The 100,984-nt window shown below is 31.9% G+C and overlaps 5 protein-coding genes across 5 annotated transcripts; 2 read left to right on the forward strand and 3 right to left on the reverse strand.

Moving 5' to 3' along the window:
• Positions 1-8,543: 8,543 nt before the first annotated feature.
• Positions 8,544-18,948, reverse strand: LOC143066251 (uncharacterized). The gene is made up of 11 exons (XM_076239242.1): positions 18,711-18,948; positions 17,738-17,794; positions 15,747-16,040; positions 14,688-14,810; positions 14,023-14,136; positions 12,073-12,274; positions 11,353-11,520; positions 10,527-10,618; positions 9,928-10,073; positions 9,478-9,562; positions 8,544-8,670 (listed from the first exon to the last, which is right to left on the reverse strand). Exons 1-11 carry the CDS (start codon positions 18,844-18,846, stop codon positions 8,582-8,584), a joined length of 1,506 nt encoding a protein of 501 aa, XP_076095357.1. The 5' UTR covers positions 18,847-18,948; the 3' UTR covers positions 8,544-8,581.
• A 10,114-nt stretch (positions 18,949-29,062) lies between these two features.
• Positions 29,063-58,732, reverse strand: LOC143067854 (uncharacterized). Its single transcript, XM_076241437.1, has 13 exons — positions 58,687-58,732; positions 56,249-56,408; positions 55,608-55,782; positions 54,605-54,722; positions 53,753-53,926; positions 48,502-48,692; positions 46,633-46,806; positions 45,747-45,991; positions 44,283-44,419; positions 37,341-37,526; positions 35,407-36,038; positions 34,536-34,635; positions 29,063-33,878 (listed from the first exon to the last, which is right to left on the reverse strand). The coding sequence occupies exons 2-13, from the start codon at positions 56,376-56,378 to the stop codon at positions 33,438-33,440; spliced, it is 2,703 nt and encodes a 900-aa protein (XP_076097552.1). The 5' UTR covers positions 56,379-56,408; positions 58,687-58,732; the 3' UTR covers positions 29,063-33,437.
• A 39-nt stretch (positions 58,733-58,771) lies between these two features.
• LOC143067855 (male-enhanced antigen 1-like) lies at positions 58,772-67,396 on the forward strand. The gene is made up of 4 exons (XM_076241438.1): positions 58,772-58,875; positions 62,628-62,918; positions 65,975-66,056; positions 67,139-67,396. Exons 2-4 carry the CDS (start codon positions 62,631-62,633, stop codon positions 67,270-67,272), a joined length of 504 nt encoding a protein of 167 aa, XP_076097553.1. The 5' UTR covers positions 58,772-58,875; positions 62,628-62,630; the 3' UTR covers positions 67,273-67,396.
• A 3,747-nt stretch (positions 67,397-71,143) lies between these two features.
• On the reverse strand, positions 71,144-81,825 carry LOC143067856 (small ribosomal subunit protein uS10m-like). Its single transcript, XM_076241440.1, has 7 exons — positions 81,735-81,825; positions 79,793-79,860; positions 78,740-78,794; positions 74,762-74,892; positions 73,047-73,149; positions 72,655-72,744; positions 71,144-71,335 (listed from the first exon to the last, which is right to left on the reverse strand). Exons 1-7 carry the CDS (start codon positions 81,750-81,752, stop codon positions 71,219-71,221), a joined length of 582 nt encoding a protein of 193 aa, XP_076097555.1. The 5' UTR covers positions 81,753-81,825; the 3' UTR covers positions 71,144-71,218.
• A 6,205-nt stretch (positions 81,826-88,030) lies between these two features.
• On the forward strand, positions 88,031-100,674 carry LOC143067857 (uncharacterized). The gene is made up of 7 exons (XM_076241441.1): positions 88,031-88,459; positions 89,074-89,245; positions 90,153-90,328; positions 91,435-91,524; positions 92,018-92,185; positions 97,536-97,634; positions 100,172-100,674. The coding sequence occupies exons 1-7, from the start codon at positions 88,096-88,098 to the stop codon at positions 100,396-100,398; spliced, it is 1,296 nt and encodes a 431-aa protein (XP_076097556.1). The 5' UTR covers positions 88,031-88,095; the 3' UTR covers positions 100,399-100,674.
• The last annotated feature ends 310 nt before the right edge of the window (positions 100,675-100,984 follow it).

The raw sequence follows: 100,984 nt of genomic DNA on the forward strand, positions 1-100,984 counted from the left end.
CGAATAAACTTGTGGCCAAGATGTTATGCCACGAACACAAGGTGTCAATATTTTGTTTGTACACCAGATCAAGATTTCGACAATATATGTCTCTTCAGTGATGTTAGGGATCAAAACGGTTATTGGAAGTCCATATAATTTACCCTCAATTTCAGATAAACTCTTAAATTTTAAGAGTCAATATAGGTTGAACGGATCATATAAACCGGAGGGAAAATATAAACAAGTCTAAATTGAAAACTACGTTCAAACCTATGATTGCGTTGGATAAAAACCGCAATTTTTATACGTGTGCATTTAAAACAAATTTCATTGTAGAAGGGTCTAAATACAGCACAAACAACATTTTCCAAAAGACCAAGAAAGTGAAGAAGTATATTTAAACAAAACGCATTTGACTAACAGGTCGAACAACTGATGTTCTTAAACCCTGCTGACAGCCATTGGCGATTGCCAAATAAAATTGATCACAAGATGTAACAAAATGGATCTTAATATAAATTTAATACTAAACAGAAAACCGAATAAACCTGTGGCCAAGATGTTATGCCCGGTCCTACTAAAAAGCGCCCGAGAGCGCCCGGGAAAAGAAAAAGCGCCCGGAGTAGAAAATTATCATATAATAATATTTTATAACAATATTTTTTTTTTCCTTAAAAAAAAACAATCATCGCTTGTTTTGTCACACGGTCCTTAATATAAATGCGGATATGTACGATGCTACATCTAAAGTGTTGTTGCAATTTGATTTCAAAATTGTATATAAGTAAGTAAATATATATAAATAAGAGTATATAGAAGAATCATGAACGATATTTCCCTCGATCAAAACGTATATTTTGTTATTTAAAAATAACCAGTGCCTGAGGTGTAATATTTTCTGCATGCATGTGGTGAACACCTTTTTATGCAGATACTGATACAGATTTATTATATCTTTTTATAAAACTAAAACTGTTTCAGTAGCTATGCTTATCAGGGTTTTAATGCTTAGTTTTAAATTAAAACCAAACTCCTGCTCTTTATCCCCTTGTTTTAACTACGGTACATGTAAATTACTGCTTTATTTGCTGATTTATTATGTGTAACTCTTTTAATTTTGATTGAATTATTATTTATCTGTGAAATTGAAGTTGTTTTTACATTTTTCATTTTAATATTCATATATTATTGTTAAAATGAAACATTCATACTTGTTTTTGTGCTTTATTACAAATGTCTATTATCTGAATTTGCAAATAACTTGTCTAAAATTTAAAAAGAAAGAAACAATTTTCATAACTTATTTCATCGACACAAGGTTGTCTCCTGCCAAACAAATATTTTTTTTATTTTTCCCCGGGCGCCTTTTCTTTTCTCCGGGCGCTATTTTTTCTTCCCCGGGCGCTTTTTCTTTTCCCCTGGCGCTTTTTCTTCACCCGGGCACTCCCGGGCGCTTTTTAATAGGACCCGTTATGCCACGAACACAGGGTGTCAATATTTTTTTTGGTAAATGGACAAAAAGTCACAGGACATAAAGTCACAAATTTGACGGAACAAAAAGTCACAAATAATTTTTTTACAATTGTTTCAATTTGTCTACATTTTGTGTTACAAATGTCTGGTTATGTAATGTATTTCAGTTGTTTCCTGTAATTAGTTAATACTTCAGTCTTATCATGTACATCTTTTGTATATAATTTTATAAATTTACTATTTGCAAAAGTATAAATTATTCTAAATAATAGGGATGTTCTGGTAACTAACAGAAAACCCTGGCCGTTTTTGGCACAACTTTTTTGATCTTTTGGTCCTCGATGCTGTTCGACTTTGTGCTTGTTTCGGCTTTCAAACTTTTGTATCTGGGCGTCACTAGTAGATCTTGTGTGGACAAAATGCACTTCTGGCGTATTAAAATTTTGAACTTGTTGCCTTTTGTTGGCTGTTGTTTGTATGTTTCTTTGTCGATTGTGTTCTCCAATTTATTTACATTGTAGTCCTGTGGTGTTGAGTTGTCATTTTAATGTTATATTTCACATGGCTATAAACGAGGGAGGTTTGGCATGCCACAAAACCAGGTTCAACCCACCATTTTTTCTTTTTAAAAATGTCCTGTACCAAGTCAGGAATATGGCCATTGTTATATTATAGTTCGTTTCTGTGTGTGTTACATTTTAATGTTGCGTCGTTTGTTTTCTCTTATTTTTGAGTGTAAATTCACATTGCGATAAGACGTGTCACGGTACTTGTCTATCCCAAATTCACGTATTTGGTTTTGATGTTATATTTGTTATTCTCGGGGCATTTTTTTCTGATGCTTGGTCCGTTTCTGTGTGTGTTACATTGTAGTGTTGTGTCGTTGTTCTCCTCTTATATTTAATACGTTTTCCTCAGTTTTAGTTTGTTACCCCGATTTTGTTTTTTGTACATGGATTTATGAGTTTGAACAGCGGTATACTACTGTTGCCTTTATTTAATATATTTTGATATATTTACTTTTTATTACATATATTCATTTTTAAGTTAGGGAAATTGCTCATAAACCTTGATAAATGAAAATGTATTAAACTTTAATCATTGAAAGGATATATTTATTGGCTAAATGAAGCCATTTAAGTATTAAGCCACTTCTGACATTTTGTTTTCATAAGAATCATGACAATTATTTGATCATTATTGATATTTATTGAATAAATTTCAACTACAAAGTTGCTTCATATATTAAACTTCAAGAAAATTACAAAAAAAAATATTTTCAAAATAAGTGTTTTCTTGTTCAAAGAAAAACAATCTCAAAATTGAATTGTGACTTTTTGTCCTGTGACTTTTTGTCTGTGACTTTTTGTCCGTGACTTTTTGTCCTGTGACTTTCTGTCCTACATTCATTTTTTTGTACACCAGATCTAGATTTCGACAATATATGTCTCTTCAGTATATATATATGTGAGGAACACGCGTTTGGAGTATTAATTTCATACAATAAACATCTTTTATAAAAACGTCATTAGTGTCTGAGAAAAATATTAATGAACCAATGTTTTTTTCAAAGAAATGTCTTGTCCTTTAACTCAAAAAGTTCATCAGAATGTACCATGACGTAATATATATATATATTCAGTGTATATTTCAAATATCAAGCAAGATGGACTTGAGATATAGGGACTTTGTGCCGAAGTTGTCCACTTTTTATGTTTCTCTAGTTTCTACATGCTATTGTGTCTTCTTTCTGTCGTGTGAATATCGACATGACTCGGTATTTATGCATACCTCAATCATGTTTTTAACTTTGGATATTCCTGGTTTAGTTTGATACTGCGTAGACACGAACGGGTTTTATAATGTTGTTTCTATTTTGTTTACTCTTATGTTTATATAAACTAAATTTTTATTTTATGCCGAAAGTGTGTATTATGTATGGTATGTACTATCAACGACAAAAACTTTTTATTGCGCCATTGTCAATCTTACGTCACTGATGTGTCTTTCGTAGACGAGACACAAGCATTGCGTATACAATTTTCATCCTGGAATCTGCAATTAGTTTAGAACTACACCTTATTGGTTGGCGTCTTTGTTAGATTAAGATGCATGTTATTTTTGGTTAGTTGATTTATTTAGTATGTCCGTGATATGACAGTTTTGGCTGCTTATTTGAGTTGCTTATTCATTTTTGTCAAAATAAGAAAACTATAACTATCAACAAAAATCATACAAGTTTGAGGTATACGTATTCGACCAGGTTTAACCCATCATTTTCTTCAGAACATGCCTTTTCTAAATCAGGAATATGGCAGTTATTTACTCACTTATTCCATTCATTTATCGCGTTTGCATTTGTCATTTTTATGGACTTCAACGTTTTTGAATTTACCTTGGAGCTCGGTATTTTTGTAATATTTTTTTCAAACTCAAATAACATGAGAAGCGGAAACAGGTAGTTAGTGGCGTTAGTAACAAACCCGTACATTTTAGATATAAATTAACTAAAAAAATGAAATTTCTGGTTCTAGCACTCCTTTGTGAGAAGAACAAACAATATCAAAAATGGTTGTAAGTTGAAGTGGATACATAAAATGGCGACGTAAACATGGTCGACTTTAAATCGACATAGTTACATTTGTTGAAAAAGAGGGACGACAGATACCAGAGAGACAGTCAAACTCATAAATCGAAAATAAACTGACAACGCCATGGCTAAAAATGAAAATGACAAACAGACAAACAATAGTACACATGACACATCATAGAAAACTAAAGAAGAAACAACACGAACCCCACCAACAACTAGGGGTGATCTCATGTGCTCCGGAAGGGTAAGCAGATCCTGCTCCACACGTGGCACCCGTCGTGTTCCTTATGTGATAACAAATCCGATGAATAGTCTAACTCGGTAGATCACATTCATGAAAGGGAAGGGGATTGTAGTTACGACGTAAAGAACCTATCCGATATCCTTTGTGAAACGGTTATTCCATAACGGTCAACCAACTCGTGATGGCGTCTGTAAAATTTACGAAGTGATGATTTCAACTTCATCATTTGGAACTCTTGGTTTATAACTTCCTTGTGAGCAGCAACCCTCTATCAAGAAAAGCATGATAGGAAATACAAGCACGGGAATAACGTATCAATTGGGAGATATATACACCATATGCAAGTGCTGCTAGAATGTTGCTACTTAGAAATGGAAAGTTCACAATTGGAAACTGACATCATCTCTTTTGTCGTAAAGTTTTGTTTTCAATCGACCCTCATTGTCAATTTCTAAATGTAAGTCAAGATATGAGGCCGACTTAATTGTATCTGTTGTATCCTTTATCTCTAGTTCGATAGGATAGATGCGTTCAACATAGCCACCATTTTTTTTATTATTAAGAGAAAGAAAATCATCTATTTAGCGGGAAGTAAAGTTAAACGATATTGCTTACTACTTATCTTTCTACCTAAGAAGTTCCTGTATGAAGTCAGCCTCATAATAATAAAGAAACAGGGGCGGATGCAGGAATTTTCGAAAGGGGGGTGCTAACCCAGGGCACCCAGGGCAAAGGGGGGGTGCAAAACATATGTCCCGATACAAATGCATTGATCGGCAAAAATAAAGGGGGGTGCGCACCCCCGGAACCCCCCCCCCCCCCCCTGGATCCGCCACTGAGAAACAAGTCGGCAAGAAGGTGGGCACAATTTGTTCCCATTGAAATGCCGACAGTCTGTTGAAAAACACGTCCTCCGAACGTTACAAATATGTTGTCAGTCAAGAAATCAAGCATCTTGATAATGTCAGTTTCAGGGATTTTTTTGTTTGAATCAAAGTGATCCTTTACATAGAAGAATTTATCACTCCTTAAGACAAGATACTTGTATCTACCATGGCCATTCTTTTTCATGAAACAAAGCAATACCAACTCTTTAAATTTGTCTTTTGGTTTGGAATGTGGAATACTTAAATCAAGTGTAGAAAAGTTTTAATACTATAACAAGATGAAAGAGAGTTAGATTGTATGTACTCTAAAAGATCTTTGGAATTTTTAAGTATCCACATCTGATTCACGCCACCTCTTGAATATGCAGTTTCACAATAACTTTGATTGCTGATAAAAAAGATGTTAATAATTTAGAAAGCGGTATCGTGGCGCACTTGGAAGACCAAGCAATATACCATTGTTTGTAAGGACACTTATGTAGTTTAGGTATGCAATACAGTGATGGAAGATCCAGTTTTTCATCTTTGGTTGAAATTCCAAAGGAATATAGAACAGACCTATGATTATCCAGGATTTCCTCTGTGGTAAGTGTCGTGAGGGTATATGTTGAGTTTCAAAGTGAATTTTCAATACCTAATTCGCTTATCAAGCAGTTAATGTATTGAGTTTTACACACAAAAACGATGTTGTTCGGGGCTTTATCTGCGGGGACAACAACATATTTGTCATGAAGGTAGGATAAGTGCTTAGCACAATTTGGGTCTTGACGTATCAACGACCTCACTGCCTTAATCCATTCGGAAAGAGTGCCTACTTCTTCCTTCTCGCGTTTAGCCCATTGCCCGTATAATCCTCAAATGAATCCATCAAGATTTAAATTATATTTCCAATTGATGGATTTAGGCTCACGATATTTTGGACCTTTTGATAACACATTTCGTAGGGAAGTGTCATTAACAATGTTAAAGTCACCGGTAAACACGTGGCCAGCCGGATTATATGTGAATTGGGAACTAGCACAAGTGCAATCAGCAGGGTTAGACTTGAAGTCGTCAATATTGAAATCATGCAAAACGAAAATTTTTGATTGCAATATGTTTGGTATAGGTATAAGAATTGATTGGTATAGACTGGTCTTTGAAATAAGGAGATATTTTATGATGAAGGATTTTGCCTAAGTTGACGCCATCGAGACCTTTGTTGGCAAAGGAAAGATTAAGGAAAGATCTTTTCTCTTTTTCATCTTCTCCAATGCGAACTGGCTTAAAAAATCTGTGACTTGCAATATCTGAAATTATAGCTGTAAGTTTGTATTTGTTTGAATGAAGGAATATAGCAGTGGTTTCCAAACATAAATTGAACAGAGAATGAAGTTTTGAAAGGGTAATGAATAAAGTTTCGTGCGAATGTGATGAATACCTAACGGCTTTTGTATAAATTGCAGCAAGTCATTAATAGAGACATCATGCAAAGTACATGATGCATAATGACGATGACCATGACTGCGTCTACGTCGAGGAGTAGAGTTTAAAATATTCATCACATTCACCGAGCTACACGAAAGACTAGATAGAATACCTATACCATCAATTTTGTCATTGTAACCATATGGTGTCGCAGTTCCAAATTGTCTAATCCAGTAGTCCTCTTTTTGTCTACGGAGAGGCGTTGCAAGATTAGGATAGTTAAAGCTATGGTATATTTTTTCGATAACGCGAACTGTCATAGAAACGATGGAATGATCGGGCTGATTGAAATGCTGATAAAGAATATCGTTTGCATTGAAGTTAATGTCTGATCTATGACCGCACATACGTTTGTTTAGCCTTCCTTTCGTTTCGTCGACGTATACCAATCCGCAAAGGTTTTATCGATTTACAATTCAGATTATCGTAACTTCTGGTAAAATATGACTTCTTGGTTAAATTGCTAGCTATTGTTACTAGTACGATGATCTGAATGTGTCAAATTTGAGATATTTGTCATGTCTGGTGATAAGGGGACACTTGCCGTATCAGATGACACCGTGTCCATGCTGACGTCTGTTTCGGATTCATTAGACAAGTAAATACTTCTGAAAAGGAAGCATATTTGAAAGATCCTAGCGAAACTTGTTTAAAAAAACTAAAGGAAAGGATAGGTACACAATATAGCTATATCTTTTTTTGTTATGAAACAGATACATACTATGGGAACAATAAAACATCGAATTTTCAAAGACATTTAACACTATTGCTGAAAGGAGAAAAACGAAAAAGAAATCGGTTAACAAAATATACAGAACACAAAAGATTAGATTACAAGAACGGTTCATAGAAATAGGGTGAATTAAGCTTAATCAGATGATTAAGGAGTTCAGCCTCCACTATGAGATGAAGAAAAAGAAGGATGAGCCAAACAGGTGATCAACAAATATAATACAAAGAAAAAACGACAACAAAACTGCAAAAAACGACGAAAAGAAAAACAATAATCTATAAAACGCTACACAGAGATATCGCAATAGTATATGCCGATATTATGCTCCACATGCGAGTAAAATGTTTCTCATTTCAAGTACAAATTATGTCAAGTCTCATTCAGGAATGTATTAACTAAGAAAGATGATTGGATTTTGCTCCGATCATTGTAATACATTTTGTTTACAACCATAATCATCTGTGACATATATGTCCGATGACGGTCAACCAACTTATACTAGCATTCGTAAAACTTTCAACCGGATGAACTCAATTTCACAAATAAAAACGCATGTTTCAATGGCATCCTGTAAACAGCATCCGTCTATCAGGAAAAATATGATATCAAAACTAATATTTGATATTCTAAGATATTAATTCAATATCGCCATAAAAAATCTTTCTTTGGTGGCTTCCTCGCAAATGGCAATCAATGGGATGTGTGATAGTCATAAGTTTTGAATATTGTTAGAGGAATTATCTGTACAGCTGGAAGTTGATGGATAGTGTTAGCTTGTTATCACCCATCAAAAGACTATATTTAATGTCTTACTCATATGACACAAGTTGGTGAAAAGAGAAAAGTAGTCTGTTTCCCAAACTAAATGAATTGTGTTTGCGGTTTTTAACTGATTAAGAGAAAACTTATTGCCAGATAAAAGGGTATTCTAAAGCTATATACAACGTATACCATCGGAAAGAAAACGCAGTTACTAATAAAATGTTTTTAAAACATCAAGTTTGATCTGGAATTGACATTTGAATATAGTTTTGAGGTGGAAATGTCGTATGAAAAATGTACATGTGTCTGGTTTCCAAAATTGTAGACCTAAACGAGGACAAGATGCAATACTATTTTATTCTATAAACAAATATGAAAACATTTGACAATACTTTAGTTGTTTTGTAGATTGTTTCAGATTGAACAAAATCATATTGTTTTCAAATGCTTATTTTATCTGCATCAATTTCTGCTTGTATCCACTTAACAAACGTGTGAACATTTGTGTAAACTCCAGGCATGTTCGGTTCTGAATAAAAGAAAAAAAAACAGGTATTTCACATAATCTAACTTAACCCTTCTATTGCTGATGTTCATAAAATTTTAATACCAATTATAATAGTATATTACACTGAATTACATTATAATAGATTTTAAAGGGTGTTATTTAAATATAAAATACAAAAGAACAAGTTCTCATGAAAAAAATCACAGCCGTTAATTTAACCTTTTATTATATACTTAGTAGTAAATACAGATAAATTGTATGTGTAATACAATCAATGGCAAAAGTTAAACCATTATAGGTCAATGTACGGCCTGTAACAAGAAGCCTTGGCTCACACCGAATAACAAGCTATAAAGGGCCCCAAAATTACTAGTGTAAAACCATTCAAACGGGAAAATCAACGGTCTAATCTATATATATAAAAAAAACGAGAAACGAGAAACACGTATAAATTACATAACCAAACGACAACTATTGTACATCAGATTCCTTTTCAAATAACAGTACATTTGCATATAAGGTATCTGCCGTACTTGATGAAAGTTACACAGCATTGAAATGAAATCGGTACCAAACGTTTATTTTACTACAACTGCTGATGGGCTTAGTTTTACGCAAATTAATAAATTTTCGATTTATGAGTTTGACTGTCCCTTTGGTATCTTTCGTCCCTCTTTTACAATATACTAGACAAGTGATAAATAGTAACATTGAAAAAATCTTATGTAAATTGTAAATTTTGAGAAATGTACATGCTTCGTTATAAATTATGTCAGATAGAGATGGAATGATACTTGTTACAATGTAAATATATAAGTTTTAACTTACCAGCACATCCAAGTCCCCATGATACTATTCCGTGTAACTCCCAGTGATTCCCAATCTGACAAACAAAGGGACCTCCACTATCTCCCTGCAATATATTTAGGAATAACATGTTAACTTACATTTTTACTCTTCCTTTTCTTTGAAAATAGCAACCATGTTAAAAACAATGAAACAAACGAACATTTATTAGACATATGCAATCTGAAAACTACGTTTTCTTTATACAATTCAAAAGTTAACCTTTTTATTTTAAGCATGATAACTTATCGTGCAACTAAATATATCTATCTTATCCAATAAACACAAGGATACTCTTTTTTTTAATTTTAAATCTCTGATAACTACATGTACATGTTTAAAGTTACAATATGAAGGCATGCACCTTTTTGACATAATATAAAGTGAACATCGAGTATTTAAAGTATTAGTCAAAATAATTTACAAATGTACCTGACATGCATCTCTACCACCCTCGGGGAATCCTGCACATATCATGTTGTTCGTCAGAAGAGGCTTTAAATCCGCAACTTTTGAACAATTTTCTTTGCTAACAAATGGCATTTCTGTCTGTTTTAACTTGTCTGGAAATCCTGTCCCTATTTATAATAAACAGTTTTGATATGTATATATAGTGTTTAAGAACTGTTTATAAAATCATAAACAGTTATGTGTATCCTGTTGACTTATACTTGCTTTTATTTTGTTTAAAACTTGCAAATTTACCATGAATATACAAACATAGAAAAAGAGCATTACAGAATCGCAGTAAAGTCAAACAGAATTAGACTGGTACTTCGATAGTGTAAATTGTTTATTTAGACAGGATTTAGTGGGAATTGTTGCATGATAAAGTGGTTATTTTATTTCAAGAAATTCCTATTCGTATTTTGCACAAACTTTGCTGTTTATTACAGCATTTTGTACTAAATTCAATCAAGATTAGTTGAAGTGTATATACATGATATTGCAAGCGTGATATTTCTGAAGCTTTTTGAGCCTTTGAGAAATAGAAACATATGCACAATTGTCTTTACTATTGGTTAAGTTACCTTTCACATCTCCCCATCCTGTTACACAGCAAGTATCACTGACTCGTGGTTCTCTTGATGGAAGACACACTGGCATGACTGCTTCACTGAAGCTGTAATGGAAATCATTTCAGTTATTCAGGTAAATATAAGTTCCTATCATATTTCTTTTATCTATTTGTTTGATTTTGTTTTGTTTTCGGTGGATACACCTACCACAGACGAAAGTTTTTGCTCAGTTCTTCTTATTATCATCGTTATTATTAAGTCCTATTAATGTTGTTGCTCATGTTCATATGGAGACTTTTTCTCCTTCGTATTAATATTATTATTATTTTTTCACCCAAAAGAGTCACATAGAGCGATCAAAAAAGTGCCGCAAATAACAAAGAATTGATTATTATCTAGAGTTATTGGCAAAATCGGGAAATTTCCTTGGAGTATCATTAATCAAATCGAATTTTTAAATTATTTAAGTGATTATTAGAGGACAAACTATAATAAAGCATTAGTAGTACGTTTAAAATGCCACAAGAGGGGGCAGGACCTTTTTCGGGATCCGGTGTTTTTAAACTTGGGATTTCGGGATTGACCCTTTCGGGATCCGGGAATTCGACCAGTTTCGGACATTTAATAATCAGTATATTCAAATCACATTTTTAAGGATTATCATGAAATGATCCACCATTATTGTATCCAAGCTTTACGGTGTCGACTTTAATACTACTCCCTTTCCTACAACTTCGTTGAAAATACCATTAGGCATGCGCCTCGGGCCTTAAACAGTACAATTATTTCTCACTTACAGTTTATATTATGTAGAGGTTACTATGACATTACTGCTTACCTTAGTGGGCTGTCGAGTTTCAGTAGAGATATATCGCCATCTAAGGGATTATTACCAGTAATAGTATATTTAATTCGTTTTGTTATATTTCGTGCTTCTTGTGTTGGCTCGTCACCATCTTTGTTATGTTTTCCAGCATATACTTTCCAGTGAGAAATGTCTTCATCGCTTTTCAAAATAACAAACATAGACCAAATAAATTTGAAAAAAATGTCTGACGCTGAAATATCAAGCTGTTACGTAAAGGTTTAAACTAGTAAAATACATTTCTATATGTATGGTAAGGGTTATTCTATGCGCTTAGCGCAAATTGTAAACGGTGTCATACTTTTTTTTTTGCAATGCACTAGTATTTTGAACAACCCAGAACTGACTACAAAAAAGCAATGTGAATTAGAGAGAAAAACTTGGTTTCAAAACTTCACTTTTTTCTCAATTTGTCCAATAGATATACTGAGTTACATGTAATATAAAGAATATGTTTTATCATTTCTGGCAATATGAATTTGAAATTCTATCTCTATATTAGTTGAAAAAACATTGTCTTTCAGTGGGCATACATGACAATATACACACTAGGTAAAGATTAAACAAGTTTGTTTCTCTTCAATAAATGCCGATATTGTGAAGATAAATGTTAAAAAAAAACAGATGTAGGAAAGTATCGTTGTGTTGGGTAAGGGTTGCGGAAATTGCAACTGATTTTGAAACCCCACTTACAAAAAGAAACAATGAGAAGCTGTTACAACCCAATTTTCATCAATAATAGAAGCTCCACATTTGTGTTCGCCAGAAAGTCGTAACTGTATTTGCCATGGCCAGCTGTGTTGTACAGCTTCTGTTCCGTTTACAATACGCGAAACCAGACTTCTATCGATCACAGCAGGATGAACAGGCACACCACAAGTGACAGAAGGTTTTTCTGGAAAGACAGTGATAAAAACAAATAACGTTGCACAAATACAGATATATACACATGGAAGAAAGTATTGCAACACCTTGATTTTTAAAAAAAAAAGTTTTATCTAACCAAAATTTTTATAACAAAATGAAGTGTTTTTTATACAAAAAAAAACGCATTTTACAACTTTTACTGTAGTCGAACTTTACAATGTCAGACATTTCAAAATTAATCTTTAGATGATTGTTCACATCATGGTTGATCGTTATACGCCAAAGAATAAGTACTTTGTGCGCAGACTCCATTCAAACGGATAACCGCATCTTAACGTCTTCTGATTCCTGCCATAAGTCAACTAATTTGTTGCTAAGGCAGCAGAAACCATTCTTGACGAAGGGTATTGTTTATTTCATGACGTGTTTGAACTGGGGTGTCCTTTCGTGCACTTTACGCCCAATAGTGTTCCATATATGCTCGATATGGTTCAAAACCGGGCTACGATTGGGCCAAGGAAGATAAACCGAATTCCATTGGAACAATGGATCTTCCTCCACGACGCTAATTTCCAACTTTGGCGAGCTCTGCACTATATTGGATACGGGTATCTGTGTGTCTGTTCATAGGCAAAGGTCCCCGAAATGGTTTTATCGCACGATGACCAGTAGCGATGAGCCGATCTCGAACAGTTCTTGTTTAAAGGCTCCTGTATGGTCATCACTCTCTTTTTAAGATTGTGTTGTTTGCAATGGGTTCCCTTCTGACCAACCTTCATTATGCTTGATTTTTCCCTAGCAGATGTTATAGGGGGTCCTCTTGACCTCGGAAGGTCTTTAACATCGTTTCTTGCCTGATTTTTATTCTCAAAACGACTTATAGTGGAATGGTGATGACCAACAATACGTGCAATCGTCACAGCGACATACCTGCTTCCCTCATGCTTATTTTCTACCACCTTGCTGCAGTTATGAGTTGTGGATGACCAATTACAAGGTGTCAGTCACATAAATTTATAAACTTGGTTATTTTAAGTGTTCAAACAATGAGGATAAAAACATCTGTTTTAGTGTTTACGAGTACAGTAGCTGCATGTGCAGATAAGAACTGATAGAGTCGATATTTATTGATTAAACTCAGGTGATATTAAAATAATGTTTAACTAGTTCTATTTCAACAAATTATTTTCACAAAAAAAAAAAAAAAAAAGTGTTTTTTATTAATTTGAATTTCAATTTGGTGTGGCAATACTTTTTTCCATGTGTATATATCAGACTCGTCATCTGTTAATAAACAATTGTTCAACTGAAATATTTTGAAATATTTTAAAGAGACTAGGCTTATTATTTTTTTCATCTGAAAAAATATATTTCATTATGATTGTTTCACTACAGTTTGAGGATGATTCAAAAGTAATCACAAAAAAGGTATGCATTTGAAATATGAATACAGGTAAAATCATCCGTGTATTCCCATTACTGTATAATGATAAAATAACTTGTAATAAATGAATATTCTGATTCGTATCACATACATGTATTCAATATTTGAACAAGATCATTTGAGGATCAGGAACTTTCATTTTTTAATAAGATTCGTACACGTACATGTATAAAATGACTGTCAAATTCAAAAGTCAGCCCTTCACCCTTTTTCCGGGATGAAATTCTAACCTCGGGCATCATCATAACACCAGTCGAGTATTGGTATGTACAGCTTGAAATGACTAATTTGGAATAGTTTTTTTACCATCAAACCGTTCACTCTATACTTACTCGTAGTTGTTGTAGGCGTGGTTGTTGTTGTTGTAGGCGTGGTAGTTGTTGTTGTGGGCGTGGTAGTGGTTGTCGTGGGCGTGGTTGTTGTTGTTGTTGTGTCTTTTATAACATCTAAAAAGAATATGTTTGATAAATATAATTGAAAACTACTCGATACTTCAAGTTTTATAAAGTGGTAAGAATTGAAACAATTAAGTTCTGAATTGATCAACGATGCTGATCTTAATCTATGTGAATGACTTATTGCGGCTTCATAAAAAGAATGAAATGATATTTATTTATTTGGACGAAAACATTTTACATACATGTCATTACATAAATTTTAGGAACAATAACAAATAATTGTTGTTTTTTTTACATCTGATAACTCTAAGGAACTTAATGTAATGACGCGAAAAACAATTCACTTTAAAAAGTTGGGTGATCAAATGAAGATAAAACAAAGCAATGCAGATCGATTTGTAACAAATAGAGAATCAGTTGCGAGCAATACCTTCTCAAAATATGTATCTCAGTGACATACAAGATAATTTTGAAATATCTAGGTCATCTACCTCCTGAAATATGAAGCTTTACACAAATACTTTTAACTCGGGAACAAGTAATCCACCAAAGCAATTACCCTTTAATATTATTTTTTTTTCACCGTTAATTATACATACCACAATGTTCCTCGTCACTGATGTCGCCATTTCCACAATCATTATGTATGCCATCACATGTTTTTGTCATGGGGATGCAATTCTTGCTGTTGGTACATTTAAATGAATTATGTCTACATGTTTCTGAAAAAGAATTGTAATATGTTTGAATCTCTTTTTTCTTTAATTGATACTAATGTTGAAACATGATCCCATGATTCTGGGGACATTCGATTACATGAATAACTTGCATGTAACAAATGTCAGTATACAAAAACTTGTCAGTATACAAAAACTCTAAATGAGATATATATTCAAAACAATTAAACAAGCAGAAATAACATACAGGAATAAATTATATTTTTTTCTACAAAGGAACGAAAAAATAATAGTTTTGCAAATGGGAAGAAATATAAATCAAATATAAAGTATGTTAAATAATTAACATTTTATCCAAAACTAACAAGAATGTCGGTGTTTTTCAAAATTCTAATGCAATGACATCTCAGTATTGCTAATTTTAGATTTTATCCAAAACTAACAAGAATGTCGGTGTTTTCAAAATTCTAATGCAATGACATCTCAGTATTGCTAATTTTAGATTTTATCCAAAACTAACAAGAATGTCGGTGTTTTCAAAATTCGAATGCAATGACATCTCAGTATTGCTATGATGTTTATATTTGCTTAAACTATTTTAGACATATTCAATGCGATCAACATAGTCACCAAACATTGAATAAGTCAGAGAACATCATCAACATAGCTGAACGTTAAATTATATGAAATTCCAGCTTTTTATGGCCCTGAGAAAAGTCTAACATGAAGTTTGTCCCATACTGACAAACAAAAAAGCTGCTGTTAGCAAACTTGTCAATTGTCTAGGTTCGGGTTAATTGAAGCTTGACCGATGGTACAGATATTACATTTTGTAAACGGTCGAATGAAAAAAATCTGGATTGTCTCATGATTGTTAAAGACTATGTTTATCTTTGATGTGTGTGCGTTTTCTTTCGTAGAAAGCTGTTTCATCAATGCTTACCTCACATCTCCTTAAATCCAGAATAACAAATTGCTTACCTCTTGGGGGTATACATTCGTAGGTAAAATTGAGATAATTTGGGTTTCCACCGCATGGATCATGATTGTCAAAAAATGCATTGCTTGCCGTCACTCTGCACCACGAACGGCCATCGCATACTTCTTTTATTTTGAAAGTAACGTCTTTGATGCAACCGTTTTGGTCGATATTGCCATGATGACATATGGTATGACTTGTTCGTCCCCAATGGCCTATTAGTACATTCATTTTTAAGTTCTTAGAAAAGTCACAGTACACGAATCTATTATCATTATTGCATAAATAATGCCGATCTAAAAACAATACAAAAAATATCATAAGAGTTTAGATAAGAATAAATACTAGTATATAGCTTTAATAAAAATGCTCTTTTGTTAATGTGTAAATATGATATGTGTCACAATAGATAGAGACATTGACTTGATGTGCCGAAATATTTGTCAAATTAAATACGATGTTTATAACATCTCTGTGTATTACAATCTTACATTTGAACCATTCTTCAAAACTGTTCAGTATCGCCTGTTCTAGATGTTCCGTTCCATATAAAAATGTTGTTTTTTTTTATACTTGAAGAAGCGCTCATACAAAAATTCTTAATACATTCGCTTTTTAAAAAAAAAACTAAAATGTTGTAAACATAAGAATGGGTCAGATGAGTGTGAAATTTGTGTTACTGTTTTGTTCTTTTTAAGATTCAGATCGTACGGGATCCTGTGCATTCATTAAGACTTTTCCATGACCTAGAAGTTCGTACTGTAAATAGTTGTTTAGTATATACATGTTGTGTACAAGTAATCATTTTGTACAAATTATAATTTGTATTTTGACTTTGTAAAAATTGTAATTTGTACAAAAAGTGCCTATACAAATTACAATTTGTACAAAATTTGACTAAAATTCACTTATAACTTGTACAATAATTTATAGTATGGATTGTGTTATAAAAAAATGATACACACATTTATATAACCAATAATAAACCTTATTAACAAAATGCAAACATACCTAGAGACAGTAACTGTAATTGGTACACGCATGCCAGTTAGTTCTTAAAGCCCAATAGAAATTGGCCCCTGTGACAATTCTGATAGAATAAAAAAAAATTGACCTTCTGCGCTTTGACTTTCGCTACACGAAGCAGATAAAAAGCTTTCAAAAACTGATGGTTAGGGTTTTCTTTCATGTGAATGCAAAGGGGGAAAGGGGGGGGGGGGGCAAACAGGAATGTAAATAGCAAGATATGTTGTGCAATTCTCGATGCCATAATTCACTCACACATAGTCACACATACTCGAACAATGATACAGAACTGTTTCTGTATTTTGTAAACAAGGGATTATTGTGTTGTCTTGGAATAGAATTTCTTTAGTGTTACTGTATCAATGCTTTTTGATAACAAGATCCATACCATGAATTATTGTACAAGTTATAAGTGAATTTAGGTCAAATTTTGTACAACTTATAATTTGTACAAGCACTTTTTGTACAAATTACAATGTGTACAAAGTCAAAGTACAAATTATAATTTGTACAAAATGATAACTTGTACACAACATATATATACAATGTACTGTTAGGTGTGCGATAGCATTACTAGAAAAAAAATCTCAAAAAATATCAGTAGACAAAATAATGAATTAAAAAATAATATAACCGTTTTACGATTATTTCCTCATTAATGCACATGTTTTTTTAAAAGGAGTTCAACACAATTATATACTTCATACGTTCATTTTTTTACATAAATAAGGCCGTTAGTTTTCTCGTTTGAATTGTTTTACATTGTCTTATCTGGCCCTTTTATAGCTGACTATGCGGTATGGGCTTTGCTCATTGTTGAAGGCCGTACGGTGACCTATAGTTGTTAATGTCTGTGTCATTTTGGCCTTTTGTGGATAGTTGTCTCATTGGCAATCATACCACATCTTCTTTTTTTATATTTTACATACATATGGGATTTCAACACATGTGTTAATAATATACATACAAGGCCCGGTAGCTCGTTCTTCTATGTTATCCTGTTTTCCGTTTGCTACAGAATTCCCTGTAAAGATATAAACAGAGAGGATCATTGATCTGCCAACAAAACCAAATTCACAAAATGATAAAATCTTCTAAACTCGTTACAATAGGAAATTCTACTACAGTTTTACCAGTAAAATCTTCTTTGAGTGGTACCAGTCTTCTGTTTTGATGTGCATAAGATTACCTTTTAGTGCAGAAATATCACACCATATTACAAGCAGGAGCAAAACATCTTTATAAAATTTACATATAGCAATCGAAACTTTTATCAGTAAATGTGCCAGTTTTGGCATTATATTTCGCTATACAATAATAAAATGTTAAATTATCAATTCTATGTTAAATCAATACATCTAAGACAACCACTGGATATGTTTACTGAATCTATGTTAATTCAATACATTTAAGACAACCAATGTATGACAGACATGTATTCTGAATCAGTCTATGTAAATTCAATACATCTAAGACAACCTATGTATGACAGACATGTATTCTGAATCAGTCTATGTAAATTCAATACATCTAAGACAACCAATGTATGAAGGATATGTATTCTGAATCAGTCTATGTAAATTCAATACATCTAAGACAACCAATGTATGACAGACATGTATTCTGAATCAGTCTATGTAAATTCAATACATCTAAGACAACCAATGTATGACAGACATTATTCTGAATCAGTCTATGTAAATTCAATACATCTAAGACAACCAATGTATGAAGGATATGTATTCTGAATCAGTCTATGTAAATTCAATACATCTAAGACAACCAATGTATGACAGACATGTATTCTGAATCAGTCTATGTAAATTCAATACATCTAAGACAACCAATGTATGACAGACATGTATTCTGAATCAGTCTATGTAAATTCAATACATCTAAGACAACCAATGTATGAAGGATATGTAATATAAAAGACTTACATTTTCTTTCAGTATGTCTGTACAGATAATTACCAATATCTGAAAGCATTTTTTCGTCACCATCGGGTCCTAGTGCTTTAGGTAAAGGATCCCAAATTTCCTCTGTAAAATAAAGCAACTTGTTTCTTAAAGTCATTTTCTATATATTGATATGTCTAAAATCTATATTGAGTTTTGTTGAAAAAGAAATGTGATCATTGCTAGCTGCAGTAGTCATGTCTATCTAAACATGCAATTAAAGTAGCCGACAATAAAATTATTTCTTTATTGATGGTGTTCTTCATCAAATTAAAATAATGTTACAAAATGTTAAAACTAATCCTTCAGAATTAAAGTTTGAGGAACAATTTACCTTTCAGTTGAGCAGCAGGGACTATTGCAATACATGATGCTAGTAAGAAAACAAGGATTCGTAGGTCCATTTTTTCTGAATGTCTGCGAAAACCTTCTAATACATACGACTTATATACTCCATAAATTGTGCGCCATTCAATTATTAAGTTTAATAAGTTTCTTTATTTTCAATGGCATATTTGAATTGTTATTAAAACATGATTCTATGATGTTTCAACGCTATATTTACAAAAAGGTGGGGGAAACCACTAATATCTCCTATTATTTTCGCTTGACCCAACTGGACTACAAGTTTTTAAAATTCTTTACAATTTTTTTTAGCAATATTTAGTTATTATTGCCTTTTCTCGGCAGTATCGAGCAAAATTGGATAGACCATCGTTAAAATGACGAGAAAAATAATTGAAATTCAAATTTTGTGCACACCTATTTTCACAACTCATTGGCGATAAACATATCATCAAAAACATGTTTATTATAAATACTTTTCCACAATTTTGAATTTATAAAAGAGGATTAATTTATTGAGTGAAGTCAGTGACATTTATATATGTTTATAATTGACTAAATGACCTAATCCTAGGGAGATGGTATATTAACAACTATTGATAGGTTAAGCGAAATGTACCAAGAACACAGTACGTAAGAATTTGTTTTCATTTTTTTCAGCTGTGTAATATAATGTAAAACGTAGTGACTGTAAAACTGTACAATTTTACTTTAAAGTTTGTGTACTGATTGATTTTTTTAGTCTGGGAAAAACATGCTTTATTTGTGAGTTGAACTAACTATCAGTTACTGCAAGTACTCTTAGATCGGTACCTGGTGTTTTTTTTTTTTTTTTTTTTTGTCCAAACTAGGGACATTATGTTTTTCGGTATGTGCGTCCGTTTGTCTGTCCATCCGTCTGTCCAGCTTCAGGTTAAAGTTTTTTATGAAGTTAATAAAAAAAACTTGAAACTTAGAACACTTGTTTCCTGTTATACTTTCTAATTCTAATACCAAATTAAGAGTTTTTACCCAAATTTCACTGTCCATTGAACATTGAAAATGATAATGATAGCATCCATTAACCATGGACACATTCCTCATGTTTTCTTTTATTGTAGTTTTGTTTGTGATTTGTGTCTTCTGATGAGTTAATCCTTTTTAACTCTTTTTCCAGTTTATTCATTAGAGGGGAGAGCGCATGGTTCACAGCCCTCCACGTTCTTTATGAACCTGTCCCAAGTCAGGAGCCCGTCGATTATTGTTTTTAGCATAAATCAGGCAGTTGTTTTTCTGTTTTGACGTGTTTCACACATTTTTATGGACCATAAATGAGCATTATGTTTTCTGGTCTGTGCATCCGTCCGTTCGTCCGTCCGTCCGTCTGTCCCGCTTCAGGTTAAAGTTTTTGGTCGAGGTAGTTTTTGATGAAGTTAAAGTCAAATCAACTTGAAACTTAGTAAACATGTTCCCTATGACATGATCCTTCTAATTTTAATGCCAAATTAGAGATTTTATACCATTTTCACGGTCCACAGAATATAGAAAATGACAGTGCGGATGGGGCCTTCGTGTACTTTGGACACATTCTTGTTTCTTACTTATATAAGTATGTTTACATCCTATATTTATTTTGGTCTCAAGTTCATGATAGTGGTCTCATGGCAATCATACGACATCATTATTTTTATATTGGAAATTAAACCCGACTCTCTAAATGTTGACGAAAACTTCTTACGAACAAATGCTATCTGTACATATTATAGTAAAACAAAATGAAAAGTACAAAGTTAACGAGCTTTCTGTCCCTATTTAAGAACACGAAACTTTCAAAGAAATTTCTGTAACTAACAGGTGTGAGGAACATCTTTGAACGTTCACATTACTATCTAGTACCGTTATTACAATAAAGTTACAATGAAGCAATCATTTGCAGCGATATACAAATTAGTATGAAATTCAAAACAGTGTAGCTGTGGCCATTGATTGACCCATCAAAATCATCCATTGACTGGGACAATTTACGTGAACGTTTGTCTGTAACAACCACTGTTCATGACGTACCTACGATAGACATTTAAACTGTGGGGTCAACAAAGGTTTCTTAACGCCTTTAATTATAAAATAATTCGAAAAATTAATCAGGAATAACCTTTGTGTTTTGATTTATATAATTGATATATTTAAATAGCCCATCCGAGCTCACCCATGAGCATGAATGTTAGGCCCGGTGTTTCTGCCGTGTTTGGGGAAAAGATCCCCGAGTCCGGCTTCATCAGTGGTCGACTCAATAAGTTGTATATTGGCGTATTATTTATGTTTTTTGTTTTATTTCGTATATTATATTGGACCATACACCGGTTGTCCTTGAATAACATATTAGTTAATTATGATTTATTTTTTGTGAGATCAGTATCATATTGTGTTGTGAAAGGTTGAGCAAACTATACCCACTAATGCTTTGATAATAGTTCTTGTAAATTTGTATGTCTTTTATAAGCTATAATAGGCTGGCGATTAAATATGTTCAAACAATTAGGGTTTAATGAAATAAGGTTCCAGTGTTTTGTAATTATATTTTTCAGTTTCTGTATAGATGGGTTGAATTTTGTTAACATAACTAGTGGTTGTTCCCGTTTCGTTTGGCGTTGTATAAGCAGGTTTTTCCTTTCTATATTTTGTGTTTGATTAAAAATTTCGTTGATTTCAGATATTTTATATCCTCGTTTGAGGAGACGTGTTTTAAAAGCTTCTAACTGTTTTTTAAGTTCAGTTTTGCTACTGGTGTTTCTGATGTATCTCAATACTTCACCCTTGATAAATCCTTTGAAAACACTTTTCGGGTGTGAGCTGTATCTGTGTAGATATTGAAATGTTTCAGTTGGTTTGAAATAGGTTTTAATGTCTAGTATGCCTTCGTTAAAGAATCTTTCTCCTTTATATATGACAGTATCCAAGAATATTGTTTCATTACGGGAAAATTCGTAGGTGAACTTCAAGTGCGGGTGTGCAGTATTAGCTATTGTAAATAGTTCGTGTATTTCTTCTATAGGTCCGGAATATATAATCCAGCCATCATCCCTAAATCTGGAAGTCATTATCATTTTGTTTCTGTGCTGAAAGCGTTGTAAAACGTTTTCAAGAATGACGAACATTGTAAGATCTGCCAATTCAGCAGACGCCGATCCGCCCATCGGCACGCCCAAGGTTTCACGGTAAAGTTTATTGTTAAAAATAAATTCATTGTTTTCTAGAATAAGCCTTAATAGGCGAAGTATACTGTCCTTTGGTGGAACTTTGATTTCATACTCACTTGCATGGATCAATATTGGTCAGTGCCGCGTTAGTGGCTTCTAGTATTTCATTAAATGTAAAGCAAGTGTACATGTTTTTTGCATCGAATGTTACTAGATAGCAGTCTCTTTGTGGTTTTATATTTTCAATCGAATTAATAAAACTTGACGTATCTTTTATATATGTATATTGTTTTTTAACAAGTGGAACAAGAAAATAATCGATATAGTGCCCAATATTGTGTAGGGGCGTACCACACAGTGATACAATTGGTCTGCCTGGAATTAAATTTTCTCGTCTAGCTGTTTCATTTCTCTCCATTTCTGATAGTATATTTTGGGATAGTTTATGTATTTTAGGCAACAGATAGAATTTTCCTACTTTAGTTGTATTGATGTTTTCTTTCAAATATTTGAATGTTATATTATCAATATAATTATCATTATGTAGGTCTCTGATTATACTAAATGCCGTTTCAGCTACCTCCTTTACGTTGGATTCAACAATTTCTTCGTAATGTATATTATGTAATTGTCTTAACCCTTCACGTAAATAGTTGTCTTTGTCAAGAATACATAGTGTTGAGTTTTTGTCTGCTTTACGTATTATAATGTTATTATTTTTCTTTAGATTCCGAATAGCTGACAATTCCTCGGCGGATATATTTCGGGTGTGTTTGTTTATTTTCATTCTACTAAGTTCTATTTTTGTTGAGAATATGTAATTTTCAATTGCTGGACAAGAATCCAGCGGTTTATATCCCGAATTTATGTAAAAAGGGTGTCTCTTGTAAATTCTACCATCATTATAGAGATATCGACATCTAAGTTTTCTTGAGAATTCGTCAAAGTCCTCCATAACGTTTCGTATGGCATTTTTGTTCGAAGGGTTAATTATGAACTTTACACCTTTTGCAAGTAATAAGGTTTCATGATCCGTCAAATTATGTCCCGACAAATTTTTTACAAATAATTTGGCATTTTTTACTAACTTGGTATGTAATTTACTCCTTTTATTGTTGTTATTTTCTACAAGTTTATGTCGTACTTTTTTGTTTTTAATAGTTCGTTTAAAGCGTCTGGCCATGTTGATTGTAAAGTAGTGAACTGATTCTGTGCACGTGCTATGTTAACCTCATTTCTCGTGTTACATAGCGATCACCTGCAGATAATGTTTGGGTCAGATTTGTGATAAAAATAGAATGACTTGCAGAAGGTTAATTGGCTGAATAGTTATGAATGGAATATATGACCTCCTAAGATCTTCCCATAGCGTAAATAATTGTAGTTTGTGGTTTTGTACAATGTTATTTTTTTATAAATATTTCATTTTTCTGCACATCCCTGAATATTAGATTATAATACAATTGATATCGTTGATTCTGTTACGTTGTATAGTGTATAGATATTTGATTGTTTTAATCGATACTGTTTATCTGTCTTAACTGGTATACTCTGCATTTAATTTAATGTGTGCCGGGTTGAGAGATATTATATCCTTATCGTTTCGTTTTAGGGGTAATAAATAAGGTTTAATTATAATATGTACAGTGGTAGTTAATATGGCCAATACTAATATAATTTTCATCATAAGTTTAGTAACCAGTCATAGAAAATTTAAAATAGAAATAAATAAATACCAACATCTATCATAACATACAAGTTTAATGTTTTAATCTTAGGTAGACTTACATTTGTATAGTAATATAATTGTCCAAAAATTAAGTAGGAACAAATAGCGTAATATACTCAGATGCACAGTTTATCTTCTTCTATTTAATTTGCCAGTAGAATCGTGCCTGTTGTAATAAGGGCGATTTCGATCCCTCATGTCCCTATTAAACTTGTTGGTGTTTACCGATGTTGAGTTCATTCTGTTCACACTTGTTCTATATTCTTCCGTCCACTTGTTTTTAAGTTTAAGCAGTTCATCATTGAACTCACTTATAGCCTTGTTACCACTTTCGGAACCAGTGTTTAGTTCTTTGTATAAGTCCAATTTAAGTTTATCAGCATCGACTGTACATTTGGTAGTAAACTCCTTGCAGGATGCGGTTAGTTTTTCCAGGATACCCTGGTCAGATTCTTGACGTATAATCTTTAATTTTCCCACAAAGAAGTCCTTGGCTTCATTTGATCCATAGAATGGTCTAAAGTCAATGTTTGTATTCAAAAATATGGGTGTTCTAGTTGATTCTTTTCTCATGGTATATTCTAGTGTGAGAATATGGTGTCTATTTTCAAGGATGGTATTAATAGCTTTAATATTTAATATTATTTCTGATTAATTTTTCGAATTACTTTATTTAGGTGTTGAGAACCTTTGGTGACCCCATAGTTTAAGTGTCTTTAAAAAGTACATAGTGAGCATTGGTCGTTACATACAAACGTTCACCTAAATTGTCCCAGTCAATGAATGATTTTAATGTGTCAATCAATGGCCACAGCTACACTGTTTTGAATTTCATACTATTAAAATTCTTCAAAAATTAACAATGTTCAATCAATTCACAACAGTACCAGTTTTTATAAGGAGCATGTGGCATTCTTTACATCGCGCTCCGCTCGGTAAATAGTTTGTAACCAGCTACAAATAATTCAAAGTCCTGAATTCTTACAAAGTGAAAACATTTAGAATATTAGAGTTTGATTTTCGATCTTGACGGGCTTCTATAATGAAGGCATAATGTTGAATTTAATTCCAGTGACTAAACAATCAGGGGAATTCCGAAATTCCAAATTTCTTTCACTACGACAATGTTAATAAATGGGAAGTTCACTAGACAACATGGGTAATGACTGTCATATTCCTCAACTATATATTAGACAATATAAGACTACGTGGGAAAACATGGCCACTTTCATACCCTTCTTAAATAGGAAAATACTTGTATAATTTGTGTATAATTTATTTTTACTTCGTATGAACCCTTGTACGATGTGGCAGGTTCTGAGGAGTATGTCAGAAGTAGGTAGAAAATCGTGAGTTCTAACAAATGATCATATAAAAGTTGGCGATAAGACCCCAGTCCTAGGATCTTAGGTTCATGTTCTAGTAGCATCCGTCGATAAATAGGGGGGACTGGATTGTGTCCGTGACAAATGAAATTACTAAGGCTAAAAGTACGAGTAGAATATATGGTATCAATTTATTTGGTCCATTTAACTTTGTTTGATTGAGCGTCAGTTATGAGTCTTTTGTATATGTCTTAAAAAAAATATAAACCAGGTATCTTTGATTAGTTTTTTTAAGGGGAAGGTAGGTACCTTTATGATTACCAAGGTTATTTTATGTCTTTCTTATATATTTTAATTGTATCTTTGTTGGCAAACTCTTATTAGTAAAATAAACCTGAAACATGTCGAAAAGGTTAGAGAAAGATCAAATCATTTGCAAATTAAATAATTCGATCATATGTATTCCCAGACCCTTTCGATTTTTGGGTACCCCTATCCGATTCACACCAGTTTAAGGTATGTATAGTTTCACAGTGACTCTGATGGGAATGTTTTTGAGCAGAATTATGAGAACGAGTACTAAGTAAAATATAGATGTGAATTTCACCTTTTCAATTCTTTCGCATGGTCATATGTGAAAATAAAGTAAGCTAGACTTAGAGAGAGAGAGTCCGATTATAAAGCTATGCAGAACACAACAAAACGAAAACACTATTATGTAACGCCAATACAAAATAACGCCAATACAAAATTGAGTTATTTATTCTCTAACATTCTGGTTAAAAGTATATAAAACAAAACAAAAAAAATCGCATATAATGATTCAATATCACAGATTATGAATGCAACTGGAATCAAAATTAAACATGCAACTGTCAGTTCAATATCTGCAAAAATAACTTGGTTGAAAACTGTAGGAGGATTTGATTACATAAACGATGAAACTGACACACTATTGGGAGCTATGGGATATAGGAAGAAAAAAGGAGGATTGTGAGATATTAGGGGGTGGAGGAAAGATGTGGGGGTGTAAAAAAAGTCGGACGCCAAAAAAAAAAATTAAAAAATTGGAAATTGAGTAACCCTGTTTCACCCCTCACAAACCTTGTAGTATCTTTTGTAAATATTGCTGAAAATGACATGGTTCCTAAGCCTAAGAAAATTTAGAAAAAAATCTAATACAACTCCTTAATATCAGGTGTGCAAATTCAACATATGATGTACAATCTTTCTGTGAAGTTTCAGGGATTTGGGATTTAGTTTTATACAGGGGATTTTTTTGAAGAATGTATATTCAATAATTGACTATATTGAACATTTTTATATATCTGAATATAAAATGAAAATAGGAGGGGGGAAATCATTGAAACATCATTACAGAAAGTGTTTTTTACAGAATAGAACGACAGATTAATAGGTTGTTTATGTAACAAGAGTGCACACGCTGAAATGTCTCGCTTTCTTTACTAATCATTGATATTATGTTGATAGTCCTAAATATAGCTTCATTACAACTGTCACATAAACTTAACATTAACCAAAACAACTGAACATTGATCAATGAAACATGAAAATGAGGCCAAGGTCAGATGAACCATGCTAGGCAGACGTGTACAGCTAACAATTCTTCCATACAACATATAAATGACCTATTGCTTATAGTTTAAGCAAAACAGACCAAAACACAATAACTTAACACTGAGCAATGAGCCGTGTAAATGAGGTCAAGGTCAGATAAAACATGTGCTACTGACATATAGATCATAAAATATTTCAATACACCAAATAAAGTTAATCAATTGCATATAGTATTAGAAAAAAGACCAAAACAAAAAAACTTAACTATAACCACTGAACCATGAAAATGATGTCAAGGTCAGATGACACCTACCAGTTGGACATGTACACCTTACAGTCCTTCCATACACCGAATATACTAGACCTATTCAGTGGCTATAGTATCTGAGATATGGACTTGACCACCAAAACTTAAACTTGTTCACTGATCCATGAAATGAGGTCGAGGTCAAGTGAAAACTGTCTGATGGGCATGAGGACCTTGCAAGGTATGAACATACCAAATATAGTTATCCTACTACTTATAAGAGAGAAATTTACATTACAAAAAATCTTAACTTTTTTTTTTCAAGTAATCACTGAACCATGAAAATGAGGTCAATGACATTTGACATGTGACTGACGGAAACTTCGTATCATAAGGCATCTATATACAAAGTATGAAGCATCCAGGTCTCCCACCTTCTTAAATATAAAGCTTTTAAGAAGTTAGCTAACACCGCCGCCGCCGCCGGATTACTATCCCAATGTTGAGCTTTCTGCGACAAAAGTGGCAGGCTTGACAAAAAATGAAATAAACTGGGTCATAAAAACGATACTTTTGATACACAAGCTTAATGTCAGTATAATTGGTTCAGTGCTAATTAGTTCAACACCTTGTGATTTCAGTTAAATCCTTGATCATTCTGGGTGACTTTTATTTTCTTGCTGTGTTGAAATCCGTTAACATTCTTTAGCTGTTTTCTGCTCTTTGATCAGGTATCTGTCTCATTGACACGTTCTCCATTTCCATTGCCATTTGTATTATCTTTTATGTTGTCCAATTTTGCTCTTGTTTATTTTTGATTTTGTTTTGGTCATTAAATTTGTGTTAATTTCTGCATACTTTACCTCATGGTATAAATTGCCAATATACCATCTATTTGCATTATTTTACTTGGACAGTTCAATGGTAATAATCGGATTTAAATTATGGTTGATTCATGAACAAATTGAGTTGTTCAATGGTCATCATGATTTTGAAAGAATTTTGTAGTGTTGTTTGAAGTACTGTATTTCCTGTTGTACAGTCTGGTTGAATTATTCAATATGTGTGCAATCTTTCTTTCAAGTTTCAAGGATCTTGTTTAAAACAGTAAGAGGAGTTGATTACGCAAATTGAGGTACCCACCTCCCCTTTTGTCTTTGCTCACCATACGATAAGTAGTATTTTAATAAACAAAGTGCAGAAAAAAATGGTACTACCCCTGGTAGTAATTTCCTGACCTATTTCAAAGTACAGCATTGGTTGACAGGTCAAAAGTAATAAGTTTACTACAATATAGTTCATGTGAAATCTGTTACTACGTATTACATACAGAGTGTGGCCATTTGTCACTTGAGATTTTCACTATATGTTTCATATAAAAACCAAATTAAAAAAATATAATCTTGGGGTCACTTTTGGTTTGATTTTGAACATTTTGGTACCAACAGAAGCAAACTTGTCACAGGTTTATTTGTTTATTTTCTTGTTTTTGTGTTGAAGATATTTTTCATTTTCTCACTTGATAAACACAAATATTTTTTTCTGTTCAGAAATATGCTTTAATAATAAATTCAGCCAAATTAAATTGTAAAAAATTAATGTATGTGTTCACATCAAGAGAAAATAAAAACACCTGAAGACAATCTATGACCAAATAAACAAATATTCTTTAGACAATCAATGGACTTTTAACACCTTGTTGATAAAAACCCAAACATAAATGCGTTCAAAATATTTTTTGGAAAAATGTGTTTTTATATGAAATATATAGCAAACAAATGCAGGTGACCAATACTTTGGTCATCTTCTGTATCTGTAGTTTAGAACTCAGATAAGGTTTAACAAAGTCAGTCCTAAGTTGGATATGGGAGATAACTTTCATCCGATCTTAAAACATGGAAAATAATGGATAAAAAAGGCCGACTAGACATGCAGAAGGAAAAAAAAACATTTTAATTTTTATCTAAAAAGTGGATATATATAACAATATACAAAAAGATCAACAATTTTTAGATATGATTCAAATGTGATTGACTAACATCATAAATAACAAATAAATAACAATTAAATGTCACAATAAATAAATAAACATAATAGATTTAATATATTCAGGAAAAGCAACACATTTTTTTGAATGAAAAAAGGTGCATAGTACAAACTTTGGCTTTGAATAATAACAGTGAGTTTTCTGTGTCTTTTTTTATCATGTTGCTTTTTTGAACTTTGTATCAAACTGGTGTGTCAAGCCATTTTCAAATAATTTTTACTTTTTGTTCCGGTGGTATGCTGTTTAAATTGTCCCTGATTAGGGGATGGTTAAGCACTCATAAACTTGTTTAACCAGCAACATTCTATATGAGCCTGTCCAGAGTCAGGTCCCTGTAATCCAGTAGTTGACTTTGGTTGCTGTCAGCCAATTTTTTGTTTGTTTAATGTTTTCTGTTGTTTTTTTTTTTTTTTTTATTTCATTTTTTATATTTTGTCATGTTTGGGCCTTTTATGGCTTAGTATACAGTTAGAATTCAGATCTTTATTGATGGCTGTTTGGTGACATACAGTTGCTTAAATGCACATCATTTGAACTTTGGTGGATAGATGTCTCATTGGCAATTCTACACCATCTCCTTATTTTATATCAAATGGCTACTCTCAAAGTGTAATGGCATAACTTACAGTGTAAGGGTGTTATATGAAGATAAAAAATATCTTCTAAAAGCATTAGACATTTTATTCCCACATAAGGAGTTCAGAAGAAAGGACCACAAAACTCAACTTTCAAATGAACTAATTCATATTTTTAGAAATTATAACTGTATGTTTTAAAAGAAGAAGTTTACCATAAGTATATAGTGATCTTTATGTCTGTTTATTTATTTATTTATTTTTTCTTTCATTCAAATGCTTGTAGTCTTCCCAGTTTTTATCCACAAGTCCTTGTGATCAAATGAGACAATGTCACAATTAGAAAATCTTTTTAGATTCTCCAATAAATGTACATTAAGACATGTCAACTACTACATGTATCAGCTAGACAAAATTTATGTAAGACTTTGACAACATATACCAGCACTACCAAGTCTTATGCATTTAGCATAAGACTTAATGTCACTTACACATTTTCATGCTTATTCAGCATTTTCATTGATCTATTGTTTTTTCTCTTTGATCTTTACAATCTTTGCCAAATCTTATGCATTAATTTCATGAAAAGTTGACAGAACTGCATATACAAGCATAAAATTACATTCCAAATATCTATAAAGAGGGCCAGCAATGTAGAATTAAAATGTGCTAGTTTGAGGGCTGTTATAAGGTCGTGAAGTATGTCAACTAGAATAAATTTGTAATCTGTAACTTTCTTAGAAATAAAATAATCTTAGGTATATAATATACAGACAGTGACAACTGCCTAGTGATTGAGACAGCTCATATTAGTCTTTTGTTCCATGTAATATAAAATGTTGTTGTCATACTGAAAGAGTCTGTTTAATTTATGACCTTTCAAATACCAAAACATATCAAATAAAAACATTTCTAAAAACTATGAATAGAAGTAAAATATGTATAAAGTCATCATGTAGATCACATATAAAAAGAATATATATTATAAAAATTAAATACATCACAGAATTGATTTTAAAATTCATAAAAATTATAGACAATATATATATGCAGATATATATATTCATAAAATAATTAGTAAAATAAGTAACAAGTTAACAGTTCCAGTTCAATCGATTTCATCCTTCTATTGGGACTCTTCAGGATAACTGATATAGCCTCCTTATGGGCGACGTCGTTAAGGAGGTTTGTGACGTTCCGGCAGATCCACAGACACCCATCAATACTTAAACTTTCATTCGTGTCATCCGTCCCATCCAAAACGAAATATACCTTACTGTATGGCCAGGCGGATTTGTGCTATAGTATCGGATAATAACATTCGAATTGTACGTTTGAAGGAATTAAAAGGCTATTTGACACAACATTTATACCCAGAGAGTCTAATCGAAAGTGGAATACGAAAATCAAAACTACTGACACTTCAAGAATTACGAACCCCGAAAGTAAAAGACATGGATGAAAACTTACAGAAAATTCTGTTTATACCGTGTAAATAGAAAACAACATTCAAACTTAAGATTGTGTTGGATAAAAATCGCAATTTTCATATGTGTGCATGCATGTAACAAATTTCGTTGTAGAGCTGTCTAAATACAGCACAAACAACATTTTCCAAAAGACCAAAAGAGTGAAAAAATATATTTTTACAATACGCACTTGACTAACCATTGCTAAAAGGTAGAACAACTGATGTTCTTGAACCCTGCTGACTGCCATTAACGATCTCCATATTAATTTAATACCAAGTAGAAAACAATAAACTTGTTAAAGATGGTAAACCACAACATGAGGTGCTAAATTTTTTCACCATATCTGGATTTCGACAATTTTCAGTAGTGTTAGGGATTGAAAAGTATTTGGAAGGCTATTTAATTTACCTAAATTTAGGTATATACATATAAAATACTCAAATATTTAAAAAAGACTTCAAATAATTGGTACAAATGATCATTTAAGGTGCATTTACATCTGAGCTTGGTTAAAAAATTTGTTTTTTAGATTTAAAAATTATCTAACTAATATATAATAGCAATGAAAAAGGCAACATATTTTTTGAAGGAAAAAAATCAGGGTTGTTTTTAAAGCAAACAATTGTCTATGTGGTTTCTATTCTGCAAATTACTTTTTCAATACTAGATCTAAGCTATTTCTAGTAAACCATTTGTTAAAAGTATGATATAACTTGGGTTAGGCACTTTAAATATGTAAAACTTAATAACCCAACAAGCATGATGTATTAAAATGAGGTAATTTGGTGTGTACAAGTAATATACAAATGAAAAGGATCAAATGTGCATCAAAAAGACTAATCTTAGTTCATATTTACAGATCAATATATATGGAAAGTAATTTTATAAAATTTATTAAAACTAAAATAATAGACCACTTTCGAGTTCATCCGTCACCGGCAAAAACTCGTCAATTATGCACGCCTTTATGACGTCATTTACCAGATAGAGGGGGTCGCCTGTATCCCTGCACTATTTACGTTCATCAAGCGTCTTAGTGATCGTCTTTGTGCAGGATAAACTAGAAATAATGGTTGCTCTGTAGGTACTTACTGACAATTCCCTAATGACAACAGTTTTGATTGTCAATTTTGAGAATTCAATTTGCCGAATAATACGTATAATATAGAATTATAGTTTTCCAACCACTCGCTCAACATTGGAAGGGAAGTGACGACGCCCCTAAACGCACAAATGACGGTGATAAAAGCGTGTATAATTGACGAGTTTTTTCCGGTGACGGATGAACTCGAAAGTGGTCTATTGCAAACTCAACATCGTCTGGACTTAATGTAAGTCCTCAATCATTATTCTGGGAAAGAGTGATAACTATAATTTATCCACATTTTAATTTTAAATTAAACCAAAACAATATCACTTGATTTACAAGACTTCTTAAATTGCATGTCAAAGATTCACAGTTGCCCATACTTTGAATCTTGAAATTAAAATGAAATAGATATGTAAAAAAGAACTTTTTCATTCAGATGTTCCCACTAACAGGGATATAAATTAAGGTAGTCAAATGTTTGCAAGCACTGAACTGGTCTACTAGCTTAATAAGATGCTCACCAGATAGGTGAAAGTCAAAAGATTATTGAAAGTTGATATGCATAGTTTACAAATAACATTTTGAATGATAAAAGTACTGGCAAAGAACCCAGACTACTCCAAGAACATATTACAAAATGAGCTCAAAATGACCATTGCCTCTTTCAATAAAATTAAATAAATAAGATTGTCAATAGCAAGGAACTTGATTAAAAGTAATTAAATTGCTGATGTCTGTTTTTGTTGAAAGTAATGATACTTCAATTGTGGACTAAGGTGTTTATATGTAACAGATTTGTAAATATTATCGACCGTTACATTATTTATTAATGCACACAAAATTGAGAGCCCCAATGTAAGTGATCTTCTTGTATTTAGTAACCAGGTGTACTTAGGTAAATTCACATATAAAAATAAAAATATTTAAAAAAAAAATATGCTTCTCACTTTTCCATCTTTTCCTTAATTTTTTTGGAAGGTCTAGATTTTTTCCTAGATGATGTATTAAAAGTTTTCACTTCATAAACCCTTAATTTTTCACTGTATATGTTAATATTACATTTCCTTCATTAATAGATTTTAAATAGATATTAGATTAACTGACTAAGCTGCTTCAAACCCTAAACTAAAGTAAACTACATGAACTAGACTTGGTGACTGTTTTGTGATCTGAACTGTCCTTTTCATTCATTTCTTTCTCTAAAGTTCTTATCATAGCAGCCTGTATTTCTGCTGTTTTCTGAAGCTGTGTGTTTTCCTCTTGATGCTCATCAGCCCACTTAACAATATGCATGTCTTTAGATGGCTCTCCTGTATTTTCCTTTCCTTTAACAGATGAAATCTGTATTTCAGCTGTTTTCTGAAGCTTTGTGCTTTCTTCATCAGCCCACTTTACAACAGTAGCCTTTTGAGGGCTGTTTTCCTTTTGATCTGTCTTTTTAACAATATTTGGCATGGATTTTGAATTTGGAGAATCAGATACGTCATCAGGTTCTGTTGTACTTTCTTTTTCTTTAACAGGCGGAATCTGTATTTTCTGGTTGTCAGAAAAGATGTCTATCATACACTAAAAACATATATCATAGAATTTTAATATTTCTAACAAGTAACTTTAAATTTGCAACTTATCTGAAGTTTGAAATGTATTTGTTCACAAGCCTAGGATAATTTTGAAAAGAAAGAAATCGTCTGAAAAAATACTAGTTTTTGGGGGTATTCATCTACTCCTCTAGTATTTCATCAAAGGAAATACAAAACAAAAAAAATCATTTCAGAGTTGAAACAAGATGCTGTGCAATAATTTATCATTCATTAAGAAATAGATACAATAAGAACAAAGTTTACTTTTTCATTTTGTAAAATTGAACCAGTTTGAGTTCTACCTAAAAATGTCCTCGAATTATGTTTGACTTCCTTGAAAAAAATGTAAGTCATTCCCTGCTTATTCAAGCATAGGACAGATAAGAATTTTCTATATATAGAAATAAGAAGATGTGGTATGAGTGCCTACAAGACAACTCTCAAAAGTAACAATTATAGGTTAAAGTATTGCCTTCAAAACAGTCTTGGCTCACACCAAACAGCAAGCTATAAAGGGCCCCAAAATATCTAGTGTAAAACAATTCAAACAGGAAAACCAACAGCCTATTCTATATAAAATATGAGAAACAAGAAATACTTATGAACCACATCAACAAACCACAAGATAACATATTTTCCTTACCTCTGACATCTTTACAGTAGGAGGATACTTGTTATCCTTTAGTTTAGCCTTGACCATGTTACAAATAATAGGTGGTACATAGACACTTTTCTCTTTTGTACTGAAAAAAAAATACATTGATAGCAGATTAAGGTGGTACCTAACACTACAGGGAGATAACTCTGTAATATCAGCTAAACGTTTTAATTACGTTGCATTGTGAAGGCAATATAAAGCTTCTCAATGATCAAAATTAGAGTTTGTCAAACTGCTATATAACCAGTGTAATTTTTCTGATAAAACGCTTGGTTCAAATTATTTCAATTTTTTATATTTTTGTAAAAGGGTCAAAGTAAATTCTTTCTCAAAATTTTATGAAAATCAAATGAGCCAAATTAATTTTAGTGAAAGTGTTGGGTACCACCTAATAACAATTGATGGTAAAAACATTTTTTAAGAATTTAAAAAACCAAATACATAATACCGGTACATTGAAAAGCTTGATTCCATTAATAAGATACATATTGAGTCTTTCATTAAAATTACATTACTGTGTAGTTTAATTGTTTAAAAACTTGTTTTACTTTTTTTTAGGTCTGAAATGGTTCTGCATAAACTGACATACTCATATGTAAACTAAGCAAAGTTTCTCTTAATTGACCACGACAGAGGGTTCAGGGCCAAATAATCTTGATGGGAATGAGATGTACCAAAGCTAATACTACTGATTACCAAATATCTTGGACCTTCCACAGTTCTTGTTTGTGTGTGTGTGTGGAGGTGTGTGTGTGTCTATGCTTAATCTTAAATTAAATTGTGCTGGCCATTGGCCAAATTACAATAAACTATCAAATATGAAAGTAAGTTTTGATAAAAACTTAATAGAACCTACCTTGTTAGGCTTTCCATCACTTCAAATGCTGTTTTTTGTAAGGCATAATACGTTCCATAAAGAATCATAAATGATCCCATCATGCCTTGCTTGTGTGACATCACTGTTTTGTGCCTCATGTCACAATCGTTCATTGACATTTTGTGATATTTTTTCCATATCTTGTCAGTTACAACTGTATCAAATGGTAACAAATATATAAACATAGGCTTCTCAGGTAGACCCTCTTCTGCAAAGATTCTGACTACCACTTTGTTCTTAGACTCTCTTTGTCTACATAAGGCCAAATGTAGTTCTTGCATATGATGAGTAGACTGAATATATTCTTTTGACAAGATTATAATTACTTGTTTAGCTGAATCTAAATCTTTTAAGTTACCCTGTTTATTTTCATTTAGAAAGGAAATTTGTAGCTTTTCATTTTCTTTACCAAATATATTGTTTAATGTACCAGCATAGGCAATCGTGTCTCTTGCAAAACTAATTGCAACATCTATTTCCCCCTTAGGAGATGGTTTTATAGTATCTAACTTTTTCAAAGGAACTAAATTTTTCATTTTTAAATCTACATTGTAATGGTTTTGAATCATCATCTTCCTTTCATTCTCAATACTTTGAAAACTGTAACGATCCTGCGAAAATTATAAAACAAAAAAAATCTATAAAAATACAGGTAAATAAGACAAATAGTGGGTCAGTACCTAAACATCAGTGTATAATTGATATAAGTTTTCCAAAAAAAAAAAAGTAGCTGGATTATCTTAAAAAAAACACAGATGGATTAATGACAAAATTGTGTTTTGGTGATGGTGATGTGTTTGTAGATCTTACTTTACTGAACATTCTTGCTACTGACAATTATCTCTATGTATAATGAACTTGGCCCATTTTTACAGAGGAAAATATTTTGTTAAAATTTACAAAATTTAAGAAAATTGTAAAAAAGTGACTGTAAAGGGCAATAACTCCTTAAGGGGTCAACTGACTATTTTGGTCATGTTGACTTATTTGTAGATCTTATTTTGCTCAACATTATTGCTGTTTACAGTTTATCTCTATCTATAATAATATTCAAGATAATAACCAAAAATGGCAAAACTTTCCTTAAAAATTACCAATTCAGGGGCAGCAACCCAACAACCAGTTGTCCGATTCATCTGAAGATTTCAGGGCAGATAGATCTTGACTTGATAAACAATTTTAACCCGGTCAGGTTTGCTCTATATGCTTCGGTTTCAGAGTTATAAGCCAAAATCTACATTTTACCCTATGTTCTATTTTTAGCCATGGCGGCCATCTTGGCTAGTAAGCCGGGTCACCGCACATATTTTAAACATAATACCTCAATGATGATTGTGGCCAAGAATGGTTAAATTTGGACCAGTAGTTTCAGAGGAGAAGACTTTTGTAAAAGATTACAAAAATTTACGAAAAAATTGGTAAAAAAATGACTATAAAGGGCAATAATTCCTTAAGGGGTTAACTGACCAGTTTGGTCATGTTGACTTATTTGTAGATCTTACTTTGCTGAACATTATTGCCCAGTAGTTTCAGAGGAGATTTTTGTAAAAGTTAACGACGACGATGGACGACGGACGCCAAGTGATGAGAAAAGCTCACTTGGCCTTTTAGGTGAGCTTAAAAGTAAACCTTAACAATTTTAATTCCCCTAAATATTTTTTCCCCCATACAAAAAATAGTCATCATTATTAATAAATGATAATGGGAAATCATTTCTAACCAATTTATTATAAAAATATTTGATTCATTTTTCATATAATAAGTTATTCAATTAATTGAACAAAAGAATGAAGACAAATGGTGGGTGCAATGGAAATATTTCATTTGTAAGTTTATCCGAAAGTAGGCAATCATGGTGTATAGGTGATTATCAGAACAACAGAATCACATACTCAACAAAATGAAATACTGACCACTGGATTTTGTATATATGGTATTTTTGTCTGGTTTGAACGCCATTCAGAAACATCTTTTATCAAGCAAATGACGACTTTTTCAAATTTTTCACCAACACCATCAATAATAGGTATTCTACTGAAATGACTTGGTATGGTTTCCATTGGCTCCACCAAAACAGGTATAAAAAGCACCCCTGAAGGCTAAATATAAGAATAAAATGTCAGAATTAACAAAGTCCTCATAGTTATGTAACACAATTTGTTCTGACAGTTACTTTTGAAAAGTCAAGGACTATCTATTTCTCTAACAAATAAATAAGTATCTTGCTTATATCAGATTAGTAATATTACCGCTGTAAAAAACTCATACACATGTTGTATGACAATATATGTATGACCATATCCCCAATTATACTTTCACATTTACATGTACAGTAAATGGAAAAGATTGGGTCATAATCCAAATATGACATATACATTTTGCACTTTTAAAAGTTCATTTCGAAATTAATGTGTGTATTTATTTTATGGTTAACCACATAAATCTTTAACCTGAAATAGGGCTGACCAACAGATAGATGTACAAAATAACTAGAGGCTCTAAGGAGCCTGTGTAGAGCCTGTGTCGCTCACCTGTATTTACTGATGCTTTGGAAATCATGTAAAATAAGGTTAAAATCATAATTTATAGTATAAGATATCATTAGATACTATAATAATATCTAAGATAATAGCAAAAAACTGTAAAATTTCCATAAAATTACTAACTCAGGGGCAGCAACCCAACAACTGGTTGTGGGATTTGTCTGAAAATTTCATGGCAGATATATCTAAATCTGAGGAACATTTTTTGCCACCAGTCAGATTTGCTTCAGTTTCAGAGATATAAACCAAAAACTGCATTTTACTCTATGTACTATTTTCACCCATGTCTGCCATCTTGGTTCACGGGCAGGGTCATTGGACACATTTTTTAAACTAGATACTCTTATGATGATTGTGTACAAGTTTGGTTACAATTTGTCTTAGTAGTTTCAGAGGAGAAGATTTTTGTAAAAGACTACAAAAATTTATGAAAAATTGGTAAAATTGACTATAAAGGGCAATAACTCCTAAAGGGGTCAACTGACAATTTTGGTCATTTGACTTATTTGTAGATCTGACTTTGCTGAACATTATTGCTCCTCACAGTTTACCTCTATCTATAATAATATTCAAGATAATAACCAAAAACGGCAAAATTTCCTTAAAATTACCAATTCAGGGGCAGCAATCCAACAATGGGTTGTCCGATTCATCTGAAAATTTCAGAGCAGATAGATCTTGACCTGATAACAGTTTTTCCCCCCACGTCAGATTTTCTCTAAATGTTTTTGTTTCAGAGATATAAGCCAAAATCTACATTTTACCCCTATGTTCTATTTTTAGCCATGGCAACCATCTTGGTTGGTTGGCCATGTCACCAGAAACATTTTTAAACTAGACACCCCAATGATGATTGTGGCCAAGTTTGGTTTAATTTGGCCCAGTAGTTTCAGAGGAGAAGATTTTTATAAAAGTTTACTACAACGGATGACGACGACGATGACAACAGACAACGACGGACGCAAAGTGATGAGAAAAGCTCACTTGGCCCTTTGGGCCAGGTGAGCTAAAAAGAAACTGTTGATTTGCAGATTCAATAAACAATTAATTTCCCCATAGGTGACAATTATAACTTTTTTGAGAAAGTTGATTTTTTTAATGAAAACTTGCTAATTTAAAGAAAAATAATTTAGACAGTATCTTTTTGGTCCAAGAAATAGGTTCCCTAGGTTTTCAGGATTAGCCATACTCTTAATTCTGAACACCATGTTATGTTCATAAAATGGCTGCACATAAATCTAATGGTTTATTGTAACCTGTATGCATGACATTAGGAAAATGAACAACATCCTTTAACTATTAAAGTTCCATGTTTATAAAACAGAAAAGTAATAAATACAACATGTAAAATATAAATATCTGTTAACTTTAAACATGGTAAGTAACTCAAAATCAAATATGTAAAATATGTACCTATATATTCAATTGTTTCCTTTAATAAAATTGAGAATGGAAACAAGGAATGTTGTGACGAAGTCATTAATGGATAAATATATTTTATTAAGTAATTACAAAGTCAAGAAATATTCTAAAGTTCAAATGTTCACAACTGTCTTTAAAGTTAAATTGTTCGAATGTTCAATATCTCACACGGGCACGTGATCGTATAGTGTTATAACTGTTCGTTCCTGTTAGAGTATTTCGGATATTAAGCACATTAGTTCCAGCCTACCCGCGAGGGTGAGACCTTGGCGGAATCTCCGGTACCAATCTCTTGTACCAAGCTATCCTCTTGTCCAAGTCCAAAGCTGGATCTTATATAGTCCAGTGGTCCATAAACATCGGCCCATAGCTGATGGCCGGTTACGTATTAGTCTGGATGTTAAATAATTCTAGTCTATGGTTAATTGTCAAACCCTGAAGGATACATGTTATTTCATAGTAACCTTGGTCATTTATTGGCTTCAGGCTATATATGTCTATAATATGCACACGGATTGTTATTAATGTCTAAAGGTTATATATTCGTTTCGGATTTGTCGTATTAATAACTTCCTGATGATTAATGAATGGTACACAAAACAGATCGTTATTAAATGTCCAAAGCGTACATGATTGTCATTGAATTGTTTATTTCCTTTTTAATAAATTTCCTAATTAATACTCCTTGATAATTAATTAATGTTACCAATTGTGTAACATTATTCCTTCCCTCGCAATAAGAACGAAAGTTCGGAAAATACGATAATCCTTCTTCATTTATGCTATTGTAAATCCAGTAGTTCCATTGTTAAGTTTTTTTGGTAACCATCACCACATATATAGTTCATAAAATTCGGCAAGTCCAACATTTGAATATATTTACACATAGTTCATTTGAAAATAGTTCGGTATACATAGTTCATGTTTTATTTCCGTCACCATCAAAGTATAAAGTTCATCAACTGCTGGAAAGGGCGCACATCTTTGTACAAGTGTCGTCATCATCATCTCCATTACGTAGTATTTGACGCATCTAGCTATTTGGTTCGTCCTTATTAAGAGGCTGTTAACATCGGCATTCGGTTAAGTTTTGTCCTTGACCAATGGCGCGGAGGAAGACATCTCTCTGTTATCAGTAGCATCTATTCCAACCAATTGCGAAGACACCATTTGTTTTTACCCAATTGTTCGTGGCATTTGAACCAGAACTCACAACATTCTTTTTGGCTAACCAAGATATATTCTGAATTAATTAACAGTACAAAAATATGGCTATTCCAATGAAGATCGCACCTAAACCCCACTGATAAACTTATCTCAATTGGAAAAAACTAAAAATTGTTTACTTCCCCTTATTTCTTTTTTTTATTTCATTTTATTTTAATTCATCTATCAGATTATTGATAGTTCGTTCATTCGCCTTGAGTTCGCAGGATTATCTGAGCCTAGCAATATTTTGTAAAACAATTTCTATATATAAATCAATACCTTTTTTTTTTTTTTTTATCGAATTATCCGTTAAAACAAAAAAAAATAATAAAAGAGGGAATCTGTCGTATACAACTTCTACAAGTTTAAAAATCCTACATAATAAAAACAAAAATATGTGTATTTACACAAGACGTAAAAAAATTCATTAATTTACAATAAAAAAATTCAATTCGATCATGTTATATAACCCCTACACCTACATGTACATGATACCTATAACAAACAAAATATAATATACTAAAAATTATATGTGTTTCTTTTTTCCCAATTGTAATACTTTTACAGTTTGAAATTGTGTTTCATTAATTAATCTTAACGTTAAATATAGACCACAAATTTATCTCCTTACTCTAAAAAAAAAAACGTTTAAGATTCCATTAATAGAATTTTAACTACCTCTTGCGCAATTTGTTACTGACTCTACATTTCCAGTGGCGGATCCAGAAATTTTCATAAGTGGGGGCCCACTGACTGACCTAAAAAGGGGCCCGCTCCAGTCACGCTTCAGTGATTCCCTATATAAGCAACCAAATTTTTTCCCAAAAAGGGGGGGCCCGGCCCCCCGGGCCCCCCCCCTAAATCCGCCTATGATTTCATATTTGACAACAAAAACACCTTATTGCGAAAAAAAATGTCGTTCTCTGTAATGTATTACATTTTTCTTAAATTAGTATATAATTTCCTTATACTATTTCCTTTCTTTTTATATATCTATTTTTCATTTGTTTTAAAATTTCAAACCTACTGCCTATCCCTTTTATACATTTCAATAAAACAATTAAAAAAAAAATCTATGCCTACTTATGAACTAAACACATCGTTAAGATTCTTTTCTTTTTTTTTTTTAACACCTTAATTAATTATTTCTTTATTCTTATTTTAATTTCTGATAATAATCCTCATAATTGTTTACTTTTACTTTTCAATTTTAATTTTATTTGAATGCTAGTTTTCTTTTAATATCAATTATCTATTTCACTTAAATTTTCTCGTTACGTTCGTATGTCTCTCTTTTTTTTTTTTAATTTAATATCAATCTACCACAACAATACTAGTATGTAAATCCCTTAGGGCAAAACATATTTATGTGCTATTTTCTGAAGATACGTCTCTTTTCCTATTTACAATATGTAAATATGGCGTAATCTGACACCATAAAAAAAAAACTTGCACCATTTAATTACTAACATCACTTATGTTAATCAACCGAAGAAGGGGTTGGAATCTAAAATTATAGACTATTTGTTTTCTCTAAACAAATGTGCGTACACACTACCAACCTACGTAAATCCATACTTATCAATGGCTAAAATACGCAAACAATGTATCCTCAATGTACCCTTAACTTCATCTACCAAAGGTTCTAATTCAACCTTAATTTACACCGGTGCTCTACTCATTTTACGTAAAACATATGTTTTCTAGAATAATTGAGTGTATCTTCAAAAAAAAACAACCCATAATATGACCAAAAACCACCATTAAATACGGAACCAAAAAATTCTAATGTATCAGACATTTTATCTTTTTACAAATGTACTTTAAACGAAAAACTAGCTTCTCTATAACTTCACAAAAAAAAACCCGGTTTATTATTCTTTTTAAGAATCATATGTGTAATCTATCCTATCTCTTAAACAACACGTACCGCATAAAAATTAACACAAAAAAATAACCTTTCATTCTGATAAACAAATGTGTATAATATTCTTATTTTTTAAATTGACCTATAATACCTTAAAACACTAAATAAAAAGTTTTATTTGAACCACATCTCGTGAACAAACTTCAAATGTTAAGCCTTTTAAAAATACGGCCTCAATTCCTTAAAAATCAAAAACTTTACTTAATATGTGTGCCATCCCTTGAAAAGCCATTTCTACTTGTAAACTTCAGATTTTAAGCCTTTTAAAAAAAAATACGGCCTTACTCCCTTTAGAATTAAAAACTTTACTGAATATGTGTGCCATCCCTTGAAAAGCCATTTCTACTTTTTGTACTGACATAGAAATATCTTGATTGTCCATTAAGAAAAATGAAAGTAACTGAGTTCTTACCTTTTATATTCCTTCGCGTTATTTTAGACAATCCAAGTCGATCGTGGTCAAACGGCACCAAATCGTGACTTATGTGACGAAGTCATTAATGGATAAATATATTTTATTAAGTAATTACAAAGTCAAGAAATATTCTAAAGTTCAAATGTTCACAACTGTCTTTAAAGTTAAATTGTTCGAATGTTCAATATCTCACACGGGCACGTGATCGTATAGTGTTATAACTGTTCGTTCCTGTTAGAGTATTTCGGATATTAAGCACATTAGTTCCAGCCTACCCGCGAGGGTGAGACCTTGGCGGAATCTCCGGTACCAATCTCTTGTACCAAGCTATCCTCTTGTCCAAGTCCAAAGCTGGATCTTATATAGTCCAGTGGTCCATAAACATCGGCCCATAGCTGATGGCCGGTTACGTATTAGTCTGGATGTTAAATAATTCTAGTCTATGGTTAATTGTCAAACCCTGAAGGATACATGTTATTTCATAGTAACCTTGGTCATTTATTGGCTTCAGGCTATATATGTCTATAATATGCACACGGATTGTTATTAATGTCTAAAGGTTATATATTCGTTTCGGATTTGTCGTATTAATAACTTCCTGATGATTAATGAATGGTACACAAAACAGATCGTTATTAAATGTCCAAAGCGTACATGATTGTCATTGAATTGTTTATTTCCTTTTTAATAAATTTCCTAATTAATACTCCTTGATAATTAATTAATGTTACCAATTGTGTAACAATGTGTCAAAGAGACAACCCGACCAAAGACTGTCCAAGGCCACTATTCACAAATGTAGATTTCATCTGGCCCCTAAACAATACTGTATTATTAGTTCAGTGAAATTGAACATCACTCCAAACATATAAATGGACCAAAATTTAAAAAACATAAAAGACTAACAAAGATCAGAGGTTAAAGCTGTTTGAAAAATATGTACTGTTTTTTAATTTGAAACTTCGGAAATATGTTTAAAATATGTATGGTACTGATAATTAATTGGTAACCCCAAAAATGTTTGCTACATATGTTCTGATATTTAACTTGGCAAATTAATTACTGTTGACACAGAGATATGTCTCGCCTGTTGGCATGAAATTCAGAAAAAAACTCACAATCTGATAAAAGCAACAGTGCTTATAAATTTAAAGTCACTGATCGTCCAAAATAAAGGGGGGTCCAACCCTGGAACCCTCCCCCTGGATCCGCCACTGTATTGATATCAAATTTGTAGGTTAAAGTTTATCTGTAAATTATGAATAGGTATTTGAATGGCTACTCAAAATATCTACAAAATATTTTCTAGTTATAACTACACTAAGCAGACTCTACTTACATAAGCTAAATGTCTTGCCAGAGCTATATTGTACTCCTCTTGACACACAGTAGAAGAAAAATATGCTGGGGATACCAAAGCTATGATACATTCAGCATTGTCTAATGACTCATACAAAGAGGTCTGCCACATGTTTCCTATCAAATCAAAATGTGACAAGTTAACCTTGATAAAACTAGTAAATGTACATTGAATGAAAAATTTGTATTACAAGACATGGCCAAAAATAAATGCACATTACCTTTTATCCTTGCTTTTTCATTGAGAAAATGATACTTTATAAACATGTAAGAATAAAAGAAAATGTAGATTATATAACACTATATGACAAATACTGTATAGCGGGTTGTTTTCATGGGTGTAAAATTTTGCGATTTTCATTGAATAATGTATACGAAATATTTTGGCGGTTATTATTTTGGCGGATTCAATTTTTTTATTTATACCTTTTCATGTGCACTTTTAAAAAGGCGGAATTTATTTTGGCGATTTTGTTCTATCCGCAAAAATAAGTGAAAATTTACACCCGCGAAAATAACCCGCTATACGGTAGGTCTTTTTTACATCTTTCAATATTCTACTGCTTAAAAATAATAACAATCTCCATGAAAATGATAACAGCAAGGCATGTTTGTATACACAATTGACAATTACATTGAATAAGACACATTACTGAATGTTTAGAAGTTATCACCTCCATTATATCAATAAAATTCAGAAATTTTTGTAATGTATGCATTATTTTCCCAAATTGCAACAGGACAGCTTTTGCAACCATAAAGACTAACATTTAAAATTTAATCAGATTATATGCTTGCAGTATTTACTGAAATCAAATAAATAATCTCAAGTTTTTGTCTATTGTAACACATTTGAAATAATAAATGCACATTTAGTTCATTTATATATTTCAGAATTTTGTTTGAAATCCATTTTAATTGAACATTTTCGTCTCTGAGTGAGGAATTTTCTCACCATGTTAAAGACCCATTGGTTGCCTTGGGATGTTTTCTGTTCTTTGGTCGGGTTGTTGTCTCTTTGAAAGAAAGATTGATTAAATTTATTACAAATTAATTTTGCATTTGGAAATAATCCAAATGTTGGAAAAGATCACTCAACATAACAAAACTTTGACTACTGATACTTATCAATTAAATCTTAAGCTATTCTCTGATAAAGTAACAGGCAAAAAGGCTATACTCTGATCATTTATTTTCCTTGATACCAATTTCCATGGACTGAGAAAAAGGGTATTTTTGTAGATTTTGTTGTTTTGCTTAGGTCTGTTTTTAAGCCTATAGAAAATTTAATTTAGAGGTGACCCATACCCAGGAAATCCCCAAAACTTGATGTCCAATAAATTTAATAGTAAATCCACAGTACTATTAGTCTATCTACCACAGTAGATTAATAAAACATTTCATGCATTTACTAGTAATTGAAATTCAGATATTAAAATCTTACCCATAGTAAGTTCACTTCTATCAAAGAAAATCTTAAGATCAGAATTAGCCACGGTCATATCGTTTAGTAATTTTTCTGCTTGTTTAGGTTGTCTGTGTGAATATGAGATGAACACATCATAATTGAATTTTTCTGCATCTCCATTAGCATCCAGTGGATTTACAGGGTTAGATGAGGTAGGATTCATCACTAGAGAACAAGCTGTATCTATCTTCATGTCAATAACATCTCCTTCTTTTCTTATTCTATCAAATAAAATATAAGAATATCTTTAAGAGTTTAAAGACAATTTTTTATTAATATTTTCAAAGCACTAGTACTTTTGTACATAGCATAATATGATCACTAGGTATTATTCTCTCTCAAATCAAAAATTTGTTTCAGTTTGATAAACAATAGCTGAATTGAAATATAACGGAACTTTACTACTGAATGTCATTTCTCTAAAATGTGAGTTAGGTATCTTGTGTTATAGTAAGGTGTTTTTGATAATTTTTTCAGAGACCAGAGCATCAATGCATGTGCTTGTATTAGGTTTTCATATACCTTATCAGCTTTTGATGATAACTAGAGTGTCTATAACTTTCAATCATATGATACCCAAATAAAGTTTCAATTTGTTAGTCTTTTAAAAGAATTTGGTGATATTCGAAAGTCAGATAGCAGTGAAGTTTAAATAAAACTACCTACTTCCACATACTATAGTTATACCAAAATCTCCTCAAAATGAGTAATATAAATCTCATAATCAAATGAAATACTCAGAAAAGACTTTTCATTCTATACAAAAGTTTTATAAAAAAGGAAATTTTTTATTCAGTAATTCCATGGGAAATATTTGATCCAATGTAGTACAAAGTTACATAAGAAGGTACTGAGTTCTCACCTACAGTCAAAATACTGGACTATTTGCATATAAACTGGCATAGATTCTACAGATGAAAACAGAAATGGAAACAAAACTTGTGAATTCTTTAATCTGTTACAACACATGGCCATGTTGAACTGGTCAAGACAGTCTTTATTATTGACAAATGATGGTGTCAGTATTGCAATAACTCTAAAATGTATGAAACAGCAAATTGTAAATTCTATCAAATAACTTGCTGATTATAATATTGATTCATATAATACATTCTTATCTAAAAACTAATGTCTAATAACTAACTTCTTTATTGTCATTTAAGGGCTGCAACTTCCGAAAAGGAATCGTCTGATATTTTGATGAAAATGGACAGAAAGTAGATTTTGACAACACAAACCATTCTGCCAGTCAGATTTTCTCTTTTAATAAAGGTATTCAAATTAATAGACAACACTTGCATTTTATCCTCATGTTCTATTTTAGCTTTGGTGGAAATGTTGATAGACAGACAGAATCATGAGAGAGAATTTATAAGCTGAATACCCCAATGATATTTGTGGCTAAGTTTTATTGAAATTTGTCCATTAGTTGAGAAGATCTTTGTTAATTTTCACAAACGACCACTAACCGCAGGCACAGGTGATGGCAATAGTTCATACAAGCCCTATATACATTTGTAGGTCAGGTGAGGCAAAATAGATCAGTATATCTATACAAAATCTTATATAAAGAAGAATGTGTCCATAGCACTCAAATGCCTCACTCACACTGTCATTTTCTATGTTCAGTGGACCGTGAAAATTGGGTCAGAAATCTAATTTGGCATTTAAGCTAGACAGATCATACTAAAAAGGGAACATGTGTACTTTGATTGAAGTTGATTGGACGTCAACTTCATCAAAAACTACCCTGACCTAATACTTCAACCTGAAGAGGAACAAACAGATGAAAGAACCAAGAAACAAATGGACAGATGGATGAACAGACTCACAGACCAGAAAACTTAATGCTCCTCCACTATCCTAGGTAGGGCATAAAAATGTTGACTGTTAATTAATCAAGAAGTATGGTTTAAAGTAAACAAGTCTTAACAAGTATGGGCTTTGCTCATTGTTGAAGGCCATATGGTAACCTATAGTTGTTAATGTCTGTGTCATTTTGGTCTTTTGTGGATAGTTGTCTCATTGGCAATCATACCACATCTTCTTTTTTATATTAAGTTTTATATGCTTACTTTTGAATGGAGGAAATAGTTTTTTAGACATTGTCCAGCCAAATCTTAAGATATGTATGCTTACTTTCGACTGCATGACATAGTTTTAAAGACATTGTCCTGCCAAATCTTAAGATATGTATATTTACTTTCGACTGCATGACATAGTTTTAAAGACATTGTCCTGCCAAATCTTAAGATATGTATGATTACTTTCAACAGCATGACATAGTTTTAAAGACATTGTCCTGCCAAATTTTAAGTTATGTATGCTTACTTTCGACTGCATGATATAGTTTTAAAGACATGGTCCTGCCAAATCTTAAGTTATGTATGCTTACTTTCGACTGCATGATATAGTTTTAAAGACATGGTCCTGCCAAATCTTAAGTTATGTATGCTTACTTTCGACTGCATGATATAGTTTTAAAGACATTGTCTTGCCAAATCTTAAGTTATTTATGCTTACTTTCGACTGCATGACATAGTTTTAAAGACATTGTCCTGTCAAATCTTAAGTTATGTATGCTTACTTTCGACTGCATTAACATAGTTTTAAAGACATTGTCCTGCCAAATCTTAAGTTATGTATGCTTACTTTCGACTGCACGACATAGTTTTTAAAGACATAGTTTTAAAGACATTGTCCAGCCAAATCTTAAGTTATGTATGCTTACTTTCGACTGCATGACATAGTTTTAAATACATTATCCTGCCAAATCTTCTCTTCGTCAAACTTCTGGACCTCAGTATACAATTTCAGATTTTTATCTCTAGCATGCAGTGCTTTTGTTACCATAGAAACCCAATTTTGGTCTCTTTGTTCATATGTGATGTAGATGTCATATGTAAGTTCTTTACCACCTACCTATAAATAACCTTGTTCAGATGAAGTTAATCATATTTTTTTGTTTTTATTACATATAAAAATTGTATGCAAAATTGATTTGAATTTTTATCCTGGGTTAATAGAGACACAATAATAACTAGAGGCTCTTAAGAGCCTGTGTCGCTCACCTTGGTCTATGTGCAAATTAAACAAAGGACACAGATGGATTCATGACAAAATTGTGTTTTGGTGATGGTGATGTGTTTGTAGATCTTACTTTACTGAACATTCTTGCTTCTTACAATTATCTCAATTTATAATGAACTTGGCCCATTAATTACAGAGGTAAATATTTTGTTAAAATAAACAAAAATTTACAAAATTCACAAAATTATTAAAAATTGACTACAACTGTATAAAGGGCAATAACTCCTTAAGGGGTCAACTGACCTTTTCGGTCATGTTGACTTATTTGTGGATCTTGCTTTGCTGAACATTATTGCTGTTTACAGTTTATCTCTATCTATAAATATATTCAAGGTAATAACCAAAAACAGCAAAATTTCTTTAAAAATTTCCAATTCAGGGGCAGCAACCCAACAACCAGTTGTCGGACTCATCTGAAAATTTCAGGGCAGATAGATATTGACTTGCAAAACAATTTAACCCCCATTTCTGAATTGCTCTTAATGCTTTGGTTTCAGAGTTATAAGCCAAAATCTACATTTTACCCCTATGTTCTATTTTTAGCCATGGCGGCCATCTTGTTTGGTTGGCAGGGTCACCGCTCACATTTTTAAAACTAAATACCTCAATGATGATTATGGCCAAGTATGGTTAAATTTGGACCAGTAGTTTTAGAAGAGAAGATTTTTGTAAAGGATTAGAAAAAATTACGAAAAATTGGTAAAAAATGACTATAAAGGGCAATAACTCCTTAAGGGGTCAACTGACCATTTTAGTAATATTAACTTATTTGTAGATCTTACTTTTCTGAACATTATTGCTGTTTACAGTTTATCTCTATCTATTATTATATTCAAGATAATAGCCAAACTAGAGGCTCTAAAGAGCCTGTGTCGCTCACCTTGGTCTATGTGAATATTAAACAATGGACACAGATGGATTCATGACAAAATTGTGTTTTGGTGATGGTGATGTGTTTGTAGATCTTACTTTACTAAACATTCTTGCTGCTTACAATTATCTCTATCTATAACAGTACTTTCTGTGGAAAATGTTATTGAAAATCTTCAAATTTTAAGAAAATTGTTAAAAATTGTTTATGAAGGGCAATAACTCCTTAGGGGGTCAATTGACTATTTTGGTCATACTGACTTATTTTTAGTTCTTACTTTGCTGTACATTATTGCTGTTTACAGTTTATCTCTATCTATAATAATATTCAAGATAATATTAACAAAAAAACAGCAAAATTTCCTCAAAATTACCAATTCCGGGGCATCCCTAACAACCGATTATCCGATTCATCTGAAAATTCCAGGGCAGATAGATCATGACCGGATCAACAATTTTACTTCCTGTCAGATTTGCTCTTAATGCTTTGGTTTTTGAGTTATAAGCCAAAAACTGCATTTTACCCCCATGTTCTATTTTTAGCCATGGCAGCCATCTTGGTTTGTTGGCCGAGTTACCGGACACATTTTTTTAACTAGATACCCCAATGATGCTAATGGCTAAGTTTGGTTAAATTTGGCCCAGTAGTTTCAGAGGAGGAGATTTTTCTAAAAGATTACTAAGATTTACGAAAAATGGTTAAAAATTGACTATAAAGGGCAATAACTCCTAAAGGGGTCAACTGACCATTTTGGTCAGGTTGACTTATTTGTAGATCTTACTTTGCTGAACATTATTGCTGTTTACAGTTTATCTCTAACTATAATAATATTCAAGATAATAACCAAAAACAGCAAAATTTCCTTAAAATTACCATTTCAGGGGCAGCAACCCAACAACGAAATGTCAGATTCATCTGAAAATTTCAGGGCAGATAGATCTTGACCTGATGAACAATTTTACCACATGTCAGATTTGCTCTAAATGCTTTGGTTTTTGAGTAATAAGCCAAAAACTGCATTTTACTCCTATGTTCTATTTTTAGCCATGGCGGCCATCTTGGTTGGTTGGCCGGGTCACCGGACACACTTTTTAAACTAGATACCCCAATGATGATTATGGCCAAGTTTGGTTAAATTTGGCCCAGTAGTTTCAGAGGAGAAGATTTTTCTAAAAGATTACTAAGATTTACGAAAAATGGTTAAAAATTGACTATAAAGGACAATAACTCCTAAAGTGGTCAACTGACCATTTTGATCATGTTGACTTATTTGTAGATCTTACTTTGCTGAACATTATTGCTGTTTACAGTTTATTTCTATCTATAATAATATTCAAGATAATAACCAAAAACAGCAAAATTTCCTTAAAATTACCATTTCAGGGGCAGCAACCCAACAACAAAATGTCCGATTCATCTGAAAATTTCAGGGCAGATAGATCTTGACCTGATGAACAATATCACCCCATCTCAGATTTGCTCTAAATGCTTTGGTTTTTGAGTTATAAGCCAAAAACTGCATTTTACCCCTATGTTTTATTTTTAGCCATGGCGGCCATCTTGGTTGGTTGGCCGGGTCACCGGACACATTTTTTAAACAAGATACCCCAATGATGATTGTGGCCAAGTTTGGTTAAATTTGGCCCAGTAGTTTCAGAGGAGAAGATTTTTGTAAAAGTTAACGCAGGACGACGACGACGACGGACGACGATGCCGGACGCCAAGTGATGAGAAAAGCTCACTTGGCCCTTTGGGCCAGGTGAGCTAAAAATGTAAATTTAACCTTTTTAAATAGATGATATAACAAATAAAATAACTGAGGTTATTACAATCAACATGTAGATGAGGGGATTACTATCACATATCATAAATAGGCCTTGGGTAATAAACAAATCACATAACTCTAGAATTTCAAAATATGGAATAGGAGTTCATGTTTTTTTTTTACCTCAGCCTATCATTATACATGTATAAACTTTATGAGATTGGTGGTTGTCTACATTTATCTTTGCCAATTTATCTGTACATTCAGAACTAGAGGCTCTAAAGAGCCTGTGTCGCTCACCTTGGTCTTGTGCATATTAAACAATGGACACGGATAAATTCATGACATAATTGTGTTTTGGTGATAGTGATGTGTTTGTAGATCTTACTTTACTGAACATTCTTGTTGCTACAATTATCTCTATCTATAATGAACTTGGCCCAGTAATTACAGTGGAAAATATTTTCTAAAAATTAACAAAAATTTATGAAAAATGTTAAAAATTAACTATAAAGGGCAATAACTCCTTAAGGGGTCAATTGACTATTTTGGTCATGTAAACTTATTTGTAGATCTTATTTTGCTGAACGTTATTGCTGTATACAGTTTATCTCTATCTATAATAATATTCAAGATAATAACAAAAAACGGCAAAATTTCCTTAAAATTACCAATTCAGGACAGTAACCTAACAACAGGTTATCCGATCCATGTGAAAACATCAGGGCAGATAGATCTTGACCTGATAAACAATTAAACCCTGTCAGATTTTCTCTTAATGCTTCGGTTTTTGAGTTATAAGCCAAAAACTGCATTTTACCCCTATGTTCTATTATTAGCTGTGGCAGCCATTTTGGTTGATTGGCCAGGTCACATCACACATTTTTTAAACAAGTTACCCCAATGATGACTGTGGCCAAGTTTAGTTTAATTTGGCCCAGTAGTTTCAGAGAAGAAGATTTTTGTAAAAGATTACTAAGATTTACGTAAAAATGGTTAAAAATTGACTATAAAGGGCAATAACTCCTTCAGGGGTCAACTGACCATTTTGGTCATGCTGACTTATTTGTAAATCTTACTTTGCTGAACATTATTGCTGTTTACAGTTTATCTCTATCTATAATAATATTCAAGATAATAACCAAAAACAGCAAAATTTCCTTAAAATTACCAATTCAGGGGCAGCAACCCAACAACAGGTTGTCCGATTCATCTGAAAATTTCAGGACAGATAGATCATGACCTGATAAACACTTTTACCACATGTCAGATTTGCTCTAAATGCTTTGGTTTTTGAGTTATAAGCCAAAAACTGCATTTTACCCCTATGTTCTATTTTTAGCCATGGCGGCCATCTTGGTTGGTTGACCGGGTCACGCCACACATTTTTTAAACTAGATATCCCAAAGATGATTGTGGCCAAGTTTGGATTAATTTGGCCCAGTAGTTTCAGAGGAGAAGATTTTTGTAAATGATTACTAAGATTTAGGAAAAATGGTTAAAAATTGACTATAAAGGTCAATAACTCCTAAAGGGGTCAACTGACCATTTTGGTCATGTTGACTTATTTGTAAATCTTACTTTGCTGAACATTATTGCTGTTTACAGTTTATCTCTATCTATAATAATATTCAAGATAATAGCCAAAAACAGCAAAAATTACCTAAAATTACCAGTTTAGGGGCAGCAACCCAATAACGGGTTGTCGGATTCATCTGAAAATTTGAGGGCAGATAGATCTTGACCTGATAAACAATTTTAGCCCAGTCAGATTTGCTCTAAATGCTTTGGTTTTTGAGTTATAAGCCAAAAACTGCATTTTACCCCTATGTTCTATTTTTAGCCATGGCGGCCATCTTGGTTGGTTGGCCGGGTCACGCCACACATTTTTTAAACTAGATACCCCAATGATGATTGTGGCCAAGTTTGGTTTAATTTGGCCCAGTAGTTTCAGAGGAGAAGATTTTTGTAAAAGTTAACGACGACGGACGCCAAGTGATGGGAAAAGCTCACTTGGCCCTTCGGGCCAGGTGAGCTAAAAACAATGTGAATGATAGATTTGTCTGTTGAGTTCAGTCACAACTTGTTAAGACAATGGGACAATTTAAAGGCTGAAATAAGGAATTTTGTCCAGCATTAAAGCTCATCTGTTAATCTCTAGAGGTCACTTTAGTTGTTTTGTGTTGTTAACTTAATTCCCCTCAACACTCATTACTTTATACTCATATTGCATTCTGAAACTCTGTCATCTCTTACCTTTTTTCCAGTCTTTGATGTTATTTTTTTCTTCATTGAAGAAAATAAACTATTCAAATCTGAATCATTATCACCATAAATGACAATTTTAATGCATTTCAAGGGTAAACCAGCTTGCATCCAGTTAGCTGCTGCCTCAACCATACAACTTAGAACTTTAGATTCTGAAAATCCCTGTATAAAATATAAATTTTATTCAAATTGGTATAAACATGTAAAATCTTTACTTATAATTTTTGATATGACACTTGATATCTTTAATAAATATCAGTATATATTAATATGGAGTAACAGGAAGTGTTTCAAGGAATTTGACTGTTGCAATATAAAATATAAAAAAGAAGATGTGGTATGATTGCCAATGAGACAACTCTCCACAAGAGACCAAAATGACACAGAAATTCACAACTATAGGTCACCTACGGCCTTCAACAATGAGCCAAGCCCATACAGCATAGTCAGCTATAAAAGGCCCTAAATGACTATGTAAAACAATTTCAACGAGAAAACTAACGGTCTCATTTATGTAATTTCATCCTTATGCTATTGTATTACATATAAATCTCACTCATAACTACATTGACTTTAATGTTAACACTATTACTTATACCACAGAAATAAATATATTTTGTTTTCTGTTTTTTCATTGTTTAACTTGTAAATACTTTTTTTTCAATATATATACTGAGTCTAATTTACTATCATAAAAAATATTCTAATCTTCAATCATCAGCAAACTTGGACTTAGCTGAATAATGAACCTTGTGAGAATAAAAAGCAGACAAGCTTTAAATTGTTGGCTAATGACAGGACCTTAGTTCTGTCAAAATAATGAAAGTTAAGTTATTTTACCTGGTTTCCAGTTCCCAGTAAAGATGTTATCAGAGTTGTCTCCTGACTGCCACAAGCAGGAACCAAGGCTCTGAACATATCTCTGATTTGATCAATCATGCAACCTTTAGCTCTTGATCTGTGAAATCGTATAATAGAAAATGTATAGAAAAACATCTTCTTATATTTAATGCCTAACAAATTGATATTGCTATCATGTTCAATGGCCTGTTTTGATGACTGATTTTTAAGGTTTAAGGATGTACTTAGGTGAGGTTTTGGAATTCGTGTCAGATTTTCAGACTCCTTGTTTTTTTTCCTTACAATACAAGGTAAAATATTTTGCCCCAAAACACCCATTTATCTTTTCATATAAGACTTTAATAAAAGCTCATAAAAGGTCATTTGCCAAAATTTAAGCAGGTTCTTGATTTCTTTTGTGATTTGAGACACAAATAATACCAATGGCAATGCAAATAAAAGGTAAAATACCATGTCAGCCTTTCCCCGCAAAGCTTTAAAATCAAATATCTCGAAAAGGAGCTCCATGACCTATCAATATTTTTTTTCCTTATTTTGTATCTTAACTAATGCTCTTCCGAGTTATAGTATCAATTTTAAATTCTTGATTTTGTGAATTTCACCTTAGTACATCCTTAACACCTGTTAGAATATTTTTGTCAAACTTACATCTGAATTTTACAAAAATAATTATAGTTTAAAAACTTGTTACATGTATACATGTTATATGTAACACTTAACTCATTTATTCACTTAAATATTTTTGATTAATATGAAACTACTTTGATTATCATTGTAAAAAACTGTTTACTTGCAAAATCTTTGATCAGAAGGAAATAGAGTTTACATACATTTATTTATTTGTAACAGTTTTATAATTAAGAAGATTGAAATATGTCTACAAACACTAATATCATACTTTTAATTAATGTCTTGGTTTTTAAAATGTGTTTTCCTATAATCATATTTCTTTAAATATTTTGTAGAAATACACAAAAAATACCTTTCAAAGCATAGAAGTTTTTTAAATGGTAAATTAGAATCCAAGTCTTTGGACATCCAACATGAAAAATGTGTTCGTAAATCCATAAGTTTATCCCTAGATAGATTGAGTACATTAATGCCTAAATTCCTCTTCAAAGCACCAATAAGGGTTCCGCCAACTGCAGCATAGTCACCTGTTTTAATAATACAGTAGATACATATATATGGTCAGTATCATTTGGTTAAAATAACAAGATAGAAATGGAAGTTGTAATTCATTGACCTAAAAAGACATTTCTGCAAGAATAAACCAAAACATATTTTTATTTTGAAGACTGATATAAAAAGTTGTATAGAAGTATTAAAAAAATATCAGAATAAAACAAGATGTTGCATAAACTTAATATGAAAGAAACTGATTATTACTAAAAAAAATGTATATTGATGGAATTTGATCCCAATGTTCATACCTCTTTAAACATGTTGAAGACAAGTATCTTTTTAAATATATATGAATTCACATTTTTCATCAATTCATGACATACAATCACTACATGCACGAACAAACCAAAAACAAAGGAAAATTAAGCTCTCTCATGTTTTTTATTATTATCTCCAGCTTATTTTTTTTAATTGAAAGTACCGGTACAGTGATTTTACCTGGGAATGCAGATACCATAACAATGTCCATTTTATCTTCCTGTTTTGAGATGTCCCCATAACATAACTGGATCTGATACTCCCCCAGTAAAGTATGTACAGATATTGTGTCTTCAATTTTTATTGACATGATGTACTTCCATAAATTACCATCAGGTCACTACAATAAAAGTACTATCTATATTAGTTTTTAGCCAGGATAAAATTAACAGTTCTACAGTAAAAGTATTTTAATAATTGTATTGATGTTTATTTTGGTTTACTAGTCATGCTTGTATTACTTTGGTAACAGTTATGAAAAGTGGAAGATAAAATAAATAAATCTGTATTTAAATACAAGACAATTGGAATTTCTATGAACATATTGGTGTTCATTTGAGTAAAGAAAATGCATCAGTAATCATGATATTTGTGAGAAGCTAATAAGTATTTATAATAAGTGATACAATGTACCAGCAGAAGAACAAATCATGTACCATGCTTACCGGTGCAATGAACTAGATCATTTATTAGAATATATCAGGCCTACAGCCCTTATTGTTGAACTTAATATAATTCAAATCTTAATGTTTAATGTCTCTTTATGATTTAACAATAAAGAAAAGTATTTGGAATACAGACACATTTATCATTTTCAAGAAACATTATACATGTATATTGAGAGCATAAATGGTATCCCTTAAGGGATTATTTGGGACCGTCATTGAATACCACCAATGAGTGCTGGGGATAACACTCCTACCCTTCTATAGCACCTGAGAACACTTTAAAGGTTTTATTGTGGGGTTTATGTTGTTTAGTCTTTAGTTTTCTATATAAAACAGTTGTTGGCATGACATGGGTTTTATCTGAGCGTCACTGATGAGTCTTATGTAGACGAAACGCGCGTCTGGCGTATAAAATTATAATCCTGGTACTTTTGATAACTATTTACACCACTGGGTCGATGCCACTGCTGGTGGATGTTGCGTCCCCGAGGGTATCACCAGCCCAGTAGTCAGCACTTCGGTGTTGACATGAATATCAATTATATGGTCATTTTTATAAATTTTCTGTTTACAAAAATGTGAATTTTTCGAAAAACTAAGGATTTTCTTACCCCAGGAGTAGATTACCTTAGCCGTATTTGGCACAAATTTTTGGAATTTTGGGTCTTCAATGCTCTTCAACTTTGTATTTGTTTGGCTTTTTAACTATTTTTATCTGAGCGTCACTGATGAGTCTTATGTAGACGAAACGCGCGTCTGGCGTATAAAATTATAATCCTGGTACTTTTGATAACTATTATGTTCTCATATATTTTATGATGGTACTATTAAACCCCTAACAGGAGGGATTGCGCTTGATATTCATATGATGAAGACATAATCTTTCAATCAGTTTAATTGAGGTCTGGAGCTGGCATGTCAGTAACTGCTAGCAGTCCTTTGTAAATAGACAACTTTCGTGTTTGATGCATTTCCGTCAAAAACTTTGGTTTTAGTGAACATCTTTTGTGTGTTTAGGGACGTTGTCACTTCCGTTCCAATGTTGAGCAAGTGGTTGGAAAACTATGATGTTATATATTTCATGAATTATTCAGGAAATTGAATTCTCATAATTGACAATCAGCAACGCTGTCGTAAAGAAGCGCATATATTGACGAGTTTTTTCCAGTGACAGACAAACTCGAAAGTGGTCATGTATGTGTTATTGTCATTTTGTTTAGTTTCTTTTCTTTTGTTACCTATATATATATATTCTGACATCAGACTCTGACTTCTCTTAAACTGACTTTTACTATGTCTTATTGTTGTGCGTTTGTTTTTTTCTACATTGGCTAGGAGTATAGGGGGAGGATTGAGATCTCAAAAAACATGTTTAACCAGGCTGCATTTTAGCACCTGTCCCAAGTCAGGAGCCTCTGGCCTTTGATAGTCTTGTATGATTTTTAATTTTAGTTTCTTGTGTATAATTGGGAGTTTAGTATGACGTTCATCATCACTGAACTAATAACATATTTGTTTAGGGTTTATCGTTGCATTGAAGACCCATTGGTGGCCTTCGGCTGTTGTCTGCTCTATGGTGGGGTTGTTATCTCTTTGTCTTTGACACATTCCCCATTTCTATTCTCAATTTTATACCATGTATACTGTATCTAACAATTTTCTGCATATTTGTGTTTGATTACTGAAAGGTATAACGATAAAAAAAATTCATGAACCAATAAACTTCAAGGTTTCGTCAGGTAGCACTTGCCATTATCCTATGAGATAAATGACAACTGTACCGTGTATTTTTCTTAGTAAAACTAAAAGTCTGGTAGATTTGTGAAAAGGTTAATTGCATCACTGCATTATAGTAGGAGTGAGTAGTGAGTTTGTGTAATGTTGTTCTATATTTTTTAAGTTTTTTGAAATTTACAGTTAAATAATTAGTGATTTAGCAGTGTAGAATACTTTTTAGATAAATGTGCCTGCCTAGAAACATGTAAATAATGTAAATATTATCCCGGAAGTGATATTGAAAATCTAATTTAAAGTCAAAGACGGAAATGAAATGATGTCTAACATGAAAACAACAAAGATTAAAGTTCCAGCAAATCATTTACACAATTGATTTTATATTTGCCTGTGATTTATTTCAAGGTATAAACTGCTTGAACAGAGACCTGACTATTTTTCTGGTTTGAAATGAATGAAGTTATATAGACAATAGACAATAGACAATATTTTATTCTCTTTATTTTATTTATATATATTTTCAAGTTTGACCAGGGGCTTGCAACAATTTTGTTTACCATTGCAATTTGATATAATAGTCCTAGGTCAAGTCAAGTATAAATCTTTATGAACAGAGTACATAAGCTCTGAGAATTTAAAAAAATACTTTTAAAACAATTAGGAATATGGAGCGTTGAGACATAATCAAATGGGCTCGGACAAATTATACTAATGACTAATATAATTTGAATGTATGAGGGTAGTCCAAATAATTATGACTATTGAAAAGCTATTTAAATTTTACTATGAGGGTTATTTTCATGCATCGTTTTCTGTCTTTTTATTTCATGTGTTTTGATACCTTATCTCTCCTTTTCTCGTGATTGGTTCGATGTGTGTGCTTCGATCGGTGTTTTTCCCCTTATTCATTTTCCGTGTTTCGTGTCAGTACTCTTAATTTCTCATGCTTGTCCTGCATTTGTTTAAAAAGTAAACCAGTACTAATTCAAAGTCGGCCCATATATTGTATCAGTGTGGTATGTAATAAAGTCCATCAAGTGGAAATGGATTAATATAAGTTGCAATAACTTGTTTCCCAATCCACTATACATGTAGATAATTGTGTTTAATCTAAAGTTCATCAAATTACTATGAATAATCAGATGAATATAGTGAGAGTTAAAAGATGATCACATTTTCATTGATAATAACAGCTGAGCATGATCTCAATTTTAATTTCACTTTGTTTCCTTGTTCAGACCACCTCTTGAATATTGATGAAAACACAGAGATATTTACATATGTACAACAATATATTCATGAAACTGGAATATTTTTATAATATTTCATGTGATACTATAACTGTTTAGAAATCAGCCTATAACCTCAGTGTACCACTATTTAGTCTTAATTAAAGACAAACCTAACTTTAAACACAAAACAACAACCAATTGTGTTTAGCATCTTTTTGCAAATAAATTTATATATATTTTATTTTATTTTTTGTATAAATAATTATATTTTCAAAAATCAAGAAATTAATAGTCTTGTAATAAGATGGTACACTAAATTATTTATGTATTGCAAAAAAGGGCCAATCAATTCTTGTTATTCATATAAATAGAACAACTTTGTTACAGTGAGTTTGTGAATTTGAGTAAAAAAATCTTATTCATGTGGTATAAAATTCGACACCACCTTCAGTAGGTCTTGCTTTGACTTTGTTAACATAGTTATTTATATATGTATACACAATAAAATACTTCAAGAAGTGGGGGAATTGCCTCCCCTGACTCACTGCAACAAAGTATGATCTATTAACTTATCAGAAAATTATATACTATCATGCATGTTATTCAATCCATCTTGTATGGGAAAGGATTTGTATAGGCATTGCCTTTTGTCCAATCCCTTTGTTTAAATGTACATTTGATATTTGAACAATAAAATATTTTGAATTCAGACCACCTCTTTACCTCCCTCTACTATTAAATAACCAGCTCAAGTAAGAAAATCAATATAGTTGAGATGACCAATTCTAATGCAACAACGTTTGTAACGTTCATTTTGATTGGATAACGTCACTTTCTTACATGGCATCAATTGACAATTGATGCTACGGGACGTACGCGCAAGCGCAGACGGCATATGACAGATTTTAAAAACATGTTTTAACGTTGTTTTCTGTCAGTTTCATTAGAATGGAGATAACAATATTGTATTTTAAGCTCCGACGGCATCAATTGGGGATTTGATGGTCGCAAATACCCGTTTACTGTCTCCGCTAACACGTCGCCAGTAAACTTAATTTGCGACCATCAAATCCCCAATTGATGCCGTCGGAGCTTAAAATACAATACAGTTATCTCCTAAAGATAATCTTTAAGTACACAAACATGTATAATACAGTTTTATGCCCAGCAATATCTCAGTGAATATCAAAGTTTTTATCCACGTTATCTGTGCCTTATTATTAGTCCCCTACTGATGAAGTCGAAGGGGACTTTAGGTTGCACTCTGTCTGTCTGACCATTTGCAGTCTGGCAAATCAGTTTTCTATTCTTATTTTCTTCGTTATTGAAGATATTGATTTGATATTTGGTATATAGTTTTATCATGACATGTGATAGATCAAGTTCCAATTTTGTTCCCGTCTAATGATTAACGTCCGGAGTTGAGGTCCATTGTTACTTTGTAAGAGTACTATGTCAAACCATATTTCTGTACAAAGGAAGATAACTCATTTTTTTAAAGATTTTTAAAAGACATTTTTTGGTAAATAGTTTAAAGAATTTTGTTAGTCAGGGGTACTACTTGTACAAGTTATTTTTAATTACTTGAAGAAGTAATATTAATATACTTATATAAGTAAATTTGTAGGATACTTAAACAAGTGAATTTTATTTACTTGTATAGGTAGAAAAAATATTGGCTGAGTTATCTCCCTTAGACCTTCAGATTTTTTTACTTGTAGAAGTAAAAAAGTCATCCCATCTTCTTTTATTGAATTCTTATGATTTCTTTGCTCTAATAGAATTTTAAATTATCTGCCCTTTGTAGATGTCTTGACTAATCATTTAAGTGTAATTTCATGGACAATGAAAATCCCATTTGTCTGTTATCTTCAGAACACTGCTCATTTACAAGCCCCCAAGGAGCAATTTTTTAAGGCCTTGCGCAAATACTTAAGATCTTTGCGCAATCAGTTTCTTTGTTGAATTAATGAGATGAAACATTGAACTCTAATTAAAAAAAAAAAATGAGCAAACCTGGGAAAAATCATTAAAGGCATGAATTTACATCTCAAAACTTGAGGACTTTTGTGGGATTGTAAGAAAAATTACAAGTAAATTTTTGAGAAAATTAAGGGGAGATTATTCAAACATTATTTATTTTAATACTTATATGTGTATATTTTTGTTTACTTCTTCAAGTAAATAAAAATAACTTGTACAAGTAGTACCCCTGACTGTTTGTGGGAGGTTTGTTTGTTATTTTGTACATTATAAACTATTTTTCTGAATGCTATATACATGTATATATAATTTTTTTTGTGAAGTGAAATCCTTTAATTAGATGATAATCTATTTTTATTAAGGTACACATATATATTTGTGAAGATAAAAGTTGTTGACATTTTATATATAAGTTACAAATTTATATTAGTTTGACAAATGAAAAAAAAATATTTGGAACTAGAAATTATATTTGATTATAATTTGAAAATAGATATATACATGTATGTTGTATGTTGTATTACATCATATCTAATTTTAGAGAACTATTAATCATATCTAATATGAGATTGTTTTTCACACTTTTTTTCATCATGCTTGAACATATTGATTGGTAATAGGTATATAGTTTTATATATAGTTACAGATCAAGTTCAAATTTTTGTTTTGGTCTGATAATTTTTTGCAGAGTTATGGTCCTTGGACTTGAAAAATTCACTCATATAATCAGTTTTCGACACTGTTTTTAGCCATGCTTGAAGATATTTTCTTTATGTTTACACCATGACAAGTTATAGACAACTTATCATTTTGTTCCAGTATAATGACTTTTAACCCGGTAGGGGACTATGTACATGTATTGCCTTGCAATACTCTCATCATGCTTGTTTTTATCATTTTAAAATTGACCAACTGATTAACTATTTTATATTTTTCTTTAAGCTGATGGCTCCTGTTCCTGAAGAAGGGGAACATAATGCCAAACCGGCAGAAGTTTTAGATGACATACCAGTTCCAGATGTCTTCATAGATGCTATTAATTCAGATAGTGAAGATGATGCCTCTGAAGATGGTTTCCAAGGATATCAAATGTTGCCCCAAGAGGTAGAGGAAGATGAAGGATCAGTAGACGATGATTCTAATGATGAAATAAGCATTTCTCAGATAGATGAGGCAATGAGAAATAGTGGTGTCCATGTTCAAGCAGGAGGAGGAGCTCCATCATATATGCAGGTAGTGAAAATACCAAACTGTTATTTTATGGAAACTAATTTTTATGGAGTTTATGAGTAAAAGTTAAATCACAAATTTTAAAAGAGTTCACAAGCTAGCATAAAATATATTTAAATTTTATTCAGTACTGACTGTCTTGTTTACTAAGTGATATTATTGTTTATTGTTTATAACTTGGTTGCCTTTTTATGATTTAGAAAAAATGTTATCAAAAAGAGCAAATTTAACTCTATCTAGTAAAGGCTTCTGATGTTTTCCTAAAGAACCAATTATTATACATGTGTTCAGTTTGTGTAATTGATAAAAACACAGGTAATTTACAAAATCAGCTAGAACAGAGAAGTTTAACCTCTTGGTTTTGTTTTATACACAGATTTCTACAATCAATGAATACAATACTTGGTTTATGATTATTTGTTATCCTTTTGGTTGATTTAATTGTTTTGTTTGAGAATGACACAATGCAAATTGTCTGTGTAACACTTATCAATTAAAAGTTTTTAAATTTTAGATTTTTGGAATTTTGATCAAAGTTTTAAAATATAAAAATTCCAAATTGTGTACAATCTTTGAAATTTTGACATTTTAACCAAATAATTTAAATATCAAAATTCTAAATATCAATTTTAAATTTGATAGTTTAATTTAGAACTTACGTAATGTGTAGTATAAGTAAATAGAAATCTATGAAATTTTAGCACAAGGTTAAGGAACTCAAAACGAAGGTTGGGATTGATTTTGGGAGTTTTGGTACCAACAGTTTAGGAATTAGGGGCTAAAAAAGGGCCGGAATAAGTATTTTTTTGGTTTTCACACAATAACTGTAGTATAAGTAAATAGAAATCTATGAAATTTAAACACAAGGTTTATGACCACAAAAGGAAGGTTGGGATTGATTTTGGGAGTTTTGGTTCCAACAGTTTAGAAAGTAGGGACCAAAAGGGTCCAAAATTAAACTTACTTTGATTTCATCAAAAATAGAACTATGGGTGTTCTTTGATATGCCAAATCTAACCGTGTATTTAAATTCTTAATTTTTGGTGCCGTTTTCAAATTGGTCTACATTAAGGTCCAAAGGGTCCAAAATTAAACTGAGTTTGATTTTTAACAAAAATTAAATTCTTGGGGTTCTTTGATATGCTGAATCTAAACATGTACTTAGTTTTTTGTCGAGCCTGCAACTTTTGTTGCAGAAAGCTAGACATAGGGATAGTGATCCGGCGGCGGCAGCGTTAGCTAACTTCTTAAAAGCTTTATATTTTAGAAGGTGGAAGACCTGGATGCTTCATACTTGTATATAAATGCCTCATGTTACAAAGTTTCCGTCAGTGACATGTCCAATGTCCTTGACCTTATTTTCATGGTTCAGTGACCACTTGAAAAAAAAATTCAGATTTTTTGTAATGTTGAATTCTCTCTTATTATAAGTAATAGGATAACTATATTTGATATGTGCGTACCTTGCAAGGTCCTCATGTCTGTCAGACAGTTTTCACTTGACCTCGACCTCATTTCATGGATCAGTGAACAAGGTTAAGTTTTGGTGGTCAAGTCCATATCTCAGATACTATAAGCAATAGGGCTAGTATATTCGGTGTATGGAAGGACTGTAAGGTGTACATGTCCAACTTGCAGGTGTCATCTGACCTTGACCTCATTTTCATGGTTCAGTGGTTATAGTTAAATTTTTGTGTTTTGGTCTGTTTTTTTCATACTATATGCAATAGGTCTACTATATTTGTTGTATGGAATGATTGTAAGGTGTACATGTCTAGCGGGCAGATGTCATGTGACATTGACCTCATTTTCATGGTTCAGTGGTCAAAGTTAAGTTTTTGAGTTTTGGTCTTTTTATCTAATACTATATGCCATAGGTCAACTATATTTGGTGTATGGAAATATTTTATGATCTTTATGTCAGTAGCGCAGGTTTCTTTTGACCGTGACCTCATTTTCACGGTTCATTGCACAGTGTTCAGTTTTTGTGTTTTGGTCTATTTTTCTTAAACTATAAGTAGTAGGTCAACTATATATGTTGTATAGAAGCATTGTTAGCTGTACATGTCTGCCTGGCATGGTTCATCTGACCTTGACCTCATTTTCATGGTTCTTTGGTCTTTGTTTAGTTATCTTGGTTAATGTTAAGTTTATTAGACAGTTGTAATAAAGCTTTATACTTAGGACTATCAACATAATATCAATGATTAGTATAGAAGGCGAGACATTTCAGTGTGTGCACTCTTGTTATTATGGGCCCAGTTTTCAAGTTGGTCAAAATTGGAGTCCAAAATTAAACTTTGTTTGATTTCAACAAAAATTGAATATATGGGGTTCTTCGATATGCTGAATCTAACCATTTTTTTTGCTTAAAGTTCAGTACAAAATATTTACACATACTATACAATTACCTACTGTGAGTTTTTACTGTTACTCCTAAAATTAGGGTGCTGGGGAAACCAGCAAGTAAAATGGTCGTTATCAGAGCCGTGTGTCTTGTTTTTAAAATGAATTCTCTTCTTTTGAGAAATGTTTATTTTGTCATCTAATTTTTCACCGCTTACAACTGTCTGCCTGTGGTTTTATTTTATACATTAACTTTTAAGTATCAATATGATTTCATTTCATATTGTTTCGTTTCGTTTCTGCTTTTATTACGATCCGCAGTTAACATGTACCCCTCTTTTGGCCCCTATTCTATTTTTGATATCTTAATAAAAAATTTAAAAAATCAAACTTTCAAAAAGTGAAATAATCAAAACTGCACGTTCAATTTAGTATTTTGAAAGTTTGATCAAATTTCAAAACTATCAAATTTAAAAGTGATATTTAGAATTTTAATATTTTAATTATTTGGTTAAAATGTCAAAATTTTTAAACTTTAACACAATTTGGAATTTTGACATTTTAAAACTTTGATCAAAATTTCAAAAATCTAAAATTTCAAAACATTTTAAAACTTTGAATTGATAAGTGTTACACGGACCGCAAATGTGTGAGCTAATTCACAAAGCCTGATACAAAAGCATATTACAAAATTTTATGATCTTTCTTTTAAGGTGCCTGAACTTCCTAAATCAGACCCAAAGACTTTACTTTGGAATCAGAAAGGGGAAGAAGACAGAATTCACTTTGATGAAGGTAATTTTCTCTGATGTTCATTGTATACCACATATTTATTACTGTATATCAGGTTATTTTCATGGGTGTAAAATTTCGCAATTAACTTATTGAATAAGGTATACGAAATATTTTGGCAGTTATAATTTTGATGGATTCAAAACTTTCATCAATACCTTTGCATGTATACTTTTATATTGGTGGATTTATTTTGGCGATTTTGTTCTATCCGTGAAAATAAGCGAAAATTTACACCTGCTATATGGTATTAAATGAAAAAATAGTGATGATCCAATTTTATAGAAAAAGGGATGACACATTTATATTAAATCATTAATTGAAGTTTTCAATGCTATTGAGCAGAATACTGGTGAAGTGATCTTTTTTTTTTTAGGTATTCTTGTCCAACAAAAATACTTCAACTCAAAATTGAAAATCATTTACCCAATCAAACTGAACAGTTCCAGTTTAACAGTATTTTCTGTTGAAAGTATTAAGCCATGCTCATTATACATCAGAATTAGCAGTTCTCAATTTTTCACAACATGCATTGCATCAGTAGATCTGGTTGGGTTTTTTTTTTGCACTATGATGTGATTTATACTCACTTAACACACATTTCTGGAATAGCCTTTTTCATCAATCATTGCATGAGGCTTGATATCAGGGGAAACGTGATATTTAATGATATTTTTTTTTAATTGGGTAGAATGAAGATGTAAATTTGTAAACTTAGCTCATAGCATACATGTTTCTCCTTGACCTATAATGGTTTACTTTTATAAATTGTGACTTAGATGGAGAGTTGTCTCATTGGCACTCATACCACATCTATCTACAATATTTTTGTGTTTATGCCCATGTTTTACTATTCAACTACTGGTGTGAAATATCAATATTTTGCTCCAATACATCTCTATTATAGTACTACACAATGCAGCAATATCTTGGTCATATACTTACATGTTATGTTTTTGATGGCACACTCCATATTGTCAAAAAGCAGTGGGAAAAGTGTCAACAACAGTCAAATTCCACAAAAATCTTTATTTTTAGATAAAAACACTTCTTTATTTCATTTTCATCAATTTACTTTATTTCAGAAAATGCAGAAAAGATCAAAACTGTAATGAAGAAAATACAACTCCCTTTGTGTAACATTCCTGACTGGGCCAAAGATATACCTGATGACCAATGGAAAGACAAAATAGCAAAAATGCAAGACAAAAAATCATAGCATTTATTTTTTTACTTATTTTATGTATTTTATGCAATACTTGTGTGTTGTATAATGGTGTACATGTATATGCAATGAATGTTATGTGTGAATGTGATATTGGTATTAAATATGCTAGATTTTATTGATTGTTTTTTAGCTCACCTTTCCTAAAAGGAAATGTGAGCTTTTGCCATCACTTGGCGTCCGTCGTCGTCCGTCCGTCGTCGTCGTCCGTCCGTCGTTGTCGTCGTCAACTATTTCAAAGATCTTCTCCTCTGAAACTACTGAACCAATTACAACCAAACTTTAGCTGAATGATCCTTAGGGTATCTAGAATAAAGTTTGTGTTTTATTTTCCATTTTGTGAAAAAAAACATGGCCGCCATGGCTAAAAATAGAAAATGGGGGTAAAATGGAGTTTCTGGCTTATATCTCAAGAACGAAAGCATTTAGAGCAAATCTGACAGGGGTAAAAATGTTCATTAGGTCAAGATCTATCAGCCTGAAATTTTCAGATGAATCAAACAACCCATTGTTGGGTTGCTGCCACTTAATTGGTAATTTTAAGGAAATTTTGCAGTTTTTGGTCATTATCTTGAATATTATTATAGATAAAGATAAACTGTAAACAGCAAAAATGATCAGCAAAGTAAGATCTCCAAATAAGTTAATATGACCAAAATTGTCAATTGACCCCTTAAGGGGTTATTGTCCTTTAATGACAATTTTTCACAATTTGTTCATCATATTTGCTAACTTTCAAAAATCTTCTCCTCTAAAATTACTCAACCAAATTCAACCAAACTTCAACTGAATGATCAGTAGGGTGTAAAAAATAAAGTTTGTGTTTTATTTTCTATTTCGTCAAAATCATGGCCGTCATATGGCTAAAAATAGAACACAGGGTAAAATGCAGTTTTTGGCTTATATCTCAAAAACTCCAGCATTTAGAGCAAATAAGACAGAAGTTAAAGTATTTATTAGGTCAAGGTCTACCTGTCCTGAAATTTTCAGCCGAATTGGGTAACTGGTTTTTCAGGTATAATGCCCCTGAATTGATGATTTTAAAGAAATTTTGCAGTTTTTGGTTATTATCTTGAATATTATTATAGATACAGATAAACTGTTAATAGCAAAAATGTTAAGCAAAGTAAGATCTACAAATAAGTCAATTTGACCAAAATTGTCAATTGACCCCTTAAGGAGTTATTGCCCTTTAAAGACTGTTTTCACAATTTGTTCATCATGTTGACTTACTTTAAAAAATCTTCTCCTTTGAAACTGCTGTATCAATTTCAGACAAACTTAGGCTAAATGAGTTTCAGAGTATCTAGTATAATTTTTATATTTTATTTCCTTGTATGTCAAGAAACATAGCTTCTATGGCTAAAATAGAACATAGGAGAAAATGATTTTTTTTTTTTGCTTTTGAAGAAAATAGGACGATTCAAAGAACATTTAAATAAATTGAAAAGCCAAAATAATCATTGATGAGAGATTTAACCAAAAAAATTAAGGTGAGCGATTCAGGCTCTTGAGAGCCTCTTGTTTCTTGTTCTTATTCTCATCTGGTCTGTTAAAACCATGCTACATTGTATCTCTTATAACCAATTTGTACCATCCATTAATCTGCTATTAGTTGTTTTATTTTATGTCTCTTTGTTGTCCTGAAGAGAATTATTGACTTATGAGCCAGTCTCATACGCTGTAGCTATCACATGGTAATTTGGAAATAAAATTTTGACAAAAATTACTCTGATAATTAATAGTGTCCTTGCTCAAACAGAACAGCAATAAAAAGATTAAATTTTCAGTGTTTACAGGGAAGGTAATGTTTTTACGCCCCCACCGTAGCAGAGGGGGCATTAAGTTTTACCCTTGTCCATCTATATGTACGTCCCAAAATTGGTTTCTGTTCTCCAACTTGAATTTGCCTCAACCAAATGTTATGAAACTAATACACAATGCTTATTACCACAAAACACAGATCAAATTTAAATTTTGGTGACTTCACTTCAACAATTCTAGCGTTATGCCCCTTTATAAATGGGAAAAAATGCAAAATTTTTATTTAGTTTCTGTTCTCTATAACGTAAGTTTCCTCATCCAAATGTTATGAATTTTATTCACAATGATTATTACCACAAAACACAGATCAAGTTGGATTTTGGTGGTGTCACTTTAATCATTATCGAGTTATGCCCCTTTATAAATTGAAATATTGCAAATTTTTAGTTTCCGTTCTTTAACTGAAGTTAGCCCAACCAAACATTATGAAACCTATACAAAATAATAATTTTATCACAAAACTCAGATCTAGTACAAATTTGGGTAGCATCACTTTTATCGTTCTTAAGTTATGTCCCTTATAATGTTGTATGCAAGCGGGAGCATCATCTGTGTCCATGGGAACAAATTTTCCATTTACTTACACTAGGTTTTCCACTGCATGTATTACATAAACAAAAAATTTACCAGACAGAAATGTATACCTAACAATCAGTACAACAAAAAATTGAACTATTGTGTCGTATCTGAGAAACATAGCCAGGACACTGATGTTCAGTGGCTGTCGTCTGTTTATGTGGTTCAAGAGTGTTTCTCGGTTTTTTTATAGATTAGACCTTTGGTTTTCCTGTTTGAATGATTTTACACTAGTAATTTTTGGGGCCCTTTATAGCTTACTGTTGCGTGTGAGCCTATGCTCCGTGTTGAAGACCCTACCTTGAACTATATTGGTTTTCTTTTATAAATTGTGACTTGGCATTCATACCACATCTTCCTATATCTACCAACCACAAAAACTGATGGTTGACCATGAAACATGAAAATGGGGCCAAGGTTGGAGGTCAGACATACACCCTTAAAATTTTCAATACACAGAATGTAGTTGAAATATTGCAGTACCTTAGAAAAAGAACAAAGCCTTAAAACAAAATGGTGACCAATAAACCATGAAAATGGGTTAAAGACAAATGAACCCTACCAGACATATGAAAATATCCATCTGTCTGATTGTCAAATAAAATATTTGCATCACTCAGAATGACTTCTTTCATATTTAGCATGAGCAGTTTTCCTACTTCTTTTTTCCATACTTTGAACTCTTAAATATCTTGAATAAAACACACTACTTAGGAATGATTGTACAGAATGATTCAATATTTGGTCAGCTTCTAGGCACTGATGACTTGTAACATGTAAGTGCTCAGAGTTCAGCTTTGACAAAACAAAAACATAATTTTGACCAATGAACAATGAAAATTAGATTAAGGTCAGACAGACACATACATGCCATCATTTCAACTACTTAACATAGTTTACCTATAGTCTGTGACACCGACTCTGAAATCTGCCAAACAAACATGTACACCATGCAATTATTCCAAACACCAAATATAGTTCACATATTGTTAACTTATCTGAGAAACAGACTTTACACAAAACTGAACCTGGAACAATGAACCATGAAAATGAGGTCAAGGTCATATGAACTGCCAAACAATCATGTTCAACCCAGCACATTTTAGCAAAGGTCCCAAGTCGGGAGCATCCAGCCTTTTTAAGTCTTGTATGATTTTTAATTTTAGTTTAATTATCTGTTTTGGAGTTTAGTATGACATATATTTCACTGAACTAGTACACAATTTTGTTTAGGGGTCAACTGAAGCCTGTCTCTGGGTACAAGATTTTCTCAATGTGTTGAAAACCAATTGGTGGCCTTCATCTGTTTTCTGCTCTTTGGTTGTGTTGTTACACATTCCCCATTTCCATTCTCAATTTTATGTACAATTTACAATCATTGCATATGCCAAATATAGCTGAACTACTGCTTAAAGTATCTGTGATACAGACTAGACCTTTGAAAATGATTAGATAAAAAATACAATAATATTAATATTTATTCCACAAAATTTTGATACAGAGGTACAAACATATTTCAAATAGAAACATACAATGTAATTTATATTTTTCCTTTCTTTAAATCTTGTCTTCTCTCTTCAAGCTCTACCACTTTGGCTCTCATTGCCAACATTTCTTCATCTGGTATGTAAAGATCGTCCTCTTCAACAAGATCAGGCTGAAAATAATGACCAAATTAAAGCCAGTTATACTAATGTAAAAATCTCTCAATTTTTATAAAATTCTTATGTATTTTATCCTGCAATCATCCAATCATTGTGAAGTAATAGATATAAAAATAAAAAAAAGGTCGGGTCATTTTCTATTACTTGTTTTACTCAAAAACCCTTTCTACAAAGTCTTCCAGCAGAGTGGGGCCTGCTTCATATGTGTACTTTGTGAGCCATATTAACCTCTGTGTAGGTCTTGTCTGTAATTAACAGTTTCCTTGTATCTACAAAGATTTCTGCAAAAACACAAACAAGGAAACAAAATGTTTTCCATAAATGGGCAATAACTCCTATATGGAGTCGACATTGATGGTTGACATATTATAGAAGTAATTGACATTTATGGAAAATAATGGTCTCTGCTTGTGTAACTGTTTTTGCTATAAGAATTATATTATAATCATTAGTTTGCCACTGGACATTAAACTGCTATCTTTCCTCATAATTTAGTTTCATTTGTTATACTTTTCAAGGTAATAGCCAAAATCACAAACAATTCTTAAGGATATTAACTCCTGTAAGGCGTCATCTCATAACTTTGGTTAAAATAGGATGAAAGTTTTTTAACATTTGGAACATTTCTATAAATTTAAACCTTGGTGGCCTTGGTACATTGGTTGACAACTGGGATAATCTGACAAATTTGGGCCTGCTGAGCTAAAACAAATCCAAAATATTTCAATCAAATTTTGTTTTAACTCCTAACTTGAAATTTATGCAAGAAAAAGCTGGCATACTACGACTTTGAGAAATCTATTTCTTTGTTCTCTTTCAATTTAAGTTCCATTGAAATGAGTAGTAGATTGACAAATTTATAGTTTTGACTAACACAAATTTGATCACCTGTCAGGTTAGATTTATCAACAAGGATGTTTTATGTCTAAACCTCACTGCAACACTAATCAAAAAACATTCTGGCTTTCAATATAAGTCATAGTGGCCAAAACTGACAAGTGTTCTATCATATAAGAGGTTTTAGCTAAAGTTTGTATGATATTAATTTTTAACTTACATAAAAATAGTAACATTTTTTAAATTATTTTAGAAGCTATTTATGTATCAGGTATAAATTAAATCTAATATTACTTATTCTATAATGGTCACATCCACATTGAACAGGAAGCACAAAAAAAGATAAGTTACTGGTCACTCTACTATATATATATATAGGGAAAACATGTAGACCCAAATATCAAAAGGACTGAATCTTGGTAATTGGCGATTTATATTCCAACACACATACTATAACACAAATGATAAAACTAACCTTTTTAATAGTAACTTCTATGCCAGGTGCTGCATTTAATTTCATGGCATCTATAAATATTGGCAATAATGTTGAAGGTACATTTTCTATCTGAAATACATTTAAAGACAGTCTTAAAACTATTTTATTGTAATGTTGTTGACAGCTAAATGATTTTATAATGGCTAAATAAATCTTCTCAACCTAAAAATGCAAACTTTATTCTGTATGTATGTAGATGTAGGAAGATGTGGTAGGAGTGCCAATGAGACAACTCTCTATCCAAGTCACAATTACAAAAGTATAGGAAGATGTGGTATGAGTGCCAATGAGACAACTCTCCATCCAAGTCACAATTATATATTTAGTTAAGGTCAATATGCAAATGACTTCTTATAATAATTAATGCTTACTTGTATGACTCTTTCATATTTAGTTAAATTATAAGTGTGTTCTACTTTTTCTGACTCAGGATAAAACAATTCTACTTTTGAAGCCTTTCCTGGTACTGGATAGCTACAAAAAAGAATGGCTAATAGTAAATGATGACAAGACATTGTAGATGATTTTTAAGATTATTTATTTAAATTTCAAATAATACTCATTCTACTGGGTAAATCACTCTACCTTATATCTAGAATTTTCCCAGTAATATTCCTTAAAGGAAATACAAGCCTCTCTAATAAGTTCAATTTTATGGACATCAAACCAAATTAATAGAGAAAAAATTTCTTCCAATGTTTTCTGCTTTTGTGTCTCCCAATATTTTGAATATATTCTGAAAAATATCTCTCAACTTGCATGAAAAATACATGTGTACATCATGTACATGGATATGAGTAAAGGTTTAGCAAATTCATATCAAGTATTTAAATTAACAAGAGTGCACGCGCTGAAATGTCTCGCCTTCTTTACTAATTATTGATATTATGTTGATAGACCTAAGTATAAAGCTTTATTAAAAACTGTCACATAAACTTAGCATTAACCAAGATAACTAAACAAAGACCAATGAACCATGAAAATGAGGTCAAGTTCAGATGAACCATGCCAGGTAGACATGTACAGCTAACAATGCTTCCATACAACAAATATAGTTGACCTATTACTTATAGTTTAAGAAAAATAGACCAAAACACAAAAACTTAAAACTGAGCAATGAACCGTGAAAATGAGGTTGAGGTCAAATAAAACCTGCGGGACTGACATATAGATCATAAAATATTTCCATACACCAAATATAGTTGACCTATGGCATATAGTATTAGATAAAAAGACCAAAACTCAAAAACTTAACTTTGACCACTCAACCATGAAAATGAGGTCAAGGTCAGATGACATCTGCCCGCTAGACATGTACATCTTACAATCATTCCATACAACAAATATAGTAGATCTATTGCATAAAGTATGAGAAAAACAGACCAAAACACAAAAACTTAACTATAACCACTGAACCATGAAAATGAGGTCAAGGTCAGATGACACCTGCCAGTTGGACATATACACCTTACAGTCCTTCCATACACCGAATATACTAGACCTATTGCTTATAGCAGGCTGCTTATAGTATCTGAGATATGGAACTTAACCTTGTTCACTGATCCATGAAATGAGGTCGAGGTCAAGTGAAAACAGTCTGACGGGCATGAGGACCTTGCAAGGTACGCACATACCAAATATAATTATCCTATTACTTATAATAAGAGAGAATTCAACATTACAAAAAATCTGAACTTTTTTTTCAAGTGGTCACTGAACCATGAAAATGAGGTCAAGGACATTTGACATGTGACTGACGGAAACTTCGTAACATGAGGCATCTATATACAAAGTATGAAGCATCCAGGTCTTCCACCCTCTAAAATATAAAGCTTTTAAAAAGTTACCTAACGCCGCCGCCGTAGCCGCCGCCGGATCACTATCCCTATGTCGAGCTTTCTGCAACAAAAGTTGCAGGCTCGACAAAAATGGTGGTCAAAACTAGGCCTCACTGTGACTTGGAGATGAAGAATGACAATAAAAAGGTTGATTCTTTTTTTCAGGTTATGTCAAGTGCCTGTAAGCATAGTAAGCATGTTTTGTGTTTTAAATGAATCGTCTCCCTTCATAACTATTACCTACTTACCTGTTAGTTTCTATACCTAATGTGTTTGCTAATTTATTAACATATGTTGTATAGCTTTCTAAAACAGGAAAATCATATCCTTTAATTTGTATATTTAGTTCATCATATTCTGGTATTTCTGGTGGTTGATTCTACAAAATAATCAAAATTAAACTAAGGTGGTACATAACAGTACAGGGAGATAACTCTGTAAAATCAGCTGAACATTTTAATCAAGTTCTATTGTTAAGAAAATATGAAGCTTCTCAATGATCAAAATTAGTGTTTGTCAAGTTGCCATTTATCCAACCAATTTTTTCTGATAAAGTGTCTGACTAAAGTTTTTTGAAATTTTGATATTTTTGTCAAAGGGTCAAAGTAATTTTATAAAAATTAAACAAGCCAAATTAATCTTAGTCCAGGTGTTTGGTTATCAAGGTACCAGGATTATAATTTAGTATGCCAGACTCGCGTTTCGTCTTCATAAGACTCATCAATGACGCTCATATCAAAATATTTATAAAGCCAAACAAGTACAAAGTTGAAGAGCATTGAGGATCCAAAATTCAATACCACCTTAAATAATCTATTGACACAGAGACATTTCTGAACTTAATTAATACAAAGCTTTATAATTTTGTGTAGTTTATTTTCTTTATGTATTTTTACTGAACCATGGTTACAGCACCTGCCTTTCTTTTATATTTTATAGAAATCTTCAAAGAATAATGTACAATATACCTTTCCTGACTTTTAAAATGTAAATTCAGAAATTATTGCAAGGTTTTATTAATGTGACTTCTTGAGTACGAATTGCAATAATAAGAAATCAAATAAATATATCTACATGAGGCTATTAATAAATATATCTACATGAGGCTATTAATAAATATATCTTCATGAGGCTATTTTTTTCTAAAATCACAATAGTCAAACTTGCCTTTTTGTTCAAATAATAAATGCAGCAATTAACTTCTGATATCAAAATACACATTTTTTCCTACATGTATATATCATATCTTTTTCATGAAGAATTTTAAACTTAAAACTGGTTTTGTTGAGATTTGAAAAAAAAAACAGCTTCTCTTATTGATATTTTCATTATTGCGTTTTTTTCTTCATAAAACATATAGAAAACTTTGAGAATGCAGAAGTTGACAATAACCATTGCGAAACCTTTGATACTAACTAAATGAATAATGGTTGTCTAAATTTAGTCTTAGATGCATGATTTTTTTATTAGTTGTTAGTAGCTTTGAACTAGATGTCAGTAACTGCAGGTACTCTAAGATCTGTACTTAGTGTCTTTTTGTTGTTGGGATATACAAGTACTCAGCCACGTCCACTTTGTGTAGTATTTGTATTTGTATACATCTGATGAGTTAAGCCTTTTTCAACTGATTTTAATAGTTCTTCTTATGTTGTACTGTTACACCACTGTCCCAGGTTAGGGGAGGGTTGGGATCCGGCTTACATGTTTAACCCCGCCACATTCGATATGTATGTGCCTGTCCCAATTTGTTTTTCGTTTTTTTTTGGTATATAAACTAGGCTGTTAGTTTTCTTGTTTGAATTGTTTTACATTGTCATTACAGGGTCTTTTATAGCTGACTATGCAATATGGGCTTTGCTCATTGTTGTAGGCCGTATGGTGACCTATAGTTGTTAATTTCTGTGTCATTTGGTCTCTTGTGAAGAGTTGTCTCATTGGCAATCATACCACATCTTCTTTTTTATAAATTGAAGTTTATAGTATTTAGTAGAGAAATCAGAAATATCCTCAAGTGACCAAATATGCATTGTAAGAAAAGAGAAATTAACATACTATCTTGTGCAATGCACAACAGTTAGTTTCTTTAATTAGATCACATGAAGATTTAGAATTATTTTATATATAAGCGTTGTAAACTGACTGCTCCTGTCATGCCTGTATTAGTTAGGAATTCTTGATAATACAGAAATAACCAGACCAGTTAAAAGCACTTAAGGCCAACTAAAATTAATTAGTAGATTTTCATCCAAAGTTTTGAAAAAAATGGGGCGGGTGGGAGGATTTTATTTTTTAATTTTTATTTAATATGAAACCTTCTTGTAACATGAACTTCATATATATATGCAAGTGTTATAATTAGCTTATACCATGTATATGTGTAAACATGTATAAAGTAAACAGTAAAATAATGGAGAAATTCTCTATTCAGTTGGACTCCTTTTTAAGCAATGGTTTGTAGTCCCCATAAAATAATACAAATGCAATGGTATGCAACACAAGTATTATGAATGAAATGAGAACTCAAACAGTGTTGGTAATAGTAGGGTGTCGCCTTTTAAGATTCTCAAGTTATGCAAGACTGAAGCAAATATAATTACACTGTAAAGCATGAAGTTGTTTAATAACTCTTTTAAGGGTATTTGTGGTGTTTTTAAACAAAAACAATAGCCATGGGTAAATCTAAGGGCTTTCTACAACACAATGTGTATGTTTGCCGACTTTTTGAACTCAATATACGGTCATAGATCTAACAAGTTCGTGCTTTTGTCAGTTTCTTTAATCCAGTTATGTTTTTTTTCTACCAATGTGTTCCACGATTCTTTCGCTATTGAAATCTTTCAGATATTGTCATCATTGAGCAGCAGAATTTGTGAACAATCGTTTTAAAGTACTCGAAACAAGAAATATGAAATGAAACAGGAAGTTCGAATAAAACGAAATTACTGACGGTTACCGGTAACGGAAATGAACAAAATCCGGAAATCGTAAATTTTTGAAAATAAAAAAAATCGGGGGGGGGGGGGGGACGATTTCAGAGAGGCGGGCGGGGATGAAAATCTATCAATTAATTTTAATTGGCCTAAGTATCATAGAATAAATTATATAAATAATTGATCAACTATGTAAAATCTTCAGAGAAAAAATTCGTAAGGGTTCCACGGAACCCAGTGTCTCGCCTACTTTTGCTGTTAATCGCAGACTCAACAAAAAAGAGGAAAACATCAATAAAAATTTCCCTCTCAATACTGTCTTTTGATTGAAAGAAGTTTCCAAGTTTGGTAAAAAATCCAGGATAGTTTATGAATCTAATAAATGTTTTATAAACTTTAACTGCAGACTGTATGTAATGTTAACTGGAAGAAAACTAAGTCCATTTCTAAGTAAATTACGGAAAAAGTGAATTTTTTTTTTTTTAAATTTACTTCTGAATAATATCTTATGATCAGAAACAAGCTTTTGTCTAAGTTTGGTAGAAATCCAGGATAGTTTAAGAAGATTATAAAAATTTTAAAAACTTAAACCACAGAGTAAATGTTTTGTTTCTGGCAAAAAAACTAAGTCCATTTATAAGTAAAATACGGAAAAGTGGAAATTTATTTTTACAAAATTTTCTTCTTGATACTATCTTATGATCATAAACAAGCTTCTGTCCAAGTTTGGTACAAATCAAGGATAGTTTATGAAAGTTATTAAAATTTTAAAAACTTTAACCACAGAGTGAATGTAATGTTTCCTCGCAGAAAAACGAAGTCCATTTATAAGTGAAATACGGAAGATGGAAATTTATTTTTACAAAATTTTCTTCTTGATACTATCTTATGATCATAAACAAGCTTCTGTCCAGGTTTGGTACAAATCAAGGATAGTTTATGAAAGTTATTAAAATTTTAAAAACTTTAACCACAGAGTGAATGTAATGTTTCCTCGCAGAAAAACTAAGTCCATTTATAAGTAAAATACGGAAAAAATGGAATTTTATTTTTACGAAATTTACTTCTGGATACTTTCTTATGATCATAAACAAGCTTCTGTCCAAGTTTGGTAGAAATTCAGTATAGTTTAAGAAAGTTATTAAAATTTCAAAAACTTTAACCACAGAGTGAATATTTGTGGACGCCGCCGCTGACGCCGCCGACGGAATGTAGGATCGCTTAGTCTCGCTTTTTCGACTAAAGTCTAAGGCTCGACAAAAACAAGTAAAGATAAAAAGATAATAGTATACATACTAAACCATCTGGTTCCCACTTCCCTGAGGATAAGGATGTGACTCTGTAGTTACATCTAAAAAGGAGGGAAAGCATACAAATATATGGACAATTACGTAACATTATAATAAGTAAGTCAATACTATTTTTGTTATCTATTCTAATATTTGACATGAAATGACAAAGAAATAAATTTCAAACAAGTATAACTGTATTGAAACTGTATACTGAAAGGAACTTGTACTGTTTATGTGGTCTCTATGTCTGTTTTTGACACAGTTCAAACATATGGTTTTTTTTTAAACATTTTACAATGTTCCACTTAGGGAGTCAATTAGTATAAAAAAACACGTATCTATTGACTATTGACCATGGGTGAGATCATGGTGAAAGTATTAGTTGTCATAACTGAACCTGAAGTGTTATATTACATTTAAATCAATAAAAATTACTATAAATAGTCACGATAGTTCTATACTTATGTGTCACAAATGCCTTATGCAGTTGTCTTGTGAAATGTTGAACATTTAGCACTCTTTTTTATAGTGAATACTTTTTTAACAAAAGGATTTAAACACAAACATTTCAAACTATTGGATTTGCTATATTGCAATGCATCATTCTAACATAAAAGCTACATTTGGTATTTACAGATTTCTTCATCTACAAAAAAATGAATACACAGAATTGTTCCTGCAGTCCAACTACTGTAAATTCACAAATTATTGCCATGTTTTTATTATTGTGAAAAATGTGACAGGGTTAAAGTTATGATCCAATAATTTAAACTCACATAGTGAATTTTTATATGAATTAAACAGGATTTTTCTCAATATCGCATTTTAGCCTTAAATGAAATAATCACAATAATAAATGCACACAATTATTTCTGAATTTACAATAATATATGGATACCTATTTCAAGCTAGTAGTGCAATGTTGTGTGTGTTTCACTCTACCATGTGTTGATATTAACCAATAATTATCAAATGTCAAAAATAGCTTTATCCTATATAGGTTATGCAATACATGTAAAATATGTTAATCTTAAACAATATACTTAGAACAACAAACCTTTGTAAAAATTTAGAACACTTTGGACAAACAGTGTGCCTTGATGTTTTCTGTAAAATGGAAAACACCTGCAATAAACAGGACAAAACAAATAAATAAATCATACAAACTGATCTTCATCCTTTTATTGAGTAAGTTACCAATAGTAAATTAGTAGAATTAGTCACTGCATTGAACAGTGACTGGCGGAAACCAGTGAAGTAATATGAACTTTCTTTAATCCTTCTGCATGTTCTGTAGAATGAAAAATATTTGATTTGAAGACACTACATTTAAGCTATGAAAATGACATGCTCTGTAATCCCAGGCTTTTTTATGTGCATAGTGTGTGGCAGTTATATTCATCAACATGAATAGGCACAAGCCTTGAGGCATTAAGATTTTTTAAAACATCCCATTCCATTTAAGGCGGTGTATTCCTACATTCAGAATAGACAGGCAAACAACCATTCAACATGTGTGTTACTTTCCATGTGACCATTATTAATCCTAGTCCCAAGTCAACCCTACTGATCAGTTTTAATAATAAGTGTGAGTTATTGTGAACGTAGAATGCAAAACATATTGTCTTTAATTAAGAAATTATTGAAAATATGTCTCAGATTTTTTGGAGGATCTTCTGAACTATTTATAGAACTTTTATGTTAATCATTTTTGTCAATCTAGCAGTCTTCCTCTGTGTGTATTTAAAATGCTCTGTTATAATTTTTATGTACAGTACATGATTTTCTGAAAACCTAGAAAGTATAAGCTGTGTTGCTTTTTGTTTGAAATTAACTATTAACATGATTAAAGCATTAGAAATTATGTTATGATTTTTGATTTTTACACTATGAAAAGTTTTATTATTTTAACTTTTCAACTCATGCATAGCCCATCAAAACACACGAAGGCACAGGGGAAATGGCAGCATGACTTTTTCACTTCCAATGGGTCGTTATTGCTGTTGATATACCTGCAGATTATCATTGTAGATAGAACATCAACTGAGTGAAGATAAGAATCGCTTGGTCATATGGTCAGATTCTGTTTATCTTCAAATTTGGCTAATATTTAACTTCATGTCTAGAAGTTCAAAATACAAACATAGTTGAATCAAAGAAGTTAAGACTTTTTCAATAGCGTCTACATTTATGGGTAAAATACCACCCTATGCTGATATCTTTAAGAACAGAAGTGACAGAGCTGCAATATGTAAGATCTGTATAAATGCTCATATACTGATCATTGAAAGAGGTAGACATCTAAACATTCCCAGAAATGAGAGATTACTGCTCTATATGTAACTCTGGTCAAATTGAAAATCAAAAAGAATTTTCTTTTACATTGTGAAAAACACATAACTAAAATTTGTTCTATCAAATTTCCATTTCTCACTATAAATTGTGTTTTCATGTTCATAGCGAAAAAATGTAATTATAAGAGTTTTGCATGCTTCTTTTTGTAATTTGTTGTAACGTTGTAAAAGCATTGACTATGCACACATTTTAAGAATAAAGCGCTTCCGCCCTTCATACAAAATGTACTTCGGTCAATGCTTTTACACCCAAATGAATTTACAAAAAGAAGCATTAATTTCTGAAACTGAATGTAATATTTTGCAGACATTGATCTGAATGGATCTGAGGAGTTTGGCATAAGGCCTTTTCAACTGACTTTTATAGTTTATTGTTATGTTGTATTTGCATAAATTGTCATGTTTAATGTGTTTGTATCTTGGAATACGCATTGTATCATATGTGCTTTGTCCAATAAAATATTTGAAATTTGAAATGTTGACTGTTGTGTTGACTGTTGTGTTGTTAGTGTTACACCACTGCCACTGGCAGAGCACTGACACTGACAGTCTCACTCTCAGTCAGGTTTGGGGAGAGTTGGACACCTGCGATGGATATTCTTTTGAACTTAAAATTTAATACAGATCGATAGTTTTAAAACTTACTCTTGCAAGAACACTCATAATTTGTTCTTGCCAAGATATTGTAATTTGTCAACAAAAGTACTATCGTTTCTGTGTCAGGAAAGACAACTCTTGAAAACACGAACATTACGAAAACGTCGTCTATGGTTCAAACAGATATCAGTTTGATATATAAAAAATTTAACCGTATGTTATATTTTGTTATTAAAATGCATAAACAGTAATACGAGCAAAAATAAAATGCGAAAACAATTAGCAAAAAGTAATATGCAAGTCGAAACCGGACCTGACACTTGTTCCGTGCAACTGTGTGTGAAGACTGATTTTTTGCCTTTTGAACATGAAACAATAGGAAATCCAACATTATAATTAACAGTACAGAATCACATAGACACACTTCAACAGTAGGACATATTTTCTTCTTTCTTTCTCATGTTTTTTTTGGTGTTTTTTACATGCACCGTTACTCATTGTGATCTGATCTGAGAATCAGTGAGACTACTATACATACTATACATCTACAAATGTACTAGTATCATGAGTATAGCACATATAGTTTTATTGTTTCAAGCAAATCAATGATGATTGTATCAGATTTTTTTTATTAATTACAGACCATGTATCATGGCACACTTTTACATGTTTTACAAGCAATATTATTGGTATCAGGGGCGGATTAAGGCGGGGATGTGGCGGGCGTGCGCCTCCTACAATTTGCAAAGCATGGGTTGTCCTCTGCATAACAAAGTATTTGTTGAGATGACGAAAATTAATGTCGTCGCAATCCATCCGTTTTAATATTTAAAGTTTAAGAGTAAGTTTAACATAATCAAGGTGATTACTAATCACCAAACCTTAAGTTTAACCCTCTTGCTGCCGACCGTTTTTCAAGGTTGCATTTCATATGCCGGAAAATACGACAGCTCAACGTCTGTGACGTAACATGCCAAACAACAACGTCATTCGATATATGACGTCACGACAAAATGACCACTACATTTGGGACCAATTGGAGAAAAACATAACCCTGTTTATTCTTCCGTATTTTAATTGAAAGAGATACAGCATTGATAAGAAGCTTGCATAAATTTATCCATGGACATATGTGTCCCTCCGGCACTGCCGGTTTGGACATATGTGTCCCTCCGGCAGCAAGAGGGTTAAGTTCTATAAATATAATATACTTCAAAGGAGGTGTAAAACGCGGTACAGCAGCATTTGATGACAAATATCATAGGATTTTAGCAGTCATGTAAAACAATTGTTACATTGTAGTTGTGTTTCCCACAAAGTAGGTGAAAGCTCGCGGTTGAGTTTGTTATTTCATCATGGCACTGCCAAGAAAACAGTCTTGGTTACATTTTTTTCTTAATGAAAGATAGAAATACTGGTTCAAGCGAAAGCTTAGTTTATTAATAAATTTGTATCATTCAATATCTCTGTGTCAATATGTCAGTCAGGGATACAACTTGTACAAGTTATTTTTATTTACTTGAAGAAGTAAACAAAAATGTACACGTCACATATAAGTAAATAAATAATGTTTGAATAATCTCCCCATAATTTTCTCAAAAATTTAATTGTATAAGTAAATTTTTCTTATAATCCCACAAAAGTCCTCAAGTTTTGAGATGTAAATTTACATGCCTTTAATGATTTTCCCCAGGTTTGCTCAATTTTTTTTATAAGAGTTCAATGTTTCATCTCATTAATTCAACTAAGAAACTGACTGCGCAAAGATCTTAAGTATTTGCTCAAGGCCTTCAAAAATTGCTCCTTGGGGGCTTGTAAATGAGCAGTGTTCTGAAGATAACAGACAAATGGGATTTACAAGTTACTTGCCGACAAGTTTTGTGAATTCTTTGTTGGGAAGATTAGTATAATTCGTGACAGCCTGTCAACAACAAACACCTCCTCAAGTGACAGTAATCCTATGAGAGCTGACATTAAATTTGAAGGTAATCAACTAACATCACTGTCATCAGCATCCAATGAAGAAATACGGAAAATAATTCTAGCGTCTCCAACAAAGTCATGTGAACTCGATCCATTACCAACCCAACTTCTAAAACAATGCTTGGACTACTTGTTACCAGCTATTACAAATATAGTCAACATATCGATATCGGAAATGTGTGTTCCAACGCCTTTTAAACAAGCGGTAGTGAGACCACTATTGAAAAAACCGAGTTTAGACAAAGAAGTGTTAAAAAACTATCAGCCGGTCTCAAATTTACCATTCATATCTAAGATAAATGAGAAAGTCGTTGCCACTCGTTTTGAGAATCACATCATGTCTTATTCTCTCTATGATCATGTTCAGTCAGCGTATCGTGCCTACCATTCTACGGAAACCGCTCTCTTGCGCGTCCATAATGATATTGTGTGCGCACTTGATAATAACTGTTGTGTCGTCTTGCTTATGCTTGACTTCTCTGCTGCATTTGACACTATCGACCATACAATACTTCTCAATCGGTTAGAGTTTTCATTTGGGATAACTGATGAGGCACTGTTGTGGTTGAAATCATATTTGACAGATAGAACTCAGCGTGTTTCTATCGGATCGGTACAATCGGATGATATCAGACTCGGCTTTGGTGTACCACAAGGCTCTGTGTTGGGACCAAAACTTTTCTGTATGTTTGCCAAACCAGTCGGAGAAATTTACAGGCGACATGGGATGTCTTACCATTCATACGCTGACGACACGCAAGTGTATCAAGTCATTAAACCTCTTGGAGACTGGTCGGACCTCTCCAATCGTCTTGAGAACTGTTTGTCGGATATCAGTGCATGGATGAGTATCAACATGCTTAAATTAAACCAAGACAAAACCGAATTAATTGTGTTTGCACCAAAACAACAACTAAAGCAACTATCCAGTTTCCAACTAACATTCGATGGAACTATATTGACTGATGCTTCTTGTGTGAAAAATCTTGGATTTTATTTTGACAAAACACTCAGCATGGAACAACAAGCTAGTGCAATAACAAAAGCATGTTTTCATCAGATACGAAATATTGGTCGCATTAGATCCCTGATTACAGATGAGGCATGTAAGACTCTAGTGTGCTCACTCGTTACATCACGACTAGATTATGGTAATGCGCTGTTATACGGAACAAATAGCTGTGTAATAACAAAACTACAGCGTGTGCAAAATACAGCAGCACGGCTAATAACGCGCAAGAGAAAATACAATTCAATAACACCTGTTCTCATTTCATTGCACTGGTTACCGGTTCATTTTCGTTGTCAGTACAAACTCCTGCTGTACATTTTTAAAGCAATTCATGGCAAGGCACCATCATACCTTCAGGAATTAGTTGAACATTACAAACCTGGTAGAGCCTTGCGATCGGAGAAAAGCATGCTGTTACGACTACCAAACGATGTTAGGACAAAACGCTATGGTGAACGACGGTTCGATATTGCCGCACCAACTCTTTGGAACAGCTTACCTTCATCCTTACGAAATGAACAATCTCTTGATGTTTTTAAAAAGGATCTTAAGACATATTTTTTCCGAAGTGCTTTCATTGATTTTTTGTAAATTTTGAAATTTATGAACAATTTGTTTTACCAGTTGATTGTATTGTGAACTTTTACTTAATAATTTTTAATACTTGAGTCACTGTGGTTTAATGATAATCATTATTTTAAATTTATACAGAGGAAATTTTAAATTTTTTCTTAACTCATTTTTATTTTTTGAAACTTTTTACTTTTCTTTCATTTTGATTAATTTTAAATTTTTGATATTTTTTTGTGTGGGTTGTACATTCTTTTATATTATTCTATTTAACCGACAATCAATGTTTTCATTTTACACGCCACTGCTCAGAAATTGTATTTATGTGATTGTATATTTTGCTTTTACCTTATGTATCTTATTTTTTGTTTATTCATGTTAAGCGCTTAGGGTAATTTTTCAAATTATATAATGCGCTATATAAATATTGTATAATAATAATAATAATTTTCATTGTCCATGAAATTACACTTAAATGATTAGTAAAGACATCTGCAAAGGGCAGATAATTTAAAATTCTATTAGAGCAAAGAAATCATAAGAATTCAATAAAAGAAGATAGGATGACTTTTTTACTTCAATCTACAAGTAAAAAAATCTGAATGTCTGAGGGAGATAACTCAGCCAATATTTTTTTCTACCTATGCACGTAGATAAAATTCACTTGTATAAGTATCCTACAAATTTGCTTATATAAGTATATTAATATTAATTCTTCAAGTAATTAAAAATAACTTGTACAAGTAGTACCCCTGAGTGTATGTTTCTCACTTGTAACCTATAAATTTTGCCAAGGCATGAGGTTGGTGCATCGATAACAGTTCTGGGTAGAAAATTTCAGTGATGGAATTTTTGGCTCTCCCTTGACAGTCACACCATTTGCAAGTATGATTTTGAGAAACGATGATAGTCCATCGGAAGGGGACGATAAATGGCTGACCTGCATTAAGAGAGAGCACTATCTCTTGCACGTAAAACCCTTACAGTAGATTTCGAAAAAGAGCAGGCTAGTATGCCACTGCAAGACAACACTCGCACCCGCAAAGTGGAAAGGAATTAATATTGATATAAGTTGTAATAACTTGTTTCCCAATCCACTTTAAATAAATCTGTTTAAACTAAACGGTCAAGACCCCAACCCCCCGAATATATTCGATTGACTAATAGTAATGCAACACCAGTAATCCAGCAACCATTGACATAAAATTCGCTTGATTTTATTTTATATAGAGGGTCAGCTTGTTTGCTTGATTATCTCTATTTTACTTGTGTTTAGTCCTGTTTTCTAGTAAATATATATATAGAAGTATTCTCAATGAATAGAAGCTCAAAACTTTATTGTTAATTATGGTGATTGTAGATTGTCAGGGGATGATTGAGGCAGTTATAGCTTGAAACTATTATTTTTCGCTAATTTAACCACAAAATACTTCTTGTCACGCTTTGCTTGGCAAGATATCTACATTGCACCAACTCTAGAAGAACATTACAATAATTTCGATAATTTCACCTCCCAAAATTTTTCGCCTCATTCCGCTTGGCAATATTTTAAATTTGCGCCCCCCCTAACCTAAAAACCTGGATCCGCCCCTGGGTATCTTCTTGACTGTGACAAGGATTTGTATAGCAAGACCAGGGATGATAGTATAGAAAGTCCCTGGTAAGACTTACTATACAAATCCTTGCTTGTGACAAAAGTTACTGAATGCAAGACATATGTATTGGTTTTGTAACCGTAAATTCAGTCCAGTTATAAATGTTTGTCTGCCAGACTTTTCTTCCTAGGTATCAAGTCTGTGACCACAATTTTACTTGGAATGTAATTCCCTGGATAAATTTTCCTGGGAAAATAAGTCCATTGCTAGTAAATGTTTGGCACTTATTTTCCTCTGCTAGGAAAGGTTTATATATTTGTATTCTCATGAGAAACCCTTTTAAAATTGTATTTATGAAGACATTCTTTAATATAAGCCAATATTAAAATCAAGAAAGGAACATTTTGTTATCATGTACATTATAAAAGTCCATGATATCAATTTTTCTAAGACAAAAGTCTTAATAAAACACCCACATTTTAATTAAATAATGAAATATTATTGCACAACTGTATAAACCATATCAAAACATAATAATATACTAGTAATATTTTCAAATATGAAGGCTGACAGGATCAGATAGAACTTTAATATGTAATTCTTTTTTGGTGCAAAAGCTAAGGCTTCAAATAATTAAAGCATTGAGCAAAAATGTTGAGAAAGGTTAACATTAGAAAAATGAATCACAATTATATTCTTCAATCAAGAGACCAATTAAAAAATTTCTTTACCTGAATGCAATTTTGATCATGCATGCATATGTTCATGATGAGTAAAGGAGACATGAGGGTACACCTCAATGACACAATATTATAAACATGATAAACCCACCAACAAAATAAATACAAGACATCCAAAGGTACAAAACATCCTCTAATATACATAGTAGAACATATTTCTTCATCATGTACATGTATACAACTATGAGTTGACATATTATTAATGCATAAAACAATGGTTTATATAAAATAAATGCCTCATGTTTCCGCTAGTTTTTCATAACATTATCCATCTGTTCTGAAGGAATCATTTATTTGAAATGAACTGATTGTCTGAGATTTATGCATTGTTTTTTTAACACCTTGATCTATCAATGTTCTTTGGAACTTTTTTATTTACAATAATTTCAACAACTTGAATGTTGAATCCTTGAATTATAAACCTTTACACCTTCTTGTTAATATTAGTTTCTCCTCTTTTTTGGGCTGAAAGGATGTGATTAATTAAGCTTTATAACCATGTATAGAAAATGAGTTGTCCAGATTTATCAGACATCACACCCAGTGAAGGTTCAACTATAACCAAGCAAACATTAGAAAGAAAGTCCTCAGAGGACATGAAGGAGTATTCTACATCATTGTCTCTGAAGTCACCTGTACTGATATTTCAAAATGGGAAGCAGAAACTTGATACAAACAAGCTTATGTTTCATTGTGAGCCAAACAGCTTATCAAATATCTATGCCCTTGCTCAAGCAAATCTGGTTCAGCAAACACAACATGATATAATGAGAATGTTTTCTGTAGATGTTTCTGATCAGCAACCAGCTGTGAAACTTGAACCCATCATCAATGGAAGGAAAGATTCTGTGAATGTTAAACTGATTGATGAGCGTAAGATATGAATAAATAGTATATGAAATTTGATTGCTTAGTTTTAAATTCAGCCTTTCATATATTATTCAAAATTGTTACAAAATTAAAGATGCACTGTTAGAAACAAAAACAAAAATATCCTCAAATGAAAGTTAAAAAACATTTCTTCAAGAATAAAAATAATCTTGAATTTAAGGATATTCATCAAGTTATATAATTTAACAGCAATGAAATCAACATGCAATATAGAACACTCTGAAAATGATAAAAAAAACTTTTATCAAATCTTAAGCATTTAGAATATTATCATTCATAATATAGTATCAATAAATATTTCTGATGGCAGACATCTTTTATCAGTATGATAATGATGAGGTAAAATGAATCATATCAATCTATTATTATTTATCTTAAACAAACTCCAGCATATACAACTTAAAATCAAACCACGCTTGTATTATTTTAAGATTTCAAAGTTGACACAGGTTAAATACTTGCAAAAGAGACTGTGTAAATATGAACCACAAAAAATATAGTATAATGTTTGATATTTAATTTGTTCAGATACTGTATTTTCTGATTAGATTCATGACAATTTTTATGTGATTTGGTTAATTTCAATTATTTTCCAGGTCAGCACATATGTGATATTAAGGGTTGTGGTAGATCATTTGCTTCATCAGGTTATTTAAAAAACCATCAGTTAATCCATGAGAAGGAGAAAGAATTAGAATGCCACTTTGAAGGGTGTGGAAGGAAATTTTCTTGGCCAGCTCATCTAAAATACCATTTATTAACCCATCAGTAAGTTTCCAACGCTTGATCCCTAGATTTGTGTTTTATAAGCAACCTGTTAGTTAACTGAAAGTTAGAAACTGAAATTCAAAAATTATTGTACACATTAATTAACCTAAAACAATTGTTGATAAAATGACAAAATACAAGGTAGATTGATTCAATTTTTAAAATGCAGCATACTAATACTGCAATTGGAAATAGGAATGTTCTAATTCATGAGATGTCCTCTTAATTCTTTCTGATGGTAAAAAAAATAGAATTTACTGCATACTGTTGTTAAAAGTCAATACTTGTTTAATCTTATGCCATGAGAAATATTGTTCAGTGTATAAAAATTTGTATACCGGGTAAAAAGAATTGAAAGCTAAAATGAATATAGTCTTAAGTAGACTGCAGAAGCAAGTTTTTATTATCATTACCAAGCACTAAATAGAATAGGACACATATTGGTGCACACAAGACACATTTCTTGTATAACTTCATGATCTACATAAATACACTCAAGGCTAAAAGTTATTAAGGCAAATACATAAAATGTCTTTGAGTATCAAATAACTAAAACATCACAATCAAGTTTCACCTAAACTGTAAATTTTCTAATGCAGTAACCATTTCCTTTTTGTATAAGGTTAGCCTTTTTTGTTTGAAATACTGAATGTAAATGGTATATTTTGTACTCTGAATTGAAAAGCAGCTTTTTTATATGTTCATGTCTTTCATTGTATTGCTGGTTTCACAAGACATCAGTTATCAATGATTATATTTTTATAAATTTTTCACTTTCCCACTTTTTTACTTTGATTCATGATTTGCCTATGCTGGATTGTAAGAAATAAAACACTAATTGTCTGTTTTCATTGTAACATTTTAATATCTTGCAGAAACATTTGAATATATCAATTTTAATTTTCAGAAAAACCAGAAACTTTAAGTGCCCAAGAGATGGTTGTGATAAATCCTTTGTTACAGCTCAGCAACTAAAAGTGCATTCTCGTACACATACAGGTGAAAAACCTTTTCAATGTGACCATTGCAGGAAAGCATTTACTACTGCAGGGAATCTAAGAAATCATATACGTACACACACAGGTAACTAACTTTTCAAATTGAATTTTAATCTAGAAAAAAAAATCATTTATGCTAAGGCTGTGAAATTCAAATTACATGTATGGAAATATAAAGATAAAACAAACTTTCAGTAATAACTTTCTATTATTATTTTTTTTTACCATTTATAGAATGTATAATGATATAGGATTTTCCATTCATCTGTCTAAGTATGTTTCTAAATTAATTGGAGTTGTAAATTATTTACACAAACTTATACACAATGCTTATTACCACCTATTTTTTGGGTGGTGTAACTTTCATCTTTCTGGAGTAATGTCCCTTTAACTATGGAAGATTAAAATTATAAAACACAAACTTATTTCGCATTTTTAAACTGTTGTTTAAACCACAAAGTATGAAACGCTTTTGCTAAAACATGTACCAGTAATGAATTTAATGAATCACTTGCATTTTTTTTGTTTTTAGTTTGACTTCAGGATTGAATTTGACAGTTTTGTAAATTTGAACAAATTAGCCTGACTGTCAAGCCTAGAAAATATAATCAATTCTTGTCTCTCCGTTGTAGGATTTTTTTTAACCTCTTTCAAATAAACCCCTTTTTCATTGCATGCACTGTTTTTGTGAGAGTTAAATCTCTCTCCAGATTATCTTTATCTTAAGATTTTTTAGGGACATTATGATTTTCGGTTTATGCCTTCGTTCGTTCGTCCATTGATCCGTTTGTCTGCTTGTCCGTCTAGTCATCTGTCTGTCCTGCTTCAGGTTAAAGTTTTTAGCCAAGATAGTTTTTGATGAATTTGAAGTCCAATCAACTTGATACTTAGTACACATGTTCCCTATGATATGATCTTTCTTATTTTAATACTACATTAGAGTTTTTACCCCAATTGCAGAGTCCACTGTAAAAGAAAGTGTGAGTGGGGCATCCATGTTCTATGGACACATTCTTGTTTTAACAAAATCTGCAACCCTTAGGTTTAAAACTCCCCATAAGCATTTTTGTCTCCAAAAAGCCAAAATAAACATCGATTCAGTGGTAAATTTATTTGACATTCCTTTCAAAGATTTATTTTTTTCCCTGAAATAAAATTGAGATTAAAGATGTTTTCATTTTACTATTTTAGGAGATAAACCATATGGATGTCCAGATCCAAAGTGTGACCTGAGGTTTGCAGAATATTCAAGTCTTAAGAAGCATTCATTAGTACATACAGGTAGTTTTATGAATGCGACAGTTTTTTGTTTTTTTAAAGAACTATGCTCTTATATATATGAGAAAAACACTAGAATAGATCAACAGTCATTGATTTAGAAACTCATGACAGTCATGTGACCTGTTTGGCAAATGTTAGTTATGCTATCAGAATTAGGTGTCTTAACATCTTCAACAAGTCACTCTTACTTGTTAGTCTGTAAACTTTAAAGAAAGATCTACCCTGAAATTACTTGAACAATTTATCACTGTCATCTTAGGGGTTCCTTGCTTCAAGAACACCCAAGTATGATTTTCCTAGAAATAATTTTTTATTTTTTTTATTTTGGATTCAGCATATTCAGGGTCTGGTATATTTACAGTTGACTATTATGCATGTTAAAGAAAAAATACCGCAGTGATGGAAATAAATTTGGTGTTCAGTTTATTTGTTTAGTTGTGGGTTTTTTTATGTTAAGATTTAAGGTTTGAAATACAAAATATTTTCTTTGCAGGTGAAAAACCTTTCAGGTGCAAATTTTGCAATAGGAGTTTTACACAAAGTGGAAGTATGAGAGTACATATGAAGAAACATTCATCCAACATCAATGATTCTGGTGTAAATAAAGAAACTGATTTTAATGTTGTGATGATGGAAGAAGATCTTGCTGAAAATAGTTTAGGTTTGTTGGGTATATATGTAACACTCTCAAATGTGTCCATCTCTTCAAACATGTTCCCTTTGCTCAAACATGTCCTTAAACTCACTTATTGCCCAAACATGTCTATTTTAACTTCCAGCATACCTGTCTTTTTACCTTTTTTTGCAGAAACAGCTATGAATTTTACATGGCTCAAATTATTCTGGCAATTTCTTACCACCAAAACATTTCCACTTAAAGATGTCAGAAGTCTCAATTTGTTAGCCTGTTAAGCATTTTGTAACCACAATTACCAGAGATCAAAATAGTAACTGTGTTAAAAAAATAGAATAAAATTTGGCAACATTGTTAAATTGCATAGATTGTCAGAAGGTTCATAGATTGAAGGATGGTACCAAATAATTATAAATTGTATTTTTTGACAAGGAATCCAGACATCAATTCAGTTTTATCCATACTCATGCCAAATAAAGAAACTATAATTATATGAAATAATATTGTTCATAAAGCACAAGTGACACAATTATTTTTTTTTTACTTTTGTGCAGTTGAAATCATTGTTTCTTGAGGGATTAAATATTTGTAATAATACTAATAGTTTGCCCTAGAGCATCACTAAAAAGACAATAATTGTTAAAATGTGCATCAGTTGCAGAGGTAGTAGTTAGTGATGTTAATTATCTACACAGCAACTTATGCAAGTGTTTTATCTGCTGGGGAGGGGTGGGGGTAACATCCTACAAACATAAGAACTTGATACTCTAAGTCAAAGTTTTGGGGGCAAAGTTATAAAAAAAAAATGTACCTTACATGTAAATGTTTTGATTAAAACAAAAAGATTTTTAAAGATGATTTACTTTACAAATTAACATTTGTGTTCATCATGGTCACAGACAATAATAGTGTATTGACTTGATATATCAACAATATAAGGATGATGCTTAGAAACAAAGAAATGCCAAAGTTACATCCTTACAAAACTAATATTGAAAACTTACAAAATCAGTTGCAATTCCTAAGATTTATTCATTTTAGTTCATAACTGCAAGAATCGTTTAACAAAATTATGTGTTTCAAAATCATAAATCAAAAAAATTGTCATTGTTCAAAATTTCGACTTTTGGTATTTCTTATCCACAGGACATGTGTGTTCATAAACATGATAAAACACTATCTGTATTGCTACAAACATAAGAATGCCTGTAGTTTAGACTCATAAATATAGTTTTAATGGTTGATTTTGAAAATTTGTTCTTTTTAAAATACCAATAAAAAAAAATTCAACTTAAGGGGGCTTGCGGGTATAAATAATTTTTATGCCCCATTTATGGGCATTATGTTTTCTGGTCTGTGCATCTGTTTGTTCATTCGTCTGTACGTTTGTCCTGCTTCATGTTAAAGTTTTTGGTCAAGGTAGTTTTTGATGAAGTTGAAGTCCAATCAACTTGAAACTTAGTACACATGTTCCCTATGATATGATCATTAATTTTAATGCCAAATTAGAGTTTTGACCCCTATTTCATGGACCACTGAACATAGAAAGGATAGTGCAATGTGGCATCCCTTAACTATGGACCTATTCTTGTTTAAAATATATCTATCCCCCCCCCCCCCCTATTTTCACAGTCCACTGAACATAGAAAATGATAGTGAGTTAAAAAAGATATTTCAATTTTATTGCCAAAATATGTAATTTTTGCACCAAAGGGAGATAATTTGGAGCTTTTTCAATGATATATAGATTTTAAAAGTCATCTGGGCCAAAATGAATGATTTTTCTGAATGATTTTCGTACCATATGAGAAAGTAACAACTAATAAAGTGATAAATTAAATTTGTAATGAAAAAAGAAAAGTTAATTTTTTTCTGAAATTTTTATACCCTCGAGCCTCCTTAATATAATTTTCAAATTATTTAATTTATAATAAGCTCAAAATGTTTATGATTTTATTTAAGCACATTGAAAGTCATTTTGGTAATGACTATAAAATGATAAAATTAATTACCAGTAATTTGTGTGTTTTGAAATAATCACAGCTTATGATCTGTGTATTAATCAATAAATAATTTTTATAGAGAATCCAAGCTTATTAAGTTTCTGAATGTCAATAGTGTTTATTTGTAAGACAATCAAGGTTTTTTAACATTAATGTTAATGAATTAAAATGAACAATGTTCATTTTATTATCCAATCATATTGAGTGTTTTTACAACACTTTATGATAAAAACTCCATGTTCCCCTGGAAAAGCATCAAACAGTTTCTATCAGCGCTCCTATCAAGATGTCACACTACCAGTCAGTACAAGCTTCTGTCCAGGACTACCTGACCTCACTACCAGAGGGACTAAAACACACCTACCATACTAGAACAGCACCTACTGGTCAATTCCTTATCTTACACTTTGGTAATGATCCTACTTCACAAGCAACAAAAGAGGAGCCAATGGACTATACAACAAACATCAAACAGGAACCAGTTAGCAATACTACTGCTTTAAACCAAGTAACAGTTAAAGAAGAACCCATGGATGTAAAGCCAATACTACAAAACATCAAACAGGAGACGAACATGAAGGAAGAGATTGGAACATCAACCCTTACTACAGATACTCACACTGGTGACAGTGTGTTCTCTAGACTGGGTCAAAGACAAGCAGAACAACTACAACAACAAGACAACTACTCATCGAGATCCAGTAGACCATGCAGAAGAAACATCAAGAAGAGATCTGTACAAGATTTGCGTACATTCTTGAACAAGAAGAACCAGACTAGACCAAAAGACCTTCGCATCAAGTTGAATCAGAAGGTTCCTAAAGATCTACGACAACTTATACCAAAGAGACTACCCCTTTTGATGGAATCAGCTCATGACGAATTTCTTAGTTTTTACCACAGATAGACTTTTCATAGTTGTAAATTTAGTGCTTGATTTCCATTTTATCTTTTTGATTTTTTAAACTTAAGTGCTTGATCTAATGATGTGATTGTTGTGAATTTGGTAATTATATATATTAATGTGACATTTGAATAAATAAATTTATTTATAAGTAAAACTGTTTTGTCTTCTTAATTGAAACTACCACTTAACATAATACAAAAATTGAAGGAGTTAAATGTTGATAAGATTCCATATAAGATTCCTTAAATTTAAGCACTGGCCTACAACAACAACACCACATCTTCACAACAAAACAGTCAACATTAATTTTTATATACATAAGAAGGAAAGAAATCACTGACACAGCAACCCTACTATAGTAAATAGTTATCAAAGGAACCAGGCTATCAAAGGAACCAGGCTTAAAGGGTAATATAACATGCGTTTCATCTATTTTTTTTATATAAGACTCATCAGTGACACTCAGTTCTTATGGAACTACTGACAAGATTTATGATATGTGATTTTGTTGGTTTTATTCATTATGATTAAAGTGCATTTTTGTCTTTAGGCCACACCAATTTGAATCCTTGTTCGACGGACCCGCCCGCACCTATTTTTTTCAAAACAGAATTTTTTAATTTTTTTTATATTCCCGCTTCCCGCATCCGGAAATGTAATCATGTCCATCTCCCGCACCGTTTTTTTTGTAAATATTATAAAAAGATATCAACATTTATTTTTAAAATCACAGTCTAACCTGTATATAACGATTTTAAACATAAAAGCACCCCACCACACTTTGTAAATATCTGTGAGAATATTTGTTTCAGCATAAAACCTATTTATCAAAAGTGCGAGTGCTCAGATATAAATTTATAACAGCGAAAACCTGTAAAGAACAAAATATTGGTTACTTTCCCCTTATTTATATTCCCTTTCAAAAAATGTTTGTTGTTAGAATTAAGTACAAAGAACTTCTGAAGGATTTGCCTTCAACTGCAGTTATATTGTATGCTGGCAAAACAAAACTATCCATAGCCGCTGCATGTTTATTCACCTGTCCTGATTGATTGAGGGGCCTGTCGTTCAGTAGTTATCGTTTGTTGATGTTGTTCATTGGTATTTTCCCGTTTGGATATACATGATATATAAATTAGATCGTTGGTTTTCCTGTTCGAATTGTGTACGCTAATAATTTTGGGATCCTTTATAGCCTGCTGTTTGGTCTGTATCAAAGCCCTGTGTAAAAGGCCGTACTTTGACCTGTGTTTGTTTATATTATCAGGTTGAGAACATTACCCTCCCTCAGACAAGGGGTCATTTTACTGATGTAGAAAAGAAAATAGAAATACCAAGAATTTGTATAGTTCTTCTATACAAAACCTATGAAAACTTAGAATTTTTTACTCAAAAAGAGAAGAGTTACATCATATTTTAAACAACTTTTTCTTAAAGAGGGGTCCACTTATTTTGAATAATATTAAACTGTTAAAGTAAATGTGTTAGCATCAGGTTAAAGTCCAGGAATATTACAAAATTCTTGGACAAGTTTTGACCATTTAATACCAGATAGATATATAGTTCTTTGAGAAAATATGAGCCCTTTTGTACAAACAAATCTATTATAACTTATATTGATCCCTCATAAAACATGTAAAAGGGATATTTATAACATAAAGGGGTGGTCCCCAAACTGATTATGACTTGGATGTAAAATTGTCTCATTGTCAGTCACACATACATAGACCAGATTTAATTATTTCTTGGTGAACAGGGAAAAAATACTTCAGAAATTAAAGAAATGTCAAAGTACAAGTGATAAATCAAGCTTTAATATTGTCAAAACCTACTATTTTAAGTTTACAAAAAAAAATTATAATCGCTCGCCTTTACTTTTCAAGCTTCGCCTCAAAAATTTGCAAATTAAATATTTTTTTATTAAAATTTTCAAATCGCTCGCTAGCCCCAAATTTTGGAGTTCAAAAATCCGTAGAACAAGAAATTAAATTGAAGTGGCCTTACTTTTATTTTTATGATTTTCAATAGTTTGTAACTGTTTTGTCCCACCTAGGGGCATTATATTTTTCAGTCAATGCATCCCTTAGTTCCTCCATCTCTCTGTCCCTCTTCAGGTTATAGTTTTTGCTTAAGTTGAAGTCCAATCAACTTGAAAATTAGTACACATTATCCCTATGATATGATCTTTAATTTTAATGCCAAATTAGAGTTTTGACCTCAATTTCATGGACCACTGAACATAGAAAGGATAGTGCAATGTGGCATCCCTTAACTATGGACCTATTCTTGTTTAAAATATATCTATCACATTTTAATAGAACAGACAATCAGTTTAAAACTTGTATTTGACTACCATTATATAAATCTGAAAAGGTGTTCAGTACAGATATGAGTTCACATTTGATGCTATTTATATTTCTTGACATTGAAACAAACTTCTTGACAACTAATTATATTTGTGTTACAGATTATCAGGTAGTCTTTCCAGACAGTATTACAGACCAAGTGATAACCGTTACCACAGAACAAACAACTCATATATCTAATGAAATGTTAGTTGTTGAAGGTAAGAAAGAAATCATTTGACTCATAATGAAATATTTAATAATTTTTTGGTACAAAGGAATTTTTTTTCTGTTTTCTTTTTACCTCTTCTTCATACAGATAATCTAGTATAAAAAAGAATTTAAAAATTGAAGAGAAATAGCAAAATGTCTTTTATTAAGCACTTTTAAAGAACTGTAAAATTTTTGCAAAATACAACTATAGGTCACCTAATGGCCTTGAACACTGAGCAAAACACCAACAGCGTAATAAGTATAATTAAAGTTTATTATAAATTTGTCTGTCAGTCAGAAGGCTGCAAATTTGATAATCTTTAAGATAAAATGTAGAAAGTCTTATAACAACAACACTTTAGGGACTGCTGCAGAAATTTATTGATCGACATGTTTCGATGCCTAGGGCACCGTCATCAGGATAAAAACAATACATAAAATCATGTTGAAGTACAAAATCGGGATGTTAAAATTTAAACGTCACAATGTTACAATGGTAAGTAACGTTATTAATAGCAACGTACTAAAAGTGAAAGTGAAAGTTCATTGTAAGTATGTAAATAAACTACAAAAAGAAATTAAAATAAAAAATGTTTTTGTTGTGAAAATGTTTGTTAAAATTATTCTGCCAACATGTGTTTCTCTTCTTGCACCGTGGAAAGAATAATACAATAAGTTGTCAGGCTGTGTATATACTGTATAGATTGTGTGGTCTGAATGTTCTGTTAACTTTCTTCCCCAAAATAGACGACATTTTATCAGCAATTCCATACCATTTCGACTGGCTTCCCTTGGCCAGAGGTACTGCTTCCAATCGCGTCAGGAATGCTGTAAAATGTTTCGGTCGCCGAAAGTAAAGGACAAAGTATAAATATCACTAGTCTATGTTGAATTTTAACTATGTGTTCGTTCATCAAACTATCGTGAATGGCCAGTAATCTGTAAAAGTGGTTGTATCTCGGGGTTGTGTGTTTGATTAACATATTTTCGGGACAATCAGATTGAATTTGAAGAATACGAAATTGGGTACATTTAATTTCAAATGAATTCTGTTAGAGAGAAATAATTTCCTATCACTGTTCTTTTCCTCCTTAAGGCTCGTTTTGGGTTAAGATGATCCGTTATTATCTATTTCTTTTCTTGTGGTTGATGGCAGCATTCTCGGAAGGTTCCTGTGGGTGCCTCAATAAAATATAACTTTGTTTACTCTGTGCGAATGGCTAGTGTGATTAGCGCTGGTTGCAACAGCGGTTCCTTAAAAGGAATGCAGGGGTTCACGATAAAAAAATAAAATCAATTACAAACGAAAGTGAACCAACGCCTGGTGAGTCTGTAGTACGGTAGAGTCCTTAAAGTGGATACCCGAGGGTATGCAGGGCCGTTATGATATCTACATAAAATGTAGAAAGTCTTATTACAACAACACTTTAGGGACTGCTGCAGAAATTTATTAATCGACATGTTTCGATGCCTAGGGCACCGTCATCAGGATAAAAACAATATATAAAATATTGTGTCAACTTTTCGTGGCAGATCTTTGTTATTGTTTAGTATTTGTATCCCCAGTCAAGGATATAAGGGGAAGTAAGTTGGAATTATGTTTTCTTGTCTGTGTCTACCTCTATTAGTCACTCTTTCTCTGTTTTATGTCAGCATCAGGTTAAATTTTCAATTTGAATTAGTTGACTGTGTAGGTGTGCTCACATCAACTTAAAATTTAATAAACATGCTCATTATAATGTGAACTTTTAAAAATATATACCAAATTAAGGTTTACCCGGATTGTTATATCACTGAACATTAAAATGTGATAATATCAACAGGGCATGGCGTCCTATGGACATATACAATGTATTCTTGTTTTTGAACAGATGCATTTTTAAAGGATTTATGATTATGTAGATTTCTGTTATTTTTTGTGATAAGGTTTTAGGATATGAATGTCTAATGAAAAAATATTCATTTAAATATTGATACATTATTGAATACAAACTAGAAGTTCTTTATGATTAGTTATAGGTTACATCTGATGTTTGTTCCAGTTTGGAAACTTTTGAACTAATTAAGACTTTTTGAAGTAGAAAATTTCATGAGCAATTCTGCTTTTCAGCCCTCTTTGCAAATACATGTAGTTACCATAGCTGATATTAATGTATAAAAAGTAAAATAAAAAAAATACTAAACTCTGAGGAAATTTCAAAACAGAAAGTCCCTAATCAAATGGTAAATCAAAAGCTCAAACACATCAAACGAATGGATAACAACTATCATTTTCCTGACTTGATACAGGCATTTTCTTAATGGTGGATTGAACCTGGTTTTATAACGCTAAACCTGTCACTTGTACTACAGTTGCATCAAATTCCATTATATTGACAACAATGTTTGAACAAAACAAACAGACATAAATAATTGATATGCTTTGACATAATGATTCATATAAAGGTGAATAATTGCTTTATCTAATGCAAAGAACATACTAATCTATGCAGTTTTATATATACAGTTGTCATGCTCTTTGAATAAAGTGACTACTTTTTTCCAGATTTAGTTACCAAGGAGACAAGAGTACATCAGGAAACATCATGTGCTGCTAATGTTGTAGTTGTTCCCCTTCCACAATTACCAGTTACTATGACAACCAGTTACCAACATACAAACACACCAGAAGAGACTGTATATGACACAGATTTTTTACATTCAGATTTTAGCCATGGAGGAATTACCTGTGATATAATGTTAAATGAACAAAAGACAATTAGCAACTCATAAATCAGGATTCTACTTTTGTATCTTATGGAATAGATTTTCTAACTGAAATAGTTAAGATTTTGAAAATATTACTTTTGAAGGTGCAAACTATTTTATCTTAACTGATTGTAGTCGTAATTTGTTTACTCATGATAGTTTTTGAGATAATTTTTTTCTGAATAATTTACACAAATTGAAAGAAATCTAAATGAATTCAAATACATGTATTTTATCCATAGAAGTTGTGTATATATGGTATGTAATTTATTTTGTTTTTAAATAAAACCGTTATGTATTTTTCTGAAGTTATACTTTTATGTGGTAACAAAGTTGATTTACATTTTTAGTGGTCCACAGTATATGTAACATCATTCCTATATAAATGAATTCAGGATTTACGCTTTTCATGTGCCAGAAGGTTCTCAAAAATGAATAAAGTGGCTCACTTATAATCCAAGAGTAAACTAACAGGCAAATCATCATATGTAGGTCAGTTTGACACACCTCTGACAGGGCTTAGTCTCAAAAGACAACTTTCAAGTTCTTTGTATTTCCATCAAAAACTTTGGTTTCAATGAGCATCATTCATGCATTTAGGGGTGTCATC

The sequence above is a fragment of the Mytilus galloprovincialis genome, chromosome 3 (genome assembly GCF_965363235.1).
Source record: "Mytilus galloprovincialis chromosome 3, xbMytGall1.hap1.1, whole genome shotgun sequence".
Classification (NCBI taxonomy): domain Eukaryota; kingdom Metazoa; phylum Mollusca; class Bivalvia; order Mytilida; family Mytilidae; genus Mytilus; species Mytilus galloprovincialis.

Excerpts from the sequence above, each read along its gene's own strand:
- LOC143066251 (XM_076239242.1), bottom strand. The coding sequence starts at position 18,846 with ATGACTTTAAGAAACAAGTTGCTTTATTTTACAGAGGAAATTTGGGAT. Across the intron at positions 14,137-14,687 it reads CAGTGACGAGGAACATTGTG|ATGTTATAAAAGACACAACA; the intron begins GTATGTATAATT and ends TATTCTTTTTAG. Across the intron at positions 10,074-10,526 it reads AGGATGGGGAGATGTGAAAG|GGACAGGATTTCCAGACAAG; the intron begins GTAACTTAACCA and ends TATTATAAATAG.
- LOC143067854 (XM_076241437.1), bottom strand. The coding sequence starts at position 56,378 with ATGTCAATAAAAATTGAAGACACAATATCTGTACATACTTTACTGGGG. Across the intron at positions 55,783-56,248 it reads TATGGTATCTGCATTCCCAG|GTGACTATGCTGCAGTTGGC; the intron begins GTAAAATCACTG and ends TTATTAAAACAG. Across the intron at positions 46,807-48,501 it reads ACTATGTCATGCAGTCGAAA|AGTTATTGCAATACTGACAC; the intron begins GTAAGCATACAT and ends CATACATTTTAG.
- LOC143067855 (XM_076241438.1), top strand. The coding sequence starts at position 62,631 with ATGGCTCCTGTTCCTGAAGAAGGGGAACATAATGCCAAACCGGCAGAA. Across the intron at positions 62,919-65,974 it reads GAGCTCCATCATATATGCAG|GTGCCTGAACTTCCTAAATC; the intron begins GTAGTGAAAATA and ends CTTTCTTTTAAG. Across the intron at positions 66,057-67,138 it reads CAGAATTCACTTTGATGAAG|AAAATGCAGAAAAGATCAAA; the intron begins GTAATTTTCTCT and ends ACTTTATTTCAG.
- LOC143067856 (XM_076241440.1), bottom strand. Across the intron at positions 74,893-78,739 it reads AGTGGGAACCAGATGGTTTA|AATCAACCACCAGAAATACC; the intron begins GTATGTATACTA and ends ATTATTTTGTAG. Across the intron at positions 72,745-73,046 it reads AATATGAAAGAGTCATACAA|ATAGAAAATGTACCTTCAAC; the intron begins GTAAGCATTAAT and ends AATGTATTTCAG.
- LOC143067857 (XM_076241441.1), top strand. The coding sequence starts at position 88,096 with ATGAGTTGTCCAGATTTATCAGACATCACACCCAGTGAAGGTTCAACT. Across the intron at positions 91,525-92,017 it reads GCATTCATTAGTACATACAG|GTGAAAAACCTTTCAGGTGC; the intron begins GTAGTTTTATGA and ends TTTTCTTTGCAG. Across the intron at positions 92,186-97,535 it reads TCTTGCTGAAAATAGTTTAG|ATTATCAGGTAGTCTTTCCA; the intron begins GTTTGTTGGGTA and ends TTTGTGTTACAG.